Source organism: Ictidomys tridecemlineatus, chromosome 2 (assembly GCF_052094955.1).
Source record: "Ictidomys tridecemlineatus isolate mIctTri1 chromosome 2, mIctTri1.hap1, whole genome shotgun sequence".
Classification (NCBI taxonomy): domain Eukaryota; kingdom Metazoa; phylum Chordata; class Mammalia; order Rodentia; family Sciuridae; genus Ictidomys; species Ictidomys tridecemlineatus.
The window spans coordinates 79,300,045-79,444,223 of NC_135478.1; positions in this window are offsets into that span (position 1 = coordinate 79,300,045).

Genomic DNA, 144,179 nt, shown 5'->3' on the forward strand with positions numbered 1-144,179 from the left:
TTCTTTGTGTGAATTGGAGTCATGAGAAAATCTAAGCACATAATGCCTAGCCGCTGCAGGGCTTTGAAGAACTCATTTGACCCAAAGGATCCCTATTCTCACTTGATGGAGATCAGGAACCTTACAAAGGAAGGCGAGAGACTTCATCCACAATGACTGCTTTTTTGCTATATTGGCTTTGGATGAACATATAAGGTCTTTCTTGAGATCCATCAGGTGCTGACAATCTAAGCCACAGCCTCACACAGGGCCAAGAGGCTGATTCAGACACATCCCTTTGCAAAGCAATTAAGCAAAGAGCCACAGGTGATGCCTGTTCGTTTGCATTTGAAAATGGTTTTCTTGAGGCTTCACAAAGGGGTGTCCTGAGGCAAACACCTTGCTGACATCCAGGGAAACAGAACAATAGGTAAGCAAAAGGCCCAAAGCAGGCTTTCTCCACTGAGACTTTACTGGGCCCACTGATATCTGAGTTTTCTGAGATGCTCGCCATTCCTTTCAGCTATCCAGTACATGGCCATGTCACCAAGCTTGGAGGTGGTACATATCTTGGACACAAAACCATGAGCCTATTCTGAAGAGTGGCCAGAATTCAGGAAGAAAACAGGACATTAGGAAGATAGGAGGTGTTGCCCATGGATAAGGCAAGCTACAGTCCATTCATAAATTGAGCAGGATGAATGCTGGAAGCTTTCTACTAGACAGGACACATCCATTGATGCATTCTCTTTTCTAATGTCTACAACCACAGACACAGTGGGATACACAGACATAGCAACACTCGCCTTGTCAAAAGACATGCTAGAAACAGTCCACTTTGAACCAAACAAACCTCCTTTCCTACCTCTTCTCACAACATTAGACAAAACCACAAATTCACACCCACACCCACAAAGCCACCTCCTTCCCCCAAGGAGGTCTGTGACTACCCGCAGTGTCCTCTGACTGGTGGGCCATACTATGTTCCCCCGAAATGGCCTGTCCTGTCTCAGATCTGGCCTCCGTGGCCACTTCTGTGAAGTTGACAGGAGCCAGGGGTGAGCCACTACCTGCTTTCCCAGGAAAGACCCCCTTCGGAGCTTTCCTGGCAATTGGCCATCCTCACATCTGTAGGTACCAAGAAAGACTGACTCTGTCCGTGGTAAATCCAGACAAGTGAGCCCACTGGGACTGGCACTGGGACTGCCTCTGGGTGCCTGGCTTCCTGGATCCCAAGTTCAGAGAGTTCCATCACCAAGGAAGTGTGGTGAGGTCACTTCCTTCAGGAACTGAATGAGGTCACTGCCTTGGAAACCACTTTGTCCTAACTGTTGCTTCTAAGGGTCTCATGAGATGGAGGCTGCCCCTTCTTCCTGTGACACTTTCACAAGTTAGAATGGTATATCAACCATAGGCACCCAGGAAAAGCTCTCCACACAGGCCTGGTTTGGTCCATCTTGTGTACATTAAGAAGAGAGAGGCTCATTCAGACACATCCCTTCATCCTGACCAGGTTGTCTGCCACCGGAGATGACTTTTGCTCTCTCAGATCCTTCCTAGCTGCCTACATCTTCTCCAGGGATCATTTCTCCATGGACCTTTGAGGTTCTCAGCAGGTGGAAGATCCCCTACATTCTTGTATTGTAAGACCAACTCTGTCCCTGCTCTTCTGTAAAGTTAGATTGAGGGAACAGTGTATGCTTGGGGTTAAGAACATGTTCCATTTGGGTTAGGGAACATTCTGCTGGATGAAGAATGGTATTGGGAACCTGTGATATTTATAATAATACCGAGGTGAAATATATGTATGAAAACAGAAATCTAAGTAAGATTTGAAGGCCAGAAGGGCATTGGGCCCTTGATTGGGATACTTAGCTTTGAAATACATTCTGCACAGATGTCTCTGATAAATCCATATACAATGGCATAGGACCTTATACCTTAAATGATTCAATGTAGAAGAGAACATGCAGTCAAAAAGGGATAGTAGGTAGGATTAGGAAGATAGTCAGTAGGTTTAGGAAGAAGAATGAGTATAAAATTTGGACCAAAATTTCTTTAGCAATAGGCTGTCTGTTAGAGAGTGAATGTAAATGTCAGCACATGTGAAGAGTCAGTCACAATGATGAACTGGGGAAAATAGGTAGGAAAGTAAAAATGAATATCAACATTAGGAAATCAGGCAAAGTATAAAGTGAGTGATAGGATTAGACATTTTCAACAGGGTTGAGGTTGAATATATAATCTCAGGCAGAAACAAATGTGTAGTCACAAATAAAATTGAAATTTGAGAGCATTAGGCAACCTGGACAAGGATGTTTAAGTAATCCATGCTCACTTTCCAATTAGGCTTTGGTACAATCATAAGTGTGACCTTTGCATTTTGTGTGCAGAATATCACTGTGATACAATGTATATGTAGATAAGGTGATGTATTTCTTTCACCATTTTTGGGAGCAATATTTTGAAGACCTATAAATTAGCATTCAGGGGTACAAATAGGTGTACCCTGGGTCTGTGAGTATAGAGATAATGCATGAATAGACCATACTGTGAATGAAGAATATAAATGGTTAAAATTTGAATACTGGATTGAATTGATATCTGAAAATATATAGGAAAACTTATACTGATACGGGATCATTCATGCCAACCAGTTATACATCTAATGGTAATATTAGGGTTGTGGTTTACCCTTAATGGTGTGAGAGTTTTGCTTCAAAAGTGATTATGGAAATCCAAAATAATGTGTTTGGAAAGAAGTCTCATTAAAAGACCAGTCAAGAAACATGAAGGGATACATGTGTTCTGAAGTAGGATTTGATTGAAAGTGAACCAAATGCCTAGAAATTTGTGAACTTGAGGATGAAATATATATCCTATGATGTGTATCAACTGAAGAAATACTAATGTACCAGTGTTGAATAAAAACGAATGTCAAAATAAACATCATGTCCCATAGGAGTCTACTTGCATTGATGTTAAACAGGGTCAGTTACTGTAGAAATGTTAAGATTTCTTTGCACCATTCACTGAAGTTAGTTTTCTGTACTAGAAAAATAATATGTATTTCAGGTGGATGAATATTTCTGAGACTAATCTTGTGAAAAGTTGCTTATAAATCCACATACGTGTACATAAATTTAGGGAGTGTAAAATAAGACACATATATTTTATATTTTTAATAATCTGGAGAGTGTGTGTGTGAGTATATATACATATATATATATATATATATATACACACAAAACACACACACAGACACATTAAAAAGTAGAAATATATATGCCAATTGAAATTCATCATGAAATATATATCATCCACAGATCCAAAAATATTTATTTTACTGAACATGGATTTATGTATCATGTTGTTCAAGTAGGAAGCTTACCCATAGGTTGATTTTCAGTTCCAACAGCATTTAGGAGGAGTGATCTCTTCTCACAGTTTGTATCTGCCAAGTCAGCCACCTCACAAAACGTAGCTGGGAAACCAGGTAGGATTCTATATGTGCATGTAAAAATACATGTGTTGAATAGGATACAGAGAAAGGGAGACAGGAATTCACATACTTGTTAACTTTAAAAACACATGGAGAACTATTACATTGGACTAGATTCATAACACCTACTCTTTATAATGCAAAAGGCCTGTCCAACTACACACCATGCCTCCTCTGAAGTGCTTGTATTTCTATTCTGTTTGGGTTATTTTTCTCCATCATATTAGGATTCGTAGTCAGAGTCTAGTAGGGTATGGGTTAGTGTCAGGGATTCAGTATTTGGAATGGAAAATAGGAAAATGAATCCAATGTGTATGCAAATATGTGCTACCCAAAAATCTTCCCACCTTCATCCAGAACAATGCCTTGACATTACCCTCGCCCCAAGTAAGATGCAATTGGAGGAGAAGAGTTAGAAAATCTTTGAATACATATGTGGAATGAAAAATGCTCAGGAGTTCACAACTTTGGAGGTGGTAGAGGAGTTTCCATAAGTAAGGGACAGGATAAACACTCCACAAACATGGAGCTCTGCTGGCCTAAAGACTTCTTGAGAAACTGCCTCTGAGGTTGGGCTCTTGAAATATAAGTTGTTGTCAGGAGCTTTAGCTTCCTTTGTAGTGAGACCATCAAAGCTGGGTCTGCATCTATGTGACCTGGAGGACATGGTTTCTGATTTTCCAATGAACATGAGGCAGAAGTGCTGAATTCTCTCTTTGTAGGTAAACTGTGGCCACTGGGGGCTAAGTGTCTCCCCGTGGGGACTGTGAATCCATTTGGTAATCCTCATCTTTCTTGGTGTTTCTTGCTGCTACACTAGGAGTTTAAAATTTCCTTCACGAAATACAACGAGTTCAACTGGGACACAGTGGTGGAGGGAATTCTGTGAAGTGTGGTGGGTCAAGGTCCTAGGAGTATGCACCAACCAGGCTTCTATCCCACAGAGCTTGCCCTCTTGACCATAGCAACCTCATTCTGAACATTGCCCTGAAACCTCTCCATATAACAAGATGCCTTTACATGCAAGGGTCTGCTGGCTGCACCATGTCAGTCACAAGCCATTTGGAAGCCCATGGCAGATCCACATGGCCCCACCACAGATGTTTTATCACACACCTGCACACCACTGCTCTAGGCCCACTAATCAGCAGGCCCCAACTTACTGGCATCTCTTTTCTAAACCATTTTCATGCAAGCCAGTCAATCAAGGCCCCTGCATGGTACACTCATGATCAGCAACAGGACATCCAAAAGTTCTCCAGTGCCCCCTGGTGGGAATTTCAAAGATTGCATGGTATTTATCTAGCCATTTTTAAAGGATGAAGTCGGAGGCACTGTGGGTTTCCATTCATTCAGGAACCATTCAATGGTGAGGAAGATCATTTCAATGAAAGCTCTGGAGAACTCTCACAAACAAGGCTTCCCAAAGCGTGGCCAAAAATTCACATGAAACCAGGCCCACTGAGGTCTACAATGTGAGGTCCATGTGTGTCTTGACTCTCAACTATGGCTGCCAGGTCTTTAAGAATAAAATCATGTTACATCCTGGCTGATATTCCCAGTGTTTTGTGGAAAGTCACCCTGGGCTTCTATCTCAGTTTCCAAGGGTGACTCTCATGCGTGACCTCCAATAATCCCAACACAATTCATGGCAATACTTCTCTGAGGTCAGTTCCAGAACTCAGTCTCCAAGGGGAATCACACCAGAGTTCAAGCCCAGGGGGACCCAGTCATCTCTTCCACAGCCACACAAATGACCACAATTCAAACCGAAACACTGCCACAAGGCCCTCATCTTCTTCAATATAGACAATCCTCACAACCTCTGGCTGGAGGTTTCCAGGAGGGGAACAGCCTAAGACAGTGTTTACAATAAGCTTCCTTGCCCCTCATTAGCCTAATGTCAGGGTGGCCTGTACACCCTTCCTTTGAACCAGGAGTGATCAAATAGTCCTGCCTTTAATACTGCTCAGCTTCTTCACATTGAGGCCTGCTGATGGTGGGGTATAGATTCTTTGTGTGAATTGGAGTCATGAGAAAATCTAAGCACATAATGCCTAGCCGCTGCAGGGCTTTGAAGAACTCATTTGACCCAAAGGATCCCTATTCTCACTTGATGGAGATCAGGAACCTTACAAAGGAAGGCGAGAGACTTCATCCACAATGACTGCTTTTTTGCTCTATTGGCTTTGGATGCACATATAAGATCTTTCTTGAGATCCATCAGGTGCTGACAATCTAAGCCACAGGCTCACACAGGGCCAAGAGGCTGATTCAGACACATCCCTTTGCAAAGCAATTAAGCAAAGAGCCACAGGTGATGCCTGTTCGTTTGCATTTGAAAATGGTTTTCTTGAGGCTTCACAAAGGGGTGTCCTGTGGCAAACACCTTGCTGACATCCAGGGAAACAGAACAATAGGTAAGCAAAAGGCCCAAAGCAGGCTTTCTCCACTGAGACTTTACTGGGCCCACTGATATCTGAGTTTTCTGAGATGCTCACCATTCCTTTCAGCTATCCAGTACATGGCCATGTCACCAAGCTTGGAGGTGGTACATATCTTGGACACAAAACCATGAGCCTATTCTGAAGAGTGGCCAGAATTCAGGAAGAAAACAGGACATTAGGAAGATAGGAGGTGTTGCCCATGGATAAGGCAAGCTGCAGTCCATTCATAAATTGAGCAGGATGAATGCTGGAAGCTTTCTACTAGACAGGACACATCCATTGATGCATTCTCTTTTCTAATGTCTACAACCACAGACACAGTGGGATACACAGACATAGCAACACTCGCCTTGTCAAAAGACATGCTAGAAACAGTCCACTTTGAACCAAACAAACCTCCTTTCCTACCTCTTCTCACAACATTAGACAAAACCACAAATTCACACCCACACCCACAAAGCCACCTCCTTCCCCCAAGGAGGTCTGTGACTACCCGCAGTGTCCTCTGACTGGTGGGCCATACTATGTTCCCCCGAAATGGCCTGTCCTGTCTCAGATCTGGCCTCCGTGGCCACTTCTGTGAAGTTGACAGGAGCCAGGGGTGAGCCACTACCTGCTTTCCCAGGAAAGACCCCCTTCGGAGCTTTCCTGGCAATTGGCCATCCTCACATCTGTAGGTACCAAGAAAGACTGACTCTGTCCGTGGTAAATCCAGACAAGTGAGCCCACTGGGACTGGCACTGGGACTGCCTCTGGGTGCCTGGCTTCCTGGATCCCAAGTTCAGAGAGTTCTATCACCAAGGAAGTGTGGTGAGGTCACTTCCTTCAGGAACTGAATGAGGTCACTGCCTTGGAAACCACTTTGTCCTAACTGTTGCTTCTAAGGGTCTCATGAGATGGAGGCTGCCCCTTCTTCCTGTGACACTTTCACAAGTTAGAATGGTATATCAACCATAGGCACCCAGGAAAAGCTCTCCACACAGGCCTGGTTTGGTCCATCTTGTGTACATTAAGAAGAGAGAGGCTCATTCAGACACATCCCTTCATCCTGACCAGGTTGTCTGCCACTGGAGATGACTTTTGCTCTCTCAGATCCTTCCTAGCTGCCTACATCTTCTCCAGGGATCATTTCTCCATGGACCTTTGAGGTTCTCAGCAGGTGGAAGATCCCCTACATTCTTGTATTGTAAGACCAACTCTGTCCCTGCTCTTCTGTAAAGTTAGATTGAGGGAACAGTGTATGCTTGGGGTTAAGAACATGTTCCATTTGGGTTAGGGAACATTCTGCTGGATGAAGAATGGTATTGGGAACCTGTGATATTTATAATAATACCGAGGTGAAATATATGTATGAAAACAGAAATCTAAGTAAGATTTGAAGGCCAGAAGGGCATTGGGCCCTTGATTGGGATACTTAGCTTTGAAATACATTCTGCACAGATGTCTCTGATAAATCCATATACAATGGCATAGGACCTTATACCTTAAATGATTCAATGTGGAAGAGAACATGCAGTCAAAAAGGGATAGTATGTAGGATTAGGAAGATAGTCAGTAGGTTTAGGAAGAAGAATGAGTATAAAATTTGGACCAAAATTTCTTTAGCAATAGGCTGTCTGTTAGAGAGTGAATGTAAATGTCAGCACATGTGAAGAGTCAGTCACAATGATGAACTGGGGAAAATAGGTAGGAAAGTAAAAATGAATATCAACATTAGGAAATCAGGCAAAGTATAAAGTGAGTGATAGGATTAGACATTTTCAACAGGGTTGAGGTTGAATATATAATCTCAGGCAGAAACAAATGTGTAGTCACAAATAAAATTGAAATTTGAGAGCATTAGGCAACCTGGACAAGGATGTTTAAGTAATCCATGCTCACTTTCCAATTAGGCTTTGGTACTATCATAAGTGTGACCTTTGCATTTTGTGTGCAGAATATCACTGTGATACAATGTATATGTAGATAAGGTGATGTATTTCTTTCACCATTTTTGGGAGCAATATTTTGAAGACCTATAAATTAGCATTCAGGGGTACAAATAGGTGTACCCTGGGTCTGTGAGTATAGAGATAATGCATGAATAGACCATACTGTGAATGAAGAATATAAATGGTTAAAATTTGAATACTGGATTGAATTGATATCTGAAAATATATAGGAAAACTTATACTGATACGGGATCATTCATGCCAACCAGTTATACATCTAATGGTAATATTAGGGTTGTGGTTTACCCTTAATGGTGTGAGAGTTTTGCTTCAAAAGTGATTATGGAAATCCAAAATAATGTGTTTGGAAAGAAGTCTCATTAAAAGACCAGTCAAGAAACATGAAGGGATACATGTGTTCTGAAGTAGGATTTGATTGAAAGTGAACCAAATGCCTAGAAATTTGTGAACTTGAGGATGAAATATATATCCTATGATGTGTATCAACTGAAGAAATACTAATGTACCAGTGTTGAATAAAAACGAATGTCAAAATAAACATCATGTCCCATAGGAGTCTACTTGCATTGATGTTAAACAGGGTCAGTTACTGTAGAAATGTTAAGATTTCTTTGCACCATTCACTGAAGTTAGTTTTCTGTACTAGAAAAATAATATGTATTTCAGGTGGATGAATATTTCTGAGACTAATCTTGTGAAAAGTTGCTTATAAATCCACATACGTGTACATAAATTTAGGGAGTGTAAAATAAGACACATATATTTTATATTTTTAATAATCTGGAGAGTGTGTGTGTGAGTATATATACATATATATATATATATATATATATATATACACACAAAACACACACACAGACACATTAAAAAGTAGAAATATATATGCCAATTGAAATTCATCATGAAATATATATCATCCACAGATCCAAAAATATTTATTTTACTGAACATGGATTTATGTATCATGTTGTTCAAGTAGGAAGCTTACCCCTAGGTTGATTTTCAGTTCCAACAGCATTTAGGAGGAGTGATCTCTTCTCACAGTTTGTATCTGCCAAGTCAGCCACCTCACAAGAATGTAGCTGGGAAACCAGGTAGGATTCTATATGTGCATGTAAAAATACATGTGTTGAATAGGATACAGAGAAAGGGAGACAGGAATTCACATACTTGTTAACTTTAAAAACACATGGAGAACTATTACATTGGACTAGATTCATAACACCTACTCTTTATAATGCAAAAGGCCTGTCCAACTACACACCATGCCTCCTCTGAAGTGCTTGTATTTCTATTCTGTTTGGGTTATTTTTCTCCATCATATTAGGATTCGTAGTCAGAGTCTAGTAGGGTATGGGTTAGTGTCAGGGATTCAGTATTTGGAATGGAAAATAGGAAAATGAATCCAATGTGTATGCAAATATGTGCTACCCAAAAATCTTCCCACCTTCATCCAGAACAATGCCTTGACATTACCCTCGCCCCAAGTAAGATGCAATTGGAGGAGAAGAGTTAGAAAATCTTTGAATACATATGTGGAATGAAAAATGCTCAGGAGTTCACAACTTTGGAGGTGGTAGAGGAGTTTCCATAAGTAAGGGACAGGATAAACACTCCACAAACATGGAGCTCTGCTGGCCTAAAGACTTCTTGAGAAACTGCCTCTGAGGTTGGGCTCTTGAAATATATGTTGTTGTCAGGAGCTTTAGCTTCCTTTGTAGTGAGACCATCAAAGCTGGGTCTGCATCTATGTGACCTGGAGGACATGGTTTCTGATTTTCCAATGAACATGAGGCAGAAGTGCTGAATTCTCTCTTTGTAGGTAAACTGTGGCCACTGGGGGCTAAGTGTCTCCCCGTGGGGACTGTGAATCCATTTGGTAATCCTCATCTTTCTTGGTGTTTCTTGCTGCTACACTAGGAGTTTAAAATTTCCTTCACGAAATACAACGAGTTCAACTGGGACACAGTGGTGGAGGGAATTCTGTGAAGTGTGGTGGGTCAAGGTCCTAGGAGTATGCACCAACCAGGCTTCTATCCCACAGAGCTTGCCCTCTTGACCATAGCAACCTCATTCTGAACATTGCCCTGAAACCTCTCCATATAACAAGATGCCTTTACATGCAAGGGTCTGCTGGCTGCACCATGTCAGTCACAAGCCATTTGGAAGCCCATGGCAGATCCACATGGCCCCACCACAGATGTTTTATCACACACCTGCACACCACTGCTCTAGGCCCACTAATCAGCAGGCCCCAACTTACTGGCATCTCTTTTCTAAACCATTTTCATGCAACCCAGTCAATCAAGGCCCCTGCATGGTACACTCATGATCAGCAACAGGACATCCAAAAGTTCTCCAGTGCCACCTGGTGGGAATTTCAAAGATTGCATGGTATTTATCTAGCCATTTTTAAAGGATGAAGTTGGAGGCACTGTGGGTTTCCATTCATTCAGGAACCATTCAATGGTGAGGAAGATCATTTCAATGAAAGCTCTGGAGAACTCTCACAAACAAGGCTTCCCAAAGAGTGGCCAAAAAGTCACATGAAACCAGGCCCACTGAGGTCTACAATGTGAGGTCCATGTGTGTCTTGACTCTCAACTATGGCTGCCAGGTCTTTAAGAATAAAATCATGTTATATCCTGGCTGATATTCCCAGTGTTTTGTAGAAAGTCACCCTGGGCTTCTATCTCAGTTTCCAAGGGTGACTCTCATGCGTGACTTCCAATAATCCCAACACAATTCATGGCAATACTTCTCTGAGGTCAGTTCCAGAACTCAGTCTCCAAGGGGAATCACACCAGAGTTCAAGCCCAGGGGGACCCACTCATCTCTTCCACAGCCACACAAATGACCACAATTCAAACCGAAACACTGCCACAAGGCCCTCATCTTCTTCAATATAGACAATCCTCACAACCTCTGGCTGGAGGTTTCCAGGAGGGGAACAGCCTAAGACAGTGTTTACAATAAGCTTCCTTGCCCCTCATTAGCCTAATGTCAGGGTGGCCTGTACACCCTTCCTTTGAACCAGGAGTGATCAAATAGTCCTGCCTTTAATACTGCTCAGCTTCTTCACATTGAGGCCTGCTGATGGTGGGGTATAGATTCTTTGTGTGAATTGGAGTCATGAGAAAATCTAAGCACATAATGCCTAGCCGCTGCAGGGCTTTGAAGAACTCATTTGACCCAAAGGATCCCTATTCTCACTTGATGGAGATCAGGAACCTTACAAAGGAAGGCGAGAGACTTCATCCACAATGACTGCTTTTTTGCTCTATTGGCTTTGGATGCACATATAAGATCTTTCTTGAGATCCATCAGGTGCTGACAATCTAAGCCACAGGCTCACACAGGGCCAAGAGGCTGATTCAGACACATCCCTTTGCAAAGCAATTAAGCAAAGAGCCACAGGTGATGCCTGTTCGTTTGCATTTGAAAATGGTTTTCTTGAGGCTTCACAAAGGGGTGTCTTGAGGCAAACACCTTGCTGACATCCAGGGAAACAGAACAATAGGTAAGCAAAAGGCCCAAAGCAGGCTTTCTCCACTGAGACTTTACTGGGCCCACTGATATCTGAGTTTTCTGAGATGCTCACCATTCCTTTCAGCTATCCAGTACATGGCCATGTCACCAAGCTTGGAGGTGGTACATATCTTGGACACAAAACCATGAGCCTATTCTGAAGAGTGGCCAGAATTCAGGAAGAAAACAGGACATTAGGAAGATAGGAGGTGTTGCCCATGGATAAGGCAAGCTGCAGTCCATTCATAAATTGAGCAGGATGAATGCTGGAAGCTTTCTACTAGACAGGACACATCCATTGATGCATTCTCTTTTCTAATGTCTACAACCACAGACACAGTGGGATACACAGACATAGCAACACTCGCCTTGTCAAAAGACATGCTAGAAACAGTCCACTTTGAACCAAACAAACCTCCTTTCCTACCTCTTCTCACAACATTAGACAAAACCACAAATTCACACCCACACCCACAAAGCCACCTCCTTCCCCCAAGGAGGTCTGTGACTACCCGCAGTGTCCTCTGACTGGTGGGCCATACTATGTTCCCCCGAAATGGCCTGTCCTGTCTCAGATCTGGCCTCCGTGGCCACTTCTGTGAAGTTGACAGGAGCCAGGGGTGAGCCACTACCTGCTTTCCCAGGAAAGACCCCCTTCGGAGCTTTCCTGGCAATTGGCCATCCTCACATCTGTAGGTACCAAGAAAGACTGACTCTGTCCGTGGTAAATCCAGACAAGTGAGCCCACTGGGACTGGCACTGGGACTGCCTCTGGGTGCCTGGCTTCCTGGATCCCAAGTTCAGAGAGTTCCATCACCAAGGAAGTGTGGTGAGGTCACTTCCTTCAGGAACTGAATGAGGTCACTGCCTTGGAAACCACTTTGTCCTAACTGTTGCTTCTAAGGGTCTCATGAGATGGAGGCTGCCCCTTCTTCCTGTGACACTTTCACAAGTTAGAATGGTATATCAACCATAGGCACCCAGGAAAAGCTCTCCACACAGGCCTGGTTTGGTCCATCTTGTCTACATTAAGAAGAGAGAGGCTCATTCAGACACATCCCTTCATCCTGACCAGGTTGTCTGCCACCGGAGATGACTTTTGCTCTCTCAGATCCTTCCTAGCTGCCTACATCTTCTCCAGGGATCATTTCTCCATGGACCTTTGAGGTTCTCAGCAGGTGGAAGATCCCCTACATTCTTGTATTGTAAGACCAACTCTGTCCCTGCTCTTCTGTAAAGTTAGATTGAGGGAACAGTGTATGCTTGGGGTTAAGAACATGTTCCATTTGGGTTAGGGAACATTCTGCTGGATGAAGAATGGTATTGGGAACCTGTGATATTTATAATAATACCGAGGTGAAATATATGTATGAAAACAGAAATCTAAGTAAGATTTGAAGGCCAGAAGGGCATTGGGCCCTTGATTGGGATACTTAGCTTTGAAATACATTCTGCACAGATGTCTCTGATAAATCCATATACAATGGCATAGGACCTTATACCTTAAATGATTCAATGTAGAAGAGAACATGCAGTCAAAAAGGGATAGTAGGTAGGATTAGGAAGATAGTCAGTAGGTTTAGGAAGAAGGGTGAGTATAAAATTTGGACCAAAATTTCTTTAGCAATAGGCTGTCTGTTAGAGAGTGAATGTAAATGTCAGCACATGTGAAGAGTCAGTCACAATGATGAACTGGGGAAAATAGGTAGGAAAGCAAAAATGAATATCAACATTAGGAAATCAGGCAAAGTATAAAGTGAGTGATAGGATTAGACATTTTCAACAGGGTTGAGGTTGAATATATAATCTCAGGCAGAAACAAATGTGTAGTCACAAATAAAATTGACATTTGAGAGCATTAGGCAACCTGGACAAGGATGTTTTAGTAATCCATGCTCACTTTCCAATTAGGCTTTGGTACAATCATAAGTGTGACCTTTGCATTTTGTTTGCAGAATATCACTGTGATACAATGTATATGTAGATAAGGTGATGTATTTCTTTCACCATTTTTGGGAGCAATATTTTGAAGACCTATAAATTAGCATTCAGGGGTACAAATAGGTGTACCCTGGGTCTGTGAGTATAGAGATAATGCATGAATAGACCATACTGTGAATGAAGAATATAAATGGTTAAAATTTGAATACTGGATTGAATTGATATCTGAAAATATATAGGAAATCTTATACTGATACGGGATCATTCATGCCAACCAGTTATACATCTAATGGTAATATTAGGGTTGTGGTTTACCCTTAATGGTGTGTGAGTTTTGCTTCAAAAGTGATTATGGAAATCCAAAATAATGTGTTTGGAAAGAAGTCTCATTAAAAGACCAGTCAAGAAACATGAAGGGATACATGTGTTCTGAAGTAGGATTTGATTGAAAGTGAACCAAATGCCTAGAAATTTGTGAACTTGAGGATGAAATATATATCCTATGATGTGTATCAACTGAAGAAATACTAATGTACCAGTGTTGAATAAAAACGAATGTCAAAATAAACATCATGTCCCATAGGAGTCTACTTGCATTGATGTTAAACAGGGTCAGTTACTGTAGAAATGTTAGGATTTCTTTGCACCATTCACTGAAGTTAGTTTTCTGTACTAGAAAAATAATATGTATTTCAGGTGGATGAATATTTCTGAGACTAATCTTGTGAAAAGTTGCTTATAAATCCACATACGTGTACATAAATTTAGGGAGTGTAAAATAAGACACATATATTTTATATTTTTAATAATCTGGAGAGTGTGTGTGTGAGTATATATACATATATATATATATATATATATATATATATATATATATACACACAAAACACACACACAGACACATTAAAAAGTAGAAATATATATGCCAATTGAAATTCATCATGAAATATATATCATCCACAGATCCAAAAATATTTATTTTACTGAACATGGATTTATGTATCATGTTGTTCAAGTAGGAAGCTTACCCATAGGTTGATTTTCAGTTCCAACAGCATTTAGGAGGAGTGATCTCTTCTCACAGTTTGTATCTGCCAAGTCAGCCACCTCACAAAACGTAGCTGGGAAACCAGGTAGGATTCTATATGTGCATGTAAAAATACATGTGTTGAATAGGATACAGAGAAAGGGAGACAGGAATTCACATACTTGTTAACTTTAAAAACACATGGAGAACTATTACATTGGACTAGATTCATAACACCTACTCTTTATAATGCAAAAGGCCTGTCCAACTACACACCATGCCTCCTCTGAAGTGCTTGTATTTCTATTCTGTTTGGGTTATTTTTCTCCATCATATTAGGATTCGTAGTCAGAGTCTAGTAGGGTATGGGTTAGTGTCAGGGATTCAGTATTTGGAATGGAAAATAGGAAAATGAATCCAATGTGTATGCAAATATGTGCTACCCAAAAATCTTCCCACCTTCATCCAGAACAATGCCTTGACATTACCCTCGCCCCAAGTAAGATGCAATTGGAGGAGAAGAGTTAGAAAATCTTTGAATACATATGTGGAATGAAAAATGCTCAGGAGTTCACAACTTTGGAGGTGGTAGAGGAGTTTCCATAAGTAAGGGACAGGATAAACACTCCACAAACATGGAGCTCTGCTGGCCTAAAGACTTCTTGAGAAACTGCCTCTGAGGTTGGGCTCTTGAAATATATGTTGTTGTCAGGAGCTTTAGCTTCCTTTGTAGTGAGACCATCAAAGCTGGGTCTGCATCTATGTGACCTGGAGGACATGGTTTCTGATTTTCCAATGAACATGAGGCAGAAGTGCTGAATTCTCTCTTTGTAGGTAAACTGTGGCCACTGGGGGCTAAGTGTCTCCCCGTGGGGACTGTGAATCCATTTGGTAATCCTCATCTTTCTTGGTGTTTCTTGCTGCTACACTAGGAGTTTAAAATTTCCTTCACGAAATACAACGAGTTCAACTGGGACACAGTGGTGGAGGGAATTCTGTGAAGTGTGGTGGGTCAAGGTCCTAGGAGTATGCACCAACCAGGCTTCTATCCCACAGAGCTTGCCCTCTTGACCATAGCAACCTCATTCTGAACATTGCCCTGAAACCTCTCCATATAACAAGATGCCTTTACATACAAGGGTCTGCTGGCTGCACCATGTCAGTCACAAGCCATTTGGAAGCCCATGGCAGATCCACATGGCCCCACCACAGATGTTTTATCACACACCTGCACACCACTGCTCTAGGCCCACTAATCAGCAGGCCCCAACTTACTGGTATCTCTTTTCTAAACCATTTTCATGCAACCCAGTCAATCAAGGCCCCTGCATGGTACACTCATGATCAGCAACAGGACATCCAAAAGTTCTCCAGTGCCACCTGGTGGGAATTTCAAAGATTGCATGGTATTTATCTAGCCATTTTTAAAGGATGAAGTTGGAGGCACTGTGGGTTTCCATTCATTCAGGAACCATTCAATGGTGAGGAAGATCATTTCAATGAAAGCTCTGGAGAACTCTCACAAACAAGGCTTCCCAAAGAGTGGCCAAAAAGTCACATGAAACCAGGCCCACTGAGGTCTACAATGTGAGGTCCATGTGTGTCTTGACTCTCAACTATGGCTGCCAGGTCTTTAAGAATAAAATCATGTTATATCCTGGCTGATATTCCCAGTGTTTTGTGGAAAGTCACCCTGGGCTTCTATCTCAGTTTCCAAGGGTGACTCTCATGCGTGACCTCCAATAATCCCAACACAATTCATGGCAATACTTCTCTGAGGTCAGTTCCAGAACTCAGTCTCCAAGGGGAATCACACCAGAGTTCAAGCCCAGGGGGACCCAGTCATCTCTTCCACAGCCACACAAATGACCACAATTCAAACCGAAACACTGCCACAAGGCCCTCATCTTCTTCAATATAGACAATCCTCACAACCTCTGGCTGGAGGTTTCCAGGAGGGGAACAGCCTAAGACAGTGTTTACAATAAGCTTCCTTGCCCCTCATTAGCCTAATGTCAGGGTGGCCTGTACACCCTTCCTTTGAACCAGGAGTGATCAAATAGTCCTGCCTTTAATACTGCTCAGCTTCTTCACATTGAGGCCTGCTGATGGTGGGGTATAGATTCTTTGGGTGAATTGGAGTCATGAGAAAATCTAAGCACATAATGCCTAGCCGCTGCAGGGCTTTGAAGAACTCATTTGACCCAAAGGATCCCTATTCTCACTTGATGGAGATCAGGAACCTTACAAAGGAAGGCGAGAGACTTCATCCACAATGACTGCTTTTTTGCTCTATTGGCTTTGGATGCACATATAAGATCTTTCTTGAGATCCATCAGGTGCTGACAATCTAAGCCACAGCCTCACACAGGGCCAAGAGGCTGATTCAGACACATCCCTTTGCAAAGCAATTAAGCAAAGAGCCACAGGTGATGCCTGTTCGTTTGCATTTGAAAATGGTTTTCTTGAGGCTTCACAAAGGGGTGTCCTGTGGCAAACACCTTGCTGACATCCAGGGAAACAGAACAATAGGTAAGCAAAAGGCCCAAAGCAGGCTTTCTCCACTGAGACTTTACTGGGCCCACTGATATCTGAGTTTTCTGAGATGCTCACCATTCCTTTCAGCTATCCAGTACATGGCCATGTCACCAAGCTTGGAGGTGGTACATATCTTGGACACAAAACCATGAGCCTATTCTGAAGAGTGGCCAGAATTCAGGAAGAAAACAGGACATTAGGAAGATAGGAGGTGTTGCCCATGGATAAGGCAAGCTGCAGTCCATTCATAAATTGAGCAGGATGAATGCTGGAAGCTTTCTACTAGACAGGACACATCCATTGATGCATTCTCTTTTCTAATGTCTACAACCACAGACACAGTGGGATACACAGACATAGCAACACTCGCCTTGTCAAAAGACATGCTAGAAACAGTCCACTTTGAACCAAACAAACCTCCTTTCCTACCTCTTCTCACAACATTAGACAAAACCACAAATTCACACCCACACCCACAAAGCCACCTCCTTCCCCCAAGGAGGTCTGTGACTACCCGCAGTGTCCTCTGACTGGTGGGCCATACTATGTTCCCCCGAAATGGCCTGTCCTGTCTCAGATCTGGCCTCCGTGGCCACTTCTGTGAAGTTGACAGGAGCCAGGGGTGAGCCACTACCTGCTTTCCCAGGAAAGACCCCCTTCGGAGCTTTCCTGGCAATTGGCCATCCTCACATCTGTAGGTACCAAGAAAGACTGACTCTGTCCGTGGTAAATCCAGACAAGTGAGCCCACTGGGACTGGCACTGGGACTGCCTCTGGGTGCCTGGCTTCCTGGATCCCAAGTTCAGAGAGTTCCATCACCAAGGAAGTGTGGTGAGGTCACTTCCTTCAGGAACTGAATGAGGTCACTGCCTTGGAAACCACTTTGTCCTAACTGTTGCTTCTAAGGGTCTCATGAGATGGAGGCTGCCCCTTCTTCCGGTGACACTTTCACAAGTTAGAATGGTATATCAACCATAGGCACCCAGGAAAAGCTCTCCACACAGGCCTGGTTTGGTCCATCTTGTCTACATTAAGAAGAGAGAGGCTCATTCAGACACATCCCTTCATCCTGACCAGGTTGTCTGCCACCGGAGATGACTTTTGCTCTCTCAGATCCTTCCTAGCTGCCTACATCTTCTCCAGGGATCATTTCTCCATGGACGTTTGAGGTTCTCAGCAGGTGGAAGATCCCCTACATTCTTGTATTGTAAGACCAACTCTGTCCCTGCTCTTCTGTAAAGTTAGATTGAGGGAACAGTGTATGCTTGGGGTTAAGAACATGTTCCATTTGGGTTAGGGAACATTCTGCTGGATGAAGAATGGTATTGGGAACCTGTGATATTTATAATAATACCGAGGTGAAATATATGTATGAAAACAGAAATCTAAGTAAGATTTGAAGGCCAGAAGGGCATTGGGCCCTTGATTGGGATAGTTAGCTTTGAATTACATTCTGTACAGATGTCTCTGATAAATCCATATACAATGGCACAGGACCTTGTACCTTGGATGATTCAATGTAGAAGAGAACATCCAGTCAAAAAGGGATAATAGGTAGGATTAGGAAGATAGTCAGTAGGTTTAGGAAGAAGAATGAGTATAAAATTTGGACCAAAAGTTCTTTAGCAATAGGCTTTCTGTTAGAGAGTGAATGTAAACGTCAGCACATGTGAAGAGTCAGTCACAATGATGAACTGGGGAAAATCGGTAGGAAAGCAAAAATGAATATCGACATTAGGAAATCAGGCAAAGTATAAAGTGACTGATAGGATTAGACATTTTTAAGAGGGTTGAGGTTGAATATATATTCTTAGGCAGAAACAAATGTGTAGTCACAAATAAAATTGAAATTTGAGAGCATGAGGCAACCTGGACAAGGATGTTTTTAGTAATCCATGCTCACTTTCCAATTAGGCTTTGGAACAATCATAAGTGAACTTTGCATTTTATGTGCAGAATATCAGTGTGATACAATGTATATGTAGATAAGGTGATGTGAGTATTTCTTTCTCCATTTTTGGGAGCAATATGTTGAAGACCTATAAATTAGCATTCAGGGGTACAAATAGGTGTACCCTGGGTCTGTGAGTATAGAGATAATGCATGAATAGACCATACTGTGAATGAAGAATATAAATAGTTAAAATTTAAATAATGGATTGAATTGATATCTGAAAATATATAGGAAATCTTATACCGACACAGGATCATTCATGCCAACCCGTTATACATCTAATAGTAATATTAGGGTTATGGTTTACCCTTAATGGTGTGTGAGTTTTGCTTCAAAAGTGATTATGGAAATCCAAAATAATGTGTTTGGAAAGAAGTCTCATTAAAAGACCAGTCAAGAAACATGAAGGGATACATGTGTTCTGAAGTAGGATTTGATTGAAAGTGAACCAAATGCCTAGAAATTTGTGAACTTGAGGATGAAATATATATCCTATGATGTGCATCAACTAAGAAATACTAATGTACCAGTGTTGAATAAAAATGAATTTCAAAATAAACATCATGTCCCATAGGAGTCTACTTGCATTGATGTTAAACAGGGTCAGTTACTGTAGAAATGTTAGGATTTCTTTGCACCATTCACTGAAGTTAGTTTTCAGTACTAGAAAACAAATATGTATTTCAGGTGGATGAATATTTCTGAGACTAATCTTGTGAAAAGTTGATTATAAATCCACATACATGTACATAAATTTAGGGAGTGTAAAATAAGACACATATATTTTATATTTTGAATAATCTGGAGAGTGTGTGTGTGTGTATATATACATATATATATACACACAAAACACACACACACAGACACATTAAAAAGTAGAAATATATATGCCAATTGAAATTCATCATGAAATATATATCATCCACAGATCCAAAAATATTTATTTTACTGAACATGGATTTATGTATCATGTTGTTCAAGTAGGAAGCTTACCCATAGGTTGATTTTCAGTTCCAACAGCATTTAGGAGGAGTGATCTCTTCTCACAGTTTGTATCTGCCAAGTCAGCCACCTCACAAAACGTAGCTGGGAAACCAGGTAGGATTCTATATGTGCATGTAAAAATACATGTGTTGAATAGGATACAGAGAAAGGGAGACAGGAATTCACATACTTGTTAACTTTAAAAACACATGGAGAACTATTACATTGGACTAGATTCATAACACCTACTCTTTATAATGCAAAAGGCCTGTCCAACTACACACCATGCCTCCTCTGAAGTGCTTGTATTTCTATTCTGTTTGGGTTATTTTTCTCCATCATATTAGGATTCGTAGTCAGAGTCTAGTAGGGTATGGGTTAGTGTCAGGGATTCAGTATTTGGAATGGAAAATAGGAAAATGAATCCAATGTGTATGCAAATATGTGCTACCCAAAAATCTTCCCACCTTCATCCAGAACAATGCCTTGACATTACCCTCGCCCCAAGTAAGATGCAATTGGAGGAGAAGAGTTAGAAAATCTTTGAATACATATGTGGAATGAAAAATGCTCAGGAGTTCACAACTTTGGAGGTGGTAGAGGAGTTTCCATAAGTAAGGGACAGGATAAACACTCCACAAACATGGAGCTCTGCTGGCCTAAAGACTTCTTGAGAAACTGCCTCTGAGGTTGGGCTCTTGAAATATATGTTGTTGTCAGGAGCTTTAGCTTCCTTTGTAGTGAGACCATCAAAGCTGGGTCTGCATCTATGTGACCTGGAGGACATGGTTTCTGATTTTCCAATGAACATGAGGCAGAAGTGCTGAATTCTCTCTTTGTAGGTAAACTGTGGCCACTGGGGGCTAAGTGTCTCCCCGTGGGGACTGTGAATCCATTTGGTAATCCTCATCTTTCTTGGTGTTTCTTGCTGCTACACTAGGAGTTTAAAATTTCCTTCACGAAATACAACGAGTTCAACTGGGACACAGTGGTGGAGGGAATTCTGTGAAGTGTGGTGGGTCAAGGTCCTAGGAGTATGCACCAACCAGGCTTCTATCCCACAGAGCTTGCCCTCTTGACCATAGCAACCTCATTCTGAACATTGCCCTGAAACCTCTCCATATAACAAGATGCCTTTACATGCAAGGGTCTGCTGGCTGCACCATGTCAGTCACAAGCCATTTGGAAGCCCATGGCAGATCCACATGGCCCCACCACAGATGTTTTATCACACACCTGCACACCACTGCTCTAGGCCCACTAATCAGCAGGCCCCAACTTACTGGTATCTCTTTTCTAAACCATTTTCATGCAACCCAGTCAATCAAGGCCCCTGCATGGTACACTCATGATCAGCAACAGGACATCCAAAAGTTCTCCAGTGCCACCTGGTGGGAATTTCAAAGATTGCATGGTATTTATCTAGCCATTTTTAAAGGATGAAGTTGGAGGCACTGTGGGTTTCCATTCATTCAGGAACCATTCAATGGTGAGGAAGATCATTTCAATGAAAGCTCTGGAGAACTCTCACAAACAAGGCTTCCCAAAGAGTGGCCAAAAAGTCACATGAAACCAGGCCCACTGAGGTCTACAATGTGAGGTCCATGTGTGTCTTGACTCTCAACTATGGCTGCCAGGTCTTTAAGAATAAAATCATGTTATATCCTGGCTGATATTCCCAGTGTTTTGTGGAAAGTCACCCTGGGCTTCTATCTCAGTTTCCAAGGGTGACTCTCATGCGTGACCTCCAATAATCCCAACACAATTCATGGCAATACTTCTCTGAGGTCAGTTCCAGAACTCAGTCTCCAAGGGGAATCACACCAGAGTTCAAGCCCAGGGGGACCCAGTCATCTCTTCCACAGCCACACAAATGACCACAATTCAAACCGAAACACTGCCACAAGGCCCTCATCTTCTTCAATATAGACAATCCTCACAACCTCTGGCTGGAGGTTTCCAGGAGGGGAACAGCCTAAGACAGTGTTTACAATAAGCTTCCTTGCCCCTCATTAGCCTAATGTCAGGGTGGCCTGTACACCCTTCCTTTGAACCAGGAGTGATCAAATAGTCCTGCCTTTAATACTGCTCAGCTTCTTCACATTGAGGCCTGCTGATGGTGGGGTATAGATTCTTTGGGTGAATTGGAGTCATGAGAAAATCTAAGCACATAATGCCTAGCCGCTGCAGGGCTTTGAAGAACTCATTTGACCCAAAGGATCCCTATTCTCACTTGATGGAGATCAGGAACCTTACAAAGGAAGGCGAGAGACTTCATCCACAATGACTGCTTTTTTGCTCTATTGGCTTTGGATGCACATATAAGATCTTTCTTGAGATCCATCAGGTGCTGACAATCTAAGCCACAGCCTCACACAGGGCCAAGAGGCTGATTCAGACACATCCCTTTGCAAAGCAATTAAGCAAAGAGCCACAGGTGATGCCTGTTCGTTTGCATTTGAAAATGGTTTTCTTGAGGCTTCACAAAGGGGTGTCCTGTGGCAAACACCTTGCTGACATCCAGGGAAACAGAACAATAGGTAAGCAAAAGGCCCAAAGCAGGCTTTCTCCACTGAGACTTTACTGGGCCCACTGATATCTGAGTTTTCTGAGATGCTCACCATTCCTTTCAGCTATCCAGTACATGGCCATGTCACCAAGCTTGGAGGTGGTACATATCTTGGACACAAAACCATGAGCCTATTCTGAAGAGTGGCCAGAATTCAGGAAGAAAACAGGACATTAGGAAGATAGGAGGTGTTGCCCATGGATAAGGCAAGCTGCAGTCCATTCATAAATTGAGCAGGATGAATGCTGGAAGCTTTCTACTAGACAGGACACATCCATTGATGCATTCTCTTTTCTAATGTCTACAACCACAGACACAGTGGGATACACAGACATAGCAACACTCGCCTTGTCAAAAGACATGCTAGAAACAGTCCACTTTGAACCAAACAAACCTCCTTTCCTACCTCTTCTCACAACATTAGACAAAACCACAAATTCACACCCACACCCACAAAGCCACCTCCTTCCCCCAAGGAGGTCTGTGACTACCCGCAGTGTCCTCTGACTGGTGGGCCATACTATGTTCCCCCGAAATGGCCTGTCCTGTCTCAGATCTGGCCTCCGTGGCCACTTCTGTGAAGTTGACAGGAGCCAGGGGTGAGCCACTACCTGCTTTCCCAGGAAAGACCCCCTTCGGAGCTTTCCTGGCAATTGGCCATCCTCACATCTGTAGGTACCAAGAAAGACTGACTCTGTCCGTGGTAAATCCAGACAAGTGAGCCCACTGGGACTGGCACTGGGACTGCCTCTGGGTGCCTGGCTTCCTGGATCCCAAGTTCAGAGAGTTCCATCACCAAGGAAGTGTGGTGAGGTCACTTCCTTCAGGAACTGAATGAGGTCACTGCCTTGGAAACCACTTTGTCCTAACTGTTGCTTCTAAGGGTCTCATGAGATGGAGGCTGCCCCTTCTTCCGGTGACACTTTCACAAGTTAGAATGGTATATCAACCATAGGCACCCAGGAAAAGCTCTCCACACAGGCCTGGTTTGGTCCATCTTGTCTACATTAAGAAGAGAGAGGCTCATTCAGACACATCCCTTCATCCTGACCAGGTTGTCTGCCACCGGAGATGACTTTTGCTCTCTCAGATCCTTCCTAGCTGCCTACATCTTCTCCAGGGATCATTTCTCCATGGACGTTTGAGGTTCTCAGCAGGTGGAAGATCCCCTACATTCTTGTATTGTAAGACCAACTCTGTCCCTGCTCTTCTGTAAAGTTAGATTGAGGGAACAGTGTATGCTTGGGGTTAAGAACATGTTCCATTTGGGTTAGGGAACATTCTGCTGGATGAAGAATGGTATTGGGAACCTGTGATATTTATAATAATACCGAGGTGAAATATATGTATGAAAACAGAAATCTAAGTAAGATTTGAAGGCCAGAAGGGCATTGGGCCCTTGATTGGGATAGTTAGCTTTGAATTACATTCTGTACAGATGTCTCTGATAAATCCATATACAATGGCACAGGACCTTGTACCTTGGATGATTCAATGTAGAAGAGAACATCCAGTCAAAAAGGGATAATAGGTAGGATTAGGAAGATAGTCAGTAGGTTTAGGAAGAAGAATGAGTATAAAATTTGGACCAAAAGTTCTTTAGCAATAGGCTTTCTGTTAGAGAGTGAATGTAAACGTCAGCACATGTGAAGAGTCAGTCACAATGATGAACTGGGGAAAATCGGTAGGAAAGCAAAAATGAATATCGACATTAGGAAATCAGGCAAAGTATAAAGTGAGTGATAGGATTAGACATTTTTAAGAGGGTTGAGGTTGAATATATATTCTTAGGCAGAAACAAATGTGTAGTCACAAATAAAATTGAAATTTGAGAGCATGAGGCAACCTGGACAAGGATGTTTTTAGTAATCCATGCTCACTTTCCAATTAGGCTTTGGAACAATCATAAGTGAACTTTGCATTTTATGTGCAGAATATCAGTGTGATACAATGTATATGTAGATAAGGTGATGTGAGTATTTCTTTCTCCATTTTTGGGAGCAATATGTTGAAGACCTATAAATTAGCATTCAGGGGTACAAATAGGTGTACCCTGGGTCTGTGAGTATAGAGATAATGCATGAATAGACCATACTGTGAATGAAGAATATAAATAGTTAAAATTTAAATAATGGATTGAATTGATATCTGAAAATATATAGGAAATCTTATACCGACACAGGATCATTCATGCCAACCCGTTATACATCTAATAGTAATATTAGGGTTATGGTTTACCCTTAATGGTGTGTGAGTTTTGCTTCAAAAGTGATTATGGAAATCCAAAATAATGTGTTTGGAAAGAAGTCTCATTAAAAGACCAGTCAAGAAACATGAAGGGATACATGTGTTCTGAAGTAGGATTTGATTGAAAGTGAACCAAATGCCTAGAAATTTGTGAACTTGAGGATGAAATATATATCCTATGATGTGCATCAACTAAGAAATACTAATGTACCAGTGTTGAATAAAAATGAATTTCAAAATAAACATCATGTCCCATAGGAGTCTACTTGCATTGATGTTAAACAGGGTCAGTTACTGTAGAAATGTTAGGATTTCTTTGCACCATTCACTGAAGTTAGTTTTCAGTACTAGAAAACAAATATGTATTTCAGGTGGATGAATATTTCTGAGACTAATCTTGTGAAAAGTTGATTATAAATCCACATACATGTACATAAATTTAGGGAGTGTAAAATAAGACACATATATTTTATATTTTGAATAATCTGGAGAGTGTGTGTGTGTGTATATATACATATATATATACACACAAAACACACACACACAGACACATTAAAAAGTAGAAATATATATGCCAATTGAAATTCATCATGAAATATATATCATCCACAGATCCAAAAATATTTATTTTACTGAACATGGATTTATGTATCATGTTGTTCAAGTAGGAAGCTTACCCATAGGTTGATTTTCAGTTCCAACAGCATTTAGGAGGAGTGATCTCTTCTCACAGTTTGTATCTGCCAAGTCAGCCACCTCACAAAACGTAGCTGGGAAACCAGGTAGGATTCTATATGTGCATGTAAAAATACATGTGTTGAATAGGATACAGAGAAAGGGAGACAGGAATTCACATACTTGTTAACTTTAAAAACACATGGAGAACTATTACATTGGACTAGATTCATAACACCTACTCTTTATAATGCAAAAGGCCTGTCCAACTACACACCATGCCTCCTCTGAAGTGCTTGTATTTCTATTCTGTTTGGGTTATTTTTCTCCATCATATTAGGATTCGTAGTCAGAGTCTAGTAGGGTATGGGTTAGTGTCAGGGATTCAGTATTTGGAATGGAAAATAGGAAAATGAATCCAATGTGTATGCAAATATGTGCTACCCAAAAATCTTCCCACCTTCATCCAGAACAATGCCTTGACATTACCCTCGCCCCAAGTAAGATGCAATTGGAGGAGAAGAGTTAGAAAATCTTTGAATACATATGTGGAATGAAAAATGCTCAGGAGTTCACAACTTTGGAGGTGGTAGAGGAGTTTCCATAAGTAAGGGACAGGATAAACACTCCACAAACATGGAGCTCTGCTGGCCTAAAGACTTCTTGAGAAACTGCCTCTGAGGTTGGGCTCTTGAAATATATGTTGTTGTCAGGAGCTTTAGCTTCCTTTGTAGTGAGACCATCAAAGCTGGGTCTGCATCTATGTGACCTGGAGGACATGGTTTCTGATTTTCCAATGAACATGAGGCAGAAGTGCTGAATTCTCTCTTTGTAGGTAAACTGTGGCCACTGGGGGCTAAGTGTCTCCCGTGGGGACTGTGAATCCATTTGGTAATCCTCATCTTTCTTGGTGTTTCTTGCTGCTACACTAGGAGTTTAAAATTTCCTTCACGAAATACAACGAGTTCAACTGGGACACAGTGGTGGAGGGAATTCTGTGAAGTGTGGTGGGTCAAGGTCCTAGGAGTATGCACCAACCAGGCTTCTATCCCACAGAGCTTGCCCTCTTGACCATAGCAACCTCATTCTGAACATTGCCCTGAAACCTCTCCATATAACAAGATGCCTTTACATGCAAGGGTCTGCTGGCTGCACCATGTCAGTCACAAGCCATTTGGAAGCCCATGGCAGATCCACATGGCCCCACCACAGATGTTTTATCACACACCTGCACACCACTGCTCTAGGCCCACTAATCAGCAGGCCCCAACTTACTGGCATCTCTTTTCTAAACCATTTTCATGCAAGCCAGTCAATCAAGGCCCCTGCATGGTACACTCATGATCAGCAACAGGACATCCAAAAGTTCTCCAGTGCCCCCTGGTGGGAATTTCAAAGATTGCATGGTATTTATCTAGCCATTTTTAAAGGATGAAGTTGGAGGCACTGTGGGTTTCCATTCATTCAGGAACCACTCAATGGTGAGGAAGATCATTTCAATGAAAGCTCTGGAGAACTCTCACAAACAAGGCTTCCCAAAGAGTGGCCAAAAAGTCACATGAAACCAGGCCCACTGAGGTCTACAATGTGAGGTCCATGTGTGTCTTGACTCTCAACTATGGCTGCCAGGTCTTTAAGAATAAAATCATGTTACATCCTGGATGATATTCCCAGTGTTTTGTGGAAAGTCACCCTGGGCTTCTATCTCAGTTTCCAAGGGTGACTCTCATGCGTGACCTCCAATAATCCCAACACAATTCATGGCAATACTTCTCTGAGGTCAGTTCCAGAACTCAGTCTTCAAGGGGAATCACACCAGAGTTCAAGCCCAGGGGGACCCAGTCATCTCTTCCACAGCCACAGAAATGACCACAATTCAAACCGAAACACTGCCACAAGGCCCTCATCTTCTTCAATATAGACAATCCTCACAACCTCTGGCTGGAGTTTGCCAGGAGGGGAACAGCCTAAGACAGTGTTTACAATAAGCTTCCTTGCCCCTCATTAGCCTAATGTCAGGGTGGCCTGTACACCCTTCCTTTGAACCAGGAGTGATCAAATAGTCCTGCCTTTAATACTGCTCAGCTTCTTCACATTGAGGCCTGCTGATGGTGGTGTATAGATTCTTTGTGTGAATTGGAGTCATGAGAAAATCTAAGCACATAATGCCTAGCCGCTGCAGGGCTTTGAAGAACTCATTTGACCCAAAGGATCCCTATTCTCACTTGATGGAGATCAGGAACCTTACAAAGGAAGGCGAGAGACTTCATCCACAATGACTGCTTTTTTGCTCTATTGGCTTTGGATGAACATATAAGGTCTTTCTTGAGATCCATCAGGTGCTGACAATCTAAGCCACAGCCTCACACAGGGCCAAGAGGCTGATTCAGACACATCCCTTTGCAAAGCAATTAAGCAAAGAGCCACAGGTGATGCCTGTTCGTTTGCATTTGAAAATGGTTTTCTTGAGGCTTCACAAAGGGGTGTCCTGAGGCAAACACCTTGCTGACATCCAGGGAAACAGAACAATAGGTAAGCAAAAGGCCCAAAGCAGGCTTTCTCCACTGAGACTTTACTGGGCCCACTGATATCTGAGTTTTCTGAGATGCTCGCCATTCCTTTCAGCTATCCAGTACATGGCCATGTCACCAAGCTTGGAGGTGGTACATATCTTGGACACAAAACCATGAGCCTATTCTGAAGAGTGGCCAGAATTCAGGAAGAAAACAGGACATTAGGAAGATAGGAGGTGTTGCCCATGGATAAGGCAAGCTACAGTCCATTCATAAATTGAGCAGGATGAATGCTGGAAGCTTTCTACTAGACAGGACACATCCATTGATGCATTCTCTTTTCTAATGTCTACAACCACAGACACAGTGGGATACACAGACATAGCAACACTCGCCTTGTCAAAAGACATGCTAGAAACAGTCCACTTTGAACCAAACAAACCTCCTTTCCTACCTCTTCTCACAACATTAGACAAAACCACAAATTCACACCCACACCCACAAAGCCACCTCCTTCCCCCAAGGAGGTCTGTGACTACCCGCAGTGTCCTCTGACTGGTGGGCCATACTATGTTCCCCCGAAATGGCCTGTCCTGTCTCAGATCTGGCCTCCGTGGCCACTTCTGTGAAGTTGACAGGAGCCAGGGGTGAGCCACTACCTGCTTTCCCAGGAAAGACCCCCTTCGGAGCTTTCCTGGCAATTGGCCATCCTCACATCTGTAGGTACCAAGAAAGACTGACTCTGTCCGTGGTAAATCCAGACAAGTGAGCCCACTGGGACTGGCACTGGGACTGCCTCTGGGTGCCTGGCTTCCTGGATCCCAAGTTCAGAGAGTTCCATCACCAAGGAAGTGTGGTGAGGTCACTTCCTTCAGGAACTGAATGAGGTCACTGCCTTGGAAACCACTTTGTCCTAACTGTTGCTTCTAAGGGTCTCATGAGATGGAGGCTGCCCCTTCTTCCGGTGACACTTTCACAAGTTAGAATGGTATATCAACCATAGGCACCCAGGAAAAGCTCTCCACACAGGCCTGGTTTGGTCCATCTTGTCTACATTAAGAAGAGAGAGGCTCATTCAGACACATCCCTTCATCCTGACCAGGTTGTCTGCCACCGGAGATGACTTTTGCTCTCTCAGATCCTTCCTAGCTGCCTACATCTTCTCCAGGGATCATTTCTCCATGGACCTTTGAGGTTCTCAGCAGGTGGAAGATCCCCTACATTCTTGTATTGTAAGACCAACTCTGTCCCTGCTCTTCTGTAAAGTTAGATTGAGGGAACAGTGTATGCTTGGGGTTAAGAACATGTTCCATTTGGGTTAGGGAACATTCTGCTGGATGAAGAATGGTATTGGGAACCTGTGATATTTATAATAATACCGAGGTGAAATATATGTATGAAAACAGAAATCTAAGTAAGATTTGAAGGCCAGAAGGGCATTGGGCCCTTGATTGGGATACTTAGCTTTGAAATACATTCTGCACAGATGTCTCTGATAAATCCATATACAATGGCATAGGACCTTATACCTTAAATGATTCAATGTAGAAGAGAACATGCAGTCAAAAAGGGATAGTAGGTAGGATTAGGAAGATAGTCAGTAGGTTTAGGAAGAAGGGTGAGTATAAAATTTGGACCAAAAGTTCTTTAGCAATAGGCTGTCTGTTAGAGAGTGAATGTAAATGTCAGCACATGTGAAGAGTCAGTCACAATGATGAACTGGGGAAAATAGGTAGGAAAGTAAAAATGAATATCAACATTAGGAAATCAGGCAAAGTATAAAGTGAGTGATAGGATTAGACATTTTCAACAGGGTTGAGGTTGAATATATAATCTCAGGCAGAAACAAATGTGTAGTCACAAATAAAATTGAAATTTGAGAGCATTAGGCAACCTGGACAAGGATGTTTAAGTAATCCATGCTCACTTTCCAATTAGGCTTTGGTACAATCATAAGTGTGACCTTTGCATTTTGTGTGCAGAATATCACTGTGATACAATGTATATGTAGATAAGGTGATGTATTTCTTTCACCATTTTTGGGAGCAATATTTTGAAGACCTATAAATTAGCATTCAGGGGTACAAATAGGTGTACCCTGGGTCTGTGAGTATAGAGATAATGCATGAATAGACCATACTGTGAATGAAGAATATAAATGGTTAAAATTTGAATACTGGATTGAATTGATATCTGAAAATATATAGGAAAACTTATACTGATACGGGATCATTCATGCCAACCAGTTATACATCTAATGGTAATATTAGGGTTGTGGTTTACCCTTAATGGTGTGAGAGTTTTGCTTCAAAAGTGATTATGGAAATCCAAAATAATGTGTTTGGAAAGAAGTCTCATTAAAAGACCAGTCAAGAAACATGAAGGGATACATGTGTTCTGAAGTAGGATTTGATTGAAAGTGAACCAAATGCCTAGAAATTTGTGAACTTGAGGATGAAATATATATCCTATGATGTGTATCAACTGAAGAAATACTAATGTACCAGTGTTGAATAAAAACGAATGTCAAAATAAACATCATGTCCCATAGGAGTCTACTTGCATTGATGTTAAACAGGGTCAGTTACTGTAGAAATGTTAAGATTTCTTTGCACCATTCACTGAAGTTAGTTTTCTGTACTAGAAAAATAATATGTATTTCAGGTGGATGAATATTTCTGAGACTAATCTTGTGAAAAGTTGCTTATAAATCCACATAAGTGTACATAAATTTAGGGAGTGTAAAATAAGACACATATATTTTATATTTTTAATAATCTGGAGAGTGTGTGTGTGAGTATATATACATATATATATATATATATATATATATATATATATATATATATATATATATACACACAAAACACACACACAGACACATTAAAAAGTAGAAAAATTCATCATGAAATATATATCATCCACAGATCCAAAAATATTTATTTTACTGAACATGGATTTATGTATCATGTTGTTCAAGTAGGAAGCTTACCCATAGGTTGATTTTCAGTTCCAACAGCATTTAGGAGGAGTGATCTCTTCTCACAGTTTGTATCTGCCAAGTCAGCCACCTCACAAAACGTAGCTGGGAAACCAGGTAGGATTCTATATGTGCATGTAAAAATACATGTGTTGAATAGGATACAGAGAAAGGGAGACAGGAATTCACATACTTGTTAACTTTAAAAACACATGGAGAACTATTACATTGGACTAGATTCATAACACCTACTCTTTATAATGCAAAAGGCCTGTCCAACTACACACCATGCCTCCTCTGAAGTGCTTGTATTTCTATTCTGTTTGGGTTATTTTTCTCCATCATATTAGGATTCGTAGTCAGAGTCTAGTAGGGTATGGGTTAGTGTCAGGGATTCAGTATTTGGAATGGAAAATAGGAAAATGAATCCAATGTGTATGCAAATATGTGCTACCCAAAAATCTTCCCACCTTCATCCAGAACAATGCCTTGACATTACCCTCGCCCCAAGTAAGATGCAATTGGAGGAGAAGAGTTAGAAAATCTTTGAATACATATGTGGAATGAAAAATGCTCAGGAGTTCACAACTTTGGAGGTGGTAGAGGAGTTTCCATAAGTAAGGGACAGGATAAACACTCCACAAACATGGAGCTCTGCTGGCCTAAAGACTTCTTGAGAAACTGCCTCTGAGGTTGGGCTCTTGAAATATATGTTGTTGTCAGGAGCTTTAGCTTCCTTTGTAGTGAGACCATCAAAGCTGGGTCTGCATCTATGTGACCTGGAGGACATGGTTTCTGATTTTCCAATGAACATGAGGCAGAAGTGCTGAATTCTCTCTTTGTAGGTAAACTGTGGCCACTGGGGGCTAAGTGTCTCCCCGTGGGGACTGTGAATCCATTTGGTAATCCTCATCTTTCTTGGTGTTTCTTGCTGCTACACTAGGAGTTTAAAATTTCCTTCACGAAATACAACGAGTTCAACTGGGACACAGTGGTGGAGGGAATTCTGTGAAGTGTGGTGGGTCAAGGTCCTAGGAGTATGCACCAACCAGGCTTCTATCCCACAGAGCTTGCCCTCTTGACCATAGCAACCTCATTCTGAACATTGCCCTGAAACCTCTCCATATAACAAGATGCCTTTACATACAAGGGTCTGCTGGCTGCACCATGTCAGTCACAAGCCATTTGGAAGCCCATGGCAGATCCACATGGCCCCACCACAGATGTTTTATCACACACCTGCACACCACTGCTCTAGGCCCACTAATCAGCAGGCCCCAACTTACTGGTATCTCTTTTCTAAACCATTTTCATGCAACCCAGTCAATCAAGGCCCCTGCATGGTACACTCATGATCAGCAACAGGACATCCAAAAGTTCTCCAGTGCCACCTGGTGGGAATTTCAAAGATTGCATGGTATTTATCTAGCCATTTTTAAAGGATGAAGTTGGAGGCACTGTGGGTTTCCATTCATTCAGGAACCATTCAATGGTGAGGAAGATCATTTCAATGAAAGCTCTGGAGAACTCTCACAAACAAGGCTTCCCAAAGAGTGGCCAAAAAGTCACATGAAACCAGGCCCACTGAGGTCTACAATGTGAGGTCCATGTGTGTCTTGACTCTCAACTATGGCTGCCAGGTCTTTAAGAATAAAATCATGTTATATCCTGGCTGATATTCCCAGTGTTTTGTGGAAAGTCACCCTGGGCTTCTATCTCAGTTTCCAAGGGTGACTCTCATGCGTGACCTCCAATAATCCCAACACAATTCATGGCAATACTTCTCTGAGGTCAGTTCCAGAACTCAGTCTCCAAGGGGAATCACACCAGAGTTCAAGCCCAGGGGGACCCAGTCATCTCTTCCACAGCCACACAAATGACCACAATTCAAACCGAAACACTGCCACAAGGCCCTCATCTTCTTCAATATAGACAATCCTCACAACCTCTGGCTGGAGGTTTCCAGGAGGGGAACAGCCTAAGACAGTGTTTACAATAAGCTTCCTTGCCCCTCATTAGCCTAATGTCAGGGTGGCCTGTACACCCTTCCTTTGAACCAGGAGTGATCAAATAGTCCTGCCTTTAATACTGCTCAGCTTCTTCACATTGAGGCCTGCTGATGGTGGGGTATAGATTCTTTGGGTGAATTGGAGTCATGAGAAAATCTAAGCACATAATGCCTAGCCGCTGCAGGGCTTTGAAGAACTCATTTGACCCAAAGGATCCCTATTCTCACTTGATGGAGATCAGGAACCTTACAAAGGAAGGCGAGAGACTTCATCCACAATGACTGCTTTTTTGCTCTATTGGCTTTGGATGCACATATAAGATCTTTCTTGAGATCCATCAGGTGCTGACAATCTAAGACACAGCCTCACACAGGGCCAAGAGGCTGATTCAGACACATCCCTTTGCAAAGCAATTAAGCAAAGAGCCACAGGTGATGCCTGTTCGTTTGCATTTGAAAATGGTTTTCTTGAGGCTTCACAAAGGGGTGTCCTGTGGCAAACACCTTGCTGACATCCAGGGAAACAGAACAATAGGTAAGCAAAAGGCCCAAAGCAGGCTTTCTCCACTGAGACTTTACTGGGCCCACTGATATCTGAGTTTTCTGAGATGCTCACCATTCCTTTCAGCTATCCAGTACATGGCCATGTCACCAAGCTTGGAGGTGGTACATATCTTGGACACAAAACCATGAGCCTATTCTGAAGAGTGGCCAGAATTCAGGAAGAAAACAGGACATTAGGAAGATAGGAGGTGTTGCCCATGGATAAGGCAAGCTGCAGTCCATTCATAAATTGAGCAGGATGAATGCTGGAAGCTTTCTACTAGACAGGACACATCCATTGATGCATTCTCTTTTCTAATGTCTACAACCACAGACACAGTGGGATACACAGACATAGCAACACTCGCCTTGTCAAAAGACATGCTAGAAACAGTCCACTTTGAACCAAACAAACCTCCTTTCCTACCTCTTCTCACAACATTAGACAAAACCACAAATTCACACCCACACCCACAAAGCCACCTCCTTCCCCCAAGGAGGTCTGTGACTACCCGCAGTGTCCTCTGACTGGTGGGCCATACTATGTTCCCCCGAAATGGCCTGTCCTGTCTCAGATCTGGCCTCCGTGGCCACTTCTGTGAAGTTGACAGGAGCCAGGGGTGAGCCACTACCTGCTTTCCCAGGAAAGACCCCCTTCGGAGCTTTCCTGGCAATTGGCCATCCTCACATCTGTAGGTACCAAGAAAGACTGACTCTGTCCGTGGTAAATCCAGACAAGTGAGCCCACTGGGACTGGCACTGGGACTGCCTCTGGGTGCCTGGCTTCCTGGATCCCAAGTTCAGAGAGTTCCATCACCAAGGAAGTGTGGTGAGGTCACTTCCTTCAGGAACTGAATGAGGTCACTGCCTTGGAAACCACTTTGTCCTAACTGTTGCTTCTAAGGGTCTCATGAGATGGAGGCTGCCCCTTCTTCCGGTGACACTTTCACAAGTTAGAATGGTATATCAACCATAGGCACCCAGGAAAAGCTCTCCACACAGGCCTGGTTTGGTCCATCTTGTCTACATTAAGAAGAGAGAGGCTCATTCAGACACATCCCTTCATCCTGACCAGGTTGTCTGCCACCGGAGATGACTTTTGCTCTCTCAGATCCTTCCTAGCTGCCTACATCTTCTCCAGGGATCATTTCTCCATGGACGTTTGATTTTCTCAGCAGGTGGAAGATCCCCTACATTCTTGTATTGTAAGACCAACTCTGTCCCTGCTCTTCTGTAAAGTTAGATTGAGGGAACAGTGTATGCTTGGGGTTAAGAACATGTTCCATTTGGGTTAGGGAACATTCTGCTGGATGAAGAATGGTATTGGGAACCTGTGATATTTATAATAATACCGAGGTGAAATATATGTATGAAAACAGAAATCTAAGTAAGATTTGAAGGCCAGAAGGGCATTGGGCCCTTGATTGGGATAGTTAGCTTTGAATTACATTCTGTACAGATGTCTCTGATAAATCCATATACAATGGCACAGGACCTTGTACCTTGGATGATTCAATGTAGAAGAGAACATCCAGTCAAAAAGGGATAATAGGTAGGATTAGGAAGATAGTCAGTAGGTTTAGGAAGAAGAATGAGTATAAAATTTGGACCAAAAGTTCTTTAGCAATAGGCTTTCTGTTAGAGAGTGAATGTAAATGTCAGCACATGTGAAGAGTCAGTCACAATGATGAACTGGGGAAAATCGGTAGGAAAGCAAAAATGAATATCGACATTAGGAAATCAGGCAAAGTATAAAGTGAGTGATAGGATTAGACATTTTTAAGAGGGTTGAGGTTGAATATATATTCTTAGGCAGAAACAAATGTGTAGTCACAAATAAAATTGAAATTTGAGAGCATGAGGCAACCTGGACAAGGATGTTTTTAGTAATCCATGCTCACTTTCCAATTAGGCTTTGGAACAATCATAAGTGAACTTTGCATTTTATGTGCAGAATATCAGTGTGATACAATGTATATGTAGATAAGGTGATGTGAGTATTTCTTTCTCCATTTTTGGGAGCAATATGTTGAAGACCTATAAATTAGCATTCAGGGGTACAAATAGGTGTACCCTGGGTCTGTGAGTATAGAGATAATGCATGAATAGACCATACTGTGAATGAAGAATATAAATAGTTAAAATTTAAATAATGGATTGAATTGATATCTGAAAATATATAGGAAATCTTATACCGACACAGGATCATTCATGCCAACCCGTTATACATCTAATAGTAATATTAGGGTTATGGTTTACCCTTAATGGTGTGTGAGTTTTGCTTCAAAAGTGATTATGGAAATCCAAAATAATGTGTTTGGAAAGAAGTCTCATTAAAAGACCAGTCAAGAAACATGAAGGGATACATGTGTTCTGAAGTAGGATTTGATTGAAAGTGAACCAAATGCCTAGAAATTTGTGAACTTGAGGATGAAATATATATCCTATGATGTGCATCAACTAAGAAATACTAATGTACCAGTGTTGAATAAAAATGAATTTCAAAATAAACATCATGTCCCATAGGAGTCTACTTGCATTGATGTTAAACAGGGTCAGTTACTGTAGAAATGTTAGGATTTCTTTGCACCATTCACTGAAGTTAGTTTTCAGTACTAGAAAACAAATATGTATTTCAGGTGGATGAATATTTCTGAGACTAATCTTGTGAAAAGTTGATTATAAATCCACATACATGTACATAAATTTAGGGAGTGTAAAATAAGACACATATATTTTATATTTTGAATAATCTGGAGAGTGTGTGTGTGTGTATATATACATATATATATACACACAAAACACACACACACAGACACATTAAAAAGTAGAAATATATATGCCAATTGAAATTCATCATGAAATATATATCATCCACAGATCCAAAAATATTTATTTTACTGAACATGGATTTATGTATCATGTTGTTCAAGTAGGAAGCTTACCCATAAGTTGATTTTCAGTTCCAACAGCATTTAGGAGGAGTGATCTCTTCTCACAGTTTGTATCTGCCAAGTCAGCCACCTCACAAAACGTAGCTGGGAAACCAGGTAGGATTCTATATGTGCATGTAAAAATACATGTGTTGAATAGGATACAGAGAAAGGGAGACAGGAATTCACATACTTGTTAACTTTAAAAACACATGGAGAACTATTACATTGGACTAGATTCATAACACCTACTCTTTATAATGCAAAAGGCCTGTCCAACTACACACCATGCCTCCTCTGAAGTGCTTGTATTTCTATTCTGTTTGGGTTATTTTTCTCCATCATATTAGGATTCGTAGTCAGAGTCTAGTAGGGTATGGGTTAGTGTCAGGGATTCAGTATTTGGAATGGAAAATAGGAAAATGAATCCAATGTGTATGCAAATATGTGCTACCCAAAAATCTTCCCACCTTCATCCAGAACAATGCCTTGACATTACCCTCGCCCCAAGTAAGATGCAATTGGAGGAGAAGAGTTAGAAAATCTTTGAATACATATGTGGAATGAAAAATGCTCAGGAGTTCACAACTTTGGAGGTGGTAGAGGAGTTTCCATAAGTAAGGGACAGGATAAACACTCCACAAACATGGAGCTCTGCTGGCCTAAAGACTTCTTGAGAAACTGCCTCTGAGGTTGGGCTCTTGAAATATATGTTGTTGTCAGGAGCTTTAGCTTCCTTTGTAGTGAGACCATCAAAGCTGGGTCTGCATCTATGTGACCTGGAGGACATGGTTTCTGATTTTCCAATGAACATGAGGCAGAAGTGCTGAATTCTCTCTTTGTAGGTAAACTGTGGCCACTGGGGACTAAGTGTCTCCCCGTGGGGACTGTGAATCCATTTGGTAATCCTCATCTTTCTTGGTGTTTCTTGCTGCTACACTAGGAGTTTAAAATTTCCTTCACGAAATACAACGAGTTCAACTGGGACACAGTGGTGGAGGGAATTCTGTGAAGTGTGGTGGGTCAAGGTCCTAGGAGTATGCACCAACCAGGCTTCTATCCCACAGAGCTTGCCCTCTTGACCATAGCAACCTCATTCTGAACATTGCCCTGAAACCTCTCCATATAACAAGATGCCTTTACATGCAAGGGTCTGCTGGCTGCACCATGTCAGTCACAAGCCATTTGGAAGCCCATGGCAGATCCACATGGCCCCACCACAGATGTTTTATCACACACCTGCACACCACTGCTCTAGGCCCACTAATCAGCAGGCCCCAACTTACTGGCATCTCTTTTCTAAACCATTTTCATGCAAGCCAGTCAATCAAGGCCCCTGCATGGTACACTCATGATCAGCAACAGGACATCCAAAAGTTCTCCAGTGCCCCCTGGTGGGAATTTCAAAGATTGCATGGTATTTATCTAGCCATTTTTAAAGGATGAAGTTGGAGGCACTGTGGGTTTCCATTCATTCAGGAACCATTCAATGGTGAGGAAGATCATTTCAATGAAAGCTCTGGAGAACTCTCACAAACAAGGCTTCCCAAAGAGTGGCCAAAAAGTCACATGAAACCAGGCCCACTGAGGTCTACAATGTGAGGTCCATGTGTGTCTTGACTCTCAACTATGGCTGCCAGGTCTTTAAGAATAAAATCATGTTACATCCTGGATGATATTCCCAGTGTTTTGTGGAAAGTCACCCTGGGCTTCTATCTCAGTTTCCAAGGGTGACTCTCATGCGTGACCTCCAATAATCCCAACACAATTCATGGCAATACTTCTCTGAGGTCAGTTCCAGAACTCAGTCTCCAAGGGGAATCACACCAGAGTTCAAGCCCAGGGGGACCCAGTCATCTCTTCCACAGCCACACAAATGACCACAATTCAAACCGAAACACTGCCACAAGGCCCTCATCTTCTTCAATATAGACAATCCTCACAACCTCTGGCTGGAGTTTGCCAGGAGGGGAACAGCCTAAGACAGTGTTTACAATAAGCTTCCTTGCCCCTCATTAGCCTAATGTCAGGGTGGCCTGTACACCCTTCCTTTGAACCAGGAGTGATCAAATAGTCCTGCCTTTAATACTGCTCAGCTTCTTCACATTGAGGCCTGCTGATGGTGGGGTATAGATTCTTTGTGTGAATTGGAGTCATGAGAAAATCTAAGCACATAATGCCTAGCCGCTGCAGGGCTTTGAAGAACTCATTTGACCCAAAGGATCCCTATTCTCACTTGATGGAGATCAGGAACCTTACAAAGGAAGGCGAGAGACTTCATCCACAATGACTGCTTTTTTGCTCTATTGGCTTTGGATGAACATATAAGGTCTTTCTTGAGATCCATCAGGTGCTGACAATCTAAGCCACAGCCTCACACAGGGCCAAGAGGCTGATTCAGACACATCCCTTTGCAAAGCAATTAAGCAAAGAGCCACAGGTGATGCCTGTTCGTTTGCATTTGAAAATGGTTTTCTTGAGGCTTCACAAAGGGGTGTCCTGAGGCAAACACCTTGCTGACATCCAGGGAAACAGAACAATAGGTAAGCAAAAGGCCCAAAGCAGGCTTTCTCCACTGAGACTTTACTGGGCCCACTGATATCTGAGTTTTCTGAGATGCTCGCCATTCCTTTCAGCTATCCAGTACATGGCCATGTCACCAAGCTTGGAGGTGGTACATATCTTGGACACAAAACCATGAGCCTATTCTGAAGAGTGGCCAGAATTCAGGAAGAAAACAGGACATTAGGAAGATAGGAGGTGTTGCCCATGGATAAGGCAAGCTACAGTCCATTCATAAATTGAGCAGGATGAATGCTGGAAGCTTTCTACTAGACAGGACACATCCATTGATGCATTCTCTTTTCTAATGTCTACAACCACAGACACAGTGGGATACACAGACATAGCAACACTCGCCTTGTCAAAAGACATGCTAGAAACAGTCCACTTTGAACCAAACAAACCTCCTTTCCTACCTCTTCTCACAACATTAGACAAAACCACAAATTCACACCCACACCCACAAAGCCACCTCCTTCCCCCAAGGAGGTCTGTGACTACCCGCAGTGTCCTCTGACTGGTGGGCCATACTATGTTCCCCCGAAATGGCCTGTCCTGTCTCAGATCTGGCCTCCGTGGCCACTTCTGTGAAGTTGACAGGAGCCAGGGGTGAGCCACTACCTGCTTTCCCAGGAAAGACCCCCTTCGGAGCTTTCCTGGCAATTGGCCATCCTCACATCTGTAGGTACCAAGAAAGACTGACTCTGTCCGTGGTAAATCCAGACAAGTGAGCCCACTGGGACTGGCACTGGGACTGCCTCTGGGTGCCTGGCTTCCTGGATCCCAAGTTCAGAGAGTTCCATCACCAAGGAAGTGTGGTGAGGTCACTTCCTTCAGGAACTGAATGAGGTCACTGCCTTGGAAACCACTTTGTCCTAACTGTTGCTTCTAAGGGTCTCATGAGATGGAGGCTGCCCCTTCTTCCTGTGACACTTTCACAAGTTAGAATGGTATATCAACCATAGGCACCCAGGAAAAGCTCTCCACACAGGCCTGGTTTGGTCCATCTTGTGTACATTAAGAAGAGAGAGGCTCATTCAGACACATCCCTTCATCCTGACCAGGTTGTCTGCCACCGGAGATGACTTTTGCTCTCTCAGATCCTTCCTAGCTGCCTACATCTTCTCCAGGGATCATTTCTCCATGGACCTTTGAGGTTCTCAGCAGGTGGAAGATCCCCTACATTCTTGTATTGTAAGACCAACTCTGTCCCTGCTCTTCTGTAAAGTTAGATTGAGGGAACAGTGTATGCTTGGGGTTAAGAACATGTTCCATTTGGGTTAGGGAACATTCTGCTGGATGAAGAATGGTATTGGGAACCTGTGATATTTATAATAATACCGAGGTGAAATATATGTATGAAAACAGAAATCTAAGTAAGATTTGAAGGCCAGAAGGGCATTGGGCCCTTGATTGGGATACTTAGCTTTGAAATACATTCTGCACAGATGTCTCTGATAAATCCATATACAATGGCATAGGACCTTATACCTTAAATGATTCAATGTAGAAGAGAACATGCAGTCAAAAAGGGATAGTAGGTAGGATTAGGAAGATAGTCAGTAGGTTTAGGAAGAAGGGTGAGTATAAAATTTGGACCAAAATTTCTTTAGCAATAGGCTGTCTGTTAGAGAGTGAATGTAAATGTCAGCACATGTGAAGAGTCAGTCACAATGATGAACTGGGGAAAATAGGTAGGAAAGTAAAAATGAATATCAACATTAGGAAATCAGGCAAAGTATAAAGTGAGTGATAGGATTAGACATTTTCAACAGGGTTGAGGTTGAATATATAATCTCAGGCAGAAACAAATGTGTAGTCACAAATAAAATTGAAATTTGAGAGCATTAGGCAACCTGGACAAGGATGTTTAAGTAATCCATGCTCACTTTCCAATTAGGCTTTGGTACAATCATAAGTGTGACCTTTGCATTTTGTGTGCAGAATATCACTGTGATACAATGTATATGTAGATAAGGTGATGTATTTCTTTCACCATTTTTGGGAGCAATATTTTGAAGACCTATAAATTAGCATTCAGGGGTACAAATAGGTGTACCCTGGGTCTGTGAGTATAGAGATAATGCATGAATAGACCATACTGTGAATGAAGAATATAAATGGTTAAAATTTGAATACTGGATTGAATTGATATCTGAAAATATATAGGAAAACTTATACTGATACGGGATCATTCATGCCAACCAGTTATACATCTAATGGTAATATTAGGGTTGTGGTTTACCCTTAATGGTGTGAGAGTTTTGCTTCAAAAGTGATTATGGAAATCCAAAATAATGTGTTTGGAAAGAAGTCTCATTAAAAGACCAGTCAAGAAACATGAAGGGATACATGTGTTCTGAAGTAGGATTTGATTGAAAGTGAACCAAATGCCTAGAAATTTGTGAACTTGAGGATGAAATATATATCCTATGATGTGTATCAACTGAAGAAATACTAATGTACCAGTGTTGAATAAAAACGAATGTCAAAATAAACATCATGTCCCATAGGAGTCTACTTGCATTGATGTTAAACAGGGTCAGTTACTGTAGAAATGTTAAGATTTCTTTGCACCATTCACTGACGTTAGTTTTCTGTACTAGAAAAATAATATGTATTTCAGGTGGATGAATATTTCTGAGACTAATCTTGTGAAAAGTTGCTTATAAATCCACATACGTGTACATAAATTTAGGGAGTGTAAAATAAGACACATATATTTTATATTTTTAATAATCTGGAGAGTGTGTGTGTGAGTATATATACATATATATATATATATATATACACACAAAACACACACACAGACACATTAAAAAGTAGAAATATATATGCCAATTGAAATTCATCATGAAATATATATCATCCACAGATCCAAAAATATTTATTTTACTGAACATGGATTTATGTATCATGTTGTTCAAGTAGGAAGCTTACCCATAGGTTGATTTTCAGTTCCAACAGCATTTAGGAGGAGTGATCTCTTCTCACAGTTTGTATCTGCCAAGTCAGCCACCTCACAAAACGTAGCTGGGAAACCAGGTAGGATTCTATATGTGCATGTAAAAATACATGTGTTGAATAGGATACAGAGAAAGGGAGACAGGAATTCACATACTTGTTAACTTTAAAAACACATGGAGAACTATTACATTGGACTAGATTCATAACACCTACTCTTTATAATGCAAAAGGCCTGTCCAACTACACACCATGCCTCCTCTGAAGTGCTTGTATTTCTATTCTGTTTGGGTTATTTTTCTCCATCATATTAGGATTCGTAGTCAGAGTCTAGTAGGGTATGGGTTAGTGTCAGGGATTCAGTATTTGGAATGGAAAATAGGAAAATGAATCCAATGTGTATGCAAATATGTGCTACCCAAAAATCTTCCCACCTTCATCCAGAACAATGCCTTGACATTACCCTCGCCCCAAGTAAGATGCAATTGGAGGAGAAGAGTTAGAAAATCTTTGAATACATATGTGGAATGAAAAATGCTCAGGAGTTCACAACTTTGGAGGTGGTAGAGGAGTTTCCATAAGTAAGGGACAGGATAAACACTCCACAAACATGGAGCTCTGCTGGCCTAAAGACTTCTTGAGAAACTGCCTCTGAGGTTGGGCTCTTGAAATATATGTTGTTGTCAGGAGCTTTAGCTTCCTTTGTAGTGAGACCATCAAAGCTGGGTCTGCATCTATGTGACCTGGAGGACATGGTTTCTGATTTTCCAATGAACATGAGGCAGAAGTGCTGAATTCTCTCTTTGTAGGTAAACTGTGGCCACTGGGGGCTAAGTGTCTCCCCGTGGGGACTGTGAATCCATTTGGTAATCCTCATCTTTTAATCCTCATCTTTCTTGGTGTTTCTTGCTGCTACACTAGGAGTTTAAAATTTCCTTCACGAAATACAACGAGTTCAACTGGGACACAGTGGTGGAGGGAATTCTGTGAAGTGTGGTGGGTCAAGGTCCTAGGAGTATGCACCAACCAGGCTTCTATCCCACAGAGCTTGCCCTCTTGACCATAGCAACCTCATTCTGAACATTGCCCTGAAACCTCTCCATATAACAAGATGCCTTTACATACAAGGGTCTGCTGGCTGCACCATGTCAGTCACAAGCCATTTGGAAGCCCATGGCAGATCCACATGGCCCCACCACAGATGTTTTATCACACACCTGCACACCACTGCTCTAGGCCCACTAATCAGCAGGCCCCAACTTACTGGTATCTCTTTTCTAAACCATTTTCATGCAACCCAGTCAATCAAGGCCCCTGCATGGTACACTCATGATCAGCAACAGGACATCCAAAAGTTCTCCAGTGCCACCTGGTGGGAATTTCAAAGATTGCATGGTATTTATCTAGCCATTTTTAAAGGATGAAGTTGGAGGCACTGTGGGTTTCCATTCATTCAGGAACCATTCAATGGTGAGGAAGATCATTTCAATGAAAGCTCTGGAGAACTCTCACAAACAAGGCTTCCCAAAGAGTGGCCAAAAAGTCACATGAAACCAGGCCCACTGAGGTCTACAATGTGAGGTCCATGTGTGTCTTGTCTCAACTATGGCTGCCAGGTCTTTAAGAATAAAATCATGTTATATCCTGGCTGATATTCCCAGTGTTTTGTGGAAAGTCACCCTGGGCTTCTATCTCAGTTTCCAAGGGTGACTCTCATGCGTGACCTCCAATAATCCCAACACAATTCATGGCAATACTTCTCTGAGGTCAGTTCCAGAACTCAGTCTCCAAGGGGAATCACACCAGAGTTCAAGCCCAGGGGGACCCAGTCATCTCTTCCACAGCCACAGAAATGACCACAATTCAAACCGAAACACTGCCACAAGGCCCTCATCTTCTTCAATATAGACAATCCTCACAACCTCTGGCTTGAGGTTTCCAGGAGGGGAACAGCCTAAGACAGTGTTTACAATAAGCTTCCTTGCCCCTCATTAGCCTAATGTCAGGGTGGCCTGTACACCCTTCCTTTGAACCAGGAGTGATCAAATAGTCCTGCCTTTAATACTGCTCAGCTTCTTCACATTGAGGCCTGCTGATGGTGGGGTATAGATTCTTTGTGTGAATTGGAGTCATGAGAAAATCTAAGCACATAATGCCTAGCCGCTGCAGGGCTTTGAAGAACTCATTTGACCCAAAGGATCCCTATTCTCACTTGATGGAGATCAGGAACCTTACAAAGGAAGGCGAGAGACTTCATCCACAATGACTGCTTTTTTGCTCTATTGGCTTTGGATGAACATATAAGGTCTTTCTTGAGATCCATCAGGTGCTGACAATCTAAGCCACAGCCTCACACAGGGCCAAGAGGCTGATTCAGACACATCCCTTTGCAAAGCAATTAAGCAAAGAGCCACAGGTGATGCCTGTTCGTTTGCATTTGAAAATGGTTTTCTTGAGGCTTCACAAAGGGGTGTCCTGAGGCAAACACCTTGCTGACATCCAGGGAAACAGAACAATAGGTAAGCAAAAGGCCCAAAGCAGGCTTTCTCCACTTAGACTTTACTGGGCCCACTGATATCTGAGTTTTCTGAGATGCTCGCCATTCCTTTCAGCTATCCAGTACATGGCCATGTCACCAAGCTTGGAGGTGGTACATATCTTGGACACAAAACCATGAGCCTATTCTGAAGAGTGGCCAGAATTCAGGAAGAAAACAGGACATTAGGAAGATAGGAGGTGTTGCCCATGGATAAGGCAAGCTACAGTCCATTCATAAATTGAGCAGGATGAATGCTGGAAGCTTTCTACTAGACAGGACACATCCATTGATGCATTCTCTTTTCTAATGTCTACAACCACAGACACAGTGGGATACACAGACATAGCAACACTCGCCTTGTCAAAAGACATGCTAGAAACAGTCCACTTTGAACCAAACAAACCTCCTTTCCTACCTCTTCTCACAACATTAGACAAAACCACAAATTCACACCCACACCCACAAAGCCACCTCCTTCCCCCAAGGAGGTCTGTGACTACCCGCAGTGTCCTCTGACTGGTGGGCCATACTATGTTCCCCCGAAATGGCCTGTCCTGTCTCAGATCTGGCCTCCGTGGCCACTTCTGTGAAGTTGACAGGAGCCAGGGGTGAGCCACTACCTGCTTTCCCAGGAAAGACCCCCTTCGGAGCTTTCCTGGCAATTGGCCATCCTCACATCTGTAGGTACCAAGAAAGACTGACTCTGTCCGTGGTAAATCCAGACAAGTGAGCCCACTGGGACTGGCACTGGGACTGCCTCTGGGTGCCTGGCTTCCTGGATCCCAAGTTCAGAGAGTTCCATCACCAAGGAAGTGTGGTGAGGTCACTTCCTTCAGGAACTGAATGAGGTCACTGCCTTGGAAACCACTTTGTCCTAACTGTTGCTTCTAAGGGTCTCATGAGATGGAGGCTGCCCCTTCTTCCTGTGACACTTTCACAAGTTAGAATGGTATATCAACCATAGGCACCCAGGAAAAGCTCTCCACACAGGCCTGGTTTGGTCCATCTTGTGTACATTAAGAAGAGAGAGGCTCATTCAGACACATCCCTTCATCCTGACCAGGTTGTCTGCCACCGGAGATGACTTTTGCTCTCTCAGATCCTTCCTAGCTGCCTACATCTTCTCCAGGGATCATTTCTCCATGGACCTTTGAGGTTCTCAGCAGGTGGAAGATCCCCTACATTCTTGTATTGTAAGACCAACTCTGTCCCTGCTCTTCTGTAAAGTTAGATTGAGGGAACAGTGTATGCTTGGGGTTAAGAACATGTTCCATTTGGGTTAGGGAACATTCTGCTGGATGAAGAATGGTATTGGGAACCTGTGATATTTATAATAATACCGAGGTGAAATATATGTATGAAAACAGAAATCTAAGTAAGATTTGAAGGCCAGAAGGGCATTGGGCCCTTGATTGGGATACTTAGCTTTGAAATACATTCTGCACAGATGTCTCTGATAAATCCATATACAATGGCATAGGACCTTATACCTTAAATGATTCAATGTAGAAGAGAACATGCAGTCAAAAAGGGATAGTAGGTAGGATTAGGAAGATAGTCAGTAGGTTTAGGAAGAAGGGTGAGTATAAAATTTGGACCAAAATTTCTTTAGCAATAGGCTGTCTGTTAGAGAGTGAATGTAAATGTCAGCACATGTGAAGAGTCAGTCACAATGATGAACTGGGGAAAATAGGTAGGAAAGTAAAAATGAATATCAACATTAGGAAATCAGGCAAAGTATAAAGTGAGTGATAGGATTAGACATTTTCAACAGGGTTGAGGTTGAATATATAATCTCAGGCAGAAACAAATGTGTAGTCACAAATAAAATTGAAATTTGAGAGCATTAGGCAACCTGGACAAGGATGTTTAAGTAATCCATGCTCACTTTCCAATTAGGCTTTGGTACAATCATAAGTGTGACCTTTGCATTTTGTGTGCAGAATATCACTGTGATACAATGTATATGTAGATAAGGTGATGTATTTCTTTCACCATTTTTGGGAGCAATATTTTGAAGACCTATAAATTAGCATTCAGGGGTACAAATAGGTGTACCCTTGGTCTGTGAGTATAGAGATAATGCATGAATAGACCATACTGTGAATGAAGAATATAAATGGTTAAAATTTGAATACTGGATTGAATTGATATCTGAAAATATATAGGAAAACTTATACTGATACGGGATCATTCATGCCAACCAGTTATACATCTAATGGTAATATTAGGGTTGTGGTTTACCCTTAATGGTGTGAGAGTTTTGCTTCAAAAGTGATTATGGAAATCCAAAATAATGTGTTTGGAAAGAAGTCTCATTAAAAGACCAGTCAAGAAACATGAAGGGATACATGTGTTCTGAAGTAGGATTTGATTGAAAGTGAACCAAATGCCTAGAAATTTGTGAACTTGAGGATGAAATATATATCCTATGATGTGTATCAACTGAAGAAATACTAATGTACCAGTGTTGAATAAAAACGAATGTCAAAATAAACATCATGTCCCATAGGAGTCTACTTGCATTGATGTTAAACAGGGTCAGTTACTGTAGAAATGTTAAGATTTCTTTGCACCATTCACTGAAGTTAGTTTTCTGTACTAGAAAAATAATATGTATTTCAGGTGGATGAATATTTCTGAGACTAATCTTGTGAAAAGTTGCTTATAAATCCACATACGTGTACATAAATTTAGGGAGTGTAAAATAAGACACATATATTTTATATTTTTAATAATCTGGAGAGTGTGTGTGTGAGTATATATACATATATATATATATATATATATATATATATACACACAAAACACACACACAGACACATTAAAAAGTAGAAATATATATGCCAATTGAAATTCATCATGAAATATATATCATCCACAGATCCAAAAATATTTATTTTACTGAACATGGATTTATGTATCATGTTGTTCAAGTAGGAAGCTTACCCATAGGTTGATTTTCAGTTCCAACAGCATTTAGGAGGAGTGATCTCTTCTCACAGTTTGTATCTGCCAAGTCAGCCACCTCACAAAACGTAGCTGGGAAACCAGGTAGGATTCTATATGTGCATGTAAAAATACATGTGTTGAATAGGATACAGAGAAAGGGAGACAGGAATTCACATACTTGTTAACTTTAAAAACACATGGAGAACTATTACATTGGACTAGATTCATAACACCTACTCTTTATAATGCAAAAGGCCTGTCCAACTACACACCATGCCTCCTCTGAAGTGCTTGTATTTCTATTCTGTTTGGGTTATTTTTCTCCATCATATTAGGATTCGTAGTCAGAGTCTAGTAGGGTATGGGTTAGTGTCAGGGATTCAGTATTTGGAATGGAAAATAGGAAAATGAATCCAATGTGTATGCAAATATGTGCTACCCAAAAATCTTCCCACCTTCATCCAGAACAATGCCTTGACATTACCCTCGCCCCAAGTAAGATGCAATTGGAGGAGAAGAGTTAGAAAATCTTTGAATACATATGTGGAATGAAAAATGCTCAGGAGTTCACAACTTTGGAGGTGGTAGAGGAGTTTCCATAAGTAAGGGACAGGATAAACACTCCACAAACATGGAGCTCTGCTGGCCTAAAGACTTCTTGAGAAACTGCCTCTGAGGTTGGGCTCTTGAAATATATGTTGTTGTCAGGAGCTTTAGCTTCCTTTGTAGTGAGACCATCAAAGCTGGGTCTGCATCTATGTGACCTGGAGGACATGGTTTCTGATTTTCCAATGAACATGAGGCAGAAGTGCTGAATTCTCTCTTTGTAGGTAAACTGTGGCCACTGGGGGCTAAGTGTCTCCCCGTGGGGACTGTGAATCCATTTGGTAATCCTCATCTTTCTTGGTGTTTCTTGCTGCTACACTAGGAGTTTAAAATTTCCTTCACGAAATACAACGAGTTCAACTGGGACACAGTGGTGGAGGGAATTCTGTGAAGTGTGGTGGGTCAAGGTCCTAGGAGTATGCACCAACCAGGCTTCTATCCCACAGAGCTTGCCCTCTTGACCATAGCAACCTCATTCTGAACATTGCCCTGAAACCTCTCCATATAACAAGATGCCTTTACATACAAGGGTCTGCTGGCTGCACCATGTCAGTCACAAGCCATTTGGAAGCCCATGGCAGATCCACATGGCCCCACCACAGATGTTTTATCACACACCTGCACACCACTGCTCTAGGCCCACTAATCAGCAGGCCCCAACTTACTGGCATCTCTTTTCTAAACCATTTTCATGCAACCCAGTCAATCAAGGCCCCTGCATGGTACACTCATGATCAGCAACAGGACATCCAAAAGTTCTCCAGTGCCCCCTGGTGGGAATTTCAAAGATTGCATGGTATTTATCTAGCCATTTTTAAAGGATGAAGTCGGAGGCACTGTGGGTTTCCATTCATTCAGGAACCATTCAATGGTGAGGAAGATCATTTCAATGAAAGCTCTGGAGAACTCTCACAAACAAGGCTTCCCAAAGAGTGGCCAAAAAGTCACATGAAACCAGGCCCACTGAGGTCTACAATGTGAGGTCCATGTGTGTCTTGACTCTCAACTATGGCTGCCAGGTCTTTAAGAATAAAATCATGTTACATCCTGGATGATATTCCCAGTGTTTTGTGGAAAGTCACCCTGGGCTTCTATCTCAGTTTCCAAGGGTGACTCTCATGCGTGACCTCCAATAATCCCAACACAATTCATGGCAATACTTCTCTGAGGTCAGTTCCAGAACTCAGTCTCCAAGGGGAATCACACCAGAGTTCAAGCCCAGGGGGACCCAGTCATCTCTTCCACAGCCACACAAATGACCACAATTCAAACCGAAACACTGCCACAAGGCCCTCATCTTCTTCAATATAGACAATCCTCACAACCTCTGGCTGGAGTTTGCCAGGAGGGGAACAGCCTAAGACAGTGTTTACAATAAGCTTCCTTGCCCCTCATTAGCCTAATGTCAGGGTGGCCTGTACACCCTTCCTTTGAACCAGGAGTGATCAAATAGTCCTGCCTTTAATACTGCTCAGCTTCTTCACATTGAGGCCTGCTGATGGTGGGGTATAGATTCTTTGTGTGAATTGGAGTCATGAGAAAATCTAAGCACATAATGCCTAGCCGCTGCAGGGCTTTGAAGAACTCATTTGACCCAAAGGATCCCTATTCTCACTTGATGGAGATCAGGAACCTTACAAAGGAAGGCGAGAGACTTCATCCACAATGACTGCTTTTTTGCTATATTGGCTTTGGATGCACATATAAGATCTTTCTTGAGATCCATCAGGTGCTGACAATCTAAGCCACAGCCTCACACAGGGCCAAGAGGCTGATTCAGACACATCCCTTTGCAAAGCAATTAAGCAAAGAGCCACAGGTGATGCCTGTTCGTTTGCATTTGAAAATGGTTTTCTTGAGGCTTCACAAAGGGGTGTCCTGAGGCAAACACCTTGCTGACATCCAGGGAAACAGAACAATAGGTAAGCAAAAGGCCCAAAGCAGGCTTTCTCCACTGAGACTTTACTGGGCCCACTGATATCTGAGTTTTCTGAGATGCTCGCCATTCCTTTCAGCTATCCAGTACATGGCCATGTCACCAAGCTTGGAGGTGGTACATATCTTGGACACAAAACCATGAGCCTATTCTGAAGAGTGGCCAGAATTCAGGAAGAAAACAGGACATTAGGAAGATAGGAGGTGTTGCCCATGGATAAGGCAAGCTACAGTCCATTCATAAATTGAGCAGGATGAATGCTGGAAGCTTTCTACTAGACAGGACACATCCATTGATGCATTCTCTTTTCTAATGTCTACAACCACAGACACAGTGGGATACACAGACATAGCAACACTCGCCTTGTCAAAAGACATGCTAGAAACAGTCCACTTTGAACCAAACAAACCTCCTTTCCTACCTCTTCTCACAACATTAGACAAAACCACAAATTCACACCCACACCCACAAAGCCACCTCCTTCCCCCAAGGAGGTCTGTGACTACCCGCAGTGTCCTCTGACTGGTGGGCCATACTATGTTCCCCCGAAATGGCCTGTCCTGTCTCAGATCTGGCCTCCGTGGCCACTTCTGTGAAGTTGACAGGAGCCAGGGGTGAGCCACTACCTGCTTTCCCAGGAAAGACCCCCTTCGGAGCTTTCCTGGCAATTGGCCATCCTCACATCTGTAGGTACCAAGAAAGACTGACTCTGTCCGTGGTAAATCCAGACAAGTGAGCCCACTGGGACTGGCACTGGGACTGCCTCTGGGTGCCTGGCTTCCTGGATCCCAAGTTCAGAGAGTTCCATCACCAAGGAAGTGTGGTGAGGTCACTTCCTTCAGGAACTGAATGAGGTCACTGCCTTGGAAACCACTTTGTCCTAACTGTTGCTTCTAAGGGTCTCATGAGATGGAGGCTGCCCCTTCTTCCTGTGACACTTTCACAAGTTAGAATGGTATATCAACCATAGGCACCCAGGAAAAGCTCTCCACACAGGCCTGGTTTGGTCCATCTTGTGTACATTAAGAAGAGAGAGGCTCATTCAGACACATCCCTTCATCCTGACCAGGTTGTCTGCCACCGGAGATGACTTTTGCTCTCTCAGATCCTTCCTAGCTGCCTACATCTTCTCCAGGGATCATTTCTCCATGGACCTTTGAGGTTCTCAGCAGGTGGAAGATCCCCTACATTCTTGTATTGTAAGACCAACTCTGTCCCTGCTCTTCTGTAAAGTTAGATTGAGGGAACAGTGTATGCTTGGGGTTAAGAACATGTTCCATTTGGGTTAGGGAACATTCTGCTGGATGAAGAATGGTATTGGGAACCTGTGATATTTATAATAATACCGAGGTGAAATATATGTATGAAAACAGAAATCTAAGTAAGATTTGAAGGCCAGAAGGGCATTGGGCCCTTGATTGGGATACTTAGCTTTGAAATACATTCTGCACAGATGTCTCTGATAAATCCATATACAATGGCATAGGACCTTATACCTTAAATGATTCAATGTAGAAGAGAACATGCAGTCAAAAAGGGATAGTAGGTAGGATTAGGAAGATAGTCAGTAGGTTTAGGAAGAAGGGTGAGTATAAAATTTGGACCAAAATTTCTTTAGCAATAGGCTGTCTGTTAGAGAGTGAATGTAAATGTCAGCACATGTGAAGAGTCAGTCACAATGATGAACTGGGGAAAATAGGTAGGAAAGTAAAAATGAATATCAACATTAGGAAATCAGGCAAAGTATAAAGTGAGTGATAGGATTAGACATTTTCAACAGGGTTGAGGTTGAATATATAATCTCAGGCAGAAACAAATGTGTAGTCACAAATAAAATTGAAATTTGAGAGCATTAGGCAACCTGGACAAGGATGTTTAAGTAATCCATGCTCACTTTCCAATTAGGCTTTGGTACAATCATAAGTGTGACCTTTGCATTTTGTGTGCAGAATATCACTGTGATACAATGTATATGTAGATAAGGTGATGTATTTCTTTCACCATTTTTGGGAGCAATATTTTGAAGACCTATAAATTAGCATTCAGGGGTACAAATAGGTGTACCCTGGGTCTGTGAGTATAGAGATAATGCATGAATAGACCATACTGTGAATGAAGAATATAAATGGTTAAAATTTGAATACTGGATTGAATTGATATCTGAAAATATATAGGAAAACTTATACTGATACGGGATCATTCATGCCAACCAGTTATACATCTAATGGTAATATTAGGGTTGTGGTTTACCCTTAATGGTGTGAGAGTTTTGCTTCAAAAGTGATTATGGAAATCCAAAATAATGTGTTTGGAAAGAAGTCTCATTAAAAGACCAGTCAAGAAACCTGAAGGGATACATGTGTTCTGAAGTAGGATTTGATTGAAAGTGAACCAAATGCCTAGAAATTTGTGAACTTGAGGATGAAATATATATCCTATGATGTGTATCAACTGAAGAAATACTAATGTACCAGTGTTGAATAAAAACGAATGTCAAAATAAACATCATGTCCCATAGGAGTCTACTTGCATTGATGTTAAACAGGGTCAGTTACTGTAGAAATGTTAAGATTTCTTTGCACCATTCACTGAAGTTAGTTTTCTGTACTAGAAAAATAATATGTATTTCAGGTGGATGAATATTTCTGAGACTAATCTTGTGAAAAGTTGCTTATAAATCCACATACGTGTACATAAATTTAGGGAGTGTAAAATAAGACACATATATTTTATATTTTTAATAATCTGGAGAGTGTGTGTGTGAGTATATATACATACATATATATATATATATATATATATATATATATATACACACAAAACACACACACAGACACATTAAAAAGTAGAAATATATATGCCAATTGAAATTCATCATGAAATATATATCATCCACAGATCCAAAAATATTTATTTTACTGAACATGGATTTATGTATCATGTTGTTCAAGTAGGAAGCTTACCCATAGGTTGATTTTCAGTTCCAACAGCATTTAGGAGGAGTGATCTCTTCTCACAGTTTGTATCTGCCAAGTCAGCCACCTCACAAAACGTAGCTGGGAAACCAGGTAGGATTCTATATGTGCATGTAAAAATACATGTGTTGAATAGGATACAGAGAAAGGGAGACAGGAATTCACATACTTGTTAACTTTAAAAACACATGGAGAACTATTACATTGGACTAGATTCATAACACCTACTCTTTATAATGCAAAAGGCCTGTCCAACTACACACCATGCCTCCTCTGAAGTGCTTGTATTTCTATTCTGTTTGGGTTATTTTTCTCCATCATATTAGGATTCGTAGTCAGAGTCTAGTAGGGTATGGGTTAGTGTCAGGGATTCAGTATTTGGAATGGAAAATAGGAAAATGAATCCAATGTGTATGCAAATATGTGCTACCCAAAAATCTTCCCACCTTCATCCAGAACAATGCCTTGACATTACCCTCGCCCCAAGTAAGATGCAATTGGAGGAGAAGAGTTAGAAAATCTTTGAATACATATGTGGAATGAAAAATGCTCAGGAGTTCACAACTTTGGAGGTGGTAGAGGAGTTTCCATAAGTAAGGGACAGGATAAACACTCCACAAACATGGAGCTCTGCTGGCCTAAAGACTTCTTGAGAAACTGCCTCTGAGGTTGGGCTCTTGAAATATATGTTGTTGTCAGGAGCTTTAGCTTCCTTTGTAGTGAGACCATCAAAGCTGGGTCTGCATCTATGTGACCTGGAGGACATGGTTTCTGATTTTCCAATGAACATGAGGCAGAAGTGCTGAATTCTCTCTTTGTAGGTAAACTGTGGCCACTGGGGGCTAAGTGTCTCCCCGTGGGGACTGTGAATCCATTTGGTAATCCTCATCTTTCTTGGTGTTTCTTGCTGCTACACTAGGAGTTTAAAATTTCCTTCACGAAATACAACGAGTTCAACTGGGACACAGTGGTGGAGGGAATTCTGTGAAGTGTGGTGGGTCAAGGTCCTAGGAGTATGCACCAACCAGGCTTCTATCCCACAGAGCTTGCCCTCTTGACCATAGCAACCTCATTCTGAACATTGCCCTGAAACCTCTCCATATAACAAGATGCCTTTACATACAAGGGTCTGCTGGCTGCACCATGTCAGTCACAAGCCATTTGGAAGCCCATGGCAGATCCACATGGCCCCACCACAGATGTTTTATCACACACCTGCACACCACTGCTCTAGGCCCACTAATCAGCAGGCCCCAACTTACTGGCATCTCTTTTCTAAACCATTTTCATGCAACCCAGTCAATCAAGGCCCCTGCATGGTACACTCATGATCAGCAACAGGACATCCAAAAGTTCTCCAGTGCCCCCTGGTGGGAATTTCAAAGATTGCATGGTATTTATCTAGCCATTTTTAAAGGATGAAGTCGGAGGCACTGTGGGTTTCCATTCATTCAGGAACCATTCAATGGTGAGGAAGATCATTTCAATGAAAGCTCTGGAGAACTCTCACAAACAAGGCTTCCCAAAGAGTGGCCAAAAAGTCACATGAAACCAGGCCCACTGAGGTCTACAATGTGAGGTCCATGTGTGTCTTGACTCTCAACTATGGCTGCCAGGTCTTTAAGAATAAAATCATGTTACATCCTGGATGATATTCCCAGTGTTTTGTGGAAAGTCACCCTGGGCTTCTATCTCAGTTTCCAAGGGTGACTCTCATGCGTGACCTCCAATAATCCCAACACAATTCATGGCAATACTTCTCTGAGGTCAGTTCCAGAACTCAGTCTCCAAGGGGAATCACACCAGAGTTCAAGCCCAGGGGGACCCAGTCATCTCTTCCACAGCCACACAAATGACCACAATTCAAACCGAAACACTGCCACAAGGCCCTCATCTTCTTCAATATAGACAATCCTCACAACCTCTGGCTGGAGTTTGCCAGGAGGGGAACAGCCTAAGACAGTGTTTACAATAAGCTTCCTTGCCCCTCATTAGCCTAATGTCAGGGTGGCCTGTACACCCTTCCTTTGAACCAGGAGTGATCAAATAGTCCTGCCTTTAATACTGCTCAGCTTCTTCACATTGAGGCCTGCTGATGGTGGGGTATAGATTCTTTGTGTGAATTGGAGTCTTGAGAAAATCTAAGCACATAATGCCTAGCCGCTGCAGGGCTTTGAAGAACTCATTTGACCCAAAGGATCCCTATTCTCACTTGATGGAGATCAGGAACCTTACAAAGGAAGGCGAGAGACTTCATCCACAATGACTGCTTTTTTGCTATATTGGCTTTGGATGCACATATAAGATCTTTCTTGAGATCCATCAGGTGCTGACAATCTAAGCCACAGCCTCACACAGGGCCAAGAGGCTGATTCAGACACATCCCTTTGCAAAGCAATTAAGCAAAGAGCCACAGGTGATGCCTGTTCGTTTGCATTTGAAAATGGTTTTCTTGAGGCTTCACAAAGGGGTGTCCTGAGGCAAACACCTTGCTGACATCCAGGGAAACAGAACAATAGGTAAGCAAAAGGCCCAAAGCAGGCTTTCTCCACTGAGACTTTACTGGGCCCACTGATATCTGAGTTTTCTGAGATGCTCGCCATTCCTTTCAGCTATCCAGTACATGGCCATGTCACCAAGCTTGGAGGTGGTACATATCTTGGACACAAAACCATGAGCCTATTCTGAAGAGTGGCCAGAATTCAGGAAGAAAACAGGACATTAGGAAGATAGGAGGTGTTGCTCATGGATAAGGCAAGCTGCAGTCCATTCATAAATTGAGCAGGATGAATGCTGGAAGCTTTCTACTAGACAGGACACATCCATTGATGCATTCTCCTTTCTAATGTCTACAACCACAGACACAGTGGGATACACAGACATAGCAACACTCGCCTTGTCAAAAGACATGCTAGAAACAGTCCACTTTGAACCAAACAAACCTCCTTTCCTACCTCTTCTCACAACATTAGACAAAACCACAAATTCACACCCACACCCACAAAGCCACCTCCTTCCCCCAAGGAGGTCTGTGACTACCCGCAGTGTCCTCTGACTGGTGGGCCATACTATGTTCCCCCGAAATGGCCTGTCCTGTCTCAGATCTGGCCTCCGTGGCCACTTCTGTGAAGTTGACAGGAGCCAGGGGTGAGCCACTACCTGCTTTCCCAGGAAAGACCCCCTTCGGAGCTTTCCTGGCAATTGGCCATCCTCACATCTGTAGGTACCAAGAAAGACTGACTCTGTCCGTGGTAAATCCAGACAAGTGAGCCCACTGGGACTGGCACTGGGACTGCCTCTGGGTGCCTGGCTTCCTGGATCCCAAGTTCAGAGAGTTCCATCACCAAGGAAGTGTGGTGAGGTCACTTCCTTCAGGAACTGAATGAGGTCACTGCCTTGGAAACCACTTTGTCCTAACTGTTGCTTCTAAGGGTCTCATGAGATGGAGGCTGCCCCTTCTTCCTGTGACACTTTCACAAGTTAGAATGGTATATCAACCATAGGCACCCAGGAAAAGCTCTCCACACAGGCCTGGTTTGGTCCATCTTGTCTACATTAAGAAGAGAGAGGCTCATTCAGACACATCCCTTCATCCTGACCAGGTTGTCTGCCACCGGAGATGACGTTTGCTCTCTCAGATCCTTCCTAGCTGCCTACATCTTCTCCAGGGATCATTTCTCCATGGACCTTTGAGGTTCTCAGCAGGTGGAAGATCCCCTACATTCTTGTATTGTAAGACCAACTCTGTCCCTGCTCTTCTGTAAAGTTAGATTGAGGGAACAGTGTATGCTTGGGGTTAAGAACATGTTCCATTTGGGTTAGGGAACATTCTGCTGGATGAAGAATGGTATTGGGAACCTGTGATATTTATAATAATACCGAGGTGAAATATATGTATGAAAACAGAAATCTAAGTAAGATTTGAAGGCCAGAAGGGCATTGGGCCCTTGATTGGGATAGTTAGCTTTGAATTACATTCTGTACAGATGTCTCTGATAAATCCATATACAATGGCACAGGACCTTGTACCTTGGATGATTCAATGTAGAAGAGAACATCCAGTCAAAAAGGGATAATAGGTAGGATTAGGAAGATAGTCAGTAGGTTTAGGAAGAAGAATGAGTATAAAATTTGGACCAAAAGTTCTTTAGCAATAGGCTGTCTGTTAGAGAGTGAATGTAAATGTCAGCACATGTGAAGAGTCAGTCACAATGATGAACTGGGGAAAATCGGTAGGAAAGCAAAAATGAATATCGACATTAGGAAATCAGGCAAAGTATAAAGTGAGTGATAGGATTAGACATTTTTAAGAGGGTTGAGGTTGAATATATATTCTTTGGCAGAAACAAATGTGTAGTCACAAATAAAATTGAAATTTGAGAGCATGAGGCAACCTGGACAAGGATGTTTTTAGTAATCCATGCTCACTTTCCAATTAGGCTTTGGAACAATCATAAGTGAACTTTGCATTTTATGTGCAGAATATCAGTGTGATACAATGTATATGTAGATAAGGTGATGTGAGTATTTCTTTCTCCATTTTTGGGAGCAATATGTTGAAGACCTATAAATTAGCATTCAGGGGTACAAATAGGTGTACCCTGGGTCTGTGAGTATAGAGATAATGCATGAATAGACCATACTGTGAATGAAGAATATAAATAGTTAAAATTTAAATAATGGATTGAATTGATATCTGAAAATATATAGGAAATCTTATACCGACACAGGATCATTCATGCCAACCCGTTATACATCTAATAGTAATATTAGGGTTATGGTTTACCCTTAATGGTGTGTGAGTTTTGCTTCAAAAGTGATTATGGAAATCCAAAATAATGTGTTTGGAAAGAAGTCTCATTAAAAGACCAGTCAAGAAACATGAAGGGATACATGTGTTCCGAAGTAGGATTTGATTGAAAGTGAACCAAATGCCTAGAAATTTGTGAACTTGAGGATGAAATATATATCCTATGATGTGCATCAACTAAGAAATACTAATGTACCAGTGTTGAATAAAAATGAATTTCAAAATAAACATCATGTCCCATAGGAGTCTACTTGCATTGATGTTAAACAGGGTCAGTTACTGTAGAAATGTTAGGATTTCTTTGCACCATTCACTGAAGTTAGTTTTCAGTACTAGAAAACAAATATGTATTTCAGGTGGATGAATATTTCTGAGACTAATCTTGTGAAAAGTTGATTATAAATCCACATACATGTACATAAATTTAGGGAGTGTAAAATAAGACACATATATTTTATATTTTGAATAATCTGGAGAGTGTGTGTGTGTGTATATATACATATATATATACACACAAAACACACACACACAGACACATTAAAAAGTAGAAATATATATGCCAATTGAAATTCACCATGAAATATATATCATCCACAGATCCAAAAATATTTATTTTACTGAACATGGATTTATGTATCATGTTGTTCAAGTAGGAAGCTTACCCATAGGTTGATTTTCAGTTCCAACAGCATTTAGGAGGAGTGATCTCTTCTCACAGTTTGTATCTGCCAAGTCAGCCACCTCACAAAACGTAGCTGGGAAACCAGGTAGGATTCTATATGTGCATGTAAAAATACATGTGTTGAATAGGATACAGAGAAAGGGAGACAGGAATTCACATACTTGTTAACTTTAAAAACACATGGAGAACTATTACATTGGACTAGATTCATAACACCTACTCTTTATAATGCAAAAGGCCTGTCCAACTGCACACCATGCCTCCTCTGAAGTGCTTGTATTTCTATTCTGTTTGGGTTATTTTTCTCCATCATATTAGGATTCGTAGTCAGAGTCTAGTAGGGTATGGGTTAGTGTCAGGGATTCAGTATTTGGAATGGAAAATAGGAAAATGAATCCAATGTGTATGCAAATATGTGCTACCCAAAAATCTTCCCACCTTCATCCAGAACAATGCCTTGACATTACCCTCGCCCCAAGTAAGATGCAATTGGAGGAGAAGAGTTAGAAAATCTTTGAATACATATGTGGAATGAAAAATGCTCAGGAGTTCACAACTTTGGAGGTGGTAGAGGAGTTTCCATAAGTAAGGGACAGGATAAACACTCCACAAACATGGAGCTCTGCTGGCCTAAAGACTTCTTGAGAAACTGCCTCTGAGGTTGGGCTCTTGAAATATATGTTGTTGTCAGGAGCTTTAGCTTCCTTTGTAGTGAGACCATCAAAGCTGGGTCTGCATCTATGTGACCTGGAGGACATGGTTTCTGATTTTCCAATGAACATGAGGCAGAAGTGCTGAATTCTCTCTTTGTAGGTAAACTGTGGCCACTGGGGGCTAAGTGTCTCCCCGTGGGGACTGTGAATCCATTTGGTAATCCTCATCTTTCTTGGTGTTTCTTGCTGCTACACTAGGAGTTTAAAATTTCCTTCACGAAATACAACGAGTTCAACTGGGACACAGTGGTGGAGGGAATTCTGTGAAGTGTGGTGGGTCAAGGTCCTAGGAGTATGCACCAACCAGGCTTCTATCCCACAGAGCTTGCCCTCTTGACCATAGCAACCTCATTCTGAACATTGCCCTGAAACCTCTCCATATAACAAGATGCCTTTACATGCAAGGGTCTGCTGGCTGCACCATGTCAGTCACAAGCCATTTGGAAGCCCATGGCAGATCCACATGGCCCCACCACAGATGTTTTATCACACACCTGCACACCACTGCTCTAGGCCCACTAATCAGCAGGCCCCAACTTACTGGCATCTCTTTTCTAAACCATTTTCATGCAACCCAGTCAATCAAGGCCCCTGCATGGTACACTCATGATCAGCAACAGGACATCCAAAAGTTCTCCAGTGCCACCTGGTGGGAATTTCAAAGATTGCATGGTATTTATCTAGCCATTTTTAAAGGATGAAGTTGGAGGCACTGTGGGTTTCCATTCATTCAGGAACCATTCAATGGTGAGGAAGATCATTTCAATGAAAGCTCTGGAGAACTCTCACAAACAAGGCTTCCCAAAGAGTGGCCAAAAAGTCACATGAAACCAGGCCCACTGAGGTCTACAATGTGAGGTCCATGTGTGTCTTGACTCTCAACTATGGCTGCCAGGTCTTTAAGAATAAAATCATGTTACATCCTGGCTGATATTCCCAGTGTTTTGTGGAAAGTCACCCTGGGCTTCTATCTCAGTTTCCAAGGGTGACTCTCATGCGTGACCTCCAATAATCCCAACACAATTCATGGCAATACTTCTCTGAGGTCAGTTCCAGAACTCAGTCTCCAAGGGGAATCACACCAGAGTTCAAGCCCAGGGGGACCCAGTCATCTCTTCCACAGCCACACAAATGACCACAATTCAAACCGAAACACTGCCACAAGGCCCTCATCTTCTTCAATATAGACAATCCTCACAACCTCTGGCTGGAGGTTTCCAGGAGGGGAACAGCCTAAGACAGTGTTTACAATAAGCTTCCTTGCCCCTCATTAGCCTAATGTCAGGGTGGCCTGTACACCCTTCCTTTGAACCAGGAGTGATCAAATAGTCCTGCCTTTAATACTGCTCAGCTTCTTCACATTGAGGCCTGCTGATGGTGGGGTATAGATTCTTTGTGTGAATTGGAGTCATGAGAAAATCTAAGCACATAATGCCTAGCTGCTGCAGGGCTTTGAAGAACTCATTTGACCCAAAGGATCCCTATTCTCACTTGATGGAGATCAGGAACCTTACAAAGGAAGGCGAGAGACTTCATCCACAATGACTGCTTTTTTGCTATATTGGCTTTGGATGCACATATAAGATCTTTCTTGAGATCCATCAGGTGCTGACAATCTAAGCCACAGGCTCACACAGGGCCAAGAGGCTGATTCAGACACATCCCTTTGCAAAGCAATTAAGCAAAGAGCCACAGGTGATGCCTGTTCGTTTGCATTTCAAAATGGTTTTCTTGAGGCTTCACAAAGGGGTGTCCTGAGGCAAACACCTTGCTGACATCCAGGGAAAAAGAACAATAGGTAAGCAAAAGGCCCAAAGCAGGCTTTCTCCACTGAGACTTTACTGGGCCCACTGATATCTGAGTTTTCTGAGATGCTCGCCATTCCTTTCAGCTATCCAGTACATGGCCATGTCACCAAGCTTGGAGGTGGTACATATCTTGGACACAAAACCATGAGCCTATTCTGAAGAGTGGCCAGAATTCAGGAAGAAAACAGGACATTAGGAAGATAGGAGGTGTTGCCCATGGATAAGGCAAGCTGCAGTCCATTCATAAATTGAGCAGGATGAATGCTGGAAGCCTTCTACTAGACAGGACACATCCATTGATGCATTCTCTTTTCTAATGTCTACAACCACGGACACAGTGGGATACACAGACATAGCAACACTCGCCTTGTCAAAAGACATGCTAGAAACAGTCCACTTTGAACCAAACAAACCTCCTTTCCTACCTCTTCTCACAACATTAGACAAAACCACAAATTCACACCCACACCCACAAAGCCACCTCCTTCCCCCAAGGAGGTCTGTGACTACCCGCAGTGTCCTCTGACTGGTGGGCCATACTATGTTCCCCCGAAATGGCCTGTCCTGTCTCAGATCTGGCCTCCGTGGCCACTTCTGTGAAGTTGACAGGAGCCAGGGGTGAGCCACTACCTGCTTTCCCAGGAAAGACCCCCTTCGGAGCTTTCCTGGCAATTGGCCATCCTCACATCTGTAGGTACCAAGAAAGACTGACTCTGTCCGTGGTAAATCCAGACAAGTGAGCCCACTGGGACTGGCACTGGGACTGCCTCTGGGTGCCTGGCTTCCTGGATCCCAAGTTCAGAGAGTTCCATCACCAAGGAAGTGTGGTGAGGTCACTTCCTTCAGGAACTGAATGAGGTCACTGCCTTGGAAACCACTTTGTCCTAACTGTTGCTTCTAAGGGTCTCATGAGATGGAGGCTGCCCCTTCTTCCTGTGACACTTTCACAAGTTAGAATGGTATATCAACCATAGGCACCCAGGAAAAGCTCTCCACACAGGCCTGGTTTGGTCCATCTTGTCTACATTAAGAAGAGAGAGGCTCATTCAGACACATCCCTTCATCCTGACCAGGTTGTCTGCCACCGGAGATGACTTTTGCTCTCTCAGATCCTTCCTAGCTGCCTACATCTTCTCCAGGGATCATTTCTCCATGGACCTTTGAGGTTCTCAGCAGGTGGAAGATCCCCTACATTCTTGTATTGTAAGACCAACTCTGTCCCTGCTCTTCTGTAAAGTTAGATTGAGGGAACAGTGTATGCTTGGGGTTAAGAACATGTTCCATTTGGGTTAGGGAACATTCTGCTGGATGAAGAATGGTATTGGGAACCTGTGATATTTATAATAATACCGAGGTGAAATATATGTATGAAAACAGAAATCTAAGTAAGATTTGAAGGCCAGAAGGGCATTGGGCCCTTGATTGGGATACTTAGCTTTGAAATACATTCTGCACAGATGTCTCTGATAAATCCATATACAATGGCATAGGACCTTATACCTTAAATGATTCAATGTAGAAGAGAACATGCAGTCAAAAAGGGATAGTAGGTAGGATTAGGAAGATAGTCAGTAGGTTTAGGAAGAAGGGTGAGTATAAAATTTGGACCAAAATTTCTTTAGCAATAGGCTGTCTGTTAGAGAGTGAATGTAAATGTCAGCACATGTGAAGAGTCAGTCACAATGATGAACTGGGGAAAATAGGTAGGAAAGCAAAAATGAATATCAACATTAGGAAATCAGGCAAAGTATAAAGTGAGTGATAGGATTAGACATTTTCAACAGGGTTGAGGTTGAATATATAATCTCAGGCAGAAACAAATGTGTAGTCACAAATAAAATTGACATTTGAGAGCATTAGGCAACCTGGACAAGGATGTTTTAGTAATCCATGCTCACTTTCCAATTAGGCTTTGGTACAATCATAAGTGTGACCTTTGCATTTTGTGTGCAGAATATCACTGTGATACAATGTATATGTAGATAAGGTGATGTATTTCTTTCACCATTTTTGGGAGCAATATTTTGAAGACCTATAAATTAGCATTCAGGGGTACAAATAGGTGTACCCTGGGTCTGTGAGTATAGAGATAATGCATGAATAGACCATACTGTGAATGAAGAATATAAATGGTTAAAATTTGAATACTGGATTGAATTGATATCTGAAAATATATAGGAAATCTTATACTGATACGGGATCATTCATGCCAACCAGTTATACATCTAATGGTAATATTAGGGTTGTGGTTTACCCTTAATGGTGTGTGAGTTTTGCTTCAAAAGTGATTATGGAAATCCAAAATAATGTGTTTGGAAAGAAGTCTCATTAAAAGACCAGTCAAGAAACATGAAGGGATACATGTGTTCCGAAGTAGGATTTGATTGAAAGTGAACCAAATGCCTAGAAATTTGTGAACTTGAGGATGAAATATATATCCTATGATGTGTATCAACTGAAGAAATACTAATGTACCAGTGTTGAATAAAAATGAATGTCAAAATACACATCATGTCCCATAGGAGTCTACTTGCATTGATGTTAAACAGGGTCAGTTACTGTAGAAATGTTAGTATTTATTTGCACCATTCACTGAAGTTAGTTTTCTGTACTAGAAAAATAATATGTATTTCAGGTGGATGAATATTTCTGAGACTAATCTTGTGAAAAGTTGCTTATAAATCCACATACGTGTACATAAATTTAGGGAGTGTAAAATAAGACACATATATTTTATATTTTTAATAATCTGGAGAGTGTGTGTGTGAGTATATATACATATATATATATATACACAAAACACACACACACAGACACATTAAAAAGTAGAAATATATATGCCAATTGAAATTCATCATGAAATATATATCATCCACAGATCCAAAAATATTTATTTTACTGAACATGGATTTATGTATCATGTTGTTCAAGTAGGAAGCTTACCCATAGGTTGATTTTCAGTTCCAACAGCATTTAGGAGGAGTGATCTCTTCTCACAGTTTGTATCTGCCAAGTCAGCCACCTCACAAAACGTAGCTGGGAAACCAGGTAGGATTCTATATGTGCATGTAAAAATACATGTGTTGAATAGGATACAGAGAAAGGGAGACAGGAATTCACATACTTGTTAACTTTAAAAACACATGGAGAACTATTACATTGGACTAGATTCATAACACCTACTCTTTATAATGCAAAAGGCCTGTCCAACTACACACCATGCCTCCTCTGAAGTGCTTGTATTTCTATTCTGTTTGGGTTATTTTTCTCCATCATATTAGGATTCGTAGTCAGAGTCTAGTAGGGTATGGGTTAGTGTCAGGGATTCAGTATTTGGAATGGAAAATAGGAAAATGAATCCAATGTGTATGCAAATATGTGCTACCCAAAAATCTTCCCACCTTCATCCAGAACAATGCCTTGACATTACCCTCGCCCCAAGTAAGATGCAATTGGAGGAGAAGAGTTAGAAAATCTTTGAATACATATGTGGAATGAAAAATGCTCAGGAGTTCACAACTTTGGAGGTGGTAGAGGAGTTTCCATAAGTAAGGGACAGGATAAACACTCCACAAACATGGAGCTCTGCTGGCCTAAAGACTTCTTGAGAAACTGCCTCTGAGGTTGGGCTCTTGAAATATATGTTGTTGTCAGGAGCTTTAGCTTCCTTTGTAGTGAGACCATCAAAGCTGGGTCTGCATCTATGTGACCTGGAGGACATGGTTTCTGATTTTCCAATGAACATGAGGCAGAAGTGCTGAATTCTCTCTTTGTAGGTAAACTGTGGCCACTGGGGGCTAAGTGTCTCCCCGTGGGGACTGTGAATCCATTTGGTAATCCTCATCTTTCTTGGTGTTTCTTGCTGCTACACTAGGAGTTTAAAATTTCCTTCACGAAATACAACGAGTTCAACTGGGACACAGTGGTGGAGGGAATTCTGTGAAGTGTGGTGGGTCAAGGTCCTAGGAGTATGCACCAACCAGGCTTCTATCCCACAGAGCTTGCCCTCTTGACCATAGCAACCTCATTCTGAACATTGCCCTGAAACCTCTCCATATAACAAGATGCCTTTACATACAAGGGTCTGCTGGCTGCACCATGTCAGTCACAAGCCATTTGGAAGCCCATGGCAGATCCACATGGCCCCACCACAGATGTTTTATCACACACCTGCACACCACTGCTCTAGGCCCACTAATCAGCAGGCCCCAACTTACTGGCATCTCTTTTCTAAACCATTTTCATGCAACCCAGTCAATCAAGGCCCCTGCATGGTACACTCAGGATCAGCAACAGGACATCCAAAAGTTCTCCAGTGCCACCTGGTCATGGGAATTTCAAAGATTGCATGGTATTTATCTAGCCATTTTTAAAGGATGAAGTTGGAGGCACTGTGGGTTTCCATTCATTCAGGAACCATTCAATGGTGAGGAAGATCATTTCAATGAAAGCTCTGGAGAACTCTCACAAACAAGGCTTCCCAAAGCGTGGCCAAAAATTCACATGAAACCAGGCCCACTGAGGTCTACAATGTGAGGTCCATGTGTGTCTTGACTCTCAACTATGGCTGCCAGGTCTTTAAGAATAAAATCATGTTACATCCTGGATGATATTCCCAGTGTTTTGTGGAAAGTCACCCTGGGCTTCTATCTCAGTTTCCAAGGGTGACTCTCATGCGTGACCTCCAATAATCCCAACACAATTCATGGCAATACTTCTCTGAGGTCAGTTCCAGAACTCAGTCTCCAAGGGGAATCACACCAGAGTTCAAGCCCAGGGGGACCCAGTCATCTCTTCCACAGCCACACAAATGACCACAATTCAAACCGAAACACTGCCACAAGGCCCTCATCTTCTTCAATATAGACAATCCTCACAACCTCTGGCTGGAGTTTGCCAGGAGGGGAACAGCCTAAGACAGTGTTTACAATAAGCTTCCTTGCCCCTCATTAGCCTAATGTCAGGGTGGCCTGTACACCCTTCCTTTGAACCAGGAGTGATCAAATAGTCCTGCCTTTAATACTGCTCAGCTTCTTCACATTGAGGCCTGCTGATGGTGGGGTATAGATTCTTTGTGTGAATTGGAGTCATGAGAAAATCTAAGCACATAATGCCTAGCCGCTGCAGGGCTTTGAAGAACTCATTTGACCCAAAGGATCCCTATTCTCACTTGATGGAGATCAGGAACCTTACAAAGGAAGGCGAGAGACTTCATCCACAATGACTGCTTTTTTGCTATATTGGCTTTGGATGCACATATAAGATCTTTCTTGAGATCCATCAGGTGCTGACAATCTAAGCCACAGCCTCACACAGGGCCAAGAGGCTGATTCAGACACATCCCTTTGCAAAGCAATTAAGCAAAGAGCCACAGGTGATGCCTGTTCGTTTGCATTTCAAAATGGTTTTCTTGAGGCTTCACAAAGGGGTGTCCTGAGGCAAACACCTTGCTGACATCCAGGGAAACAGAACAATAGGTAAGCAAAAGGCCCAAAGCAGGCTTTCTCCACTGAGACTTTACTGGGCCCACTGATATCTGAGTTTTCTGAGATGCTCGCCATTCCTTTCAGCTATCCAGTACATGGCCATGTCACCAAGCTTGGAGGTGGTACATATCTTGGACACAAAACCATGAGCCTATTCTGAAGAGTGGCCAGAATTCAGGAAGAAAACAGGACATTAGGAAGATAGGAGGTGTTGCCCATGGATAAGGCAAGCTGCAGTCCATTCATAAATTGAGCAGGATGAATGCTGGAAGCTTTCTACTAGACAGGACACATCCATTGATGCATTCTCCTTTCTAATGTCTACAACCACAGACACAGTGGGATACACAGACATAGCAACACTCGCCTTGTCAAAAGACATGCTAGAAACAGTCCACTTTGAACCAAACAAACCTCTTTTCCTACCTCTTCTCACAACATTAGACAAAACCACAAATTCACACCCACACCCACAAAGCCACCTCCTTCCCCCAAGGAGGTCTGTGACTACCCGCAGTGTCCTCTGACTGGTGGGCCATACTATGTTCCCCCGAAATGGCCTGTCCTGTCTCAGATCTGGCCTCCGTGGCCACTTCTGTGAAGTTGACAGGAGCCAGGGGTGAGCCACTACCTGCTTTCCCAGGAAAGACCCCCTTCGGAGCTTTCCTGGCAATTGGCCATCCTCACATCTGTAGGTACCAAGAAAGACTGACTCTGTCCGTGGTAAATCCAGACAAGTGAGCCCACTGGGACTGGCACTGGGACTGCCTCTGGGTGCCTGGCTTCCTGGATCCCAAGTTCAGAGAGTTCCATCACCAAGGAAGTGTGGTGAGGTCACTTCCTTCAGGAACTGAATGAGGTCACTGCCTTGGAAAACACTTTGTCCTAACTGTTGCTTCTAAGGGTCTCATGAGATGGAGGCTGCCCCTTCTTCCTGTGACACTTTCACAAGTTAGAATGGTATATCAACCATAGGCACCCAGGAAAAGCTCTCCACACAGGTCTGGTTTGGTCCATCTTGTCTACATTAAGAAGAGAGAGGCTCATTCAGACACATCCCTTCATCCTGACCAGGTTGTCTGCCACCGGAGATGACTTTTGCTCTCTCATATCCTTCCTAGCTGCCTACATCTTCTCCAGGGATCATTTCTCCATGGACCTTTGAGGTTCTCAGCAGGTGGAAGATCCCCTACATTCTTGTATTGTAAGACCAACTCTGTCCCTGCTCTTCTGTAAAGTTGGATTGAGGGAACAGTGTATGCTTGGGGTTAAGAACATGTTCCATTTGGGTTAGGGAACATTCTGCTGGATGAAGATTGGTATTGGGAACCTGTGATATTTATAATAATACCGAGGTGAAATATATGTATGAAAACAGAAATCTAAGTAAGATTTGAAGGCCAGAAGGGCATTGGGCCCTTGATTGGGATACTTAGCTTTGAAATACATTCTGCACAGATGTCTCTGATAAATCCATATACAATGGCATAGGACCTTATACCTTAAATGATTCAATGTAGAAGAGAACATGCAGTCAAAAAGGGATAGTAGGTAGGATTAGGAAGATAGTCAGTAGGTTTAGGAAGAAGGGTGAGTATAAAATTTGGACCAAAATTTCTTTAGCAATAGGCTGTCTGTTAGAGAGTGAATGTAAATGTCAGCACATGTGAAGAGTCAGTCACAATGATGAACTGGGGAAAATAGGTAGGAAAGCAAAAATGAATATCAACATTAGGAAATCAGGCAAAGTATAAAGTGAGTGATAGGATTAGACATTTTCAACAGGGTTGAGGTTGAATATATAATCTCAGGCAGAAACAAATGTGTAGTCACAAATAAAATTGACATTTGAGAGCATTAGGCAACCTGGACAAGGATGTTTTAGTAATCCATGCTCACTTTCCAATTAGGCTTTGGTACAATCATAAGTGTGACCTTTGCATTTTGTGTGCAGAATATCACTGTGATACAATGTATATGTAGATAAGGTGATGTGAGTATTTCTTTCACCATTTTTGGGAGCAATATTTTGAAGACCTATAAATTAGCATTCAGGGGTACAAATAGGTGTACCCTGGGTCTGTGAGTATAGAGATAATGCATGAATAGACCATACTGTGAATGAAGAATATAAATGGTTAAAATTTGAATACTGGATTGAATTGATATCTGAAAATATATAGGAAATCTTATACTGATACGGGATCATTCATGCCAACCAGTTATACATCTAATGGTAATATTAGGGTTGTGGTTTACCCTTAATGGTGTGTGAGTTTTGCTTCAAAAGTGATTATGGAAATCCAAAATAATGTGTTTGGAAAGAAGTCTCATTAAAAGACCAGTCAAGAAACATGAAGAGATACATGTGTTCCGAAGTAGGATTTGATTGAAAGTGAACCAAATGCCTAGAAATTTGTGAACTTGAGGATGAAATATATATCCTATGATGTGTATCAACTGAAGAAATACTAATGTACCAGTGTTGAATAAAAATGAATGTCAAAATACACATCATGTCCCATAGGAGTCTACTTGCATTGATGTTAAACAGGGTCAGTTACTGTAGAAATGTTAGGATTTCTTTGCACCATTCACTGAAGTTAGTTTTCTGTACTAGAAAAATAATATGTATTTCAGGTGGATGAATATTTCTGAGATTAATCTTGTGAAAAGTTGCTTATAAATCCACATACGTGTACATAAATTTAGGGAGTGTAAAATAAGACACATATATTTTATATTTTTAATAATCTGGAGAGTGTGTGTGTGAGTATATATACATATATATATATATATATATATATATACACACAAAACACACACACAGACACATTAAAAAGTAGAAATATATATGCCAATTGAAATTCATCATGAAATATATATCATCCACAGATCCAAAAATATTTATTTTACTGAACATGGATTTATGTATCATGTTGTTCAAGTAGGAAGCTTACCCATAGGTTGATTTTCAGTTCCAACAGCATTTAGGAGGAGTGATCTCTTCTCACAGTTTGTATCTGCCAAGTCAGCCACCTCACAAAACGTAGCTGGGAAACCAGGTAGGATTCTATATGTGCATGTAAAAATACATGTGTTGAATAGGATACAGAGAAAGGGAGACAGGAATTCACATACTTGTTAACTTTAAAAACACATGGAGAACTATTACATTGGACTAGATTCATAACACCTACTCTTTATAATGCAAAAGGCCTGTCCAACTACACACCATGCCTCCTCTGAAGTGCTTGTATTTCTATTCTGTTTGGGTTATTTTTCTCCATCATATTAGGACTCGTAGTCAGAGTCTAGTAGGGTATGGGTTAGTGTCAGGGATTCAGTATTTGGAATGGAAAATAGGAAAATGAATCCAATGTGTATGCAAATATGTGCTACCCAAAAATCTTCCCACCTTCATCCAGAACAATGCCTTGACATTACCCTCGCCCCAAGTAAGATGCAATTGGAGGAGAAGAGTTAGAAAATCTTTGAATACATATGTGGAATGAAAAATGCTCAGGAGTTCACAACTTTGGAGGTGGTAGAGGAATTTCCATAAGTAAGGGACAGGATAAACACTCCACAAACATGGAGCTCTGCTGGCCTAAAGACTTCTTGAGAAACTGCCTCTGAGGTTGGGCTCTTGAAATATATGTTGTTGTCAGGAGCTTTAGCTTCCTTTGTAGTGAGACCATCAAAGCTGGGTCTGCATCTATGTGACCTGGAGGACATGGTTTCTGATTTTCCAATGAACATGAGGCAGAAGTGCTGAATTCTCTCTTTGTAGGTAAACTGTGGCCACTGGGGGCTAAGTGTCTCCCCGTGGGGACTGTGAATCCATTTGGTAATCCTCATCTTTCTTGGTGTTTCTTGCTGCTACACTAGGAGTTTAAAATTTCCTTCACGAAATACAATGAGTTCAACTGGGACACAGTGGTGGAGGGAATTCTGTGAAGTGTGGTGGGTCAAGGTCCTAGGAGTATGCACCAACCAGGCTTCTATCCCACAGAGCTTGCCCTCTTGACCATAGCAACCTCATTCTGAACATTGCCCTGAAACCTCTCCATATAACAAGATGCCTTTACATACAAGGGTCTGCTGGCTGCACCATGTCAGTCACAAGCCATTTGGAAGCCCATGGCAGATCCACATGGCCCCACCACAGATGTTTTATCACACACCTGCACACCACTGCTCTAGGCCCACTAATCAGCAGGCCCCAACTTACTGGCATCTCTTTTCTAAACCATTTTCATGCAACCCAGTCAATCAAGGCCCCTGCATGGTACACTCATGATCAGCAACAGGACATCCAAAAGTTCTCCAGTGCCCCCTGGTGGGAATTTCAAAGATTGCATGGTATTTATCTAGCCATTTTTAAAGGAAGAAGTCGGAGGCACTGTGGGTTTCCATTCATTCAGGAACCATTCAATGGTGAGGAAGATCATTTCAATGAAAGCTCTGGAGAACTCTCACAAACAAGGCTTCCCAAAGAGTGGCCAAAAAGTCACATGAAACCAGGCCCACTGAGGTCTACAATGTGAGGTCCATGTGTGTCTTGACTCTCAACTATGGCTGCCAGGTCTTTAAGAATAAAATCATGTTACATCCTGGCTGATATTCCCAGTGTTTTGTGGAAAGTCACCCTGGGCTTCTATCTCAGTTTCCAAGGGTGACTCTCATGCGTGACCTCCAATAATCCCAACACAATTCATGGCAATACTTCTCTGAGGTCAGTTCCAGAACTCAGTCTCCAAGGGGAATCACACCAGAGTTCAAGCCCAGGGGGACCCAGTCATCTCTTCCACAGCCACACAAATGACCACAATTCAAACCGAAACACTGCCACAAGGCCCTCATCTTCTTCAATATAGACAATCCTCACAACCTCTGGCTGGAGTTTGCCAGGAGGGGAACAGCCTAAGACAGTGTTTACAATAAGCTTCCTTGCCCCTCATTAGCCTAATGTCAGGGTGGCCTGTACACCCTTCCTTTGAACCAGGAGTGATCAAATAGTCCTGCCTTTAATACTGCTCAGCTTCTTCACATTGAGGCCTGCTGATGGTGGGGTATAGATTCTTTGTGTGAATTGGAGTCATGAGAAAATCTAAGCACATAATGCCTAGCCGCTGCAGGGCTTTGAAGAACTCATTTGACCCAAAGGATCCCTATTCTCACTTGATGGAGATCAGGAACCTTACAAAGGAAGGCGAGAGACTTCATCCACAATGACTGCTTTTTTGCTATATTGGCTTTGGATGCACATATAAGATCTTTCTTGAGATCCATCAGGTGCTGACAATCTAAGCCACAGCCTCACACAGGGCCAAGAGGCTGATTCAGACACATCCCTTTGCAAAGCAATTAAGCAAAGAGCCACAGGTGATGCCTGTTCGTTTGCATTTCAAAATGGTTTTCTTGAGGCTTCACAAAGGGGTGTCCTGAGGCAAACACCTTGCTGACATCCAGGGAAACAGAACAATAGGTAAGCAAAAGGCCCAAAGCAGGCTTTCTCCACTGAGACTTTACTGGGCCCACTGATATCTGAGTTTTCTGAGATGCTCGCCATTCCTTTCAGCTATCCAGTACATGGCCATGTCACCAAGCTTGGAGGTGGTACATATCTTGGACACAAAACCATGAGCCTATTCTGAAGAGTGGCCAGAATTCAGGAAGAAAACAGGACATTAGGAAGATAGGAGGTGTTGCTCATGGATAAGGCAAGCTGCAGTCCATTCATAAATTGAGCAGGATGAATGCTGGAAGCTTTCTACTAGACAGGACACATCCATTGATGCATTCTCCTTTCTAATGTCTACAACCACGGACACAGTGGGATACACAGACATAGCAACACTCGCCTTGTCAAAAGACATGCTAGAAACAGTCCACTTTGAACCAAACAAACCTCCTTTCCTACCTCTTCTCACAACATTAGACAAAACCACAAATTCACACCCACACCCACAAAGCCACCTCCTTCCCCCAAGGAGGTCTGTGACTACCCGCAGTGTCCTCTGACTGGTGGGCCATACTATGTTCCCCTGAAATGGCCTGTCCTGTCTCAGATCTGGCCTCCGTGGCCACTTCTGTGAAGTTGACAGGAGCCAGGGGTGAGCCACTACCTGCTTTCCCAGGAAAGACCCCCTTCGGAGCTTTCCTGGCAATAGGCCATCCTCACATCTGTAGGTACCAAGAAAGACTGACTCTGTCCGTGGTAAATCCAGACAAGTGAGCCCACTGGGACTGGCACTGGGACTGCCTCTGGGTGCCTGGCTTCCTGGATCCCAAGTTCAGAGAGTTCCATCACCAAGGAAGTGTGGTGAGGTCACTTCCTTCAGGAACTGAATGAGGTCACTGCCTTGGAAACCACTTTGTCCTAACTGTTGCTTCTAAGGGTCTCATGAGATGGAGGCTGCCCCTTCTTCCTGTGACACTTTCACAAGTTAGAATGGTATATCAACCATAGGCACCCAGGAAAAGCTCTCCACACAGGCCTGGTTTGGTCCATCTTGTCTACATTAAGAAGAGAGAGGCTCATTCAGACACATCCCTTCATCCTGACCAGGTTGTCTGCCACCGGAGATGACTTTTGCTCTCTCAGATCCTTCCTAGATGCCTACATCTTCTCCAGGGATCATTTCTCCATGGACCTTTGAGGTTCTCAGCAGGTGGAAGATCCCCTACATTCTTGTATTGTAAGACCAACTCTGTCCCTGCTCTTCTGTAAAGTTAGATTGAGGGAACAGTGTATGCTTGGGGTTAAGAACATGTTCCATTTGGGTTAGGGAACATTCTGCTGGATGAAGAATGGTATTGGGAACCTGTGATATTTATAATAATACCGAGGTGAAATATATGTATGAAAACAGAAATCTAAGTAAGATTTGAAGGCCAGAAGGGCATTGGGCCCTTGATTGGGATAGTTAGCTTTGAATTACATTCTGTACAGATGTCTCTGATAAATCCATATACAATGGCACAGGACCTTGTACCTTGGATGATTCAATGTAGAAGAGAACATCCAGTCAAAAAGGGATAATAGGTAGGATTAGGAAGATAGTCAGTAGGTTTAGGAAGAAGAATGAGTATAAAATTTGGACCAAAAGTTCTTTAGCAATAGGCTGTCTGTTAGAGAGTGAATGTAAATGTCAGCACATGTGAAGAGTCAGTCACAATGATGAACTGGGGAAAATCGGTAGGAAAGCAAAAATGAATATCGACATTAGGAAATCAGGCAAAGTATAAAGTGAGTGATAGGATTAGACATTTTTAAGAGGGTTGAGGTTGAATATATATTCTTAGGCAGAAACAAATGTGTAGTCACAAATAAAATTGAAATTTGAGAGCATGAGGCAACCTGGACAAGGATGTTTTTAGTAATCCATGCTCACTTTCCAATTAGGCTTTGGAACAATCATAAGTGAACTTTGCATTTTATGTGCAGAATATCAGTGTGATACAATGTATATGTAGATAAGGTGATGTGAGTATTTCTTTCTCCATTTTTGGGAGCAATATGTTGAAGACCTATAAATTAGCATTCAGGGGTACAAATAGGTGTACCCTGGGTCTGTGAGTATAGAGATAATGCATGAATAGACCATACTGTGAATGAAGAATATAAATAGTTAAAATTTAAATAATGGATTGAATTGATATCTGAAAATATATAGGAAATCTTATACCGACACAGGATCATTCATGCCAACCCGTTATACATCTAATAGTAATATTAGGGTTATGGTTTACCCTTAATGGTGTGTGAGTTTTGCTTCAAAAGTGATTATGGATATCCAAAATAATGTGTTTGGAAAGAAGTCTCATTAAAAGACCAGTCAAGAAACATGAAGGGATACATGTGTTCTGAAGTAGGATTTGATTGAAAGTGAACCAAATGCCTAGAAATTTGTGAACTTGAGGATGAAATATATATCCTATGATGTGCATCAACTAAGAAATACTAATGTACCAGTGTTGAATAAAAATGAATTTCAAAATAAACATCATGTCCCATAGGAGTCTACTTGCATTGATGTTAAACAGGGTCAGTTACTGTAGAAATGTTAGGATTTCTTTGCACCATTCACTGAAGTTAGTTTTCAGTACTAGAAAACAAATATGTATTTCAGGTGGATGAATATTTCTGAGACTAATCTTGTGAAAAGTTGATTATAAATCCACATACATGTACATAAATTTAGGGAGTGTAAAATAAGACACATATATTTTATATTTTGAATAATCTGGAGAGTGTGTGTGTGTGTATATATACATATATATATACACACAAAACACACACACACAGACACATTAAAAAGTAGAAATATATATGCCAATTGAAATTCATCATGAAATATATATCATCCACAGATCCAAAAATATTTATTTTACTGAACATGGATTTATGTATCATGTTGTTCAAGTAGGAAGCTTACCCATAGGTTGATTTTCAGTTCCAACAGCATTTAGGAGGAGTGATCTCTTCTCACAGTTTGTATCTGCCAAGTCAGCCACCTCACAAAACGTAGCTGGGAAACCAGGTAGGATTCTATATGTGCATGTAAAAATACATGTGTTGAATAGGATACAGAGAAAGGGAGACAGGAATTCACATACTTGTTAACTTTAAAAACACATGGAGAACTATTACATTGGACTAGATTCATAACACCTACTCTTTATAATGCAAAAGGCCTGTCCAACTGCACACCATGCCTCCTCTGAAGTGCTTGTATTTCTATTCTGTTTGGGTTATTTTTCTCCATCATATTAGGATTCGTAGTCAGAGTCTAGTAGGGTATGGGTTAGTGTCAGGGATTCAGTATTTGGAATGGAAAATAGGAAAATGAATCCAATGTGTATGCAAATATGTGCTACCCAAAAATCTTCCCACCTTCATCCAGAACAATGCCTTGACATTACCCTCGCCCCAAGTAAGATGCAATTGGAGGAGAAGAGTTAGAAAATCTTTGAATACATATGTGGAATGAAAAATGCTCAGGAGTTCACAACTTTGGAGGTGGTAGAGGAGTTTCCATAAGTAAGGGACAGGATAAACACTCCACAAACATGGAGCTCTGCTGGCCTAAAGACTTCTTGAGAAACTGCCTCTGAGGTTGGGCTCTTGAAATATATGTTGTTGTCAGGAGCTTTAGCTTCCTTTGTAGTGAGACCATCAAAGCTGGGTCTGCATCTATGTGACCTGGAGGACATGGTTTCTGATTTTCCAATGAACATGAGGCAGAAGTGCTGAATTCTCTCTTTGTAGGTAAACTGTGGCCACTGGGGGCTAAGTGTCTCCCCGTGGGGACTGTGAATCCATTTGGTAATCCTCATCTTTCTTGGTGTTTCTTGCTGCTACACTAGGAGTTTAAAATTTCCTTCACGAAATACAACGAGTTCAACTGGGACACAGTGGTGGAGGGAATTCTGTGAAGTGTGGTGGGTCAAGGTCCTAGGAGTATGCACCAACCAGGCTTCTATCCCACAGAGCTTGCCCTCTTGACCATAGCAACCTCATTCTGAACATTGCCCTGAAACCTCTCCATATAACAAGATGCCTTTACATGCAAGGGTCTGCTGGCTGCACCATGTCAGTCACAAGCCATTTGGAAGCCCATGGCAGATCCACATGGCCCCACCACAGATGTTTTATCACACACCTGCACACCACTGCTCTAGGCCCACTAATCAGCAGGCCCCAACTTACTGGCATCTCTTTTCTAAACCATTTTCATGCAAGCCAGTCAATCAAGGCCCCTGCATGGTACACTCATGATCAGCAACAGGACATCCAAAAGTTCTCCAGTGCCCCCTGGTGGGAATTTCAAAGATTGCATGGTATTTATCTAGCCATTTTTAAAGGATGAAGTCGGAGGCACTGTGGGTTTCCATTCATTCAGGAACCATTCAATGGTGAGGAAGATCATTTCAATGAAAGCTCTGGAGAACTCTCACAAACAAGGCTTCCCAAAGAGTGGCCAAAAAGTCACATGAAACCAGGCCCACTGAGGTCTACAATGTGAGGTCCATGTGTGTCTTGACTCTCAACTATGGCTGCCAGGTCTTTAAGAATAAAATCATGTTACATCCTGGATGATATTCCCAGTGTTTTGTGGAAAGTCACCCTGGGCTTCTATCTCAGTTTCCAAGGGTGACTCTCATGCGTGACCTCCAATAATCCCAACACAATTCATGGCAATACTTCTCTGAGGTCAGTTCCAGAACTCAGTCTCCAAGGGGAATCACACCAGAGTTCAAGCCCAGGGGGACCCAGTCATCTCTTCCACAGCCACACAAATGACCACAATTCAAACCGAAACACTGCCACAAGGCCCTCATCTTCTTCAATATAGACAATCATCACAACCTCTGGCTGGAGTTTGCCAGGAGGGGAACAGCCTAAGACAGTGTTTACAATAAGCTTCCTTGCCCCTCATTAGCCTAATGTCAGGGTGGCCTGTACACCCTTCCTTTGAACCAGGAGTGATCAAATAGTCCTGCCTTTAATACTGCTCAGCTTCTTCACATTGAGGCCTGCTGATGGTGGGGTATAGATTCTTTGTGTGAATTGGAGTCATGAGAAAATCTAAGCACATAATGCCTAGCCGCTGCAGGGCTTTGAAGAACTCATTTGACCCAAAGGATCCCTATTCTCACTTGATGGAGATCAGGAACCTTACAAAGGAAGGCGAGAGACTTCATCCACAATGACTGCTTTTTTGCTATATTGGCTTTGGATGCACATATAAGATCTTTCTTGAGATCCATCAGGTGCTGACAATCTAAGCCACAGCCTCACACAGGGCCAAGAGGCTGATTCAGACACATCCCTTTGCAAAGCAATTAAGCAAAGAGCCACAGGTGATGCCTGTTCGTTTGCATTTGAAAATGGTTTTCTTGAGGCTTCACAAAGGGGTGTCCTGAGGCAAACACCTTGCTGACATCCAGGGAAACAGAACAATAGGTAAGCAAAAGGCCCAAAGCAGGCTTTCTCCACTGAGACTTTACTGGGCCCACTGATATCTGAGTTTTCTGAGATGCTCGCCATTCCTTTCAGCTATCCAGTACATGGCCATGTCACCAAGCTTGGAGGTGGTACATATCTTGGACACAAAACCATGAGCCTATTCTGAAGAGTGGCCAGAATTCAGGAAGAAAACAGGACATTAGGAAGATAGGAGGTGTTGCTCATGGATAAGGCAAGCTGCAGTCCATTCATAAATTGAGCAGGATGAATGCTGGAAGCTTTCTACTAGACAGGACACATCCATTGATGCATTCTCCTTTCTAATGTCTACAACCACGGACACAGTGGGATACACAGACATAGCAACACTCGCCTTGTCAATAGACATGCTAGAAACAGTCCACTTTGAACCAAACAAACCTCCTTTCCTACCTCTTCTCACAACATTAGACAAAACCACAAATTCACACCCACACCCACAAAGCCACCTCCTTCCCCCAAAGAGGTCTGTGACTACCCGCAGTGTCCTCTGACTGGTGGGCCATACTATGTTCCCCCGAAATGGCCTGTCCTGTCTCAGATCTGGCCTCCGTGGCCACTTCTGTGAAGTTGACAGGAGCCAGGGGTGAGCCACTACCTGCTTTCCCAGGAAAGACCCCCTTCGGAGCTTTCCTGGCAATAGGCCATCCTCACATCTGTAGGTACCAAGAAAGACTGACTCTGTCCGTGGTAAATCCAGACAAGTGAGCCCACTGGGACTGGCACTGGGACTGCCTCTGGGTGCCTGGCTTCCTGGATCCCAAGTTCAGAGAGTTCCATCACCAAGGAAGTGTGGTGAGGTCACTTCCTTCAGGAACTGAATGAGGTCACTGCCTTGGAAACCACTTTGTCCTAACTGTTGCTTCTAAGGGTCTCATGAGATGGAGGCTGCCCCTTCTTCCTGTGACACTTTCACAAGTTAGAATGGTATATCAACCATAGGCACCCAGGAAAAGCTCTCCACACAGGCCTGGTTTGGTCCATCTTGTCTACATTAAGAAGAGAGAGGCTCATTCAGACACATCCCTTCATCCTGACCAGGTTGTCTGCCACCGGAGATGACTTTTGCTCTCTCAGATCCTTCCTAGCTGCCTACATCTTCTCCAGGGATCATTTCTCCATGGACCTTTGAGGTTCTCAGCAGGTGGAAGATCCCCTACATTCTTGTATTGTAAGACCAACTCTGTCCCTGCTCTTCTGTAAAGTTAGATTGAGGGAACAGTGTATGCTTGGGGTTAAGAACATGTTCCATTTGGGTTAGGGAACATTCTGCTGGATGAAGAATGGTATTGGGAACCTGTGATATTTATAATAATACCGAGGTGAAATATATGTATGAAAACAGAAATCTAAGTAAGATTTGAAGGCCAGAAGGGCATTGGGCCCTTGATTGGGATAGTTAGCTTTGAATTACATTCTGTACAGATGTCTCTGATAAATCCATATACAATGGCACAGGACCTTGTACCTTGGATGATTCAATGTAGAAGAGAACATCCAGTCAAAAAGGGATAATAGGTAGGATTAGGAAGATAGTCAGTAGGTTTAGGAAGAAGAATGAGTATAAAATTTGGACCAAAAGTTCTTTAGCAATAGGCTGTCTGTTAGAGAGTGAATGTAAATGTCAGCACATGTGAAGAGTCAGTCACAATGATGAACTGGGGAAAATCGGTAGGAAAGCAAAAATGAATATCGACATTAGGAAATCAGGCAAAGTATAAAGTGAGTGATAGGATTAGACATTTTTAAGAGGGTTGAGGTTGAATATATATTCTTAGGCAGAAACAAATGTGTAGTCACAAATAAAATTGAAATTTGAGAGCATGAGGCAACCTGGACAAGGATGTTTTTAGTAATCCATGCTCACTTTCCAATTAGGCTTTGGAACAATCATAAGTGAACTTTGCATTTTATGTGCAGAATATCAGTGTGATACAATGTATATGTAGATAAGGTGATGTGAGTATTTCTTTCTCCATTTTTGGGAGCAATATGTTGAAGACCTATAAATTAGCATTCAGGGGTACAAATAGGTGTACCCTGGGTCTGTGAGTATAGAGATAATGCATGAATAGACCATACTGTGAATGAAGAATATAAATAGTTAAAATTTAAATAATGGATTGAATTGATATCTGAAAATATATAGGAAATCTTATACCGACACAGGATCATTCATGCCAACCCGTTATACATCTAATAGTAATATTAGGGTTATGGTTTACCCTTAATGGTGTGTGAGTTTTGCTTCAAAAGTGATTATGGAAATCCAAAATAATGTGTTTGGAAAGAAGTCTCATTAAAAGACCAGTCAAGAAACATGAAGGGATACATGTGTTCTGAAGTAGGATTTGATTGAAAGTGAACCAAATGCCTAGAAATTTGTGAACTTGAGGATGAAATATATATCCTATGATGTGCATCAACTAAGAAATACTAATGTACCAGTGTTGAATAAAAATGAATTTCAAAATAAACATCATGTCCCATAGGAGTCTACTTGCATTGATGTTAAACAGGGTCAGTTACTGTAGAAATGTTAGGATTTCTTTGCACCATTCACTGAAGTTAGTTTTCAGTACTAGAAAACAAATATGTATTTCAGGTGGATGAATATTTCTGAGACTAATCTTGTGAAAAGTTGATTATAAATCCACATACATGTACATAAATTTAGGGAGTGTAAAATAAGACACATATATTTTATATTTTGAATAATCTGGAGAGTGTGTGTGTGTGTATATATACATATATATATACACACAAAACACACACACACAGACACATTAAAAAGTAGAAATATATATGCCAATTGAAATTCATCATGAAATATATATCATCCACAGATCCAAAAATATTTATTTTACTGAACATGGATTTATGTATCATGTTGTTCAAGTAGGAAGCTTACCCATAGGTTGATTTTCAGTTCCAACAGCATTTAGGAGGAGTCAGCCACCTCACAAAACGTAGCTGGGAAACCAGGTAGGATTCTATATGTGCATGTAAAAATACATGTGTTGAATAGGATACAGAGAAAGGGAGACAGGAATTCACATACTTGTTAACTTTAAAAACACATGGAGAACTATTACATTGGACTAGATTCATAACACCTACTCTTTATAATGCAAAAGGCCTGTCCAACTACACACCATGCCTCCTCTGAAGTGCTTGTATTTCTATTCTGTTTGGGTTATTTTTCTCCATCATATTAGGATTCGTAGTCAGAGTCTAGTAGGGTATGGGTTAGTGTCAGGGATTCAGTATTTGGAATGGAAAATAGGAAAATGAATCCAATGTGTATGCCAATATGTGCTACCCAAAAATCTTCCCACCTTCATCCAGAACAATGCCTTGACATTACCCTCGCCCCAAGTAAGATGCAATTGGAGGAGAAGAGTTAGAAAATCTTTGAATACATATGTGGAATGAAAAATGCTCAGGAGTTCACAACTTTGGAGGTGGTAGAGGAGTTTCCATAAGTAAGGGACAGGATAAACACTCCACAAACATGGAGCTCTGCTGGCCTAAAGACTTCTTGAGAAACTGCCTCTGAGGTTGGGCTCTTGAAATATATGTTGTTGTCAGGAGCTTTAGCTTCCTTTGTAGTGAGACCATCAAAGCTGGGTCTGCATCTATGTGACCTGGAGGACATGGTTTCTGATTTTCCAATGAACATGAGGCAGAAGTGCTGAATTCTCTCTTTGTAGGTAAACTGTGGCCACTGGGGGCTAAGTGTCTCCCCGTGGGGACTGTGAATCCATTTGGTAATCCTCATCTTTCTTGGTGTTTCTTGCTGCTACACTAGGAGTTTAAACTTTCCTTCACGAAATACAAGGAGTTCAACTGGGACACAGTGGTGGAGGGAATTCTGTGAAGTGTGGTGGGTCAAGGTCCTAGGAGTATGCACCAACCAGGCTTCTATCCCACAGAGCTTGCCCTCTTGACCATAGCAACCTCATTCTGAATATTGCCCTGAAACCTCTCCATATAACAAGATGCCTTTACATGCAAGGGTCTGCTGGCTGCACCATGTCAGTCACAAGCCATTTGGAAGCCCATGGCAGATCCACATGGCCCCACCACAGATGTTTTATCACACACCTGCACACCACTGCTCTAGGCCCACTAATCAGCAGGCCCCAACTTACTGGCATCTCTTTTCTAAACCATTTTCATGCAAGCCAGTCAATCAAGGCCCCTGCATGGTACACTCATGATCAGCAACAGGACATCCAAAAGTTCTCCAGTGCCCCCTGGTGGGAATTTCAAAGATTGCATGGTATTTATCTAGCCATTTTTAAAGGATGATGTCGGAGGCACTGTGGGTTTCCATTCATTCAGGAACCATTCAATGGTGAGGAAGATCATTTCAATGAAAGCTCTGGAGAACTCTCACAAACAAGGCTTCCCAAAGAGTGGCCAAAAAGTCACATGAAACCAGGCCCACTGAGGTCTACAATGTGAGGTCCATGTGTGTCTTTACTCTCAACTATGGCTGCCATGTCTTTAAGAATAAAATCATGTTACATCCTGGCTTATATTCCCAGTGTTTTGTGGAAAGTCACCCTGGGCTTCTATCTCAGTTTCCAAGGGTGACTCTCATGCGTGACCTCCAATAATCCCAACACAATTCATGGCAATACTTCTCTGAGGTCAGTTCCAGAACTCAGTCTCCAAGGGGAATCACACCAGAGTTCAAGCCCAGGGGGACCCAGTCATCTCTTCCACAGCCACACAAATGACCACAATTCAAACCGAAACACTGCCACAAGGCCCTCATCTTCTTCAATATAGACAATCCTCACAACCTCTGGCTGGAGTTTGCCAGGAGGGGAACAGCCTAAGACAGTGTTTACAATAAGCTTCCTTGCCCCTCATTAGCCTAATGTCAGGGTGGCCTGTACACCCTTCCTTTGAACCAGGAGTGATCAAATAGTCCTGCCTTTAATACTGCTCAGCTTCTTCACATTGAGGCCTGCTGATGGTGGGGTATAGATTCTTTGTGTGAATTGGAGTCATGAGAAAATCTAAGCACATAATGCCTAGCCGCTGCAGGGCTTTGAAGAACTCATTTGACCCAAAGGATCCCTATTCTCACTTGATGGAGATCAGGAACCTTACAAAGGAAGGCGAGAGACTTCATCCACAATGACTGCTTTTTTGCTATATTGGCTTTGGATGCACATATAAGGTCTTTCTTGAGATCCATCAGGTGCTGACAATCTAAGCCACAGCCTCACACAGGGCCAAGAGGCTGATTCAGACACATCCCTTTGCAAAGCAATTAAGCAAAGAGCCACAGGTGATGCCTGTTCGTTTGCATTTCAAAATGGTTTTCTTGAGGCTTCACAAAGGGGTGTCCTGAGGCAAACACCTTGCTGACATCCAGGGAAACAGAACAATAGGTAAGCAAAAGGCCCAAAGCAGGCTTTCTCCACTGAGACTTTACTGGGCCCACTGATATCTGAGTTTTCTGAGATGCTCGCCATTCCTTTCAGCTATCCAGTACATGGCCATGTCACCAAGCTTGGAGGTGGTACATATCTTGGACACAAAACCATGAGCCTATTCTGAAGAGTGGCCAGAATTCAGGAAGAAAACAGGACATTAGGAAGATAGGAGGTGTTGCCCATGGATAAGGCAAGCTGCAGTCCATTCATAAATTGAGCAGGATGAATGCTGGAAGCCTTCTACTAGACAGGACACATCCATTGATGCATTCTCCTTTCTAATGTCTACAACCACAGACACAGTGGGATACACAGACATAGCAACACTCGCCTTGTCAAAAGACATGCTAGAAACAGTCCACTTTGAACCAAACAAACCTCCTTTCCTACCTCTTCTCACAACATTAGACAAAACCACAAATTCACACCCACACCCACAAAGCCACCTCCTTCCCCCAAGGAGGTCTGTGACTACCCGCAGTGTCCTCTGACTGGTGGGCCATACTATGTTCCCCTGAAATGGCCTGTCCTGTCTCAGATCTGGCCTCCGTGGCCACTTCTGTGAAGTTGACAGGAGCCAGGGGTGAGCCACTACCTGCTTTCCCAGGAAAGACCCCCTTCGGAGCTTTCCTGGCAATTGGCCATCCTCACATCTGTAGGTACCAAGAAAGACTGACTCTGTCCGTGGTAAATCCAGACAAGTGAGCCCACTGGGACTGGCACTGGGACTGCCTCTGGGTGCCTGGCTTCCTGGATCCCAAGTTCAGAGAGTTCCATCACCAAGGAAGTGTGGTGAGGTCACTTCCTTCAGGAACTGAATGAGGTCACTGCCTTGGAAACCACTTTGTCCTAACTGTTGCTTCTAAGGGTCTCATGAGATGGAGGCTGCCCCTTCTTCCTGTGACACTTTCACAAGTTAGAATGGTATATCAACCATAGGCACCCAGGAAAAGCTCTCCACACAGGCCTGGTTTGGTCCATCTTGTCTACATTAAGAAGAGAGAGGCTCATTCAGACACATCCCTTCATCCTGACCAGGTTGTCTGCCACCGGAGATGACTTTTGCTCTCTCAGATCCTTCCTAGATGCCTACATCTTCTCCAGGGATCATTTCTCCATGGACATTTGAGGTTCTCAGCAGGTGGAAGATCCCCTACATTCTTGTATTGTAAGACCAACTCTGTCCCTGCTCTTCTGTAAAGTTAGATTGAGGGAACAGTGTATGCTTGGGGTTAAGAACATGTTCCATTTGGGTTAGGGAACATTCTGCTGGATGAAGAATGGTATTGGGAACCTGTGATATTTATAATAATACCGAGGTGAAATATATGTATGAAAACAGAAATCTAAGTAAGATTTGAAGGCCAGAAGGGCATTGGGCCCTTGATTGGGATACTTAGCTTTGAATTACATTCTGTACAGATGTCTCTGATAAATCCATATACAATGGCACAGGACCTTGTACCTTGGATGATTCAATGTAGAAGAGAACATCCAGTCAAAAAGGGATAATAGGTAGGATTAGGAAGATAGTCAGTAGGTTTAGGAAGAAGAGTGAGTATAAAATTTGGACCAAAAGTTCTTTAGCAATAGGCTGTCTGTTAGAGAGTGAATGTAAATGTCAGCACATGTGAAGAGTCAGTCACAATGATGAACTGGGGAAAATCGGTAGGAAAGCAAAAATGAATATCGACATTAGGAAATCAGGCAAAGTATAAAGTGAGTGATAGGATTAGACATTTTTAAGAGGGTTGAGGTTGAATATATATTCTTAGGCAGAAACAAATGTGTAGTCACAAATAAAATTGAAATTTGAGAGCATGAGGCAACCTGGACAAGGATGTTTTTAGTAATCCATGCTCACTTTCCAATTAGGCTTTGGAACAATCATAAGTGTGACCTTTGCATTTTGTGTGCAGAATATCAGTGTGATACAATGTATATGTAGATAAGGTGATGTGAGTATTTCTTTCTCCATTTTTGGGAGCAATATGTTGAAGACCTATAAATTAGCATTCAGGGGTACAAATAGGTGTACCCTGGGTCTGTGAGTATACAGATAATGCATGAATAGACCATACTGTGAATGAAGAATATAAATAGTTAAAATTTAAATAATGGATTGAATTGATATCTGAAAATATATAGGAAATCTTATACCGACACAGGATCATTCATGCCAACCCGTTATACATCTAATAGTAATATTGGGGTTATGGTTTACCCTTAATGGTGTGAGTTTTGCTTCAAAAGTGATTATGGATATCCAAAATAATGTGTTTGGAAAGAAGTCTCATTAAAAGACCAGTCAAGAAACATGAAGGGATACATGTGTTCTGAAGTAGGATTTGATTGAAAGTGAACCAAATGCCTAGAAATTTGTGAACTTGAGGATGAAATATATATCCTATGATGTGCATCAACTGAAGAAATACTAATGTACCAGTGTTGAATAAAAATGAATTTCAAAATAAACATCATGTCCCCTAGGAGTCTACTTGCATTGATGTTAAACAGGGTCAGTTACTGTAGAAATGTTAGGATTTCTTTGCACCATTCACTGAAGTTAGTTTTCAGTACTAGAAAACAAATATGTATTACAAGTGGATGAATATTTCTGAGACTAATCTTGTGAAAAGTTGATTAAAAATCCACATACATGTACGTAAATTTAGGGAGTGTAAAATAAGACACATATATTTTATATTTTGAATAATCTGGAGAGTGTGTGTGTGTGTATATATACATATATATATACACACAAAACACACACACAGACACATTAAAAAGTAGAAATATATATGCCAATTGAAATTCATCATGAAATATATATCATCCACAGATCCAAAAATATTTATTTTACTGAACATGGATTTATGTATCATGTTGTTCAAGTAGGAAGCTTACCCATAGGTTGATTTTCAGTTCCAACAGCATTTAGGAGGAGTGATCCCTTCTCACAGTTTGTATCTGCCAAGTCAGCCACCTCACAAAATGTAGCTGGGAAACCAGGTAGGATTCTATATGTGCATGTAAAAATACATGTGTTGAATAGGATACAGAGAAAGGGAGACAGGAATTCACATACTTGTTAACTTTAAAAACACATGGAGAACTATTACATTGGACTAGATACATAACACCTACTCTTTATAATGCAAAAGGTCTGTCCAACTGCACACCATGCCTCCTCTGAAGTGCTTGTATTTCTATTCTGTTTGGGTTATTTTTCTCCATCATATTAGGATTCGTAATCAGAGTCTAGTAGGGTATGGGTTAGTGTCAGGGATTCAGTATTTGGAATGGAAAATAGGAAAATGAATCCAATGTGTATGCAAATATGTGCTACCCAAAAATCTTCCCACCTTCATCCAGAACAATGCCTTGACATTACCCTCGCCCCAAGTAAGATGCAATTGGAGGAGAAGAGTTAGAAAATCTTTGAATACATATGTGGAATGAAAAATGCTCAGGAGTTCACAACTTTGGAGGTGGTAGAGGAGTTTCCATAAGTAAGGGACAGGATAAACACTCCACAAACATGGAGCTCTGCTGGCCTAAAGACTTCTTGAGAAACTGCCTCTGAGGTTGGGCTCTTGAAATATATGTTGTTGTCAGGAGCTTTAGCTTCCTTTGTAGTGAGACCATCAAAGCTGGGTCTGCATCTATGTGACCTGGAGGACATGGTTTCTGATTTTCCAATGAACATGAGGCAGAAGTGCTGAATTCTCTCTTTGTAGGTAAACTGTGGCCACTGGGGGCTAAGTGTCTCCCCGTGGGGACTGTGAATCCATTTGGTAATCCTCATCTTTCTTGGTGTTTCTTGCTGCTACACTAGGAGTTTAAAATTTCCTTCACGAAATACAACGAGTTCAACTGGGACACAGTGGTGGAGGGAATTCTGTGAAGTGTGGTGGGTCAAGGTCCTAGGAGTATGCACCAACCAGGCTTCTATCCCACAGAGCTTGCCCTCTTGACCATAGCAACCTCATTCTGAACATTGCCCTGAAACCTCTCCATATAACAAGATGCCTTTACATACAAGGGTCTGCTGGCTGCACCATGTCAGTCACAAGCCATTTGGAAGCCCATGGCAGATCCACATGGCCCCACCACAGATGTTTTATCACACACCTGCACACCACTGCTCTAGGCCCACTAATCAGCAGGCCCCAACTTACTGGCATCTCTTTTCTAAACCATTTTCATGCAAGCCAGTCAATCAAGGCCCCTGCATGGTACACTCATGATCAGCAACAGGACATCCAAAAGTTCTCCAGTGCCCCCTGGTGGGAATTTCAAAGATTGCATGGTATTTATCTAGCCATTTTTAAAGGATGAAGTCGGAGGCACTGTGGGTTTCCATTCATTCAGGAACCATTCAATGGTGAGGAAGATCATTTCAATGAAAGCTCTGGAGAACTCTCACAAACAAGGCTTCCCAAAGAGTGGCCAAAAAGTCACATGAAACCAGGCCCACTGAGGTCTACAATGTGAGGTCCATGTGTGTCTTGACTCTCAACTATGGCTGCCAGGTCTTTAAGAATAAAATCATGTTATATCCTGGCTGATATTCCCAGTGTTTTGTGGAAAGTCACCCTGGGCTTCTATCTCAGTTTCCAAGGGTGAGTCTCATGCGTGACCTCCAATAATCCCAACACAATTCATGGCAATACTTCTCTGAGGTCAGTTCCAGAACTCAGTCTCCAAGGGGAATCACACCAGAGTTCAAGCCCAGGGGGACCCAGTCATCTCTTCCACAGCCACACAAATGACCACAATTCAAACCGAAACACTGCCACAAGGCCCTCATCTTCTTCAATATAGACAATCCTCACAACCTCTGGCTGGAGGTTTCCAGGAGGGGAACAGCCTAAGACAGTGTTTACAATAAGCTTCCTTGCCCCTCATTAGCCTAATGTCAGGGTGGCCTGTACACCCTTCCTTTGAACCAGGAGTGATCAAATAGTCCTGCCTTTAATACTGCTCAGCTTCTTCACATTGAGGCCTGCTGATGGTGGGGTATAGATTCTTTGTGTGAATTGGAGTCATGAGAAAATCTAAGCACATAATGCCTAGCCGCTGCAGGGCTTTGAAGAACTCATTTGACCCAAAGGATCCCTATTCTCACTTTTGATGGAGATCAGGAACCTTACAAAGGAAGGCGAGAGACTTCATCCACAATGACTGCTTTTTTGCTATATTGGCTTTGGATGCACATATAAGATCTTTCTTGAGATCCATCAGGTGCTGACAATCTAAGCCACAGCCTCACACAGGGCCAAGAGGCTGATTCAGACACATCCCTTTGCAAAGCAATTAAGCAAAGAGCCACAGGTGATGCCTGTTCGTTTGCATTTGAAAATGGTTTTCTTGAGGCTTCACAAAGGGGTGTTCTGTGGCAAACACCTTGCTGACATCCAGGGAAACAGAACAATAGGTAAGCAAAAGGCCCAAAGCAGGCTTTCTCCACTGAGACTTTACTGGGCCCACTGATATCTGAGTTTTCTGAGATGCTCACCATTCCTTTCAGCTATCCAGTACATGGCCATGTCACCAAGCTTGGAGGTGGTACATATCTTGGACACAAAACCATGAGCCTATTCTGAAGAGTGGCCAGAATTCAGGAAGAAAACAGGACATTAGGAAGATAGGAGGTGTTGCCCATGGATAAGGCAAGCTGCAGTCCATTCATAAATTGAGCAGGATGAATGCTGGAAGCTTTCTACTAGACAGGACACATCCATTGATGCATTCTCTTTTCTAATGTCTACAACCACAGACACAGTGGGATACACAGACATAGCAACACTCGCCTTGTCAAAAGACATGCTAGAAACAGTCCACTTTGAACCAAACAAACCTCCTTTCCTACCTCTTCTCACAACATTAGACAAAACCACAAATTCACACCCACACCCACAAAGCCACCTCCTTCCCCCAAGGAGGTCTGTGACTACCCGCAGTGTCCTCTGACTGGTGGGCCATACTATGTTCCCCCGAAATGGCCTGTCCTGTCTCAGATCTGGCCTCCGTGGCCACTTCTGTGAAGTTGACAGGAGCCAGGGGTGAGCCACTACCTGCTTTCCCAGGAAAGACCCCCTTCGGAGCTTTCCTGGCAATTGGCCATCCTCACATCTGTAGGTACCAAGAAAGACTGACTCTGTCCGTGGTAAATCCAGACAAGTGAGCCCACTGGGACTGGCACTGGGACTGCCTCTGGGTGCCTGGCTTCCTGGATCCCAAGTTCAGAGAGTTCCATCACCAAGGAAGTGTGGTGAGGTCACTTCCTTCAGGAACTGAATGAGGTCACTGCCTTGGAAACCACTTTGTCCTAACTGTTGCTTCTAAGGGTCTCATGAGATGGAGGCTGCCCCTTCTTCCTGTGACACTTTCACAAGTTAGAATGGTATATCAACCATAGGCACCCAGGAAAAGCTCTCCACACAGGCCTGGTTTGGTCCATCTTGTCTACATTAAGAAGAGAGAGGCTCATTCAGACACATCCCTTCATCCTGACCAGGTTGTCTGCCACCGGAGATGACTTTTGCTCTCTCAGATCCTTCCTAGCTGCCTACATCTTCTCCAGGGATCATTTCTCCATGGACCTTTGAGGTTCTCAGCAGGTGGAAGATCCCCTACATTCTTGTATTGTAAGACCAACTCTGTCCCTGCTCTTCTGTAAAGTTAGATTGAGGGAACAGTGTATGCTTGGGGTTAAGAACATGTTCCATTTGGGTTAGGGAACATTCTGCTGGATGAAGAATGGTATTGGGAACCTGTGATATTTATAATAATACCGAGGTGAAATATATGTATGAAAACAGAAATCTAAGTAAGATTTGAAGGCCAGAAGGGCATTGGGCCCTTGATTGGGATACTTAGCTTTGAAATACATTCTGCACAGATGTCTCTGATAAATCCATATACAATGGCATAGGACCTTATACCTTAAATGATTCAATGTAGAAGAGAACATGCAGTCAAAAAGGGATAGTAGGTAGGATTAGGAAGATAGTCAGTAGGTTTAGGAAGAAGGGTGAGTATAAAATTTGGACCAAAAGTTCTTTAGCAATAGGCTGTCTGTTAGAGAGTGAATGTAAATGTCAGCACATGTGAAGAGTCAGTCACAATGATGAACTGGGGAAAATCGGTAGGAAAGCAAAAATGAATATCAACATTAGGAAATCAGGCAAAGTATAAAGTGAGTGATAGGATTAGACATTTTTAAGAGGGTTGAGGTTGAATATATAATCTCAGGCAGAAACAAATGTGTAGTCACAAATAAAATTGAAATTTGAGAGCATGAGGCAACCTGGACAAGGATGTTTTTAGTAATCCATGCTCACTTTCCAATTAGGCTTTGGAACAATCATAAGTGAACTTTGCATTTTGTGTGCAGAATATCAGTGTAATACAATGTATATGTAGATAAGGTGATGTGAGTATTTCTTTCTCCATTTTTGGGAGCAATATGTTGAAGACCTATAAATTAGCATTCAGGGGTACAAATAGGTGTACCCTGGGTCTGTGAGTATAGAGATAATGCATGAATAGACCATACTGTGAATGAAGAATATAAATAGTTAAAATTTAAATAATGGATTGAATTGATATCTGAAAATATATAGGAAATCTTATACCGACACAGGATCATTCATGCCAACCCGTTATACATCTAATAGTAATATTAGGGTTATGGTTTACCCTTAATGGTGTGTGAGTTTTGCTTCAAAAGTGATTATGGAAATCCAAAATAATGTGTTTGGAAAGAAGTCTCATTAAAAGACCAGTCAAGAAACATGAAGGGATACATGTGTTCTGAAGTAGGATTTGATTGAAAGTGAACCAAATGCCTAGAAATTTGTGAACTTGAGGATGAAATATATATCCTATGATGTGCATCAACTAAGAAATACTAATGTACCAGTGTTGAATAAAAATGAATTTCAAAATAAACATCATGTCCCATAGGAGTCTACTTGCATTGATGTTAAACAGGGTCAGTTACTGTAGAAATGTTAGGATTTCTTTGCACCATTCACTGAAGTTAGTTTTCAGTACTAGAAAACAAATATGTATTTCAGGTGGATGAATATTTCTGAGACTAATCTTGTGAAAAGTTGATTAAAAATCCACATACATGTACGTAAATTTAGGGAGTGTAAAATAAGACACATATATTTTATATTTTGAATAATCTGGAGAGTGTGTGTGTGTGTATATATACATATATATATACACACAAAACACACACACAGACACATTAAAAAGTAGAAATATATATGCCAATTGAAATTCATCATGAAATATATATCATCCACAGATCCAAAAATATTTATTTTACTGAACATGGATTTATGTATCATGTTGTTCAAGTAGGAAGCTTACCCATAGGTTGATTTTCAGTTCCAACAGCATTTAGGAGGAGTGATCTCTTCTCACAGTTTGTATCTGCCAAGTCAGCCACCTCACAAAATGTAGCTGGGAAACCAGGTAGGATTCTATATGTGCATGTAAAAATACATGTGTTGAATAGGATACAGAGAAAGGGAGACAGGAATTCACATACTTGTTAACTTTAAAAGCACATGGAGAACTATTACATTGGACTAGATTCATAACACCTACTCTTTATAATGCAAAAGGCCTGTCCAACTGCACACCATGCCTCCTCTGAAGTGCTTGTATTTCTATTCTGTTTGGGTTATTTTTCTCCATCATATTAGGATTCGTAGTCAGAGTCTAGTAGGGTATGGGTTAGTGTCAGGGATTCAGTATTTGGAATGGAAAATAGGAAAATGAATCCAATGTGTATGCAAATATGTGCTACCCAAAAATCTTCCCACCTTCATCCAGAACAATGCCTTGACATTACCCTCGCCCCAAGTAAGATGCAATTGGAGGAGAAGAGTTAGAAAATCTTTGAATACATATGTGGAATGAAAAATGCTCAGGAGTTCACAACTTTGGAGGTGGTAGAGGAGTTTCCATAAGTAAGGGACAGGATAAACACTCCACAAACATGGAGCTCTGCTGGCCTAAAGACTTCTTGAGAAACTGCCTCTGAGGTTGGGCTCTTGAAATATATGTTGTTGTCAGGAGCTTTAGCTTCCTTTGTAGTGAGACCATCAAAGCTGGGTCTGCATCTATGTGACCTGGAGGACATGGTTTCTGATTTTCCAATGAACATGAGGCAGAAGTGCTGAATTCTCTCTTTGTAGGTAAACTGTGGCCACTGGGGGCTAAGTGTCTCCCCGTGGGGACTGTGAATCCATTTGGTAATCCTCATCTTTCTTGGTGTTTCTTGCTGCTACACTAGGAGTTTAAAATTTCCTTCACGAAATACAACGAGTTCAACTGGGACACAGTGGTGGAGGGAATTCTGTGAAGTGTGGTGGGTCAAGGTCCTAGGAGTATGCACCAACCAGGCTTCTATCCCACAGAGCTTGCCCTCTTGACCATAGCAACCTCATTCTGAACATTGCCCTGAAACCTCTCCATATAACAAGATGCCTTTACATACAAGGGTCTGCTGGCTGCACCATGTCAGTCACAAGCCATTTGGAAGCCCATGGCAGATCCACATGGCCCCACCACAGATGTTTTATCACACACCTGCACACCACTGCTCTAGGCCCACTAATCAGCAGGCCCCAACTTACTGGCATCTCTTTTCTAAACCATTTTCATGCAAGCCAGTCAATCAAGGCCCCTGCATGGTACACTCATGATCAGCAACAGGACATCCAAAAGTTCTCCAGTGCCCCCTGGTGGGAATTTCAAAGATTGCATGGTATTTATCTAGCCATTTTTAAAAGATGAAGTTGGAGGCACTGTGGGTTTCCATTCATTCAGGAACCATTAAATGGTGAGGAAGATCATTTCAATGAAAGCTCTGGAGAACTCTCACAAACAAGGCTTCCCAAAGAGTGGCCAAAAAGTCACATGAAACCAGGCCCACTGAGGTCTACAATGTGAGGTCCATGTGTGTCTTGACTCTCAACTATGGCTGCCAGGTCTTTAAGAATAAAATCATGTTACATCCTGGCTGATATTCCCAGTGTTTTGTGGAAAGTCACCCTGGGCTTCTATCTCAGTTTCCAAGGGTGACTCTCATGCGTGACCTCCAATAATCCCAACACAATTCATGGCAATACTTCTCTGAGGTCAGTTCCAGAACTCAGTCTCCAAGGGGAATCACACAAGAGTTCAAGCCCAGGGGGACCCAGTCATCTCTTCCACAGCCACACAAATGACCACAATTCAAACCGAAACACTGCCACAAGGCCCTCATCTTCTTCAATATAGACAATCCTCACAACCTCTGGCTGGAGTTTGCCAGGAGGGGAACAGCCTAAGACAGTGTTTACAATAAGCTTCCTTGCCCCTCATTAGCCTAATGTCAGGGTGGCCTGTACACCCTTCCTTTGAACCAGGAGTGATCAAATAGTCCTGCCTTTAATACTGCTCAGCTTCTTCACATTGAGGCCTGCTGATGGTGGGGTATAGATTCTTTGTGTGAATTGGAGTCATGAGAAAATCTAAGCACATAATGCCTAGCCGCTGCAGGGCTTTGAAGAACTCATTTGACCCAAAGGATCCCTATTCTCACTTGATGGAGATCAGGAACCTTACAAAGGAAGGCGAGAGACTTCATCCACAATGACTGCTTTTTTGCTATATTGGCTTTGGATGCACATATAAGATCTTTCTTGAGATCCATCAGGTGCTGACAATCTAAGCCACAGCCTCACACAGGGCCAAGAGGCTGATTCAGACACATCCCTTTGCAAAGCAATTAAGCAAAGAGCCACAGGTGATGCCTGTTCGTTTGCATTTCAAAATAGTTTTCTTGAGGCTTCACAAAGGGGTGTCCTGAGGCAAACACCATGCTGACATCCAGGGAAACAGAACAATAGGTAAGCAAAAGGCCCAAAGCAGGCTTTCTCCACTGAGACTTTACTGGGCCCACTGATATCTGAGTTTTCTGAGATGCTCGCCATTCCTTTCAGCTATCCAGTACATGGCCATGTCACCAAGCTTGGAGGTGGTACATATCTTGGACACAAAACCATGAGCCTATTCTGAAGAGTGGCCAGAATTCAGGAAGAAAACAGGACATTAGGAAGATAGGAGGTGTTGCCCATGGATAAGGCAAGCTGCAGTCCATTCATAAATTGAGCAGGATGAATGCTGGAAGCTTTCTACTAGACAGGACACATCCATTGATGCATTCTCCTTTCTAATGTCTACAACCACAGACACAGTGGGATACACAGACATAGCAACACTCGCCTTGTCAAAAGACATGCTAGAAACAGTCCACTTTGAACCAAACAAACCTCTTTTCCTACCTCTTCTCACAACATTAGACAAAACCACAAATTCACACCCACACCCACAAAGCCACCTCCTTCCCCCAAGGAGGTCTGTGACTACCCGCAGTGTCCTCTGACTGGTGGGCCATACTATGTTCCCCCGAAATGGCCTGTCCTGTCTCAGATCTGGCCTCCGTGGCCACTTCTGTGAAGTTGACAGGAGCCAGGGGTGAGCCACTACCTGCTTTCCCAGGAAAGACCCCCTTCGGAGCTTTCCTGGCAATTGGCCATCCTCACATCTGTAGGTACCAAGAAAGACTGACTCTGTCCGTGGTAAATCCAGACAAGTGAGCCCACTGGGACTGGCACTGGGACTGCCTCTGGGTGCTTGGCTTCCTGGATCCCAAGTTCAGAGAGTTCCATCACCAAGGAAGTGTGGTGAGGTCACTTCCTTCAGGAACTGAATGAGGTCACTGCCTTGGAAACCACTTTGTCCTAACTGTTGCTTCTAAGGGTCTCATGAGATGGAGGCTGCCCCTTCTTCCTGTGACACTTTCACAAGTTAGAATGGTATATCAACCATAGGCACCCAGGAAAAGCTCTCCACACAGGTCTGGTTTGGTCCATCTTGTCTACATTAAGAAGAGAGAGGCTCATTCAGACACATCCCTTCATCCTGACCAGGTTGTCTGCCACCGGAGATGACTTTTGCTCTCTCAGATCCTTCCTAGCTGCCTACATCTTCTCCAGGGATCATTTCTCCATGGACCTTTGAGGTTCTCAGCAGGTGGAAGATCCCCTACATTCTTGTATTGTAAGACCAACTCTGTCCCTGCTCTTCTGTAAACTTAGATTCAGGGAACAGTGTATGCTTGGGGTTAAGAACATGTTCCATTTGGGTTAGGGAACATTCTGCTGGATGAAGAATGGTATTGGGAACCTGTGATATTTATAATAATACCGAGGTGAAATATATGTATGAAAACAGAAATCTAAGTAAGATTTGAAGGCCAGAAGGGCATTGGGCCCTTGATTGGGATACTTAGCTTTGAAATACATTCTGCACAGATGTCTCTGATAAATCCATATACAATGGCATAGGACCTTATACCTTAAATGATTCAATGTAGAAGAGAACATGCAGTCAAAAAGGGATAGTAGGTAGGATTAGGAAGATAGTCAGTAGGTTTAGGAAGAAGGGTGAGTATAAAATTTGGACCAAAATTTCTTTAGCAATAGGCTGTCTGTTAGAGAGTGAATGTAAATGTCAGCACATGTGAAGAGTCAGTCACAATGATGAACTGGGGAAAATAGGTAGGAAAGCATAAATGAATATCAACATTAGGAAATCAGGCAAAGTATAAAGTGAGTGATAGGATTAGACATTTTCAACAGGGTTGAGGTTGAATATATAATCTCAGGCAGAAACAAATGTGTAGTCACAAATAAAATTGAAATTTGAGAGCATTAGGCAACCTGGACAAGGATGTTTTAGTAATCCATGCTCACTTTCCAATTAGGCTTTGGTACAATCATAAGTGTGACCTTTGCATTTTGTGTGCAGAATATCACTGTGATACAATGTATATGTAGATAAGGTGATGTGAGTATTTCTTTCACCATTTTGGGGAGCAATATTTTGAAGACCTATAAATTAGCATTCAGGGGTACAAATAGGTGTACCCTGGGTCTGTGAGTATAGAGATAATGCATGAATAGACCATACTGTGAATGAAGAATATAAATGGTTAAAATTTGAATACTGGATTGAATTGATATCTGAAAATATATAGGAAATCTTATACTGATACGGAATCATTCATGCCAACCAGTTATACATCTAATGGTAATATTAGGGTTGTGGTTTACCCTTAATGGTGTGTGAGTTTTGCTTCAAAAGTGATTATGGAAATCCAAAATAATGTGTTTGGAAAGAAGTCTCATTAAAAGACCAGTCAAGAAACATGAAGAGATACATGTGTTCTGAAGTAGGATTTGATTGAAAGTGAACCAAATGCCTAGAAATTTGTGAACTTGAGGATGAAATATATATCCTATGATGTGTATCAACTGAAGAAATACTAATGTACCAGTGTTGAATAAAAATGAATGTCAAAATACACATCATGTCCCATAGGAGTCTACTTGCATTGATGTTAAACAGGGTCAGTTACTGTAGAAATGTTAGGATTTCTTTGCACCATTCACTGAAGTTAGTTTTCTGTACTAGAAAAATAATATGTATTTCAGGTGGATGAATATTTCTGAGATTAATCTTGTGAAAAGTTGCTTATAAATCCACATACGTGTACATAAATTTAGGGAGTGTAAAATAAGACACATATATTTTATATTTTTAATAATCTGGAGAGTGTGTGTGTGAGTATATATACATATATATATATATATATACACACAAAACACACACACAGACACATTAAAAAGTAGAAATATATATGCCAATTGAAATTCATCATGAAATATATATCATCCACAGATCCAAAAATATTTATTTTACTGAACATGGATTTATGTATCATGTTGTTCAAGTAGGAAGCTTACCCATAGGTTGATTTTCAGTTCCAACAGCATTTAGGAGGAGTGATCTCTTCTCACAGTTTGTATCTGCCAAGTCAGCCACCTCACAAAACGTAGCTGGGAAACCAGGTAGGATTCTATATGTGCATGTAAAAATACATGTGTTGAATAGGATACAGAGAAAGGGAGACAGGAATTCACATACTTGTTAACTTTAAAAACACATGGAGAACTATTACATTGGACTAGATTCATAACACCTACTCTTTATAATGCAAAAGGCCTGTCCAACTACACACCATGCCTCCTCTGAAGTGCTTGTATTTCTATTCTGTTTGGGTTATTTTTCTCCATCATATTAGGACTCGTAGTCAGAGTCTAGTAGGGTATGGGTTAGTGTCAGGGATTCAGTATTTGGAATGGAAAATAGGAAAATGAATCCAATGTGTATGCAAATATGTGCTACCCAAAAATCTTCCCACCTTCATCCAGAACAATGCCTTGACATTACCCTCGCCCCAAGTAAGATGCAATTGGAGGAGAAGAGTTAGAAAATCTTTGAATACATATGTGGAATGAAAAATGCTCAGGAGTTCACAACTTTGGAGGTGGTAGAGGAGTTTCCATAAGTAAGGGACAGGATAAACACTCCACAAACATGGAGCTCTGCTGGCCTAAAGACTTCTTGAGAAACTGCCTCTGAGGTTGGGCTCTTGAAATATATGTTGTTGTCAGGAGCTTTAGCTTCCTTTGTAGTGAGACCATCAAAGCTGGGTCTGCATCTATGTGACCTGGAGGACATGGTTTCTGATTTTCCAATGAACATGAGGCAGAAGTGCTGAATTCTCTCTTTGTAGGTAAACTGTGGCCACTGGGGGCTAAGTGTCTCCCCGTGGGGACTGTGAATCCATTTGGTAATCCTCATCTTTCTTGGTGTTTCTTGCTGCTACACTAGGAGTTTAAAATTTCCTTCACGAAATACAACGAGTTCAACTGGGACACAGTGGTGGAGGGAATTCTGTGAAGTGTGGTGGGTCAAGGTCCTAGGAGTATGCACCAACCAGGCTTCTATCCCACAGAGCTTGCCCTCTTGACCATAGCAACCTCATTCTGAACATTGCCCTGAAACCTCTCCATATAACAAGATGCCTTTACATACAAGGGTCTGCTGGCTGCACCATGTCAGTCACAAGCCATTTGGAAGCCCATGGCAGATCCACATGGCCCCACCACAGATGTTTTATCACACACCTGCACACCACTGCTCTAGGCCCACTAATCAGCAGGCCCCAACTTACTGGCATCTCTTTTCTAAACCATTTTCATGCAACCCAGTCAATCAAGGCCCCTGCATGGTACACTCATGATCAGCAACAGGACATCCAAAAGTTCTCCAGTGCCCCCTGGTGGGAATTTCAAAGATTGCATGGTATTTATCTAGCCATTTTTAAAGGATGAAGTCTGAGGCACTGTGGGTTTCCATTCATTCAGGAACCATTCAATGGTGAGGAAGATCATTTCAATGAAAGCTCTGGAGAACTCTCACAAACAAGGCTTCCCAAAGAGTGGCCAAAAAGTCACATGAAACCAGGCCCACTGAGGTCTACAATGTGAGGTCCATGTGTGTCTTGACTCTCAACTATGGCTGCCAGGTCTTTAAGAATAAAATCATGTTACATCCTGGCTGATATTCCCAGTGTTTTGTGGAAAGTCACCCTGGGCTTCTATCTCAGTTTCCAAGGGTGACTCTCATGCGTGACCTCCAATAATCCCAACACAATTCATGGCAATACTTCTCTGAGGTCAGTTCCAGAACTCAGTCTCCAAGGGGAATCACACCAGAGTTCAAGCCCAGGGGGACCCAGTCATCTCTTCCACAGCCACACAAATGACCACAATTCAAACCGAAACACTGCCACAAGGCCCTCATCTTCTTCAATATAGACAATCCTCACAACCTCTGGCTGGAGTTTGCCAGGAGGGGAACAGCCTAAGACAGTGTTTACAATAAGCTTCCTTGCCCCTCATTAGCCTAATGTCAGGGTGGCCTGTACACCCTTCCTTTGAACCAGGAGTGATCAAATAGTCCTGCCTTTAATACTGCTCAGCTTCTTCACATTGAGGCCTGCTGATGGTGGGGTATAGATTCTTTGTGTGAATTGGAGTCATGAGAAAATCTAAGCACATAATGCCTAGCCGCTGCAGGGCTTTGAAGAACTCATTTGACCCAAAGGATCCCTATTCTCACTTGATGGAGATCAGGAACCTTACAAAGGAAGGCGAGAGACTTCATCCACAATGACTGCTTTTTTGCTCTATTGGCTTTGGATGCACATATAAGGTCTTTCTTGAGATCCATCAGGTGCTGACAATCTAAGCCACAGCCTCACACAGGGCCAAGAGGCTGATTCAGACACATCCCTTTGCAAAGCAATTAAGCAAAGAGCCACAGGTGATGCCTGTTCGTTTGCATTTGAAAATGGTTTTCTTGAGGCTTCACAAAGGGGTGTCCTGAGGCAAACACCTTGCTGACATCCAGGGAAACAGAACAATAGGTAAGCAAAAGGCCCAAAGCAGGCTTTCTCCACTGAGACTTTACTGGGCCCACTGATATCTGAGTTTTCTGAGATGCTCGCCATTCCTTTCAGCTATCCAGTACATGGCCATGTCACCAAGCTTGGAGGTGGTACATATCTTGGACACAAAACCATGAGCCTATTCTGAAGAGTGGCCAGAATTCAGGAAGAAAACAGGACATTAGGAAGATAGGAGGTGTTGCCCATGGATAAGGCAAGCTGCAGTCCATTCATAAATTGAGCAGGATGAATGCTGGAAGCTTTCTACTAGACAGGACACATCCATTGATGCATTCTCTTTTCTAATGTCTACAACCACAGACACAGTGGGATACACAGACATAGCAACACTCGCCTTGTCAAAAGACATGCTAGAAACAGTCCACTTTGAACCAAACAAACCTCCTTTCCTACCTCTTCTCACAACATTAGACAAAACCACAAATTCACACCCACACCCACAAAGCCACCTCCTTCCCCCAAGGAGGTCTGTGACTACCCGCAGTGTCCTCTGACTGGTGGGCCATACTATGTTCCCCTGAAATGGCCTGTCCTGTCTCAGATCTGGCCTCCGTGGCCACTTCTGTGAAGTTGACAGGAGCCAGGGGTGAGCCACTACCTGCTTTCCCAGGAAAGACCCCCTTCGGAGCTTTCCTGGCAATTGGCCATCCTCACATCTGTAGGTACCAAGAAAGACTGACTCTGTCCGTGGTAAATCCAGACAAGTGAGCCCACTGGGACTGGCACTGGGACTGCCTCTGGGTGCCTGGCTTCCTGGATCCCAAGTTCAGAGAGTTCCATCACCAAGGAAGTGTGGTGAGGTCACTTCCTTCAGGAACTGAATGAGGTCACTGCCTTGGAAACCACTTTGTCCTAACTGTTGCTTCTAAGGGTCTCATGAGATGGAGGCTGCCCCTTCTTCCTGTGACACTTTCACAAGTTAGAATGGTATATCAACCATAGGCACCCAGGAAAAGCTCTCCACACAGGCCTGGTTTGGTCCATCTTGTCTACATTAAGAAGAGAGAGGCTCATTCAGACACATCCCTTCATCCTGACCAGGTTGTCTGCCACCGGAGATGACTTTTGCTCTCTCAGATCCTTCCTAGCTGCCTACATCTTCTCCAGGGATCATTTCTCCATGGACCTTTGAGGTTCTCAGCAGGTGGAAGATCCCCTACATTCTTGTATTGTAAGACCAACTCTGTCCCTGCTCTTCTGTAAACTTAGATTCAGGGAACAGTGTATGCTTGGGGTTAAGAACATGTTCCATTTGGGTTAGGGAACATTCTGCTGGATGAAGAATGGTATTGGGAACCTGTGATATTTATAATAATACCGAGGTGAAATATATGTATGAAAACAGAAATCTAAGTAAGATTTGAAGGCCAGAAGGGCATTGGGCCCTTGACTGGGATACTTAGCTTTGAAATACATTCTGCACAGATGTCTCTGATAAATCCATATACAATGGCATAGGACCTTATACCTTAAATGATTCAATGTAGAAGAGAACATGCAGTCAAAAAGGGATAGTAGGTAGGATTAGGAAGATAGTCAGTAGGTTTAGGAAGAAGGGTGAGTATAAAATTTGGACCAAAATTTCTTTAGCAATAGGCTGTCTGTTAGAGAGTGAATGTAAATGTCAGCACATGTGAAGAGTCAGTCACAATGATGAACTGGGGAAAATAGGTAGGAAAGCATAAATGAATATCAACATTAGGAAATCAGGCAAAGTATAAAGTGAGTGATAGGATTAGACATTTTCAACAGGGTTGAGGTTGAATATATAATCTCAGGCAGAAACAAATGTGTAGTCACAAATAAAATTGAAATTTGAGAGCATTAGGCAACCTGGACAAGGATGTTTTAGTAATCCATGCTCACTTTCCAATTAGGCTTTGGTACAATCATAAGTGTGACCTTTGCATTTTGTGTGCAGAATATCACTGTGATACAATGTATATGTAGATAAGGTGATGTGAGTATTTCTTTCACCATTTTGGGGAGCAATATTTTGAAGACCTATAAATTAGCATTCAGGGGTACAAATAGGTGTACCCTGGGTCTGTGAGTATAGAGATAATGCATGAATAGACCATACTGTGAATGAAGAATATAAATGGTTAAAATTTGAATACTGGATTGAATTGATATCTGAAAATATATAGGAAATCTTATACTGATACGGAATCATTCATGCCAACCAGTTATACATCTAATGGTAATATTAGGGTTGTGGTTTACCCTTAATGGTGTGTGAGTTTTGCTTCAAAAGTGATTATGGAAATCCAAAATAATGTGTTTGGAAAGAAGTCTCATTAAAAGACCAGTCAAGAAACATGAAGAGATACATGTGTTCCGAAGTAGGATTTGATTGAAAGTGAACCAAATGCCTAGAAATTTGTGAACTTGAGGATGAAATATATATCCTATGATGTGTATCAACTGAAGAAATACTAATGTACCAGTGTTGAATAAAAATGAATGTCAAAATACACATCATGTCCCATAGGAGTCTACTTGCATTGATGTTAAACAGGGTCAGTTACTGTAGAAATGTTAGGATTTCTTTGCACCATTCACTGAAGTTAGTTTTCTGTACTAGAAAAATAATATGTATTTCAGGTGGATGAATATTTCTGAGATTAATCTTGTGAAAAGTTGCTTATAAATCCACATACGTGTACATAAATTTAGGGAGTGTAAAATAAGACACATATATTTTATATTTTTAATAATCTGGAGAGTGTGTGTGTGAGTATATATACATATATATATATATATATACACACAAAACACACACACAGACACATTAAAAAGTAGAAATATATATGCCAATTGAAATTCATCATGAAATATATATCATCCACAGATCCAAAAATATTTATTTTACTGAACATGGATTTATGTATCATGTTGTTCAAGTAGGAAGCTTACCCATAGGTTGATTTTCAGTTCCAACAGCATTTAGGAGGAGTGATCTCTTCTCACAGTTTTGTATCTGCCAAGTCAGCCACCTCACAAAACGTAGCTGGGAAACCAGGTAGGATTCTATATGTGCATGTAAAAATACATGTGTTGAATAGGATACAGAGAAAGGGAGACAGGAATTCACATACTTGTTAACTTTAAAAACACATGGAGAACTATTACATTGGACTAGATTCATAACACCTACTCTTTATAATGCAAAAGGCCTGTCCAACTACACACCATGCCTCCTCTGAAGTGCTTGTATTTCATATTCTGTTTGGGTTATTTTTCTCCATCATATTAGGACTCGTAGTCAGAGTCTAGTAGGGTATGGGTTAGTGTCAGGGATTCAGTATTTGAATGGAAAATAGGAAAATGAATCCAATGTGTATGCAAATATGTGCTACCCAAAAATCTTCCCACCTTCATCCAGAACAATTGCCTTGACATTACCCTCGCCCCAAGTAAGATGCAATTGGAGGAGAAGAGTTAGAAATCTTTGAATACATATGTGAATGAAAAATGCTCAGGAGTTCACAACTTTGGAGGTGGTAGAGGAGTTTCCATAAGTAAGGACAGGATAAACACTCCACAAACATGGAGCTCTGCTGGCCTTAAAGACTTCTTGAGAAACTGCCTCTGAGGTTGGGCTCTTGAAATATATGTTGTTGTCAGGAGCTTTAGCTTCCTTTGTAGTGAGACCATCAAAGCTGGGTCTGCATCTATGTGACCTGGAGGACAGGGTTTCTGATTTTCCAATGAACATGAGGCAGAAGTGCTGAATTCTCTCTTTGTAGGTAACTGTGGCCACTGGGGGCTAAGTGTCTCCCCGTGGGGACTGTGAATCCATTTGGTAATCCTCATCTTTCTTGGTGTTTCTTGCTGCTACACTAGGAGTTTAAAATTTCCTTCACGAAATACAACGAGTTAACTGGGACACAGTGGTGGAGGGAATTCTGTGAAGTGTGGTGGGTCAAGGTCCTAGGAGTATGCACCAACCAGGCTTCTATCCCACAGAGCTTGCCCTCTTGACCATAGCAACCTCATTCTGAACATTGCCCTGAACCTCTCCATATAACAAGATGCCTTTACATGCAAGGGTCTGCTGGCTGCACCATGTCAGTCACAAGCATTTGGAAGCCATGGCAGATCACATGGCCCCACCACAGATGTTTTATCACACACCTGCACACCACTGCTCTAGGCCCACTAATCAGCAGGCCCCAACTTACTGGCATCTCTTTTCTAAACCATTTTCATGCAACCCAGTCAATCAAGGCCCCTGCATGGTACACTCATGATCAGCAACAGGACATCCAAAAGTTCTCCAGTGCCCCCTGGTGGGAATTTCAAAGATTGCATGGTATTTATCTAGCCATTTTAAAGGATGAAGTCGAGGCACTGTGGGGTTTCCATTCATTCAGGAACCATTCAATGGTGAGGAAGATCATTTCAATGAAAGCTCTGGAGAACTCTCACAAACAAGGCCTCCCAAAGAGTGGCCAAAAAGTCACATGGAAACAGGCCCACTGAGGTCTACAATGTGAGGTCCATGTGTGTCTTGACTCTCAACTATGGCTGCCAGGTCTTTAAGAATAAAATCATGTTACATCCTGGCTGATATTCCCAGTGTTTTGTGGAAAGTCACCCTGGGCTTCTATCTCAGTTTCCAAGGGTGACTCTCATGCGTGACCTCCAATAATCCCAACACAATTCATGCAATACTTCTCTGAGGTCAGTTCCAGAACTCAGTCTCCAAGGGAATCACACCAGAGTTCAAGCCCAGGGGACCCAGTCATCTCTTCCACAGCCACACAAATGACCACAATTCAAACCGAAACACTGCCACAAGGCCCTCATCTTCTTCAATATAGACAATCCTTCACAACCTCTGGCTGGAGTTTGCCAGGAGGGGAACAGCCTAAGACAGTGTTTACAATAAGCTTCCTTGCCCCTCATTAGCCTAATGTCAGGGTGGCCTGTACACCCTTCCTTGGAACCAGGAGTGATCTAAATAGTCCTGCCATTATTACTGCTCAGCTTCTTCACATTGAGGCCTGCTGATGGTGGGGTATAGATTCTTTGTGTGAATTGGAGTCATGAGAAAATCTAAGCACATAATGCCTAGCCGCTGCAGGGCTTTGAAGAACTCATTTGACCCAAAGGATCCCTATTCTCACTTGATGGAGATCAGGAACCTTACAAAGGAAGGCGAGAGACTTCATCCACAATGACTGCTTTTTTGCTATATTGGCTTGGATGCACATATAAGATCTTTCTTGAGATCCATCAGGTGCTGACAATCTAAGCCACAGGCTCACACAGGGCCAAGAGGCTGATTCAGACACATCCCTTTGCAAGCAATTAAAGCAAAGAGCCACAGGTGATGCCTGTTCGTTTGCATTTGAAAATGGTTTAAGCAGGCTTTCTCCACTGAGACTTTACTGGGCCCACTGAATATCTGAGTTTTTCTAGATGCTCGCCATTCCTTTCAGCTATCCAGTATGGCCATGTCACCAAGCTTGGGGGTCATATCTTGGACAAAAAACATGAGCCTATTCTGAAGAGTGGCCAGAATTCAGGAAGAAAACAGGACATTAGGAAGATAGGAGGTGTTGCCCATGGATAAGGCAAGCTGCAGTCCATTCATAAGTTGAGCAGGATGAATGCTGGAAGCTTTCTACTAGACAGGACACATCCATTGATGCATTCTCCTTTTCTAATGTCTACAACACAGACACAGTGGGATACACAGACATAGCAACACTCGCCTTGTCAAAAGACATGCTAGAAACAGTCCACTTTGAACCAAACAAACCTCCTTTTCTACCTCTTCTCACAACATTAGACAAAACCACAAATTCACACCCACACCCACAAAGCCACCTCTTCCCCAAGGAGGTCTGTGACTACCCGCAGTGTCCTCTGACTGGTGGGCCATACTATGTTCCCCTGAAATGGCCTGTCCTGTCTCAGATCTGGCCTCCGTGGCCACTTCTGTGAAGTGACAGGAGCCAGGGGTGAGCCACTACCTGCTTTCCCAGGAAAGACCCCCTTCGGAGCTTTCCTGGCAATTGGCCATCCTCACATCTGTAGGTACCAAGAAAGACTGACTCTGTCCGTGGTAAATCCAGGACAAGTGAGCCCACTGGGACTGGCACTGGGACTGCCTCTGGGTGCCTGGCTTCCTGGATCCCAAGTTCAGAGAGTTCCATCACCAAGGAAGTGTGGTGAGGTCACTTCCTTCAGGAACTGACTGAGGTCACTGCCTTGGAAACCACTTTGTCCTAACTGTTGCTTCTAAGGGTCTCATGAGATGGAGGCTGCCCCTTCTTCCTGTGACACTTTCACAAGTTAGAATGGTATATCAACCATAGGCACCCAGGAAAAAGCTCTCCACACAGGCTGGTTTGGTCAATCTTGTCTACATTAAGAAGAGAGAGGCTCATTCAGACACATCCCTTCATCCTGACCAGGTTGTCTGCCACCGGAGATGACGTTGCTCTCTCAGATCCTTCCTAGCTGCCTACATCTTCTCCAGGGATCATTTCTCCATGGACATTTGAGGTTCTCAGCAGGTGGAAGATCCCCTACATTCTTGTATTGTAAGACCAACTCTGTCCCTGCTCTTCTGTAAAGTTAGATTGAGGGAACAGTGTATGCTTGGGGTTAAGAACATGTTCCATTTGGGTTAGGGAACATTCTGCTGGATGAAGAATGGTATTGGGAACCTGTGATATTTATAATAATACCGAGGTGAAATATATGTATGAAAACAGAAATCTAAGTAAGATTTGAAGGCAGAAGGGCATTGGCCCTTGATTGGGATACTTAGCTTTGAATACATTCTGTACAGATGTCTCTGATAAATCCATATACAATGGCACAGGACCTTGTACCTTGGATGATTCAATGTAGAAGAGAACATCCAGTCAAAAAGGGATAATAGGTAGGATTAGGAAGATAGTCAGTAGGTTTAGGAAGAAGAATGAGTATAAAATTTGGACCAAAAGTTCTTTAGCAATAGGCTGTCAGAGAGTGAATGTAAATGTCAGCACATGTGAAGAGTCAGTCACAATGATGAACTGGGGAAAATCGGTAGGAAAGCAAAATGAATATCGACATTAGGAAATCAGGCAAAGTATAAAGTGAGTGATAGGATTAGACATTTTTAAGAGGGTTGAGGTTGAATATATATTCTTAGGCAGAAACAAATGTGTAGTCACAAATAAAATTGACATTTGAGAGCATGAGGCAACCTGGACAAGGATGTTTTTAGTAATCCATGCTCACTTTCCAATTAGGCTTTGGAACAATCATAAGTGTGACCTTTGCATTTTTGTGTGCAGAATATCAGTGTGATACAATGTATATGTAGATAAGGTGATGTGAGTATTTCTTTCTCCATTTTTGGGAGCAATATGTTGAAGACCTATAAATTAGCATTCAGGGGTACAAATAGGTGTACCCTGGGTCTGTGAGTATAGAGATAATGCATGAATAGACCATACTGTGAATGAAGAATATAAATAGTAAAATTTAAATAATGGATTGAATTGATATCTGAAAAATATAGGAAATCTTATACCGACACAGGATCATTCATGCCAACCCGTTATACATCTAATAGTAATATTAGGGTTATGGTTTACCCTTAATGGTGTGTGAGTTTTGCTTCAAAAGTGATTATGGAAATCCAAAATAATTGTTTGGAAAGAAGTCTCATTAAAAGACCAGTCAAGAAACATGAAGGGATACATGTGTTCTGAAGTAGGATTTGATTTGAAAGTGAACCAAATGCCTAGAAATTTGTGAACTTGAGGATGAAATATATATCCTATGATGTGCATCAACTAAGAAATACTAATGTACCAGTGTTGAATAAAAATGAATTTCAAAATAAACATCATGTCCCATAGGAGTCTACTTGCATTGATGTTAAACAGGGTCAGTTACTGTAGAAATGTTAGGATTTCTTTGCACCATTCACTGAAGTTAGTTTTCAGTACTAGAAAACAAATATGTATTTCAGGTGGATGAATATTTCTGAGACTAATCTTGTGAAAAGTTGATTAAAAATCCACATACATGTACGTAAATTTAGGGAGTGTAAAATAAGACACATATATTTTATATTTTGAATAATCTGAGAGTGTGTGTGTGTGTATATATACATATATATATACACACAAAACACACACACAGACACATTAAAAGTAGAAATATATATGCCAATTGAAATTCATCATGAAATATATATCATCCACAGATCCAAAAATATTTATTTTACTGAACATGGATTTATGTATCATGTTGTTCAAGTAGGAAGCTTACCCATAGGTTGATTTTCAGTTTCCAACAGCATTTAGGAGGAGTGATCTCTTCTCACAGTTTGTATCTGCCAAGTCAGCCACCTCACAAAATGTAGCTGGGAAACCAGGTAGGATTCTATATGTGCATGTAAAATACATGTGTTGAATAGGATACAGAGAAAGGGAGACAGGAATTCACATACTTGTTAACTTTAAAAACACATGGAGAACTATTACATTGGACTAGATTCATAACACCTACTCTTTATAATGCAAAAGGCCTGTCCAACTGCACACCATGCCTCCTCTGAAGTGCTTGTATTTCTATTCTGTTTGGGTTATTTTTCTCCATCATATTAGGATTCGTAGTCAGAGTCTAGTAGGGTATGGGTTAGTGTCAGGGATTCAGTATTTGGAATGGAAAATAGGAAAATGAATCCAATGTGTATGCAAATATGTGCTACCCAAAAATCTTCCCACCTTCATCCAGAACAATGCCTTGACATTACCCTCGCCCCAAAGTAAGATGCAATTGGAGGAGAAGAGTTAGAAAATCTTTGAATACATATGTGGAATGAAAAATGCTCAGGAGTTCACAACTTTGGAGGTGGTAGAGGAGTTTCCATAAGTAAGGGACAGGATAAACACTCCACAAACATGGAGCTCTGCTGGCCTAAAGACTTCTTGAGAAACTGCCTCTGAGGTTGGGCTCTTGAAATATATGTTGTTGTCAGGAGCTTTAGCTTCCTTTGTAGTGAGACCATCAAAGCTGGGTCTGCATCTATGTGACCTGGAGGACATGGTTTCTGATTTTCCAATGAACATGAGGCAGAAGTGCTGAATTCTCTCTTTGTAGGTAAACTGTGGCCACTGGGGGCTAAGTGTCTCCCGTGGGGACTGTGAATCCATTTGGTAATCCTCATCTTTCTTGGTGTTTCTTGCTGCTACACTAGGAGTTTAAAATTTCCTTCACGAAATACAACGAGTTCAACTGGGACACAGTGGTGGAGGGGATTCTGTGAAGTGTGGTGGGTCAAGGTCCTAGGAGTATGCACCAACCAGGCTTCTATCCCACAGAGCTTGCCCTCTTGACCATAGCAACCTCATTCTGAACATTGCCCTGAAACCTCTCCATATAACAAGATGCCTTTACATACAAGGGTCTGCTGGCTGCACCATGTCAGTCACAAGCCATTTGGAAGCCCATGGCAGATCCACATGGCCCCACCACAGATGTTTTATCACACACCTGCACCACACTGCTCTAGGCCCACTAATCAGCAGGCCCCAACTTACTGGCATCTCTTTTCTAAACCATTTTCATGCAACCCAGTCAATCAAGGCCCTGCATGGTACACTCATGATCAGCAACAGGACATCCAAAAGTTCTCCAGTGCCACCTGGTGGGAATTTCAAAGATTGCATGGTATTTATCTAGCCATTTTTTAAAGGATGAAGTCGGAGGCACTGTGGGTTTCCATTCATTCAGGAACCATTCAATGGTGAGGAAGATCATTTCAATGAAAGTTCTGGAGAACTCTCACAAACAAGGCTTCCCAAAGAGTGGCCAAAAAGTCACATGAAACCAGGCCCACTGAGGTCTACAATGTGAGGTCCATGTGTGTCTTGACTCTCAACTATGGCTGCCAGGTCTTTAAGAATAAAATCATGTTACATCCTGGCTGATATTCCCAGTGTTTTGTGGAAAGTCACCCTGGGCTTCTATCTCAGTTTCCAAGGGTGACTCTCATGCGTGACCTCCAATAATCCCAACACAATTCATGGCAATACTTCTCTGAGGTCAGTTCCAGAACTCAGTCTCCAAGGGGAATCACACCAGAGTTCAAGCCCAGGGGGACCCAGTCATCTCTTCCACAGCCACACAAATGACCACAATTCAAACCGAAACACTGCCACAAGGCCCTCATCTTCTTCAATATAGACAATCCTCACAACCTCTGGCTGGAGGTTTCCAGGAGGGGAACAGCCTAAGACAGTGTTTACAATAAGCTTCCTTGCCCCTCATTAGCCTAATGTCAGGGTGGCCTGTACACCCTTCCTTTGAACCAGGAGTGATCAAATAGTCCTGCCTTTAATACTGCTCAGCTTCTTCACATTGAGGCCTGCTGATGGTGGGGTATAGATTCTTTGTGTGAATTGGAGTCATGAGAAAATCTAAGCACATAATGCCTAGCTGCTGCAGGGCTTTGAAGAACTCATTTGACCCAAAGGATCCCTATTCTCACTTGATGGAGATCAGGAACCTTACAAAGGAAGGCGAGAGACTTCATCCACAATGACTGCTTTTTTGCTATATTGGCTTTGGATGCACATATAAGATCTTTCTTGAGATCCATCAGGTGCTGACAATCTAAGCCACAGGCTCACACAGGGCCAAGAGGCTGATTCAGACACATCCCTTTGCAAAGCAATTAAGCAAAGAGCCACAGGTGATGCCTGTTCGTTTGCATTTGAAAATGGTTTTCTTGAGGCTTCACAAAGGGGTGTCCTGAGGCAAACACCTTGCTGACATCCAGGGAAAAAGAACAATAGGTAAGCAAAAGGCCCAAAGCAGGCTTTCTCCACTGAGACTTTACTGGGCCCACTGATATCTGAGTTTTCTGAGATGCTCGCCATTCCTTTCAGCTATCCAGTACATGGCCATGTCACCAAGCTTGGAGGTGGTACATATCTTGGACACAAAACCATGAGCCTATTCTGAAGAGTGGCCAGAATTCAGGAAGAAAACAGGACATTAGGAAGATAGGAGGTGTTGCCCATGGATAAGGCAAGCTGCAGTCCATTCATAAATTGAGCAGGATGAATGCTGGAAGCCTTCTACTAGACAGGACACATCCATTGATGCATTCTCTTTTCTAATGTCTACAACCACGGACACAGTGGGATACACAGACATAGCAACACTCGCCTTGTCAAAAGACATGCTAGAAACAGTCCACTTTGAACCAAACAAACCTCCTTTCCTACCTCTTCTCACAACATTAGACAAAACCACAAATTCACACCCACACCCACAAAGCCACCTCCTTCCCCCAAGGAGGTCTGTGACTACCCGCAGTGTCCTCTGACTGGTGGGCCATACTATGTTCCCCCGAAATGGCCTGTCCTGTCTCAGATCTGGCCTCCGTGGCCACTTCTGTGAAGTTGACAGGAGCCAGGGGTGAGCCACTACCTGCTTTCCCAGGAAAGACCCCCTTCGGAGCTTTCCTGGCAATTGGCCATCCTCACATCTGTAGGTACCAAGAAAGACTGACTCTGTCCGTGGTAAATCCAGACAAGTGAGCCCACTGGGACTGGCACTGGGACTGCCTCTGGGTGCCTGGCTTCCTGGATCCCAAGTTCAGAGAGTTCCATCACCAAGGAAGTGTGGTGAGGTCACTTCCTTCAGGAACTGAATGAGGTCACTGCCTTGGAAACCACTTTGTCCTAACTGTTGCTTCTAAGGGTCTCATGAGATGGAGGCTGCCCCTTCTTCCTGTGACACTTTCACAAGTTAGAATGGTATATCAACCATAGGCACCCAGGAAAAGCTCTCCACACAGGCCTGGTTTGGTCCATCTTGTCTACATTAAGAAGAGAGAGGCTCATTCAGACACATCCCTTCATCCTGACCAGGTTGTCTGCCACCGGAGATGACTTTTGCTCTCTCAGATCCTTCCTAGCTGCCTACATCTTCTCCAGGGATCATTTCTCCATGGACCTTTGAGGTTCTCAGCAGGTGGAAGATCCCCTACATTCTTGTATTGTAAGACCAACTCTGTCCCTGCTCTTCTGTAAAGTTAGATTGAGGGAACAGTGTATGCTTGGGGTTAAGAACATGTTCCATTTGGGTTAGGGAACATTCTGCTGGATGAAGAATGGTATTGGGAACCTGTGATATTTATAATAATACCGAGGTGAAATATATGTATGAAAACAGAAATCTAAGTAAGATTTGAAGGCCAGAAGGGCATTGGGCCCTTGATTGGGATACTTAGCTTTGAAATACATTCTGCACCGATGTCTCTGATAAATCCATATACAATGGCATAGGACCTTATACCTTAAATGATTCAATGTAGAAGAGAACATGCAGTCAAAAAGGGATAGTAGGTAGGATTAGGAAGATAGTCAGTAGGTTTAGGAAGAAGGGTGAGTATAAAATTTGGACCAAAATTTCTTTAGCAATAGGCTGTCTGTTAGAGAGTGAATGTAAATGTCAGCACATGTGAAGAGTCAGTCACAATGATGAACTGGGGAAAATAGGTAGGAAAGCAAAAATGAATATCAACATTAGGAAATCAGGCAAAGTATAAAGTGAGTGATAGGATTAGACATTTTCAACAGGGTTGAGGTTGAATATATAATCTCAGGCAGAAACAAATGTGTAGTCACAAATAAAATTGACATTTGAGAGCATTAGGCAACCTGGACAAGGATGTTTTAGTAATCCATGCTCACTTTCCAATTAGGCTTTGGTACAATCATAAGTGTGACCTTTGCATTTTGTGTGCAGAATATCACTGTGATACAATGTATATGTAGATAAGGTGATGTGAGTATTTCTTTCACCATTTTTGGGAGCAATATTTTGAAGACCTATAAATTAGCATTCAGGGGTACAAATAGGTGTACCCTGGGTCTGTGAGTATAGAGATAATGCATGAATAGACCATACTGTGAATGAAGAATATAAATGGTTAAAATTTGAATACTGGATTGAATTGATATCTGAAAATATATAGGAAATCTTATACTGATACGGGATCATTCATGCCAACCAGTTATACATCTAATGGTAATATTAGGGTTGTGGTTTACCCTTAATGGTGTGTGAGTTTTGCTTCAAAAGTGATTATGGAAATCCAAAATAATGTGTTTGGAAAGAAGTCTCATTAAAAGACCAGTCAAGAAACATGAAGAGATACATGTGTTCCGAAGTAGGATTTGATTGAAAGTGAACCAAATGCCTAGAAATTTGTGAACTTGAGGATGAAATATATATCCTATGATGTGTATCAACTGAAGAAATACTAATGTACCAGTGTTGAATAAAAATGAATGTCAAAATACACATCATGTCCCATAGGAGTCTACTTGCATTGATGTTAAACAGGGTCAGTTACTGTAGAAATGTTAGTATTTATTTGCACCATTCACTGAAGTTAGTTTTCCGTACTAGAAAAATAATATGTATTTCAGGTGGATGAATATTTCTGAGACTAATCTTGTGAAAAGTTGCTTATAAATCCACATACGTGTACATAAATTTAGGGAGTGTAAAATAAGACACATATATTTTATATTTTTAATAATCTGGAGAGTGTGTGTGTGAGTATATATACATATATATATATATACACAAAACACACACACACAGACACATTAAAAAGTAGAAATATATATGCCAATTGAAATTCATCATGAAATATATATCATCCACAGATCCAAAAATATTTATTTTACTGAACATGGATTTATGTATCATGTTGTTCAAGTAGGAAGCTTACCCATAGGTTGATTTTCAGTTCCAACAGCATTTAGGAGGAGTGATCTCTTCTCACAGTTTGTATCTGCCAAGTCAGCCACCTCACAAAACGTAGCTGGGAAACCAGGTAGGATTCTATATGTGCATGTAAAAATACATGTGTTGAATAGGATACAGAGAAAGGGAGACAGGAATTCACATACTTGTTAACTTTAAAAACACATGGAGAACTATTACATTGGACTAGATTCATAACACCTACTCTTTATAATGCAAAAGGCCTGTCCAACTGCACACCATGCCTCCTCTGAAGTGCTTGTATTTCTATTCTGTTTGGGTTATTTTTCTCCATCATATTAGGATTCGTAGTCAGAGTCTAGTAGGGTATGGGTTAGTGTCAGGGATTCAGTATTTGGAATGGAAAATAGGAAAATGAATCCAATGTGTATGCAAATATGTGCTACCCAAAAATCTTCCCACCTTCATCCAGAACAATGCCTTGACATTACCCTCGCCCCAAGTAAGATGCAATTGGAGGAGAAGAGTTAGAAAATCTTTGAATACATATGTGGAATGAAAAATGCTCAGGAGTTCACAACTTTGGAGGTGGTAGAGGAGTTTCCATAAGTAAGGGACAGGATAAACACTCCACAAACATGGAGCTCTGCTGGCCTAAAGACTTCTTGAGAAACTGCCTCTGAGGTTGGGCTCTTGAAATATATGTTGTTGTCAGGAGCTTTAGCTTCCTTTGTAGTGAGACCATCAAAGCTGGGTCTGCATCTATGTGACCTGGAGGACATGGTTTCTGATTTTCCAATGAACATGAGGCAGAAGTGCTGAATTCTCTCTTTGTAGGTAAACTGTGGCCACTGGGGGCTAAGTGTCTCCCCGTGGGGACTGTGAATCCATTTGGTAATCCTCATCTTTCTTGGTGTTTCTTGCTGCTACACTAGGAGTTTAAAATTTCCTTCACGAAATACAACGAGTTCAACTGGGACACAGTGGTGGAGGGAATTCTGTGAAGTGTGGTGGGTCAAGGTCCTAGGAGTATGCACCAACCAGGCTTCTATCCCACAGAGCTTGCCCTCTTGACCATAGCAACCTCATTCTGAACATTGCCCTGAAACCTCTCCATATAACAAGATGCCTTTACATACAAGGGTCTGCTGGCTGCACCATGTCAGTCACAAGCCATTTGGAAGCCCATGGCAGATCCACATGGCCCCACCACAGATGTTTTATCACACACCTGCACACCACTGCTCTAGGCCCACTAATCAGCAGGCCCCAACTTACTGGCATCTCTTTTCTAAACCATTTTCATGCAACCCAGTCAATCAAGGCCCCTGCATGGTACACTCATGATCAGCAACAGGACATCCAAAAGTTCTCCAGTGCCACCTGGTGGGAATTTCAAAGATTGCATGGTATTTATCTAGCCATTTTTAAAGGATGAAGTTGGAGGCACTGTGGGTTTCCATTCATTCAGGAACCATTCAATGGTGAGGAAGATCATTTCAATGAAAGCTCTGGAGAACTCTCACAAACAAGGCTTCCCAAAGAGTGGCCAAAAAGTCACATGAAACCAGGCCCACTGAGGTCTACAATGTGAGGTCCATGTGTGTCTTGACTCTCAACTATGGCTGCCAGGTCTTTAAGAATAAAATCATGTTACATCCTGGCTGATATTCCCAGTGTTTTGTGGAAAGTCACCCTGGGCTTCTATCTCAGTTTCCAAGGGTGACTCTCATGCGTGACCTCCAATAATCCCAACACAATTCATGGCAATACTTCTCTGAGGTCAGTTCCAGAACTCAGTCTCCAAGGGGAATCACACCAGAGTTCAAGCCCAGGGGGACCCAGTCATCTCTTCCACAGCCACACAAATGACCACAATTCAAACCGAAACACTGCCACAAGGCCCTCATCTTCTTCAATATAGACAATCCTCACAACCTCTGGCTGGAGGTTTCCAGGAGGGGAACAGCCTAAGACAGTGTTTACAATAAGCTTCCTTGCCCCTCATTAGCCTAATGTCAGGGTGGCCTGTACACCCTTCCTTTGAACCAGGAGTGATCAAATAGTCCTGCCTTTAATACTGCTCAGCTTCTTCACATTGAGGCCTGCTGATGGTGGGGTATAGATTCTTTGTGTGAATTGGAGTCATGAGAAAATCTAAGCACATAATGCCTAGCCGCTGCAGGGCTTTGAAGAACTCATTTGACCCAAAGGATCCCTATTCTCACTTGATGGAGATCAGGAACCTTACAAAGGAAGGCGAGAGACTTCATCCACAATGACTGCTTTTTTGCTATATTGGCTTTGGATGCACATATAAGATCTTTCTTGAGATCCATCAGGTGCTGACAATCTAAGCCACAGGCTCACACAGGGCCAAGAGGCTGATTCAGACACATCCCTTTGCAAAGCAATTAAGCAAAGAGCCACAGGTGATGCCTGTTCGTTTGCATTTGAAAATGGTTTTCTTGAGGCTTCACAAAGGGGTGTCCTGAGGCAAACACCTTGCTGACATCCAGGGAAAAAGAACAATAGGTAAGCAAAAGGCCCAAAGCAGGCTTTCTCCACTGAGACTTTACTGGGCCCACTGATATCTGAGTTTTCTGAGATGCTCGCCATTCCTTTCAGCTATCCAGTACATGGCCATGTCACCAAGCTTGGAGGTGGTACATATCTTGGACACAAAACCATGAGCCTATTCTGAAGAGTGGCCAGAATTCAGGAAGAAAACAGGACATTAGGAAGATAGGAGGTGTTGCCCATGGATAAGGCAAGCTGCAGTCCATTCATAAATTGAGCAGGATGAATGCTGGAAGCCTTCTACTAGACAGGACACATCCATTGATGCATTCTCTTTTCTAATGTCTACAACCACGGACACAGTGGGATACACAGACATAGCAACACTCGCCTTGTCAAAAGACATGCTAGAAACAGTCCACTTTGAACCAAACAAACCTCCTTTCCTACCTCTTCTCACAACATTAGACAAAACCACAAATTCACACCCACACCCACAAAGCCACCTCCTTCCCCCAAGGAGGTCTGTGACTACCCGCAGTGTCCTCTGACTGGTGGGCCATACTATGTTCCCCCGAAATGGCCTGTCCTGTCTCAGATCTGGCCTCCGTGGCCACTTCTGTGAAGTTGACAGGAGCCAGGGGTGAGCCACTACCTGCTTTCCCAGGAAAGACCCCCTTCGGAGCTTTCCTGGCAATTGGCCATCCTCACATCTGTAGGTACCAAGAAAGACTGACTCTGTCCGTGGTAAATCCAGACAAGTGAGCCCACTGGGACTGGCACTGGGACTGCCTCTGGGTGCCTGGCTTCCTGGATCCCAAGTTCAGAGAGTTCCATCACCAAGGAAGTGTGGTGAGGTCACTTCCTTCAGGAACTGAATGAGGTCACTGCCTTGGAAACCACTTTGTCCTAACTGTTGCTTCTAAGGGTCTCATGAGATGGAGGCTGCCCCTTCTTCCTGTGACACTTTCACAAGTTAGAATGGTATATCAACCATAGGCACCCAGGAAAAGCTCTCCACACAGGCCTGGTTTGGTCCATCTTGTCTACATTAAGAAGAGAGAGGCTCATTCAGACACATCCCTTCATCCTGACCAGGTTGTCTGCCACCGGAGATGACTTTTGCTCTCTCAGATCCTTCCTAGCTGCCTACATCTTCTCCAGGGATCATTTCTCCATGGACCTTTGAGGTTCTCAGCAGGTGGAAGATCCCCTACATTCTTGTATTGTAAGACCAACTCTGTCCCTGCTCTTCTGTAAAGTTAGATTGAGGGAACAGTGTATGCTTGGGGTTAAGAACATGTTCCATTTGGGTTAGGGAACATTCTGCTGGATGAAGAATGGTATTGGGAACCTGTGATATTTATAATAATACCGAGGTGAAATATATGTATGAAAACAGAAATCTAAGTAAGATTTGAAGGCCAGAAGGGCATTGGGCCCTTGATTGGGATACTTAGCTTTGAAATACATTCTGCACAGATGTCTCTGATAAATCCATATACAATGGCATAGGACCTTATACCTTAAATGATTCAATGTAGAAGAGAACATGCAGTCAAAAAGGGATAGTAGGTAGGATTAGGAAGATAGTCAGTAGGTTTAGGAAGAAGGGTGAGTATAAAATTTGGACCAAAATTTCTTTAGCAATAGGCTGTCTGTTAGAGAGTGAATGTAAATGTCAGCACATGTGAAGAGTCAGTCACAATGATGAACTGGGGAAAATAGGTAGGAAAGCAAAAATGAATATCAACATTAGGAAATCAGGCAAAGTATAAAGTGAGTGATAGGATTAGACATTTTCAACAGGGTTGAGGTTGAATATATAATCTCAGGCAGAAACAAATGTGTAGTCACAAATAAAATTGACATTTGAGAGCATTAGGCAACCTGGACAAGGATGTTTTAGTAATCCATGCTCACTTTCCAATTAGGCTTTGGTACAATCATAAGTGTGACCTTTGCATTTTGTGTGCAGAATATCACTGTGATACAATGTATATGTAGATAAGGTGATGTATTTCTTTCACCATTTTTGGGAGCAATATTTTGAAGACCTATAAATTAGCATTCAGGGGTACAAATAGGTGTACCCTGGGTCTGTGAGTATAGAGATAATGCATGAATAGACCATACTGTGAATGAAGAATATAAATGGTTAAAATTTGAATACTGGATTGAATTGATATCTGAAAATATATAGGAAATCTTATACTGATACGGGATCATTCATGCCAACCAGTTATACATCTAATGGTAATATTAGGGTTGTGGTTTACCCTTAATGGTGTGTGAGTTTTGCTTCAAAAGTGATTATGGAAATCCAAAATAATGTGTTTGGAAAGAAGTCTCATTAAAAGACCAGTCAAGAAACATGAAGGGATACATGTGTTCTGAAGTAGGATTTGATTGAAAGTGAACCAAATGCCTAGAAATTTGTGAACTTGAGGATGAAATATATATCCTATGATGTGTATCAACTGAAGAAATACTAATGTACCAGTGTTGAATATAAATGAATGTCAAAATACACATCATGTCCCATAGGAGTCTACTTGCATTGATGTTAAACAGGGTCAGTTACTGTAGAAATGTTAGGATTTCTTTGCACCATTCACTGAAGTTAGTTTTCTGTACTAGAAAAATAATATGTATTTCAGGTGGATGAATATTTCTGAGACTAATCTTGTGAAAAGTTGCTTATAAATCCACATACGTGTACATAAATTTAGGGAGTGTAAAATAAGACACATATATTTTATATTTTTAATAATCTGGAGAGTGTGTGTGTGAGTATATATACATATATATATATATATATACACAAAACACACACACACAGACACATTAAAAAGTAGAAATATATATGCCAATTGAAATTCATCATGAAATATATATCATCCACAGATCCAAAAATATTTATTTTACTGAACATGGATTTATGTATCATGTTGTTCAAGTAGGAAGCTTACCCATAGGTTGATTTTCAGTTCCAACAGCATTTAGGAGGAGTGATCTCTTCTCACAGTTTGTATCTGCCAAGTCAGCCACCTCACAAGAATGTAGCTGGGAAACCAGGTAGGATTCTATATGTGCATGTAAAAATACATGTGTTGAATAGGATACAGAGAAAGGGAGACAGGAATTCACATACTTGTTAACTTTAAAAACACATGGAGAACTATTACATTGGACTAGATTCATAACACCTACTCTTTATAATGCAAAAGGCCTGTCCAACTACACACCATGCCTCCTCTGAAGTGCTTGTATTTCTATTCTGTTTGGGTTATTTTTCTCCATCATATTAGGATTCGTAGTCAGAGTCTAGTAGGGTATGGGTTAGTGTCAGGGATTCAGTATTTGGAATGGAAAATAGGAAAATGAATCCAATGTGTATGCAAATATGTGCTACCCAAAAATCTTCCCACCTTCATCCAGAACAATGCCTTGACATTACCCTCGCCCCAAGTAAGATGCAATTGGAGGAGAAGAGTTAGAAAATCTTTGAATACATATGTGGAATGAAAAATGCTCAGGAGTTCACAACTTTGGAGGTGGTAGAGGAGTTTCCATAAGTAAGGGACAGGATAAACACTCCACAAACATGGAGCTCTGCTGGCCTAAAGACTTCTTGAGAAACTGCCTCTGAGGTTGGGCTCTTGAAATATATGTTGTTGTCAGGAGCTTTAGCTTCCTTTGTAGTGAGACCATCAAAGCTGGGTCTGCATCTATGTGACCTGGAGGACATGGTTTCTGATTTTCCAATGAACATGAGGCAGAAGTGCTGAATTCTCTCTTTGTAGGTAAACTGTGGCCACTGGGGGCTAAGTGTCTCCCCGTGGGGACTGTGAATCCATTTGGTAATCCTCATCTTTCTTGGTGTTTCTTGCTGCTACACTAGGAGTTTAAAATTTCCTTCACGAAATACAACGAGTTCAACTGGGACACAGTGGTGGAGGGAATTCTGTGAAGTGTGGTGGGTCAAGGTCCTAGGAGTATGCACCAACCAGGCTTCTATCCCACAGAGCTTGCCCTCTTGACCATAGCAACCTCATTCTGAACATTGCCCTGAAACCTCTCCATATAACAAGATGCCTTTACATACAAGGGTCTGCTGGCTGCACCATGTCAGTCACAAGCCATTTGGAAGCCCATGGCAGATCCACATGGCCCCACCACAGATGTTTTATCACACACCTGCACACCACTGCTCTAGGCCCACTAATCAGCAGGCCCCAACTTACTGGCATCTCTTTTCTAAACCATTTTCATGCAACCCAGTCAATCAAGGCCCCTGCATGGTACACTCATGATCAGCAACAGGACATCCAAAAGTTCTCCAGTGCCACCTGGTGGGAATTTCAAAGATTGCATGGTATTTATCTAGCCATTTTTAAAGGATGAAGTTGGAGGCACTGTGGGTTTCCATTCATTCAGGAACCATTCAATGGTGAGGAAGATCATTTCAATGAAAGCTCTGGAGAACTCTCACAAACAAGGCTTCCCAAAGAGTGGCCAAAAAGTCACATGAAACCAGGCCCACTGAGGTCTACAATGTGAGGTCCATGTGTGTCTTGACTCTCAACTATGGCTGCCAGGTCTTTAAGAATAAAATCATGTTACATCCTGGCTGATATTCCCAGTGTTTTGTGGAAAGTCACCCTGGGCTTCTATCTCAGTTTCCAAGGGTGACTCTCATGCGTGACCTCCAATAATCCCAACACAATTCATGGCAATACTTCTCTGAGGTCAGTTCCAGAACTCAGTCTCCAAGGGGAATCACACCAGAGTTCAAGCCCAGGGGGACCCAGTCATCTCTTCCACAGCCACACAAATGACCACAATTCAAACCGAAACACTGCCACAAGGCCCTCATCTTCTTCAATATAGACAATCCTCACAACCTCTGGCTGGAGGTTTCCAGGAGGGGAACAGCCTAAGACAGTGTTTACAATAAGCTTCCTTGCCCCTCATTAGCCTAATGTCAGGGTGGCCTGTACACCCTTCCTTTGAACCAGGAGTGATCAAATAGTCCTGCCTTTAATACTGCTCAGCTTATTCACATTGAGGCCTGCTGATGGTGGGGTATAGATTCTTTGTGTGAATTGGAGTCATGAGAAAATCTAAGCACATAATGCCTAGCCGCTGCAGGGCTTTGAAGAACTCATTTGACCCAAAGGATCCCTATTCTCACTTGATGGAGATCAGGAACCTTACAAAGGAAGGCGAGAGACTTCATCCACAATGACTGCTTTTTTGCTATATTGGCTTTGGATGCACATATAAGATCTTTCTTGAGATCCATCAGGTGCTGACAATCTAAGCCACAGGCTCACACAGGGCCAAGAGGCTGATTCAGACACATCCCTTTGCAAAGCAATTAAGCAAAGAGCCACAGGTGATGCCTGTTCGTTTGCATTTGAAAATGGTTTTCTTGAGGCTTCACAAAGGGGTGTCCTGTGGCAAACACCTTGCTGACATCCAGGGAAACAGAACAATAGGTAAGCAAAAGGCCCAAAGCAGGCTTTCTCCACTGAGACTTTACTGGGCCCACTGATATCTGAGTTTTCTGAGATGCTCACCATTCCTTTCAGCTATCCAGTACATGGCCATGTCACCAAGCTTGGAGGTGGTACATATCTTGGACACAAAACCATGAGCCTATTCTGAAGAGTGGCCAGAATTCAGGAAGAAAACAGGACATTAGGAAGATAGGAGGTGTTGCCCATGGATAAGGCAAGCTGCAGTCCATTCATAAATTGAGCAGGATGAATGCTGGAAGCTTTCTACTAGACAGGACACATCCATTGATGCATTCTCTTTTCTAATGTCTACAACCACAGACACAGTGGGATACACAGACATAGCAACACTCGCCTTGTCAAAAGACATGCTAGAAACAGTCCACTTTGAACCAAACAAACCTCCTTTCCTACCTCTTCTCACAACATTAGACAAAACCACAAATTCACACCCACACCCACAAAGCCACCTCCTTCCCCCAAGGAGGTCTGTGACTACCCGCAGTGTCCTCTGACTGGTGGGCCATACTATGTTCCCCCGAAATGGCCTGTCCTGTCTCAGATCTGGCCTCCGTGGCCACTTCTGTGAAGTTGACAGGAGCCAGGGGTGAGCCACTACCTGCTTTCCCAGGAAAGACCCCCTTCGGAGCTTTCCTGGCAATTGGCCATCCTCACATCTGTAGGTACCAAGAAAGACTGACTCTGTCCGTGGTAAATCCAGACAAGTGAGCCCACTGGGACTGGCACTGGGACTGCCTCTGGGTGCCTGGCTTCCTGGATCCCAAGTTCAGAGAGTTCCATCACCAAGGAAGTGTGGTGAGGTCACTTCCTTCAGGAACTGAATGAGGTCACTGCCTTGGAAACCACTTTGTCCTAACTGTTGCTTCTAAGGGTCTCATGAGATGGAGGCTGCCCCTTCTTCCTGTGACACTTTCACAAGTTAGAATGGTATATCAACCATAGGCACCCAGGAAAAGCTCTCCACACAGGCCTGGTTTGGTCCATCTTGTCTACATTAAGAAGAGAGAGGCTCATTCAGACACATCCCTTCATCCTGACCAGGTTGTCTGCCACCGGAGATGACTTTTGCTCTCTCAGATCCTTCCTAGCTGCCTACATCTTCTCCAGGGATCATTTCTCCATGGACCTTTGAGGTTCTCAGCAGGTGGAAGATCCCCTACATTCTTGTATTGTAAGACCAACTCTGTCCCTGCTCTTCTGTAAAGTTGGATTGAGGGAACAGTGTATGCTTGGGGTTAAGAACATGTTCCATTTGGGTTAGGGAACATTCTGCTGGATGAAGAATGGTATTGGGAACCTGTGATATTTATAATAATACCGAGGTGAAATATATGTATGAAAACAGAAATCTAAGTAAGATTTGAAGGCCAGAAGGGCATTGGGCCCTTGATTGGGATACTTAGCTTTGAAATACATTCTGCACAGATGTCTCTGATAAATCCATATACAATGGCATAGGACCTTATACCTTAAATGATTCAATGTAGAAGAGAACATGCAGTCAAAAAGGGATAGTAGGTAGGATTAGGAAGATAGTCAGTAGGTTTAGGAAGAAGGGTGAGTATAAAATTTGGACCAAAATTTCTTTAGCAATAGGCTGTCTGTTAGAGAGTGAATGTAAATGTCAGCACATGTGAAGAGTCAGTCACAATGATGAACTGGGGAAAATAGGTAGGAAAGCAAAAATGAATATCAACATTAGGAAATCAGGCAAAGTATAAAGTGAGTGATAGGATTAGACATTTTCAACAGGGTTGAGGTTGAATATATAATCTCAGGCTGAAACAAATGTGTAGTCACAAATAAAATTGACATTTGAGAGCATTAGGCAACCTGGACAAGGATGTTTTAGTAATCCATGCTCACTTTCCAATTAGGCTTTGGTACAATCATAAGTGTGACCTTTGCATTTTGTGTGCAGAATATCACTGTGATACAATGTATATGTAGATAAGGTGATGTATTTCTTTCACCATTTTTGGGAACAATATTTTGAAGACCTATAAATTAGCATTCAGGGGTACAAATAGGTGTACCCTGGGTCTGTGAGTATAGAGATAATGCATGAATAGACCATACTGTGAATGAAGAATATAAATGGTTAAAATTTGAATACTGGATTGAATTGATATCTGAAAATATATAGGAAATCTTATACTGATACGGGATCATTCATGCCAACCAGTTATACATCTAATGGTAATATTAGGGTTGTGGTTTACCCTTAATGGTGTGTGAGTTTTGCTTCAAAAGTGATTATGGAAATCCAAAATAATGTGTTTGGAAAGAAGTCTCATTAAAAGACCAGTCAAGAAACATGAAGGGATACATGTGTTCTGAAGTAGGATTTGATTGAAAGTGAACCAAATGCCTAGAAATTTGTGAACTTGAGGATGAAATATATATCCTATGATGTGTATCAACTGAAGAAATACTAATGTACCAGTGTTGAATAAAAATGAATGTCAAAATACACATCATGTCCCATAGGAGTCTACTTGCATTGATGTTAAACAGGGTCAGTTACTGTAGAAATGTTAGGATTTCTTTGCACCATTCACTGAAGTTAGTTTTCTGTACTAGAAAAATAATATGTATTTCAGGTGGATGAATATTTCTGAGACTAATCTTGTGAAAAGTTGCTTATAAATCCACATACGTGTACATAAATTTAGGGAGTGTAAAATAAGACACATATATTTTATATTTTTAATAATCTGGAGAGTGTGTGTGTGAGTATATATACATATATATATATATATATACACAAAACACACACACACAGACACATTAAAAAGTAGAAATATATATGCCAATTGAAATTCATCATGAAATATATATCATCCACAGATCCAAAAATATTTATTTTACTGAACATGGATTTATGTATCATGTTGTTCAAGTAGGAAGCTTACCCATAGGTTGATTTTCAGTTCCAACAGCATTTAGGAGGAGTGATCTCTTCTCACAGTTTGTATCTGCCAAGTCAGCCACCTCACAAGAATGTAGCTGGGAAACCAGGTAGGATTCTATATGTGCATGTAAAAATACATGTGTTGAATAGGATACAGAGAAAGGGAGACAGGAATTCACATACTTGTTAACTTTAAAAACACATGGAGAACTATTACATTGGACTAGATTCATAACACCTACTCTTTATAATGCAAAAGGCCTGTCCAACTACACACCATGCCTCCTCTGAAGTGCTTGTATTTCTATTCTGTTTGGGTTATTTTTCTCCATCATATTAGGATTCGTAGTCAGAGTCTAGTAGGGTATGGGTTAGTGTCAGGGATTCAGTATTTGGAATGGAAAATAGGAAAATGAATCCAATGTGTATGCAAATATGTGCTACCCAAAAATCTTCCCACCTTCATCCAGAACAATGCCTTGACATTACCCTCGCCCCAAGTAAGATGCAATTGGAGGAGAAGAGTTAGAAAATCTTTGAATACATATGTGGAATGAAAAATGCTCAGGAGTTCACAACTTTGGAGGTGGTAGAGGAGTTTCCATAAGTAAGGGACAGGATAAACACTCCACAAACATGGAGCTCTGCTGGCCTAAAGACTTCTTGAGAAACTGCCTCTGAGGTTGGGCTCTTGAAATATATGTTGTTGTCAGGAGCTTTAGCTTCCTTTGTAGTGAGACCATCAAAGCTGGGTCTGCATCTATGTGACCTGGAGGACATGGTTTCTGATTTTCCAATGAACATGAGGCAGAAGTGCTGAATTCTCTCTTTGTAGGTAAACTGTGGCCACTGGGGGCTAAGTGTCTCCCCGTGGGGACTGTGAATCCATTTGGTAATCCTCATCTTTCTTGGTGTTTCTTGCTGCTACACTAGGAGTTTAAAATTTCCTTCACGAAATACAACGAGTTCAACTGGGACACAGTGGTGGAGGGAATTCTGTGAAGTGTGGTGGGTCAAGGTCCTAGGAGTATGCACCAACCAGGCTTCTATCCCACAGAGCTTGCCCTCTTGACCATAGCAACCTCATTCTGAACATTGCCCTGAAACCTCTCCATATAACAAGATGCCTTTACATACAAGGGTCTGCTGGCTGCACCATGTCAGTCACAAGCCATTTGGAAGCCCATGGCAGATCCACATGGCCCCACCACAGATGTTTTATCACACACCTGCACACCACTGCTCTAGGCCCACTAATCAGCAGGCCCCAACTTACTGGCATCTCTTTTCTAAACCATTTTCATGCAACCCAGTCAATCAAGGCCCCTGCATGGTACACTCATGATCAGCAACAGGACATCCAAAAGTTCTCCAGTGCCACCTGGTGGGAATTTCAAAGATTGCATGGTATTTATCTAGCCATTTTTAAAGGATGAAGTTGGAGGCACTGTGGGTTTCCATTCATTCAGGAACCATTCAATGGTGAGGAAGATCATTTCAATGAAAGCTCTGGAGAACTCTCACAAACAAGGCTTCCCAAAGAGTGGCCAAAAAGTCACATGAAACCAGGCCCACTGAGGTCTACAATGTGAGGTCCATGTGTGTCTTGACTCTCAACTATGGCTGCCAGGTCTTTAAGAATAAAATCATGTTACATCCTGGCTGATATTCCCAGTGTTTTGTGGAAAGTCACCCTGGGCTTCTATCTCAGTTTCCAAGGGTGACTCTCATGCGTGACCTCCAATAATCCCAACACAATTCATGGCAATACTTCTCTGAGGTCAGTTCCAGAACTCAGTCTCCAAGGGGAATCACACCAGAGTTCAAGCCCAGGGGGACCCAGTCATCTCTTCCACAGCCACACAAATGACCACAATTCAAACCGAAACACTGCCACAAGGCCCTCATCTTCTTCAATATAGACAATCCTCACAACCTCTGGCTGGAGGTTTCCAGGAGGGGAACAGCCTAAGACAGTGTTTACAATAAGCTTCCTTGCCCCTCATTAGCCTAATGTCAGGGTGGCCTGTACACCCTTCCTTTGAACCAGGAGTGATCAAATAGTCCTGCCTTTAATACTGCTCAGCTTCTTCACATTGAGGCCTGCTGATGGTGGGGTATAGATTCTTTGTGTGAATTGGAGTCATGAGAAAATCTAAGCACATAATGCCTAGCTGCTGCAGGGCTTTGAAGAACTCATTTGACCCAAAGGATCCCTATTCTCACTTGATGGAGATCAGGAACCTTACAAAGGAAGGCGAGAGACTTCATCCACAATGACTGCTTTTTTGCTCTATTGGCTTTGGATGCACATATAAGATCTTTCTTGAGATCCATCAGGTGCTGACAATCTAAGCCACAGGCTCACACAGGGCCAAGAGGCTGATTCAGACACATCCCTTTGCAAAGCAATTAAGCAAAGAGCCACAGGTGATGCCTGTTCGTTTGCATTTGAAAATGGTTTTCTTGAGGCTTCACAAAGGGGTGTCCTGAGGCAAACACCTTGCTGACATCCAGGGAAAAAGAACAATAGGTAAGCAAAAGGCCCAAAGCAGGCTTTCTCCACTGAGACTTTACTGGGCCCACTGATATCTGAGTTTTCTGAGATGCTCGCCATTCCTTTCAGCTATCCAGTACATGGCCATGTCACCAAGCTTGGAGGTGGTACATATCTTGGACACAAAACCATGAGCCTATTCTGAAGAGTGGCCAGAATTCAGGAAGAAAACAGGACATTAGGAAGATAGGAGGTGTTGCCCATGGATAAGGCAAGCTGCAGTCCATTCATAAATTGAGCAGGATGAATGCTGGAAGCCTTCTACTAGACAGGACACATCCATTGATGCATTCTCTTTTCTAATGTCTACAACCACGGACACAGTGGGATACACAGACATAGCAACACTCGCCTTGTCAAAAGACATGCTAGAAACAGTCCACTTTGAACCAAACAAACCTCCTTTCCTACCTCTTCTCACAACATTAGACAAAACCACAAATTCACACCCACACCCACAAAGCCACCTCCTTCCCCCAAGGAGGTCTGTGACTACCCGCAGTGTCCTCTGACTGGTGGGCCATACTATGTTCCCCCGAAATGGCCTGTCCTGTCTCAGATCTGGCCTCCGTGGCCACTTCTGTGAAGTTGACAGGAGCCAGGGGTGAGCCACTACCTGCTTTCCCAGGAAAGACCCCCTTCGGAGCTTTCCTGGCAATTGGCCATCCTCACATCTGTAGGTACCAAGAAAGACTGACTCTGTCCGTGGTAAATCCAGACAAGTGAGCCCACTGGGACTGGCACTGGGACTGCCTCTGGGTGCCTGGCTTCCTGGATCCCAAGTTCAGAGAGTTCCATCACCAAGGAAGTGTGGTGAGGTCACTTCCTTCAGGAACTGAATGAGGTCACTGCCTTGGAAACCACTTTGTCCTAACTGTTGCTTCTAAGGGTCTCATGAGATGGAGGCTGCCCCTTCTTCCTGTGACACTTTCACAAGTTAGAATGGTATATCAACCATAGGCACCCAGGAAAAGCTCTCCACACAGGCCTGGTTTGGTCCATCTTGTCTACATTAAGAAGAGAGAGGCTCATTCAGACACATCCCTTCATCCTGACCAGGTTGTCTGCCACCGGAGATGACTTTTGCTCTCTCAGATCCTTCCTAGCTGCCTACATCTTCTCCAGGGATCATTTCTCCATGGACCTTTGAGGTTCTCAGCAGGTGGAAGATCCCCTACATTCTTGTATTGTAAGACCAACTCTGTCCCTGCTCTTCTGTAAAGTTAGATTGAGGGAACAGTGTATGCTTGGGGTTAAGAACATGTTCCATTTGGGTTAGGGAACATTCTGCTGGATGAAGAATGGTATTGGGAACCTGTGATATTTATAATAATACCGAGGTGAAATATATGTATGAAAACAGAAATCTAAGTAAGATTTGAAGGCCAGAAGGGCATTGGGCCCTTGATTGGGATACTTAGCTTTGAAATACATTCTGCACAGATGTCTCTGATAAATCCATATACAATGGCATAGGACCTTATACCTTAAATGATTCAATGTAGAAGAGAACATGCAGTCAAAAAGGGATAGTAGGTAGGATTAGGAAGATAGTCAGTAGGTTTAGGAAGAAGGGTGAGTATAAAATTTGGACCAAAATTTCTTTAGCAATAGGCTGTCTGTTAGAGAGTGAATGTAAATGTCAGCACATGTGAAGAGTCAGTCACAATGATGAACTGGGGAAAATAGGTAGGAAAGCAAAAATGAATATCAACATTAGGAAATCAGGCAAAGTATAAAGTGAGTGATAGGATTAGACATTTTCAACAGGGTTGAGGTTGAATATATAATCTCAGGCAGAAACAAATGTGTAGTCACAAATAAAATTGACATTTGAGAGCATTAGGCAACCTGGACAAGGATGTTTTAGTAATCCATGCTCACTTTCCAATTAGGCTTTGGTACAATCATAAGTGTGACCTTTGCATTTTGTGTGCAGAATATCACTGTGATACAATGTATATGTAGATAAGGTGATGTGAGTATTTCTTTCACCATTTTTGGGAGCAATATTTTGAAGACCTATAAATTAGCATTCAGGGGTACAAATAGGTGTACCCTGGGTCTGTGAGTATAGAGATAATGCATGAATAGACCATACTGTGAATGAAGAATATAAATGGTTAAAATTTGAATACTGGATTGAATTGATATCTGAAAATATATAGGAAATCTTATACTGATACGGGATCATTCATGCCAACCAGTTATACATCTAATGGTAATATTAGGGTTGTGGTTTACCCTTAATGGTGTGTGAGTTTTGCTTCAAAAGTGATTATGGAAATCCAAAATAATGTGTTTGGAAAGAAGTCTCATTAAAAGACCAGTCAAGAAACATGAAGGGATACATGTGTTCTGAAGTAGGATTTGATTGAAAGTGAACCAAATGCCTAGAAATTTGTGAACTTGAGGATGAAATATATATCCTATGATGTGTATCAACTGAAGAAATACTAATGTACCAGTGTTGAATAAAAATGAATGTCAAAATACACATCATGTCCCATAGGAGTCTACTTGCATTGATGTTAAACAGGGTCAGTTACTGTAGAAATGTTAGGATTTCTTTGCACCATTCACTGAAGTTAGTTTTCTGTACTAGAAAAATAATATGTATTTCAGGTGGATGAATATTTCTGAGACTAATCTTGTGAAAAGTTGCTTATAAATCCACATACGTGTACATAAATTTAGGGAGTGTAAAATAAGACACATATATTTTATATTTTTAATAATCTGGAGAGTGTGTGTGTGAGTATATATACATATATATATATATATACACAAAACACACACACACAGACACATTAAAAAGTAGAAATATATATGCCAATTGAAATTCATCATGAAATATATATCATCCACAGATCCAAAAATATTTATTTTACTGAACATGGATTTATGTATCATGTTGTTCAAGTAGGAAGCTTACCCATAGGTTGATTTTCAGTTCCAACAGCATTTAGGAGGAGTGATCTCTTCTCACAGTTTGTATCTGCCAAGTCAGCCACCTCACAAGAATGTAGCTGGGAAACCAGGTAGGATTCTATATGTGCATGTAAAAATACATGTGTTGAATAGGATACAGAGAAAGGGAGACAGGAATTCACATACTTGTTAACTTTAAAAACACATGGAGAACTATTACATTGGACTAGATTCATAACACCTACTCTTTATAATGCAAAAGGCCTGTCCAACTACACACCATGCCTCCTCTGAAGTGCTTGTATTTCTATTCTGTTTGGGTTATTTTTCTCCATCATATTAGGATTCGTAGTCAGAGTCTAGTAGGGTATGGGTTAGTGTCAGGGATTCAGTATTTGGAATGGAAAATAGGAAAATGAATCCAATGTGTATGCAAATATGTGCTACCCAAAAATCTTCCCACCTTCATCCAGAACAATGCCTTGACATTACCCTCGCCCCAAGTAAGATGCAATTGGAGGAGAAGAGTTAGAAAATCTTTGAATACATATGTGGAATGAAAAATGCTCAGGAGTTCACAACTTTGGAGGTGGTAGAGGAGTTTCCATAAGTAAGGGACAGGATAAACACTCCACAAACATGGAGCTCTGCTGGCCTAAAGACTTCTTGAGAAACTGCCTCTGAGGTTGGGCTCTTGAAATATATGTTGTTGTCAGGAGCTTTAGCTTCCTTTGTAGTGAGACCATCAAAGCTGGGTCTGCATCTATGTGACCTGGAGGACATGGTTTCTGATTTTCCAATGAACATGAGGCAGAAGTGCTGAATTCTCTCTTTGTAGGTAAACTGTGGCCACTGGGGGCTAAGTGTCTCCCCGTGGGGACTGTGAATCCATTTGGTAATCCTCATCTTTCTTGGTGTTTCTTGCTGCTACACTAGGAGTTTAAAATTTCCTTCACGAAATACAACGAGTTCAACTGGGACACAGTGGTGGAGGGAATTCTGTGAAGTGTGGTGGGTCAAGGTCCTAGGAGTATGCACCAACCAGGCTTCTATCCCACAGAGCTTGCCCTCTTGACCATAGCAACCTCATTCTGAACATTGCCCTGAAACCTCTCCATATAACAAGATGCCTTTACATGCAAGGGTCTGCTGGCTGCACCATGTCAGTCACAAGCCATTTGGAAGCCCATGGCAGATCCACATGGCCCCACCACAGATGTTTTATCACACACCTGCACACCACTGCTCTAGGCCCACTAATCAGCAGGCCCCAACTTACTGGCATCTCTTTTCTAAACCATTTTCATGCAACCCAGTCAATCAAGGCCCCTGCATGGTACACTCAAGATCAGCAACAGGACATCCAAAAGTTCTCCAGTGCCCCCTGGTGGGAATTTCAAAGATTGCATGGTATTTATCTAGCCATTTTTAAAGGATGAAGTCGGAGGCACTGTGGGTTTCCATTCATTCAGGAACCATTCAATGGTGAGGAAGATCATTTCAATGAAAGCTCTGGAGAACTCTCACAAACAAGGCTTCCCAAAGAGTGGCCAAAAAGTCACATGAAACCAGGCCCACTGAGGTCTACAATGTGAGGTCCATATGTGTCTTGACTCTCAACTATGGCTGCCATGTCTTTAAGAATAAAATCATGTTACATCCTGGCTGATATTCCCAGTGTTTTGTGGAAAGTCACCCTGGGCTTCTATCTCAGTTTCCAAGGGTGACTCTCATGCGTGACCTCCAATAATCCCAACACAATTCATGGCAATACTTCTCTGAGGTCAGTTCCAGAACTCAGTCTTCAAGGGGAATCACACCAGAGTTCAAGCCCAGGGGGACCCAGTCATCTCTTCCACAGCCACAGAAATGACCACAATTCAAACCGAAACACTGCCACAAGGCCCTCATCTTCTTCAATATAGACAATCCTCACAACCTCTGGCTGGAGTTTGCCAGGAGGGGAACAGCCTAAGACAGTGTTTACAATAAGCTTCCTTGCCCCTCATTAGCCTAATGTCAGGGTGGCCTGTACACCCTTCCTTTGAACCAGGAGTGATCAAATAGTCCTGCCTTTAATACTGCTCAGCTTCTTCACATTGAGGCCTGCTGATGGTGGGGTATAGATTCTTTGTGTGAATTGGAGTCATGAGAAAATCTAAGCACATAATGCCTAGCCGCTGCAGGGCTTTGAAGAACTCATTTGACCCAAAGGATCCCTATTCTCACTTGATGGAGATCAGGAACCTTACAAAGGAAGGCGAGAGACTTCATCCACAATGACTGCTTTTTTGCTCTATTGGCTTTGGATGCACATATAAGATCTTTCTTGAGATCCATCAGTTGCTGACAATCTAAGCCACAGGCTCACACAGGGCCAAGAGGCTGATTCAGACACATCCCTTTGCAAAGCAATTAAGCAAAGAGCCACAGGTGATGCCTGTTCGTTTGCATTTGAAAATGGTTTTCTTGAGGCTTCACAAAGGGGTGTCCTGAGGCAAACACCTTGCTGACATCCAGGGAAACAGAACAATAGGTAAGCAAAAGGCCCAAAGCAGGCTTTCTCCACTGAGACTTTACTGGGCCCACTGATATCTGAGTTTTCTGAGATGCTCGCCATTCCTTTCAGCTATCCAGTACATGGCCATGTCACCAAGCTTGGAGGTGGTACATATCTTGGACACAAAACCATGAGCCTATTCTGAAGAGTGGCCAGAATTCAGGAAGAAAACAGGACATTAGGAAGATAGGAGGTGTTGCCCATGGATAAGGCAAGCTGCAGTCCATTCATAAATTGAGCAGGATGAATGCTGGAAGCCTTCTACTAGACAGGACACATCCATTGATGCATTCTCCTTTCTAATGTCTACAACCACAGACACAGTGGGATACACAGACATAGCAACACTCGCCTTGTCAAAAGACATGCTAGAAACAGTCCACTTTGAACCAAACAAACCTCCTTTCCTACCTCTTCTCACAACATTAGACAAAACCACAAATTCACACCCACACCCACAAAGCCACCTCCTTCCCCCAAGGAGGTCTGTGACTACCCGCAGTGTCCTCTGACTGGTGGGCCATACTATGTTCCCCGGAAATGGCCTGTCCTGTCTCAGATCTGGCCTCCGTGGCCACTTCTGTGAAGTTGACAGGAGCCAGGGGTGAGCCACTACCTGCTTTCCCAGGAAAGACCCCCTTCGGAGCTTTCCTGGCAATTGGCCATCCTCACATCTGTAGGTACCAAGAAAGACTGACTCTGTCCGTGGTAAATCCAGACAAGTGAGCCCACTGGGACTGGCACTGGGACTGCCTCTGGGTGCCTGGCTTCCTGGATCCCAAGTTCAGAGAGTTCCATCACCAAGGAAGTGTGGTGAGGTCACTTCCTTCAGGAACTGAATGAGGTCACTGCCTTGGAAACCACTTTGTCCTAACTGTTGCTTCTAAGGGTCTCATGAGATGGAGGCTGCCCCTTCTTCCTGTGACACTTTCACAAGTTAGAATGGTATATCAACCATAGGCACCCAGGAAAAGCTCTCCACACAGGCCTGGTTTGGTCCATCTTGTCTACATTAAGAAGAGAGAGGCTCATTCAGACACATCCCTTCATCCTGACCAGGTTGTCTGCCACCGGAGATGACTTTTGCTCTCTCAGATCCTTCCTAGCTGCCTACATCTTCTCCAGGGATCATTTCTCCATGGACCTTTGAGGTTCTCAGCAGGTGGAAGATCCCCTACATTCTTGTATTGTAAGACCAACTCTGTCCCTGCTCTTCTGTAAAGTTAGATTGAGGGAACAGTGTATGCTTGGGGTTAAGAACATGTTCCATTTGGGTTAGGGAACATTCTGCTGGATGAAGAATGGTATTGGGAACCTGTGATATTTATAATAATACCGAGGTGAAATATATGTATGAAAACAGAAATCTAAGTAAGATTTGAAGGCCAGAAGGGCATTGGGCCCTTGATTGGGATAGTTAGCTTTGAATTACATTCTGTACAGATGTCTCTGATAAATCCATATACAATGGCACAGGACCTTGTACCTTGGATGATTCAATGTAGAAGAGAACATCCAGTCAAAAAGGGATAATAGGTAGGATTAGGAAGATAGTCAGTAGGTTTAGGAAGAAGAATGAGTATAAAATTTGGACCAAAAGTTCTTTAGCAATAGGCTTTCTGTTAGAGAGTGAATGTAAATGTCAGCACATGTGAAGAGTCAGTCACAATGATGAACTGGGGAAAATCGGTAGGAAAGCAAAAATGAATATCGACATTAGGAAATCAGGCAAAGTATAAAGTGAGTGATAGGATTAGACATTTTTAAGAGGGTTGAGGTTGAATATATATTCTTAGGCAGAAACAAATGTGTAGTCACAAATAAAATTGAAATTTGAGAGCATGAGGCAACCTGGACAAGGATGTTTTTAGTAATCCATGCTCACTTTCCAATTAGGCTTTGGAACAATCATAAGTGAACTTTGCATTTTATGTGCAGAATATCAGTGTGATACAATGTATATGTAGATAAGGTGATGTGAGTATTTCTTTCTCCATTTTTGGGAGCAATATGTTGAAGACCTATAAATTAGCATTCAGGGGTACAAATAGGTGTACCCTGGGTCTGTGAGTATAGAGATAATGCATGAATAGACCATACTGTGAATGAAGAATATAAATAGTTAAAATTTAAATAATGGATTGAATTGATATCTGAAAATATATAGGAAATCTTATACCGACACAGGATCATTCATGCCAACCCGTTATACATCTAATAGTAATATTAGGGTTATGGTTTACCCTTAATGGTGTGTGAGTTTTGCTTCAAAAGTGATTATGGAAATCCAAAATAATGTGTTTGGAAAGAAGTCTCATTAAAAGACCAGTCAAGAAACATGAAGGGATACATGTGTTCTGAAGTAGGATTTGATTGAAAGTGAACCAAATGCCTAGAAATTTGTGAACTTGAGGATGAAATATATATCCTATGATGTGCATCAACTAAGAAATACTAATGTACCAGTGTTGAATAAAAATGAATTTCAAAATAAACATCATGTCCCATAGGAGTCTACTTGCATTGATGTTAAACAGGGTCAGTTACTGTAGAAATGTTAGGATTTCTTTGCACCATTCACTGAAGTTAGTTTTCAGTACTAGAAAACAAATATGTATTTCAGGTGGATGAATATTTCTGAGACTAATCTTGTGAAAAGTTGATTATAAATCCACATACATGTACATAAATTTAGGGAGTGTAAAATAAGACACATATATTTTATATTTTGAATAATCTGGAGAGTGTGTGTGTGTGTATATATACATATATATATACACACAAAACACACACAGACAGACACATTAAAAAGTAGAAATATATATGCCAATTGAAATTCATCATGAAATATATATCATCCACAGATCCAAAAATATTTATTTTACTGAACATGGATTTATGTATCATGTTGTTCAAGTAGGAAGCTTACCCATAGGTTGATTTTCAGTTCCAACAGCATTTAGGAGGAGTGATCTCTTCTCACAGTTTGTATCTGCCAAGTCAGCCACCTCACAAGAATGTAGCTGGGAAACCAGGTAGGATTCTATATGTGCATGTAAAAATACATGTGTTGAATAGGATACAGAGAAAGGGAGACAGGAATTCACATACTTGTTAACTTTAAAAACACATGGAGAACTATTACATTGGACTAGATTCATAACACCTACTCTTTATAATGCAAAAGGCCTGTCCAACTACACACCATGCCTCCTCTGAAGTGCTTGTATTTCTATTCTGTTTGGGTTATTTTTCTCCATCATATTAGGATTCGTAGTCAGAGTCTAGTAGGGTATGGGTTAGTGTCAGGGATTCAGTATTTGGAATGGAAAATAGGAAACTGAATCCAATGTGTATGCAAATATGTGCTACCCAAAAATCTTCCCACCTTCATCCAGAACAATGCCTTGACATTACCCTCGCCCCAAGTAAGATGCAATTGGAGGAGAAGAGTTAGAAAATCTTTGAATACATATGTGGAATGAAAAATGCTCAGGAGTTCACAACTTTGGAGGTGGTAGAGGAGTTTCCATAAGTAAGGGACAGGATAAACACTCCACAAACATGGAGCTCTGCTGGCCTAAAGACTTCTTGAGAAACTGCCTCTGAGGTTGGGCTCTTGAAATATATGTTGTTGTCAGGAGCTTTAGCTTCCTTTGTAGTGAGACCATCAAAGCTGGGTCTGCATCTATGTGACCTGGAGGACATGGTTTCTGATTTTCCAATGAACATGAGGCAGAAGTGCTGAATTCTCTCTTTGTAGGTAAACTGTGGCCACTGGGGGCTAAGTGTCTCCCCGTGGGGACTGTGAATCCATTTGGTAATCCTCATCTTTCTTGGTGTTTCTTGCTGCTACACTAGGAGTTTAAAATTTCCTTCACGAAATACAACGAGTTCAACTGGGACACAGTGGTGGAGGGAATTCTGTGAAGTGTGGTGGGTCAAGGTCCTAGGAGTATGCACCAACCAGGCTTCTATCCCACAGAGCTTGCCCTCTTGACCATAGCAACCTCATTCTGAACATTGCCCTGAAACCTCTCCATATAACAAGATGCCTTTACATGCAAGGGTCTGCTGGCTGCACCATGTCAGTCACAAGCCATTTGGAAGCCCATGGCAGATCCACATGGCCCCACCACAGATGTTTTATCACACACCTGCACACCACTGCTCTAGGCCCACTAATCAGCAGGCCCCAACTTACTGGCATCTCTTTTCTAAACCATTTTCATGCAACCCAGTCAATCAAGGCCCCTGCATGGTACACTCATGATCAGCAACAGGACATCCAAAAGTTCTCCAGTGCCCCCTGGTGGGAATTTCAAAGATTGCATGGTATTTATCTAGCCATTTTTAAAGGATGAAGTCGGAGGCACTGTGGGTTTCCATTCATTCAGGAACCATTCAATGGTGAGGAAGATCATTTCAATGAAAGCTCTGGAGAACTCTCACAAACAAGGCTTCCCAAAGAGTGGCCAAAAAGTCACATGAAACCAGGCCCACTGAGGTCTACAATGTGAGGTCCATGTGTGTCTTGACTCTCAACTATGGCTGCCATGTCTTTAAGAATAAAATCATGTTACATCCTGGATGATATTCCCAGTGTTTTGTGGAAAGTCACCCTGGGCTTCTATCTCAGTTTCCAAGGGTGACTCTCATGCGTGACCTCCAATAATCCCAACACAATTCATGGCAATACTTCTCTGAGGTCAGTTCCAGAACTCAGTCTCCAAGGGGAATCACACCAGAGTTCAAGCCCAGGGGGACCCAGTCATCTCTTCCACAGCCACAGAAATGACCACAATTCAAACCGAAACACTGCCACAAGGCCCTCATCTTCTTCAATATAGACAATCCTCACAACCTCTGCATGGAGTTTGCCAGGAGGGGAACAGCCTAAGACAGTGTTTACAATAAGCTTCCTTGCCCCTCATTAGCCTAATGTCAGGGTGGCCTGTACACCCTTCCTTTGAACCAGGAGTGATCAAATAGTCCTGCCTTTAATACTGCTCAGCTTCTTCACATTGAGGCCTGCTGATGGTGGGGTATAGATTCTTTGTGTGAATTGGAGTCATGAGAAAATCTAAGCACATAATGCCTAGCCGCTGCAGGGCTTTGAAGAACTCATTTGACCCAAAGGATCCCTATTCTCACTTGATGGAGATCAGGAACCTTACAAAGGAAGGCGAGAGACTTCATCCACAATGACTGCTTTTTTGCTCTATTGGCTTTGGATGCACATATAAGATCTTTCTTGAGATCCATCAGGTGCTGACAATCTAAGCCACAGGCTCACACAGGGCCAAGAGGCTGATTCAGACACATCCCTTTGCAAAGCAATTAAGCAAAGAGCCACAGGTGATGCCTGTTCGTTTGCATTTGAAAATGGTTTTCTTGAGGCTTCACAAAGGGGTGTCCTGAGGCAAACACCTTGCTGACATCCAGGGAAACAGAACAATAGGTAAGCAAAAGGCCCAAAGCAGGCTTTCTCCACTGAGACTTTACTGGGCCCACTGATATCTGAGTTTTCTGAGATGCTCGCCATTCCTTTCAGCTATCCAGTACATGGCCATGTCACCAAGCTTGGAGGTGGTACATATCTGGGACACAAAACCATGAGCCTATTCTGAAGAGTGGCCAGAATTCAGGAAGAAAACAGGACATTAGGAAGATAGGAGGTGTTGCCCATGGATAAGGCAAACTGCAGTCCATTCATAAATTGAGCAGGATGAATGCTGGAAGCCTTCTACTAGACAGGACACATCCATTGATGCATTCTCCTTTCTAATGTCTACAACCACAGACACAGTGGGATACACAGACATAGCAACACTCGCCTTGTCAAAAGACATGCTAGAAACAGTCCACTTTGAACCAAACAAACCTCCTTTCCTACCTCTTCTCACAACATTAGACAAAACCACAAATTCACACCCACACCCACAAAGCCACCTCCTTCCCCCAAGGAGGTCTGTGACTACCCGCAGTGTCCTCTGACTGGTGGGCCATACTATGTTCCCCTGAAATGGCCTGTCCTGTCTCAGATCTGGCCTCCGTGGCCACTTCTGTGAAGTTGACAGGAGCCAGGGGTGAGCCACTACCTGCTTTCCCAGGAAAGACCCCCTTCGGAGCTTTCCTGGCAATTGGCCATCCTCACATCTGTAGGTACCAAGAAAGACTGACTCTGTCCGTGGTAAATCCAGACAAGTGAGCCCACTGGGACTGGCACTGGGACTGCCTCTGGGTGCCTGGCTTCCTGGATCCCAAGTTCAGAGAGTTCCATCACCAAGGAAGTGTGGTGAGGTCACTTCCTTCAGGAACTGAATGAGGTCACTGCCTTGGAAACCACTTTGTCCTAACTGTTGCTTCTAAGGGTCTCATGAGATGGAGTCTGCCCCTTCTTCCTGTGACACTTTCACAAGTTAGAATGGTATATCAACCATAGGCACCCAGGAAAAGCTCTCCACACAGGCCTGGTTTGGTCCATCTTGTCTACATTAAGAAGAGAGAGGCTCATTCAGACACATCCCTTCATCCTGACCAGGTTGTCTGCCACCGGAGATGACGTTTGCTCTCTCAGATCCTTCCTAGCTGCCTACATCTTCTCCAGGGATCATTTCTCCATGGACATTTGAGGTTCTCAGCAGGTGGAAGATCCCCTACATTCTTGTATTGTAAGACCAACTCTGTCCCTGCTCTTCTGTAAAGTTAGATTGAGGGAACAGTGTATGCTTGGGGTTAAGAACATGTTCCATTTGGGTTAGGGAACATTCTGCTGGATGAAGAATGGTATTGGGAACCTGTGATATTTATAATAATACCGAGGTGAAATATATGTATGAAAACAGAAATCTAAGTAAGATTTGAAGGCCAGAAGGGCATTGGGCCCTTGATTGGGATAGTTAGCTTTGAATTACATTCTGTACAGATGTCTCTGATAAATCCATATACAATGGCACAGGACCTTGTACCTTGGATGATTCAATGTAGAAGAGAACATCCAGTCAAAAAGGGATAATAGGTAGGATTAGGAAGATAGTCAGTAGGTTTAGGAAGAAGAATGAGTATAAAATTTGGACCAAAAGTTCTTTAGCAATAGGCTGTCTGTTAGAGAGTGAATGTAAATGTCAGCACATGTGAAGAGTCAGTCACAATGATGAACTGGGGAAAATCGGTAGGAAAGCAAAAATGAATATCGACATTAGGAAATCAGGCAAAGTATAAAGTGAGTGATAGGATTAGACATTTTTAAGAGGGTTGAGGTTGAATATATATTCTTAGGCAGAAACAAATGTGTAGTCACAAATAAAATTGAAATTTGAGAGCATGAGGCAACCTGGACAAGGATGTTTTTAGTAATCCATGCTCACTTTCCAATTAGGCTTTGGAACAATCATAAGTGAACTTTGCATTTTATGTGCAGAATATCAGTGTGATACAATGTATATGTAGATAAGGTGATGTGAGTATTTCTTTCTCCATTTTTGGGAGCAATATGTTGAAGACCTATAAATTAGCATTCAGGGGTACAAATAGGTGTACCCTGGGTCTGTGAGTATAGAGATAATGCATGAATAGACCATACTGTGAATGAAGAATATAAATAGTCAAAATTTAAATAATGGATTGAATTGATATCTGAAAATATATAGGAAATCTTATACCGACACAGGATCATTCATGCCAACCCGTTATACATCTAATAGTAATATTAGGGTTATGGTTTACCCTTAACGGTGTGTGAGTTTTGCTTCAAAAGTGATTATGGAAATCCAAAATAATGTGTTTGGAAAGAAGTCTCATTAAAAGACCAGTCAAGAAACATGAAGGGATACATGTGTTCTGAAGTAGGATTTGATTGAAAGTGAACCAAATGCCTAGAAATTTGTGAACTTGAGGATGAAATATATATCCTATGATGTGCATCAACTAAGAAATACTAATGTACCAGTGTTGAATAAAAATGAATTTCAAAATAAACATCATGTCCCATAGGAGTCTACTTGCATTGATGTTAAACAGGGTCAGTTACTGTAGAAATGTTAGGATTTCTTTGCACCATTCACTGAAGTTAGTTTTCAGTACTAGAAAACAAATATGTATTTCAGGTGGATGAATATTTCTGAGACTAATCTTGTGAAAAGTTGATTATAAATCCACATACATGTACATAAATTTAGGGAGTGTAAAATAAGACACATATATTTTATATTTTGAATAATCTGGAGAGTGTGTGTGTGTGTATATATACATATATATATACACACAAAACACACACACACAGACACATTAAAAAGTAGAAATATATATGCCAATTGAAATTCATCATGAAATATATATCATCCACAGATCCAAAAATATTTATTTTACTGAACATGGATTTATGTATCATGTTGTTCAAGTAGGAAGCTTACCCATAGTTTGATTTTCAGTTCCAACAGCATTTAGGAGGAGTGATCTCTTCTCACAGTTTGTATCTGCCAAGTCAGCCACCTCACAAGAATGTAGCTGGGAAACCAGGTAGGATTCTATATGTGCATGTAAAAATACATGTGTTGAATAGGATACAGAGAAAGGGAGACAGGAATTCACATACTTGTTAACTTTAAAAACACATGGAGAACTATTACATTGGACTAGATTCATAACACCTACTCTTTATAATGCAAAAGGCCTGTCCAACTACACACCATGCCTCCTCTGAAGTGCTTGTATTTCTATTCTGTTTGGGTTATTTTTCTCCATCATATTAGGATTCGTAGTCAGAGTCTAGTAGGGTATGGGTTAGTGTCAGGGATTCAGTATTTGGAATGGAAAATAGGAAAATGAATCCAATGTGTATGCAAATATGTGCTACCCAAAAATCTTCCCACCTTCATCCAGAACAATGCCTTGACATTACCCTCGCCCCAAGTAAGATGCAATTGGAGGAGAAGAGTTAGAAAATCTTTGAATACATATGTGGAATGAAAAATGCTCAGGAGTTCACAACTTTGGAGGTGGTAGAGGAGTTTCCATAAGTAAGGGACAGGATAAACACTCCACAAACATGGAGCTCTGCTGGCCTAAAGACTTCTTGAGAAACTGCCTCTGAGGTTGGGCTCTTGAAATATATGTTGTTGTCAGGAGCTTTAGCTTCCTTTGTAGTGAGACCATCAAAGCTGGGTCTGCATCTATGTGACCTGGAGGACATGGTTTCTGATTTTCCAATGAACATGAGGCAGAAGTGCTGAATTCTCTCTTTGTAGGTAAACTGTGGCCACTGGGGGCTAAGTGTCTCCCCGTGGGGACTGTGAATCCATTTGGTAATCCTCATCTTTCTTGGTGTTTCTTGCTGCTACACTAGGAGTTTAAAATTTCCTTCACGAAATACAACGAGTTCAACTGGGACACAGTGGTGGAGGGAATTCTGTGAAGTGTGGTGGGTCAAGGTCCTAGGAGTATGCACCAACCAGGCTTCTATCCCACAGAGCTTGCCCTCTTGACCATAGCAACCTCATTCTGAACATTGCCCTGAAACCTCTCCATATAACAAGATGCCTTTACATGCAAGGGTCTGCTGGCTGCACCATGTCAGTCACAAGCCATTTGGAAGCCCATGGCAGATCCACATGGCCCCACCACAGATGTTTTATCACACACCTGCACACCACTGCTCTAGGCCCACTAATCAGCAGGCCCCAACTTACTGGCATCTCTTTTCTAAACCATTTTCATGCAACCCAGTCAATCAAGGCCCCTGCATGGTACACTCATGATCAGCAACAGGACATCCAAAAGTTCTCCAGTGCCCCCTGGTGGGAATTTCAAAGATTGCATGGTATTTATCTAGCCATTTTTAAAGGATGAAGTCGGAGGCACTGTGGGTTTCCATTCATTCAGGAACCATTCAATGGTGAGGAAGATCATTTCAATGAAAGCTCTGGAGAACTCTCACAAACAAGGCTTCCCAAAGAGTGGCCAAAAAGTCACATGAAACCAGGCCCACTGAGGTCTACAATGTGAGGTCCATGTGTGTCTTGACTCTCAACTATGGCTGCCAGGTCTTTAAGAATAAAATCATGTTATATCCTGGCTGATATTCCCAGTGTTTTGTGGAAAGTCACCCTGGGCTTCTATCTCAGTTTCCAAGGGTGACTCTCATGCGTGACCTCCAATAATCCCAACACAATTCATGGCAATACTTCTCTGAGGTCAGTTCCAGAACTCAGTCTTCAAGGGGAATCACACCAGAGTTCAAGCCCAGGGGGACCCAGTCATCTCTTCCACAGCCACAGAAATGACCACAATTCAAACCAAAACACTGCCACAAGGCCCTCATCTTCTTCAATATAGACAATCCTCACAACCTCTGGCTGGAGTTTGCCAGGAGGGGAACAGCCTAAGACAGTGTTTACAATAAGCTTCCTTGCCCCTCATTAGCCTAATGTCAGGGTGGCCTGTACACCCTTCCTTTGAACCAGGAGTGATCAAATAGTCCTGCCTTTAATACTGCTCAGCTTCTTCACATTGAGGCCTGCTGATGGTGGGGTATAGATTCTTTGTGTGAATTGGAGTCATGAGAAAATCTAAGCACATAATGCCTAGCCGCTGCAGGGCTTTGAAGAACTCATTTGACCCAAAGGATCCCTATTCTCACTTGATGGAGATCAGGAACCTTACAAAGGAAGGCGAGAGACTTCATCCACAATGACTGCTTTTTTGCTCTATTGGCTTTGGATGCACATATAAGATCTTTCTTGAGATCCATCAGGTGCTGACAATCTAAGCCACAGGCTCACACAGGGCCAAGAGGCTGATTCAGACACATCCCTTTGCAAAGCAATTAAGCAAAGAGCCACAGGTGATGCCTGTTCGTTTGCATTTGAAAATGGTTTTCTTGAGGCTTCACAAAGGGGTGTCCTGAGGCAAACACCTTGCTGACATCCAGGGAAAAAGAACAATAGGTAAGCAAAAGGCCCAAAGCAGGCTTTCTCCACTGAGACTTTACTGGGCCCACTGATATCTGAGTTTTCTGAGATGCTCGCCATTCCTTTCAGCTATCCAGTACATGGCCATGTCACCAAGCTTGGAGGTGGTACATATCTTGGACACAAAACCATGAGCCTATTCTGAAGAGTGGCCAGAATTCAGGAAGAAAACAGGACATTAGGAAGATAGGAGGTGTTGCCCATGGATAAGGCAAGCTGCAGTCCATTCATAAGTTGAGCAGGATGAATGCTGGAAGCCTTCTACTAGACAGGACACATCCATTGATGCATTCTCCTTTCTAATGTCTACAACCACAGACACAGTGGGATACACAGACATAGCAACACTCGCCTTGTCAAAAGACATGCTAGAAACAGTCCACTTTGAACCAAACAAACCTCCTTTCCTACCTCTTCTCACAACATTAGACAAAACCACAAATTCACACCCACACCCACAAAGCCACCTCCTTCCCCCAAGGAGGTCTGTGACTACCCGCAGTGTCCTCTGACTGGTGGGCCATACTATGTTCCCCTGAAATGGCCTGTCCTGTCTCAGATCTGGCCTCCATGGCCACTTCTGTGAAGTTGACAGGAGCCAGGGGTGAGCCACTACCTGCTTTCCCAGGAAAGACCCCCTTCGGAGCTTTCCTGGCAATTGGCCATCCTCACATCTGTAGGTACCAAGAAAGACTGACTCTGTCCGTGGTAAATCCAGACAAGTGAGCCCACTGGGACTGGCACTGGGACTGCCTCTGGGTGCCTGGCTTCCTGGATCCCAAGTTCAGAGAGTTCCATCACCAAGGAAGTGTGGTGAGGTCACTTCCTTCAGGAACTGAATGAGGTCACTGCCTTGGAAACCACTTTGTCCTAACTGTTGCTTCTAAGGGTCTCATGAGATGGAGGCTGCCCCTTCTTCCTGTGACACTTTCACAAGTTAGAATGGTATATCAACCATAGGCACCCAGGAAAAGCTCTCCACACAGGCCTGGTTTGGTCCATCTTGTCTACATTAAGAAGAGAGAGGCTCATTCAGACACATCCCTTCATCCTGACCAGGTTGTCTGCCACCGGAGATGACTTTTGCTCTCTCAGATCCTTCCTAGCTGCCTACATCTTCTCCAGG